This window comes from Chrysemys picta, chromosome 6 (genome assembly GCF_011386835.1).
Source record: "Chrysemys picta bellii isolate R12L10 chromosome 6, ASM1138683v2, whole genome shotgun sequence".
Taxonomy (NCBI): domain Eukaryota; kingdom Metazoa; phylum Chordata; order Testudines; family Emydidae; genus Chrysemys; species Chrysemys picta.
The window spans coordinates 24758957-24903135 of NC_088796.1; the positions used below are offsets into that span (position 1 = coordinate 24758957).

The 144179-nt window shown below is 42.0% G+C and overlaps 3 protein-coding genes across 6 annotated transcripts; 2 read left to right on the plus strand and 1 right to left on the minus strand.

Annotated features, from left to right (window-relative positions):
• The first annotated feature begins 3721 nt into the window (after positions 1-3721).
• Positions 3722-71205, plus strand: LOC101939198 (sperm flagellar protein 2). Of its 2 annotated transcripts, XM_065598852.1 has the most exons (23): positions 3722-3822; positions 7182-7255; positions 8132-8235; positions 8787-9043; positions 11201-11309; positions 12016-12173; positions 12969-13127; positions 13605-13691; positions 16922-17061; positions 18216-18343; positions 18827-18965; positions 21218-21355; positions 26549-26709; positions 27712-27898; positions 31190-31361; positions 34124-34246; positions 43201-43339; positions 44385-44614; positions 63183-64357; positions 64468-64691; positions 64778-64986; positions 65081-65204; positions 65328-71205. In XM_065598852.1, exons 2-23 carry the CDS (start codon positions 7220-7222, stop codon positions 65701-65703), a joined length of 4575 nt encoding a protein of 1524 aa, XP_065454924.1. In that variant the 5' UTR covers positions 3722-3822; positions 7182-7219; the 3' UTR covers positions 65704-71205. The 2 variants fall into 2 exon arrangements, with proteins under 2 accessions (XP_065454924.1, XP_065454925.1); XM_065598853.1 differs by lacking the exon at positions 8132-8235.
• On the plus strand, positions 70142-106699 carry LOC101938336 (sperm flagellar protein 2-like). Its single transcript, XM_065598862.1, has 8 exons — positions 70142-70264; positions 82757-82863; positions 84649-84831; positions 88382-88474; positions 90366-90539; positions 95441-95626; positions 95837-95959; positions 104803-106699. The coding sequence occupies exons 2-8, from the start codon at positions 82843-82845 to the stop codon at positions 104878-104880; spliced, it is 858 nt and encodes a 285-aa protein (XP_065454934.1). The 5' UTR covers positions 70142-70264; positions 82757-82842; the 3' UTR covers positions 104881-106699.
• Positions 106700-114417: 7718 nt separating this feature from the next.
• Positions 114418-134465, minus strand: LOC135984223 (uncharacterized). 3 transcript variants are annotated; one of them, XM_065598865.1, is made up of 3 exons: positions 134360-134465; positions 116650-116778; positions 114418-116557 (listed from the first exon to the last, which is right to left on the minus strand). In XM_065598865.1, the coding sequence occupies exon 3, from the start codon at positions 116039-116041 to the stop codon at positions 115016-115018; it is 1026 nt and encodes a 341-aa protein (XP_065454937.1). In that variant the 5' UTR covers positions 116042-116557; positions 116650-116778; positions 134360-134465; the 3' UTR covers positions 114418-115015. The 3 variants fall into 3 exon arrangements, with proteins under 3 accessions (XP_065454937.1, XP_065454935.1, XP_065454936.1); XM_065598863.1 differs by lacking the exon at positions 134360-134465 and adding an exon at positions 134100-134288; XM_065598864.1 differs by lacking the exon at positions 134360-134465 and adding an exon at positions 132373-132529.
• Positions 134466-144179: the final 9714 nt, after the last annotated feature.

The window sequence follows — 144179 nt, forward strand, 5'->3', positions numbered from 1 at the left end:
ACAGTGGAACAATTTGCCAGAGGATGTTGTGAAGGCCAAGACCTATAACAGGGTTTAAAAAAGAACTAGATAAATTCATGGATGATAGATCTATAAATGGCTATTAGCCAGGATGGGCAGGGATGGTGGCCCTAGCCTCTGTTTGCCAGAAGCTGGAAATGTGCAATGGGATGGATTGCTGATTACCTGTTCTGTTCATTCCCTCTGGGGCACCTAGCATTGGCCACTATTGGAAGACAGGATACTGGGTCTGATCCAGTATGGCCATTCTTATGTCCTTAAAAATTTAGATCTACATGGAATTTCAGTTAACTTCCAGGTGCAATTCAAGGTACTGACTTTGATCTGTATATCCCTATATGACTTGGGTCCTGGCTGTCTGAAAGACGGTGGGCATGTCTGCACTACAGACTTAAGTCGACCTATGTTAGGTTGACTTAAAGCCAGCGCGGTGGCTGATGTCCACATTACCCTCCTTCTGTCAGTGGTGTGTGTCCTCACTAGGAGTACTTCCACTGACTTGAGGGGCAGTGTGGGTGGCTGAGAGCCAGGACTCTGTTTCACACAGCTCCCTGCCGGGAACCCAACTGCCCCCCCAGCTCTCAAATCCCCACTCACAGCTGGACGTGGAGGCAGCCGCCTGGGCTTCTTGGGTCCCTGAGCGGGGAGCCTCTGGGCAGCAACCCAGCAGGGAGCGGGGTGGGTGCAGCCCAGCTGGGAGCGGAGAGCTGGGGGCTGGGCTCTCCCTGCCTTGCTTTCTTGACAAGACAGCCAACAGCCGATGTAAGTAACGCAATATCTAGACAGATACTGTCTCCCCCTAACTATACTGACAGCCCTATGCCTCTCGTGGAGATGGAGTTATTATGTTGGTGTAGTAGGACACTTACATCGGTGGGTGTAGTGTGTACTCTGACATAATTAGGTCGATGTAAGCTGCCTTACATTGACCTAACTGTGTAATGTAGACCAGGCTGCCTTTCCCCTGGGAGCCATCATGACCATTTATGTCAGCAGAGACACACAAGCTAATAGTCCTTAGATTTAAAGGCCAGAAAATTGGTGACTGAGTGATCTTAATGGAGAGTCCGTGCAGTATGGAATTCACTTTTCCCCCTTGTCTGATGGGGTGTGTCTACACTGCAGCTGGGAGCATGCTTCCCAGCCCGGTAGACAGACATGTGCTAGCTCTGCTCAATCTAGTGTGCTAAAAAATAGCTGTATGGATGTTTTGGCGGCATAGGCTAGCCACGTGAACTCGGACCCAGGGGGTCAGGCAGGCTGGTACTTGGGTGGCTAGCCTGTGCTGCCACCCGTGCTACAATGTCCATGCTACTATTTTTAGCACATGAGCTCAAGAGGAGCTAACATGTCTGTCTACCTGGGCTGAGAGGCATTCTCCCAGCTGCACTGTCGATATTCCCTTAGAGCTCAAGTAAGTTGATCCTGTCTCCTCTCATACATTTTTACTTGCCCTGAGATATGTTAGAGGGCACATTTTATAGCTCAAAATAAGTTTTGCTGTTTAAAAAATAGGCAACATTTTAATTTACACTAATAATATAGTTATATGTAATCACATGTAGTTACAGTTTCCATGGGATGCTCCATGTGAAAATAAGTAAGCACAAATCAAGTTTATATTTGAAGAGTGTGAAACATCTATTTGTTAACAGACATAGGAAAAATAGCTTTATATTTTACCTGTAGTGTGATTGAATACATATTGTGTCTTTCAGTAGTGCTCAGAGGGAGAACTGGATTACATAAAAGATTGGTAATGAAGTGTTTAACTTTTAGATTACAAACGTGAATCTAGCCCAGGTTGTTGGAAGCCAAAACTTGTCCGCTTGAAGCTGTTTAATGGCCTGTCTTCTCAATAAGTCTTTTTAGAGAGTTAGAATTATCCAACCCTAATAAAATGTTCCGCTTTTCTTTTGTTAGTATCAACTACATCTGGGTCAACACTAGGAGTGCTTTGCTGGTATAGCTATACTAATATACTGTAACAACAAAGTGCTCCTAGTTTGGACACAGCTCATACCAGCAAAACTACGCTTTTGCCAGTATTGATTATTCCAGCCCTCTCTCCTCTCACAAACCGCAAGAATGCAGTTTTGCCCATGTAACTGCATCTATGCTAGGCACTTCTGCCAGCACAGCTGTTGGTCAGAGATTATACCTCATCGCTCCCTTGATTGATGTAGCTGTGCCAGCAAAAGTTTGAAGTATAGACCTGGCCCACATTTCTCATGGTTATTATCCTCCCTTAAAACATTATGTAATTTAGTTTTTTAACTAAATGCCTATGAAATAAATCAAATAATTTACAATGTGTTACTGAAAGTTTTAGCTAGATGTTGGTTTTTGGTAACCGGGAAGCAGTGTTGTCTAATGTTTAAAGTAGGGGGCTGAAGTCAGGACTCCTGAGTTCTGCTCCTAACTCTGGTGTCAAGTATCAGGGGGTAGCCGTGTTAGTCTGTATCTACAAAAACAACAAGGAGTCTGGTGGCACCTTAAAGACTAACAGATTTATTTGGGCATAAGCTTTCGTGAGTAAAAACCTCACTTCTTCGGATGCACATCCGAAGAAGTGAGGTTTTTACTCACGAAAGCTTATGCCCAAATAAATCTGTTAGTCTTTAAGGTGCCACCAGACTCCTTGTTGCTCCTAACTCTGCCATTGACTTGTTTATTGCATTAGTCAAATTATTTAATTTCTCTGTAAAACAGATAAAAATGGGTTTACTGGTCTGTAAAATGCGTAAAATAATACATGCATATCTCAAATAGGTTTTAATGAGTTTTAATTAATAATGTTTGTAAAGCCCCGTGATATCTTTGGATGAAATACAGCATTCTAGCAGTGCAAAATATTTATTTGTGTATTTATCTTTTAAAAGATGAAATACAAGGCATAGTCACAAATTATTCTCTGATTTGTTTTTGATACAGAGTATGGTAGGGGAGTGGTGCCCACCTGAAGAGCACAGTGGAAGCAAACCTCCACCTAATAATAATATATTGGGTCATGTGGTTCATAGATTGATGGACATTGTCTACCCTCCAATGCCTGAACCCCCACCACCTGTATTTCCTCCGTTTCCTATCCAGGGATGTGTTTTAGGAAAGCTTTTTAGTGGAAAAAGCACCTGTGTAAAGTTCTTGGAAGAAGGTAGAAGGTTTTTTTTCTGTAGACTTTCTTATTTTTTGTTTGTTTGTTTATACTTTTTTAAGCCCCAGTCCTACAATTGTGGTTAGATCCCTGCACCTGTGCAGAGCTCGTTGCAAGATAGGTGCCTCAGATGCATCAGAACTTGCAAGGTCTGGCTCCATGTAATGTATTCTCCACCTTTCAAAGTAAAATGAAACGTTCCTGAATGTAAAAGTGTATTGTTAATTCATTGTACCTCATAAGTTTACTGCTTCAGAATTTAAGTAAAGAACTGTGAGAAATGTTTTCACAGAACTTCTCTGTAGATAGTTATAAAATGGCCAACAGACTAATTGCAGTTACCAATGTACATTGTACAGGCTGCAGTGTAGTGTCTCCAATAAAAACCCAAACCAAAAGAAGTGTGCATTGCATTTAATAAAGCTGCCTTGTCAGAATTAATTTAATTGCATTTAATAATCTCTTTACATTCTTTCCAAAATGGAAACCTATCACAATAACGTTTCTGTCTATTAGCTTGCAACATTCAGGTATTGTCTATTGATACTCTGGTCCAGGATAGCATCAAAGCTTTCCATGAGAGTGAAATGAAAAGTGAAAGCAGCTTGATTCCACGAGAAGCAGAGGGTTCTGGGAAACAAAATGAAGTAAGTGCAAGTTTCATTTCAGATTTAACTGTTATAAGGAACAGCGGAGCAAGTTAGGGGAAAAGTATATTAGTCATGTTCCTTCCTCTTCTTTGAGATGAGTCAGGTATAGAAGACTTGCACAGGCAACCTTAATTCTGACATTTCCTAACTTTTGAGGGGTTGGCTTTGACACCTTAATAGTGTTCTTTTGGCGTTCTATTTATCATCACCAGATGCCTTGTCCCAATCTACTCCCTTTATTTCCCCATGTCCAGCTTTATCCCCCCCCTATATTCAAAGCAGACTCCTTCCTGCTCCCTTTCTGCCTGGGTACCAGCAGGGGGTCATAAATAGCACAGGAGACACAGCCTCCTTGCTGTCAGTTCCAGGCCCCAACCCTATTACGCTGACCCAGAGCAGCAGTTACAGGGAAAGTACCTCGATAGCCTTGTAGCATGCTCCGTTGTTCTGTGGGGATGGCACATGCACAGTCTGGTCAGCACTGGGATTGTGAGAGGCTCAAGCATGCTCAGAGAGGAGGGAGTATTCTGAAGTTTTACTGTTACGCTCTAGCAAGTCTCTACTGAGCACACGTGAACAGGTAATTTTTCAAAGGCTTATAATTTGGCTAATTTTAGGTGGATTGTCACGGGGATGGAAAAAGGTCCGTCCCACTCACAAAGGTCACCTCTCTTCTAGATTTCAAGTCCCTGCTCCAAAGCATGAGGATGCCAGACCATTTCAAAGAACAGATCACCATAATATTTTTAAATGGGCTACACAACGTATATTTCCTTAACCTCAGTCTTGGAAACATCTGAACCCTTTTGTCTGAAATTTTCCCAAATACACCAAGCATAGAAAATTTCAGCCCAAATAGTTAAAGTTTGGAAAAGTTACAAGAAACTGAAAAAAGGCTGATAATGAGGAGTGTTGGGCAACCTTAGTAATAGGTGGTGATACCAGTCCTGCCTATAAGAAAGTCTTGTTAGTCCACATGGTGTGAAGCTGCCTAGTAATAATCCCACATTAGGATGCTCTGTTAAGTAGGAGGAACCTTACACTGAATATAGGCATAGAAAGGAGTACAGACCCGATCATCCTTTATTATATTAATGCACTAAAATCTTGAGTCACTGAAGAAAGAGATTATTTTTGAGAACTGCAGTGACAGAAAAATAACTTAACCTCATACTGGAAGAGTAAATCAGCCCCATCTATAGAACTGTAGATTAATGTGTTATTGCCATGCAGGGCCAGCTCTAGGATTTTTGCTGCCCCAAGCAAAAACAATTTTGGCCGCCCTCCCTCCCCCGTTTTATTCTTACCCCATCCCCAGCCCCGCCTCAACTCCGCCCCTTCCTCAAATCCCCAGCCCTGCCTCCTCCCCCCAGGCTCTCAAACCTGGGAGGGAGAGGGAGCAGCATGCGAATGAGCTGTTTCGCGCGCCACGGCCGCTCGGGATCTCCCCCTCCCTCCCAGGTTTGAGAGCCTGGGAGGGAGGGGGAGCAGCGGCGTGTGAATCCCCTGTTTTGCGCGCCACAGCCGCTTGGGATCTCCCCCTCCCTCCCAGGTTTGAGAGCCTGGGAGGGAGGGTGAGCAGCGGCGCGCGAACCAGCTGTTTCGCGTGCCGTGGCAGGCGAGCGGCAGCAGTGGAAGTGAGCTAGGGTGGCCGGGGCACATTTTTAGGGGCGGCAGGGGCAGCATTCTGGCGCCGGCCATGCCACCCCTAAAAATGTGCCGCCCCAAGCACCAGCTTGTTTTGCTGGTGCCTAGAGCCGGCCCTGTTGCCATGCAAGAGTGCTTCCTTTGGATATGAGAAAATGCCAGAATACTCCCTTTGTGCAGTGTGACAAAATGATGATTTCAACCTCAACTGCAAACCATTCTTAGATTTATATAGGGCCTGATCCTGCTTCCATTGAAGTCAATGGCAAAATGCCCACTGACTTGAGTGGTGCAGGATCAGGACCATAGTGAATAGAGTGATCATTGCCTTCTAGCCTGCTCTGTTTACCTAAATTTGAGTAGCGTCATGAGTAAATAACAACCCTCTTTTTCCTGTCACTCCATCCCCAACTTTTCATTTGCTTTTAAGTTACCATCAATATCAAAATACTAATTACACTCATCATTCCAGGATGACATTAGTAACTTTTTGTTACTGTTACTATAGATTATTCTGCTGTTATGCACCTGACAATCAGTTTATATATGTTTAAATAACTGAATATTCAATAAAATACTTTTAAAACATCCAAAAACTATCCTTGCTTAATGTTATGAAAACTAAGAAATGTGGTTTGTGATTGTTTAATTTATAAAAGGTCCGGAAGAAGCCGCCTTCAGCTTTAGCATCTCAGGTTTCTGAAATAGTGCCAAAGAGCACATCACTTGATGGAACCAAAGGTAAAAATGTGTAGAGTTAGATTTTTTTAAAATAATTTTGATGGCTGGATTTGAATGGCAAAAAAGAGGATACCTCCATCCCCTGCTGATTTTTTGCTTATATGTTCTCGCAGGTGTTTGTTAGTGCCCACTACAGCTCATGCTTTGCAAAAGTTCCCATTATAACCCTTGTTTCCACATACTCATAGTTTTCCAAAATGTTCACCTCTGAAACTTGAACGTTGAAACTTTTTCAGCCTCCTTGTATATGGTGGTTGAAAATAGGCTTTTCCCTTGGGCAGAAAATTTTAACCTCCCTTTTTTGAATATGACTCCGGCAAAAACTGTTTGAAGTTTGAAACCTGAAGTTTGTCATGGACATAGCCCCCAAACCTGTGAACACATACCTAACTTCAGATACATGTGTAATCTCATGGAAATTAATTAGACTATCTGTGTGCGTAAACTCAAGCATATGCAGAAGTGTTTACAGGACTAAGCCATATTCCTCACTGACTATTTGTGGTATTACATAGTGTGAGGAGGAGAGAAAAAAAACAAAATAGTAGTTATTTTATATTTGGAGAGGGACAACAATATGTTGGGTGCTTTATAGAGAGGTATGAAGACAAGAATCCTGCCCTGAAAAGCTTACAGTCCTGAAAACTCTTTCTCCTGTGTGTAGTCCTTACTAATGCAAGTTGCCCTATTGAAGTCAGTTCTCAGGAGTAAAGTCTATTCATGTGAGTAAGAATTTGATGGATTTTCTCTTAAAAATAAATAGACTGAAAAGGCGAAGTTATAGTAAAATAATTATGGATAACAAGCTCCTGGGGATAGTTTGTGCCTCCCCCCGTGTTCTGACCAGTGCAGAGAACCCTGACAGTACTCACTAAATAAAAATATTCTGTAATATTATGTATCCATAAGAATAATAATACATGTTAATGTAATAAAAGTAATATTTGCTGATGTTTTGTTATTGCTAGGTAATGGTCTTGGCAGAAAAGAATCTTCTCATCAAGAAATGAAGTCCAGCGAGAGTAAGGATGAAGTATCCAAAGTATGTAAACTGACTTTGACTTCCACCATGTACAGATATATGAAATGTCTGTATACTAAACAAAACCGGTTAATAGTGCACTTTTCTCTTATTATTTTTAATTTATGGACCATGCCACAGGCTCATATTTCTATATAAAATATGAAAAGTTATAACTTTACTCAAAGTAACTACACAAATTTGGATTTGTTTTCTGCGTTGGCTTTGTCCTCTGTGTCATCAGAATTATCCACAAATACCTCTTCATCGCATATTTCCCATGCTTTTAAATCTGCTTATTACTATATCCAGAACATTTCCAGAATTTGTTACTATATTGGTCCTACCAATATTAAAATGTTTATTTCTTAGGGCTAGATTATGTTAGCCTTATACTAAGTAGTACCTTACTCAACAAGCAGGATGTGGGAATATCCTGAAGACCTATAGAGAGCATGACTCTGGTGACACCAACCAGATTAAATGTTGCTATAAAAACCTCAGTCTTGATTATAATCTTACACTAGTGTAAATCAGGACTGGGCTGCATTGGAGTTAGTAGAGTTACATCAGTGTGAAACCAGAGTGAGATCCAAATCTAGTAGAGTTGCATCAGTGTAAAACCAGAGTGAGATCCAAATCAGGCCTCTTAACTTTGAATTTCCTGATTTTTTTAAATGCTTCATTTTTCAACCCTAACATTGCCTAACATTAATTTTTGCATGTAATGACCAAGATCCTAGGCCAGTTTACATCTGCTGAGGATCTTGCCTTTATTAGTAATTGAATAAGTGTTTTAAGTGTGCAGTGGAATGCATACACTTTAACAATTAGTGCTCTGAACTTCCTGAACATGATATTAGTACTACATATCCTTTTAACTGCTCTTTTTCACAGTTATCTGTTCGTGCCTGTCTTGGTGCAGCATCAGAGAAATTGTTGAAGAAAGGAACAAATATTCCTGATGAATTGCTAGTTGACATCATGGTGGAGGCTATTAAGTATGAAATAGTGTAGTTTGCTTTCAAACATAATTATATGCTAAATAATTATATGTTTCTTAGGGGTAGATACTGCCATTCTTGCTCATGGTGAATAATACCTGATTCCGCGAGTAGTGCCACTGAAATAGATGGAGCTACTCGTGGAATAGTTTTTACCTCCTCTGAACTAATAGGCAAGTTGATCAAGACATGCACCTCCCTCTAGAAATCTGTTATTTACTACTGTAGTTCCACATGTTGGTAGAGAACAGAAAATTGGCATCTTTTCTCATGGTATAAAGATCAGTCCCACAGTGTTTGTTCCAGAAAATTGCAGTCCTTTTGTTTTGTTTGTTTTTAGTCCTGTTTTCTGTGGTTTTCTGTTTGGAAAATCTTTTGATTTCTAGTGTTAATTTTAATGACATACATTGTTATTTTATAGAATTGTCATAATATTTTCTTTTACCTAATTTCAAATTACAGAATTATGGAAAAACTCTTTATTATAAATGTTAATATTAAGTTAAAGTAGTTTCTCTACATGTTTATAGTTCCTTGTTTATGTTTAGACGAACACCACAGAAGAAGGGATGGGTCATGGATGGATTTCCAATGACAATAAACCAGGCAAAACTACTTGAAAAAGCACTTACAGGAAGTGATCCAGACAAAGCAGAAACAAAGGATGAGAAGTCTAAAAAGCCCTCCCTAGTTACAGACCCAGCAGCCCCAAAAGATCCCCCTTTATCCCCACCTGCATTAGATTTTGCTCTGTTATTAGACATTTCAGACACCACAGTGCTGGAACGCGTGGCTGGCATGAAAGGTGAGTTATACTTCACTGCATATATTTAAAAAGCTTAGTGACACCCATATCATGATAAAATGGGAAATACAAAGTAGTTATGACACCAAGAGAGCTAAAGTCATTAATGTACTGCTTGGTTGCCATATCTTTACAACACCAAGGATCAGATTGGTTATGTGCGAGGAGTTTGTGGGCTGAATTGTAAAATCACATATAAACTTACTTAATTTTTATCACAAATACCAGAAACTCTTAAAAATTTACTTGTATCTTCCCTGATGATGATGATGGATAGGAATTGTGTGTTGTTTAGATTCATCATCAGATTTGTTCTCTATGTGCAGTTATAAAAAGAGGGAAGCTATTGGCTGTATTTTAATATTTTTCAGGCTCCTTTTGGGCCTCTGACTTCAGATTGTATACTCCTGCTATAGTGTATAGCTAAATATATATGACATACTAATCACACACTAGTTACAGAAGTTATCTCAAGATTTACTAGAATGTCTCACAATAACTTATACTCATTGGAGCAAAAAATCATTACTGACAGATTTCTCTAAATCTCACTAGATCTCATGGATACTATGCATCATTAGTGCAGGTACTTTCAAACTATTGTAGATTTTTTCCCCCTAATTTTCGAGATCTGCCTGCAGCCAAAAAATGCCATGTTTATTTGTTAATATCTGCATTATGTTGGCACCAGCTGATGTGCAATATCTCACATAATTTAATGAAGTGTCAAGTAGAAAAAATATAGGATACAGCAAGTGCAGAAATATGACTAGTTAACTGTGCATGTGCAGACAATATCGTTCTCTGAGGGCTGCATATTGCAATGATTGAAAACTAGGAGAGATGCAAAAGGGAGAAGAGGGAAGGTGCACACCCGAGCAAGTGGCACCACTACTCCCCACACTGATCACTGCCTTCAGTATGTATGTTCATTTACTCCTGTAAGGATGCAGGAATAATTGTTTTTGACAAAATAGCCAAAGCACATTGTATTATAGAGTAGAGTCAAAGATAAGGTGGGCAACAAATGGCCACCCCCACACTCCACTCAGGGCTATGGAGGGACATATTATCTTGAAGAGAACCTATGTTGTCCAAATTCAAAGGAGAATGCCCCTTAAACGTCCAAAGAATGACATAGGGCTTGTCTTTACTACCATAGTTACCTGAAGTTAGTATACTTGAGTTACTCCGCTCAGGCTACCCTATCTCTGAGGCTAGGTCTACACTACCCGCCTGAATCGGTGGGTAGAAATTGACCTCTCGGGGATCGATTTATCGCATCCTGTCGGGACGCGACAATCGATCCCCGAATCGGCGCTCTTACTCCACCAGCGGAGGTGGGAGTAAGCGCCGCCGACAGAAAGCCGCAGAAGTCGATTTTGCCGCCGTCCTCACAGCGGGGTAAGTCGGCTGCGATACGTCGAATTCAGCTACGCTATTCACGTAGCTGAATTTGCGTATCTTAAATCGACTCCCCCCTGTAGTGTAGATGTACCCTGAGTGAGATGGCCACACTGGGAAAGCACAGTGATCTGATTAGCAGCACTGAGTGATTGGATTAGCAGTAGATGAGTTGCTGTTACATGAGCTGCTGCATCCCTAATGTGTTACTAGCTCAAACACCAACATCACTCGAGCTTCAACCTATACCCTTTAACCAACTAGCTCAAGCCAGCTAGCTTGAGCTTAAAGCACCATTTAACTCTAGCTAGAGATTTTTATGTGTGAACAGAGGGTGGGTTAAAGGTAAAACTTGAGTTACAACTAGAGCTAACAATGCAGTGACGACAATGCCTTAGAATTTTAGATTTGCAATTCTTAATAATTTAAAGGTTTTATGGCCTGCAGCATGCAGGGGGTCAGACCAGATGATCATAATGGTCCCTTCTGACCTTAAAGTCTATGAGTCTATGAGTAAAGCACTTTGAAAATTTGACAGTAAATGCCATAGTTCCAGGAACCTAATGAGAATATATTCCTAATAAAGTACTGTATTACCATCTCCTTTGTGTGGAATGTATGGAGCCAGTTTTAAAAATGAAGGAGTGAAGTAGCCAGTCGATGTTTTCATTTTGATAAACTTTTTAACAGGAACACAGAACAAGTCTATGTAGTAACTTCTTTCAATAGTCTCTGGTATTTTCTACTCAACAGATAAATCAGGGTCATCACAGATTCATCTGGAAGACAGTTATCAAGCTTCAGATCTTGAACTCAAAGAAAGAGAGAAGATCGACTTAGTCAGGGACCAGATACAACATAGGTTTGTTATATTTAATACAGTAAGGCTCTACTTCAGCAGGGTATTGAAGCATGTCATTAATTTTAAGCACAGAGTAGTCAGAGTATACTTGACTTCTAATGACACCGTTCATGTACTTAAAGTTAAGGATGTCCTTAAGAAATTGCTGAAGTAGGTATCCTCATTTATTGGTATAGTATAAATGATTCCCCAAAATAATAATTCATATACTCTACTTTTCAAAGTCTTGAAAAGATTATTTTTCAAATTCATATCAAAACAGCTGTTTACATATTTATATTATATGATACATAAATGCATGTTGTGTCTAAATTTGGCCTAGGGTATTAGATTTCCAAAATTGGGCTTTCTTTTATCTTTCTCTTTTATTTTTATATACAAAAATAGTACTATACTTTTAAATATTTAATTTTGTATAACAAGCAAATTTAAAGGGACAACAATCTGCATTTTTAAATTTGTAATTAGTTTATATTCATATATTAATAATTAGTGATTTTAGTGATGATGTAACAGAAGATTAGTTTAACCTGTGACCTTATCTACACTGGGAGTTCTGCATCCAGAATATCTCCAGGATTGGCATTATATTTAGATTAGACACTATGCTATTAAATGTGTTTGTTGGGTTGGGAATAATATTTTATTTTTCACCATTTGTTTTAACATTTTGATTTTAAAATTATACACTGATATGATTTCACAGAATTGCGGGCTTTCTAGACAACTGGCCAAAACTGGAGAAATGGTTTTCAGTACAGCAAAATATTCTAGTGAAAGTTAATGGTGAGACAGAGAAGAACCTTCTGTGTAAAAGGGTAAAGCAAATCTTATTGGAGGAAATTGCTAAAAAAGAGAATAGAAGTAAGTTTTTGAATTTATGTTTTTCATATGAAAACTTTAATATTAAAATATATGGTTGGGCCTTTATAATTCAGAAGGAAGCTTAAAAAAATCTCACTGCCACTGAAAGGTATAATACTTTTGCAGGTTTGTGGAAAAGTGACACATTTTTCATTCTCACTGCAAATTTTTTTATATAGACAAAAACATTTTCTAACTATATATTTTATTGACAAAGACCCGTATTACACTGCGGAGGCAAACAGATTTCCCCCATTAGGTGAAATTTTATTATTTTGCCCATGAAAAGCTATATTCACTTGCAGAAATAGCAAAACTTTGCTTTGGATCAAACTCACAAAAATACCAACGTTGGAATTTTGGTGGTAGTTCAGCTGTTATGTGTGTATTGATGTATATATGGATTGTGTAAGCCTGGGCCAAATTCTGTTCCCAGACACACTAGTATAAATTTGGAATAACTTAATTGATGTTGCTCTAGTTTTACACTGGTATAACTGAGAGAAAAAATTGTCAAGTTATGTTTAATTTTAAAGGGCATATTTTCAGCAAGTCTCTATAAATATACGGCTTGCGCAAAGGCAAATGGATGCACCCATTTTAAACGTAGCTTTCTTTTAATGCTAATCCATTTAAATACATAAAACAAAAGTAAAAACATATTTGTTGTTCGCACAGATATTTTATAAGATATAATAGTGAATAATCCTCAAGATTTATTGGTTCAAAATTAATAATATGTTTACAGTACCTCTTTTATCAGATTATATGTGTTTTATTGAAATTGTGTTGAAGGAAAAGAACTGGAAAAAAAAGAAGCTGAGAAAAAGCAAGAAGTTCCTACCCCTTTGCCACAAGCTGAGACACTAACAGTTCCAGCAGATAAAAATAAGGAAACTGAATCTCCTTCTCAAGATAAGGAGCCTATGCCTGCAAAATCCAAATCACCCAAAGGTTTGTCAGCCATAGCAAACTTATTTATAGAGCTCGCTCTTAGCTGTTTGGAACAGATCCTGGGAAATAATAAATATTTTCAGTGTATTTCAAAAAAGATTAACTAGAGCGTATTTCCTATTAAATAATGGTCCCAAACTTCTGAACAGCCTGTCTACCTTTTCCAATTATATGAGTCAGTTTCACAGCTTCTCACAGATACTTTGAGAAGAGGTTCTAAAATGTTCAAAAGGAGCTGTCCTGCAGGTATAATTTACTTCCTTGAGGTAACTGAGTATTAATTTCAGCCTTTCCTTCCTGTGTTTAACCTCAGAGCTAGTACCCTCATCATCTGAGACAGCGCAATGTATATACAGGAAAGACCAAGTTTTCATTATCAACATACTAATATACCAATTTCTCTCTAATGCTGGTAACTCTGCATCTTAAAAGTGTCTCTGTTGTGTGTCTTTGTGGTTTTTTTAAAACTTTCCTTAGAGCTACCCAAAAATTCAGAATCCTTTAAGGACAAAAAGGTAATGAAAGATGAAGTACCCAAGGGAAAAGATGCAGCAAATAAACCAGGTGAAGTACACTTTTGCATTTTTTTTTTTTTACTGTTTTGGTAATTAACATCAGGATGTATAGTTCTTACTTACCTTCCACTCCTCTCTTTAAAGATAGTGTTGATAACTGTTAATTAGGATGTAAGGCACACTGAGATATGGACAGTTTGGTGTAGTATACCAACAAAGGGAGATTCAGCCACTTCGTCATGAATTCTTGTAAATGTCACACATGATAGATAATTGGATAAAATGTTTCCAAGGAATCAAGTGGTTGGCTTCGTCTTCTGCATTTATGTGCGTGCACTTTGGCGTGAAAGCCTGGCCCCACTGAAGTCAATAGCAAAACTCCCATTGATTTGAGAGGAGCAAGGATTTCACACTTGGAGTCTGGAGGTGCTGCATAGGCTAGAGGGATGATGTGAGCAAAGCAGAGGTATGAGTGTAGGGCTATTAAGTGAGGGAGCACTGGATGGAGCTTTAGGGCACTGACAGGGACATCACAATGTTTAGTACAGATATCCTTCGAGTACTTTATTTGGTCATCAGCTTATCTGCTTTCTGTCATACTAAGTCAGCACTTTCAGAAGCAGCTGTTCCTTTGGGGAATACTAGTTATGCTATTATTGAATGTACAGATTTGTCACAGCTATGAGGCAGTGAACCAAGATATGTCTTCACTAAACATTTAAATAAAAAGAATGGGACCACTGTATAGCATTTTTAAATGAGCTTATTGTACACAACATGACCCATTCAATTCTCTACTCAGTATAGCCAATATTATTTTACCATACCTTATGTTCTTGTCTGACTGCTCCCAGAGCAAAATTATTTGGCTGGAGTGCAGGTGACAATTGCAAATCTTGCCGCACTTATAGTTCCTATGGATGGTTTTCTTAAGTAGTTTTCCACATTTTCCTGCAGGCCACTAGATTCCCCCCTCCCCCCAGCTCCCTTCTTGAATGATCTTTTCTGATCCCCCTCTTTAGTTTACTAACTTTATCTTCCTTTATCTGCCTTGGTCTTTCCCCCAGTTCTTGTACCACTCATTTTCTGCTCCTTCCATACTTCTCAGTTTCCCCTTAGTGCCGGGGTTTGGATCCAAATTCACCTGTTTCTTTCCCCTTTCCTATATATCTGATTTTTCTGTTTTTATTCTTCTTCTTCCCCCTTTGAATCTTGCCCATACCATCTTCCTGCCCCTCCTTTTGCCCATTTCTCTCTCATTCCTCAACAATTTAAAAACACCTAGTATTTAGAAAGTGATCCAGTAGTGAGAGTGATTGTAAGTACCCATTCTTTCATTTTCCTTTTGCTAGAAGTCTTTCAGACTATGTGTTGTGTATCCCCACTTGCAGGGTTCTGACCTATGCTTTACTTTGTACTTTGCAGTACATGTAAAGTTAAGAGTAGCGTGTATATCAAATGAAGCACTCTGAGTAACCCTAATGCCTAGGGTTAATTGAATTTAAAAACAGCATCTTGCCATGAAGTCATGGGGTAACCTCAAAGGATTATTGGTCCTAGAAATTATTTCAGTGTGACTCCAGCTCTTCCCAGTCCTGCTGTATAGAAACTGTAAATATTTACAGTGTTCAAGCACCATCAAGCAGAAATTACATGGTGATACCTTGAAATCATGGTACCTATACTGTCAGTCATAATGGTAACAATACCATTTACTTTTTGTTAACATGGTAAGTAACTTGTTTCATTATCTTTCTATTAGGGTTACCATATTTCAACAATCAAAAAAGAGGACGGGAGGAGCCCCGCCCTAGCCCCGCCCCTGTCCTAGCCCCGCCCCTGCCCCTTCCACTCCCTCCCACTTCCTGCCCCCTCAGAACCTCCAACCCTCCCCCCCACTCCTTGTCCCCTGACTGCCCCCCAGGACTCCACCCCCTCCCTAAGCCTCCCTGCCTCTTGTCCCCTGACTGCCTCCTCCTGAGACCTTCCCCACATCCTAACTGGCCCCTAGGACCCTACCCCTACCTGTCCCCTGACTGCCCCAACCCTTATCCACACCCCACTCCCTGACAGCCCCCCCCCCCAGAACTCCTGACCCATCTAAACCCCTCTGCTCCCTGTCCCCTGACTGCCCCCTCCTGGGACCCCTGCTCCTAACTGCCCTCCAGAACCCCACCCCCTACCTAAGCCTCCCTGTTCCTTATCCCCTAACTGCCCCTTCCCAAGACCCCCCCCCCAACTGTCCCCCAGGACCCTACCTCCTACCTGTACCCTGACTGCCCAAAACCTTATCCACCCTCCCCCAGAAAGCCCGCCCCGAACTCCCGATCCCCCCCCCGCTCCTTGTCCCCTGACTGCCCCCTCCTGGGACCCCTGCTCCTAACTGCCCTCCAGAACCCCACCCCCTACCTAAGCCTCCCTGTTTCTTGTCCCCTAACTGCCCCCTCCTGAGACCCCCCCCACCTGTACCCTGACTGCCCAAAACCCCCAACCCCCAGACAGCCCCCCCAGAACTCCCAAACACCCCCCCGCTCCTTGTCCCCTAACTGCCCCCTCCTGAGACCCCCCACCTGTACCCTGACTGCCCAAAACCTTACACCCCCAACCCCCAGACAGCCCCCCCCCGAACTCCCTGACCCATCCAACCCTCCCCCCTGCTCCCTGTCTCTTGATTACCCCCCCCCCCCAGAACCTCCCTGGCCCCCGGCCCCCTTACTGTGCTGCACGCTCGACAGCGGGGGAGGGGAGCAGGCTCGGAGCTCCAGACGAACGGCCGGCGATCTGTGAATGCAGGGAGGGGGAGGGAGGGAGAGGAGGGGAGTGGTGTCAAGTTTCAGGAGAGAGGTGGGGGAAGTGCAGGAAGGGCTCTGGCTCTGGCTGTCGGAGCCCCGGCTGGTCTGTAAGCCGCGCAAACGATCTGCATGGGGGGGGGGGGGAGTCCGGACATTGACAAATTCCCCCCGGACGCTATTTTTAACCCGAAAAAGCCGGACATGTCCGGGGGAATCCGGACGAATGGTAACCCTATTTCTATTTCTTCCACAGCAGAGCTTTAGGAAACCTAATTTTTTTGGCAAATCAAATAAAATAAAAGCTAAACTGGAAAATATCACTATATAGCTGCAAAACTACTGACTTCAGCTATATATTGGTTGTGGGGTGACACATTTGAACACCTGCAAACTTTATTTGACGGCAGCTAAGCATCTTAGCTGTCTAGGTCCATGTATTCTTATGTAAAATATATTTGAGGGTACTAATTGTGCATTCATATTTAAGGCTCTGTTCGAGGAAAATCACCAGGGAAAAAATCTTCACCAGCTACACCTGAAGATCTACCTCCTCCCACCCTTGTAGGACCACCACCAATTAAACCAGGATCAGATGAATGGGTTTATATAGATGAGCCACTTCCCAAGGTGCAGCAGTTCAAGATTAGGAATCTTTTATATGACTATACTTTATCGAGTTCTATATAACTTTTTGTCCATTACAAATGAATTCATTTTTAAAGATATTTCTAATACATAATAAATGCAGGAGAGATTGTAGCATGAATTACAAATATAAATACCTAAAGAGATGAGATTTTAAAAATATGCTGCAACTCAGTGTATAGTATTGAAAATATCTGATAATTTGATAATGACATATATTAGAAGTTTATGGTTAATTCCTCAGAGTGACAATGCACATGGTTGACAAGATGGTAACACTTTCATAATATTAAAGATGTATCCAGAGTAAATATTCTATTTTGGCAGGGTATTTGTAATACATTATAACTAAGGCTAAGTTTTTGTCACTGATATTTTTAGTAAAAGTCAGGGACAGGTCATGGGAAATAAACAGAAATTCATGGCAGCCCATGCCCTGTCCCTGACTTTCACTAAAAATATCCCTGACAAAAGGGGTAGGTGGGTTCAGCACCCGCTGCTGCTGGGGCTCCCAGGTCCCCCACCGATAAGGTGTGTGGGAGCTCCAGGGTCCCCCCTGGGGCTGGGCTGTTGCGGGGTCCCCTTGCTCTGGGCAGCTGGTAGCTGCAGGATGCCCTGGCCACGGCTGCAGCTAAAGCTGGATAGCTGTGGGGAGTCCCCGTGGCGGGCAGCTGCACGGGGTCTATCGGCTGCCTGCCGCAGCTGAGCAGCTGCGCGGGGTCCCCACCTGCCTGCTGCAGCTGGGCAGATGCAGGGGGACCACTGGCCATGGCTGGGCAGCTGCCTGGGGTCCCCCCGCTTGCTGTGGCTGGGCAGCTGCGGGGAGTTCCCCCATGCCCCGAGGCGGCTGGACAGCTGCAGTTCCACCAGCCCCTCCTCCCTGCGTGGTTGGGCAGCTGCAGATTGGGGGCTGGGAGCTCCAGCCCCAGGGCAGAAAATGTCACGGAGGTCAATGGAAGTCCCGAATTACATGACCTCCATGACATAATCGTGGCCTTAATTATAAATAAAATAAGGGAAATATATTGTTAACCTGATGTCCAGAGATACCTCTTTCCTATACTTGCTGATGGTGTATTTGGACAGGCTGTAGGAAGTATATAAAGTAAAGATTTGTGTATTTTAATAATTAACAGGAAATACCTGAATTTTTAGTACCTTATTGGGAAACGATAGAAAATACTTATGAAAATACCATCAAAACTATACTTGGGTGTTTAAGAAAAGAACGGTATTCTGTGATTCACTACTTAGCAGATAATAGGTGAGTAACAGTAGTTTATTGCATTAGAATTCTCATTTTATATTAATCCTCTAGTACACTATAAAAACAATGAGGAGTCCTTGTGGCACCTTAGAGACTATCACATTTATTTGGGCATAAGTTTTCGTGGGCTAGAGCCCACCTCATCAGATGCATGGATTGAAAAATACAGGAGCAGGTATAAATACATGAAAGGATGGGGGTTGCTTTACCAAGTGTGAGGTCAGTCTAATGAGATAAATCAATTAACAGCAGGATACCAAGGGAGGAAAAATAACTTTTGAAGTGGTAAGAGAGTGGCCCATTACAGACAGTTGACAAGAAGGTGTGAGTAACAGTAGGTAGGAATTAGTATTGGGGAAATTAATTTAGGTTTTGTAATGACCCAACCACTCCCAGTCTTTATTCAGGCTACCACTCTGAAACCTAGTACACTATGTATGTTTTAGCGCTAAAACTCTTGTTTTGACTCACTGTTCACAGAAACCATTTTAAAGATTACCTGAAGCGTCCAGACCATAAGCAGGAGTTTGTATCTCAGTGGCAATCTGATTATAACTCCATTGCTGATGATCTGTGGGAAGATGAAGAAACAAAAGCAGAATTACACCAAAGGGTTACTGTAAGTAAATGGCAAATGTTTCAATTTATCTGTACATCTTTGTACATCTTTGAGCATTTGAATTCACACAGGATTGATGTAAATATGAATACTAATGTACTAATGCTACCGTGCCTAGGTAACTATTATATCAACCCTTCTCACTCTCCACCACCACCAAATAGCACCAGTCACCAAACAGAGCCCTGTTGGCACAACCTTTGCTGCCCAATGGCAGTGGCGGTGTGTGGTACAGGTCTCAGAGCCTAGGCCTCTGATCGAGTATGTCCCCTCTCCCCCCCACTAAGCATGAGGAAGAAAGAGGAGGAAAGGGAAAAGCAGCCCCCACATGCTGAAAGAAAAGGAGTAGGGGGAAGGAAAAAGAAAAGTAGAAGGGGCACATGGAACACTTCCTCAGCCTTTTCCAGGTGAGCTCTCACCCCCTTCCGCCATCCTCCAGCCCCAGAAAATGTCTCCATTACTCCTGTCCCCATCAAAATTGCGGCCCAGCTAGCAAGGTGAACATTTGAAAAATGAAGAATTGATTACATGACTGGCAAAAAGAGAGAATGATTTCTAATATCAAAATGTCAGAATATACTTTTTCCAGGAGAATAGCATAAACCCAGTTAAAAACAATTTCAAGAGGCTAAAAAGAAATACAGGAGTTGGAATATCCCATATGTGATGCTCTATCTCAGTGGCAAAAGCTAAGGTCACATGGAGAGAAGAATAGACTTTACGTGCAGAATTCCAGGAGATGGAAAAAAATTGTGGCAGTTGCTACTAAAGAATCAGCTTCATTAAATAGAAAAGGAATGCAACTGTACTTCTTAGAACAGGGGTTCTCAAACTGGGGGTTGGGACCCCTCAGGGGGTCACAAGGTTATTACATGGGGGGTCATGAGCTGTCAACCTCCACCCCAAACCCCGCTTTGCCTCCAGCATTTATAATGGTGTTAAATATATTTAAAAAGTGTTTTTAATGTATAAGGGGGGTCGCACTCAGAGGCTTGCTGTGTGAAAGGGGTCACCATTACAAAAGTCTGAGAACCCCTGTCTTAGAAGATCTGCATACAATGAAATAAAACTATTGTATTTTTCATATTGCATGTTACTTTAGTAATATCTCCTATTGGCCATAGTGATTATAATTTTATCAGTAGGCAAATAATTTAAATTAATACCTACTACTAGTGGACTGAACTTAGCCACTCATATTTCCTCTTCCTTTGCTTTCTTTTTACATTGACAGCCTGCAACTGATAAACTGGTAGGAGAAAAGGCTAGAGAAAAACTTACCCTGAGTCAGATTTATTGCTGTTGTGAAAGAGACAAAGTGGTAGTTATTTTAATATACAATGGCAAAATCTTTTCAGCAGATCTTTTCAAAGCAGTTGGTACTCTGGTGAACCTTACTTGTATTAACTTTGTTAAAGAGATCAGTTTATTACATTGCAAATAATTTTCCAACTGTTTTGCTAAAATGATTGATTAGATCTGGCCTGAAGTGCTTGTCATCATATTGGAACAAGACGTTATAATTGCAGTGTCATTTTTTTGCAGTGCATTGCAATGAAATCCTAAAAGCTTAGGGAACTATCCTGGAGTTTAGTTATGGTGGACAGAGGACTTGGAATAAGCACTGTTTCTTTTTCTTTTCATTCTTTTCCTTTGTCAGAAATATGGTCAGTATACCAGAACCTCTGTTCTCAATTTTGTTCTTTTTTTATGTGTCTATATAGAAGAAATCTGGGAAATCGCCATTAGATAAAGGACTGAGTGCTTTTTAAGAGCAAAGCATGAGGGGTACCTTCTTTCAGGTTTAAAGGCCAGTGCAGGTGCATCTCCGCTTCAAAGACCTGTTTGCCATAAGTGGCTTTTGGCCCAGCAAAAATTATATTCTGGTCCCCAAAACTGTGACGGTTACAGCCTCCACCACCACCAATTCTCACTCCAGTTTTGGAGAAAAAACAGCTGGTACATTGTGCATTCATTGGTACCAGTATTACTAGTTGTGTCTTACTTCTCAGTCAATCCATTCCCCTGGTGGGTCTCCAAAGCTAGATTTTGTGAGCTTCAGGGCCTAGTTGATTACTGTTTGGCCAGGTTCGTTTGGATTGACTTTTATTATACTGAGGAAAAAGGTGTTTAATTAATAATAGGATTGAAGTAAGGTGCCTTTGCCATGCACACCAATATAATTTCTTAAATATATGAAAGATTGCCTAAGGTTTTACACATCAGTTATTTGCAATAGTATTTGTATTTAGGACCTGAGGGACCGTCTCTGGGATATTTGTGAAAACAGAAGGGAAGAAGCAGAGCAAGAACGTAGTGATATCATGAATGATGGCTGGTTACCAGATCATATGGGAATCCTGATGAACCATTTCTTTTCACTTATGCAGGTATGGTAAATTGCTAAATCAATATAGTCCTGATCCTGCAATAGTCCGGGCAGACTCTTGGATTAATGTATTTATCTCAATGGGACTTCATGTGTGTGGTTCCTTAAGACTATACAGTCAAGACCAAATATCCCTTTAATTCAATCCTACGAAAAGAGGAAGCTGACTGAAGTGAGGAGTGAGAAAATAAAAAAAGGAAGACATGCACGTGCACTCCTGGCATTGTATCACCTTCTGGGCAGAGCGGATCAAGAAAAAAAACATTATCATAGTCCTGTAAAAATAAATTTTCAGGCTACATTGCATAATGTTGCTATTTGTATTCAGCTTTCCAATCAAATGAGTTTAGTGAAATATCCTGGTACAGGTGATGCTTTTCTATTTATAATGGCCTCTGTTCTTAATTTAGCCTTCTAAATGCTATAATTATATACAGTGCTACCAGACCCACCTATTTTAAGATTGCCCAATACTTCCTTTTATAAGACCCTGTATTCTGTTGCTTTTAACTTTGCCAAACTTTAACCATTTGGGGTGAAATTGTATATGCCAGATGTCTTTTGGAAAATTTCAGCCAAAACAGTTCAGCCATTTCTAAGAGTGAAGCAAAGGAAAAAAACATTGTTTTGCCATTTAAAAAATATCTAGTCATTTTTTAAAATTTGGAACATGGACTTGAAATTTGATAGGGATTGGCCTTTGTGTCAGTAATGTGCCTTTTGCTGTTCCTGAAAAATTCTGCTCACGTTTGGCCAAGTTATAAACCTTTGAAAAACCTCATATCACACATGTTCAGTAAAAACTTCTTAGCGTTTAACAGATAAAATCTCCAAAGGTATTGTCCTTAATGAACATGCTCCATCCCCTCACAGCTCTTAGTGACCAGACTGCTCATGCACCATCACCACAGAGTGACTGAGCATGCTCCAGCCCAGGGCTACAGGGTTGAAGCTGGACTTTCCCTGTAATTGCTGCTTCCAGTTGTTCCAGGCCAGGGCATGGACAGACACTAGAACTGAAAATGGAGACTCTCTATCCCGTGCTCTCAATGACATCCTTCCCTTTTGGTGCCCAGGCAGCATGGATGAAGAAGCTGTCTGACTTGAATGCATAGAGGACAAGATTCATACCGGGAGGGATGGAGGGAGGGGAAGGAGTAGACTGGGACAAGGAATCTAGTGAGACTGGAACTGGAGGTGAGGAGAGACACTGTGAGTGAGTGTTGGGGGGTGGAGGAAATTGGGACTCAGGTTGGGGACTGGGATTTGGTGGGCAAGGAGACTCACAGCTGCAGCTGAAGTCAAGTGAGAGCTGTGCTCTGAATATAAAGTGCTATCTAATGCTAAGTACTCTGAAAAATCAGATCCTAAGCTTCTTAAATTAGGCATCCAAAATTAGTGGATAGTTTTGACCTTAATCTCTCTGTGCCTCAGCTCACCCTCTGTAAAATGGGATAATACCATCCCCTCCCCTCACAGGGGTGTTTTGAAGATAAATAAATGTTTGGGAAACACCCTAATCAGTGCCATAGAAAAGCTCATGAGGAAATTCAGAATTCAGTATTCAGAGCAGGGTTTGAATAGTGTGCCATGAATAAACCATAAGCCATGCATTGAATCATGCAGATAAAACAAAATATTCAATACCTGATCTTAATAGAGCACCATCCATCCTGTGCACTGAATGAAGCAGGACTTCTATGGATAAAATATCATGTTATCATGTAATTTAAAACTATCATCATGCCTACACAGAAGGGGACTGAATTAAAGTTGCACAGGCAAGCTTAATTCTGTCATTTCTTAACTTTTAAGTGCTTGACATTGATTATATATATTTTTGGAGCTCTTTTACAGTATCATATTTAAGAGTATACCCTCTAAATATCACTTTTCTTAGATGCACTGACAAATGATGTTGTACATTTATACTTTCATCCTTTTTTCATGGGCCTCCATTCTCTACAGCATCAAATCAATCTTGTCCATGCTTCAACATCCTGAATAATTTTGCCTTTCCCTATTTAGTTGGGCTAGTCTCTTACTATGTCAAACATCAACCCTTCATCTGCCATCTTCAATTACTTGTTTAACCAGTTCTTCTTTGAGTCATGTCCCTACGGGTGCTCCACTCTAGGTGCACTAGAGCCCCCTGCACCTTTGATCAGTGATTTCTCATAGCAGTGTCCGTTTGGCCTGCTCATGGGTGTTAAGTCAGTCTCATGCCCATGCTGTTGTTATATAGCACTGCATGGGCGAACCACTCTCAGTTCCTTCTGAACTGTCTTTGCCTGAGACAGAGCTCTAGCAATTGTCCTATTGAGATTCCCTCAACTCTGTTTTTCTCTCTTACTCATGTAACCTATCTACCAGGTGCAGTCGGCAGCCACAAGGGCCAGGTTCAATATCTAGGGGTCCTTTTTACAATACAACTGAGCACTGGCTTGAGCTCCCCACCCAGTAACCTGGGAAATTCCACACCACCCCTGGGAATCTCTAAGAGACAATACTTCCCCTCTTGCAATCACTGGGTCTGTGTGTAGTAAAGAAACTTAATAAAAAGAGGGAAGTAACCTGGCATTAATTTGGGGAAATGCAACAAGCATGATTCAGAAGCATATGATCATGAGCAAAACACCCACTCCAGAGTACGTTGGGCAGTGCCCTTTGCCTCAAGTTCTCACCTTGTGGTGAAGACGTCCAATAAACAACAGTTCCTTCAACATGCCACTCCCCTGCATTTTATTGTTGGCCAGGATAACTTTCAATACTGAATGCTCCTCTTTAGCCTATCATCTGCCCCAAGGGTCATGTTGGTGGTAGCAACGCAACTCCACAGGAAAGATGTTTTAGTATTCTCTTACCTGGACCATTGGTTGTTGAACAGCCGCCCCCTGGAACTGATGTCTCAGGCAACTTCCAAGGCCAGAGGACTCTTCCTCAAATTGGGCCAACAACTGTACATACAAAAATCCATCCTGACCTGGGTACAGAACCTAGAGTTCACAGGGGCACATCTTAATGGGGGCAGTGATTAAAAAGAGCCTATCTTCCTCAGCACAGATTTGTGACTCTTTCCAACATAGCAAACAGAATTCTGCTTTGCCCCCAAACCACTATCAGGAACTGCATTCAACTACTGGGGCACATGGCAGCCACCACCTTCATTACGGAACATGCCAGACTTCAAATGTGCTGCCTTCAAGCGTGACTCAGAACCATCTGTTCACCCACCAGGCACAGTCTAAATATGCTTCTTTCCATACCTACCTTCATGAAACAATCCCTCAACAGTGGAAGGACCATCACAACGTATGCACAGGAGTTCCATTTGCACATCTTCCCCCAGTGATCATTATAAAAATGGACACTTCTCTGTTCACATAGGGAGCACAGCTCAGCTCTTACATGATCTAGGGCAAGTAGAAGTTGCTAGAAATGATGCTCCAGGACTTCAGCTCGGAGCTCTGAGCTTCAGCCCTGCACGGGATGGCAGTGCTCGGGGCTTCCGCCCGGCAGGGCCCATGGACCCCCTGAAACCAGCTTGTGGCCCTCTCGGGGCCATGTAGACCTGGTTGAGAACTGCTGCTCTAGAGGGTGCAGGTGTGGATGCAGATGCATATAAAAGGTGGAGTGTGGATCGCGGGTTGGATATAATTTAATTGTTGCAGATGCGGATCCAAATTTTTGTATCCGCATAAGGCTCATCTAGTTTGTTAGTGCACTTTGAGCTATCCTCCTTAGCAGAGTAAGCTAATGCAGGGTGCACCCACTTTGCCATGAACTAAGTTCATGTGTAGTCAAGCACTAAGTGTCATTGAAAGTTAATGGGATTGTGTCCGAAGTCACTGAGCTGCTTCTGACTTTTCCCCTCAAACTGTTACCTTCTAAGTACCCAAAACCTCTCCCCACCCCCGTGGAACTGACATGATATTTGCTACCATCACATTGTTCACTCTGCTTGTGGGTTATATCCCTTCCCCAACACTTACTTACTTCAGGGCATGGATCATCTACCACTCTGTGTACGTACAGTGCCAAGCACAAGGGGTCCGCATTCTTGGTTGGCCCTTTGACATTACCGTAATTAACATGATTAATTATAATTTTACCTACTATAACCTTCATTGACAACGATGGGCAAAATTACTCATGCTAAAACTAGCAAGTCTGAAATTGTGATATCTATACCTTTACATTCAACAGCTTTGTCAGAGAAGGCAATAAGAATAGCAACAAAACAGGCAGAGAGTTCCTGATTGCTGAGATCCTCTGGTGTAGGTTTTACTATGGGATTCTATAATCTGTTCTTCAGGTAGCTATATTATTGTATCAGTATAGATTTTATATACTCATTTTAGCAAGGTCTGATATCCCTAACAGGTCTATATCAGATTTCCATCCACTTTCTTTGTTTTCTGTAACCAGCCAGAAGAATTTTTATCTTTAACTTATGGCCAACTGGCTGTTTTACACTATGAGATTTTTATTCTTTTTGTGAATGTGGTTTTGTTCATTTTCCCATGAATATGCAGTGCCGTTTTGTCAGTTAGAGACTCCGACACTACTGGTTTAATAAATCAAAGCATGACAGGTGCTAATGCTTTTTGGCTTCACTCTGAAATAAATAGATGTCTTGAACCTTACAAAATCCACTTGTTTTTTCTTTATACTGCTTGCACAATTATAATTCTTTCTTGGTCATTTAAACAAATTTCTTTTGCTTTATAGTATTATTATTAAAAGTTTTTCATAATTTGGATTAAAGATGTATTCAAATCTGTTTAATTACAGTTTATAAGCACATGGTAGATTTATTTTCATATAATTTTTATATATATAGATAGATAGATATAGATATATATGTGTGTGTCCGAATTAAATATCAATATATTTTTATATTCAAATTAAATATATTTTCCTATTTCATAGCTGATATTGTTATTAAAGCTTAGAAATATCTGTATTAAAGTTTTGAATACACTTTTTGAAAGTGTACTTTTCCAGTACATGTTGTAGTATGTATTTATTATAAAATACTTAAACACATATGATCAACCAGTCCTATTTTCTAGCCTCCATCAAGCATTCTCATGATGTAGGCATTGCTTTTGATATTATACTTCAGGGTATAAAAACAGAAAATGCTTTGTTCCATCAAGTTTTGAATGTAAATCTGTTTTCCCTTATGAAGGTTGAAGTGGACCGTTTCCAAGATACAAAGAGATTTCTACATGACTATTACAGGGGAATGGAAGGCAAAATGCCAACAGAGGCCTGTCAAGAGTTCACTAGAATCCCATTATTAGATATTGTTAATGTAGAGCAATCTGTGGATCAAAGCAAGTCAAGAAGGTAAAAACTGCATTGGAAAAAAAAAGTAACATAATTAATTTAGCATATAAGTGTGTTTGTGCATGTGTAACTGTTAAATAGATAGATGATGGTGATCACAGCCATATGATAGATGTTGAATATTGTAATGTATTTAATTTATTAGACACTTTTGGCTGCCCCATCTAATAATAATTATAATATATGGAGATATACCTATCTCATGGTACTGGAAGGGACCCCAAAAGGTCATCGAGTCCAGCCTTCACTAGCAGGACCAAGTACTGATTTTGCCCCAGATCCCTAAGTGGCCCCCTCAAGGATTGAACTCATAACCATGGGTTTAGCAGGGCAATGCTCAAACCACTGAGCCTTCCCTCCCCTTCTCTCTGCAGTAACAAAACAACAAAAGCTGCCAGATAAAAGGTTCCTTCTTTTCCCCAAATTATGGCAGTTCCCCAACAAATCCTGCAACTAATTATAGTTCAATATTAAACATTCTGTTCTGGATCAGTGACAAAATTAAAATTTCACGAGCATGGCCTCTGAGGTTGGGGTCAACTGAACATAAGTTAAAGCAGCCTTGCTGGGTGTGAGGAATTAAACACAATATTCAAGGTGAGAGTATACCATCACTTGTGTATAACAATGGCATAATGCTGTGCATAACAATACCTGTATTGATACCTGAATGGTTACAGTCCATCAAGACCCCATCAGTATATATATGAGTAGTTAATATCAGTCCATCCAGTGTGTATTACTTGTTGTCTAGTCCCCTGTTTTTGTTTAGATCAGTCTTGAGTTCCTTATAAACCTTTCTACTCTGGACTAACCAATATGATTTTGTCATCCACAAATTTTACCTCTTGTGATCCGTGGGAGGGTTCCTCCTTTTTCCATTGCTATAACAGACTTTGAAAATGGGATTCTGGTTCTCTTAATATACTGTAACTTAATTGCACTATGTAACCATATAGCACACCATAGGGATAGTGAGTTATTTCTTATTTTGTTTTTAAGGATTCCCATGGTTTCTCGTAGACCCCCTTCTCCTGAAATAAATGTCATCAAGCAGAAAAGCAAAGCAATTCAACTAAAGAGCAATAAGGAGGGGAATTCCTCTGAAAGTATAATATTTAACTTTGGGGCAGATGAGAAACTTATCACTGACACATGGCAAGCAGCAGTAACAGCAATATCAAATATGGTAAGAAATGCTTTGTTTAGTAAAGATTCACAGATTGGCTAAATAGTTAGATCTAAATCTTTCCAGTCCAAATACCAGACCCATGCGCTGGTGCCGCGACTACACAGCCACATTAAAGCGCTGCTGCACAGCGCTTTATCATTGCTAGTGAAGACATACCCTCAGTTCTTCAGCTTCTCAGCCTTCACTGAAGTCTAGCCCTGCTTGGTTACCAGTTGGACTACTTCCCCTGCTTCCTTTTAATACTTAAATCATTTGTTCTAAGAAATATTTAAAGCTGCCATCTTTTTCCTTCTTGCTTTTTTGTTTTAACAGCTGTTTCCTTATTTAATAACACTGCTCTACAGCCAAAATGCTTCTGAAATAGATGTAGTCAAACTTTACTAATTCTGGGTCACTGAGAACGAAAATGATGCTTAAAATTGTTGATTGGCTCTAGTTTTCAAGATATGCTATTGGGTCAGTAGATACGACCCTTGACTTGGGAATGGCAGAGCATAAGTGAGTTATAAAGGGAAGGGATCTCAATTTAAACCAGAAATGACTAAAATACATCTTTGACTGGATCTATGAATAAATCTATGACTGGGTTTGGACAGTACTTGCTTTTTAGGCAAAACAATGAATGATGCAGTCTGAAGCTGGGTATTGCGTCATACATGATATGAATTGCATCATGTTATTCCTAGAAGTCATGGATGATGCAATCATAACGAAGCTGACATCACTCTGCTGAACAAATTTCCCTAGAAATCATACAGTGTCATGCTCTCTTATTTGTCAGTGTTTGATTTTGCAAAGGGACACATTTCTGTTCAGCCAAAGTGAGCAGGGATGCCTCGTACTTTTGTGAACAGAGCAGATAATTTCTGCTATGTTTGTGGTGAAGTGACTTTTGCATCACAAAAGCGCAGTATAACCACTATGGTTAAGAAAGCCTATCACCTTTATTTTGGCTGCAAAATTGGAGATCAGGACAAGAGGTGGGCCCCACACATATGCTGCAACACTTGTGCAACAAATCTTCGCCAGTGGTTGAACAGGAAAAGGAAATCTATGCCTTTTGCAGTGCCAATGATTTTTTTTTTTATTAATGGAGATATCCCATCTCCTAGAACTGGAAGGGACCTTGAAAGGTCATCGAGTCCAGCCCCCTGCCTTCACTAGCAGGACCAAGTACTGATTTTGCCCCAAATCCCTAAGTGGCCCCCTCAAGGATTGAACTCACAACCCTGGGTTTAGCAGGCCAATGCTCAAACCACTGAGCTATCCCTCCCCCCTAAATTCTCAAATCCCTAAATGGCCCCCTCAAGGATTGAACTCACAACCCTGGGTTTAGCAGGCCAATGCTCAAACCACTGAGCTATCCCAGCCCCCCTGTTGGAGAGAGCCAACAGATCATACCAGCAATTGTTACTTCTGCATGGTGCCTCCAGTTGGGAAAGGTGTGTCAAAGAAGAAAAAGTGGACTGTGCATTATCCAAACATTCCATCAGCTATACACCCAGTACCCCACGGAGAAGGACTGCCGGTTCCTGATGCACCAGAATCATTCTCACTTGAGTCAGACGAGGAAGAGGATGAAACTTCTGGTCCTGAACCATCAATGTCACAGGACTCACATTTTCTCCCATCCTCCTCCTCTGAACCACACCTCATAACACAAGGTGAACTGAATGACCTTGTCAGGGATTTGGAACTACCCAAGAGTAAGGCAGAGCTGTTGGGTTCCAAACTACAGCAGTGGAATCTCCTGCCAGGCGATGTTAGGGTTTCCATGTTCCGTGACCGTCAAAAGGATCTTGTCCCATTCTTCTTCATGGAAGGTGAGCTTGTAGCCTGCAACAACATCGATGGTGTGATGGCAGCCCTCAACATCGTTCACGATCCAGCTGAGTGGAGGCTGATTCATCGAAGACGAGTCTTAAAGCTGTTTTACTGCATAATGGCAATGTTTTGCCATCAATTCCAGTTGGTCATGCAGTCCATATGAAGGAAACCTATGACAACATGAAACAACTTTTGAGGTGCATAAACTATGACCAACATCGGTGGCAGCTTCGTGGCAATTTGAAGGTTGTTGCTCTCTTGCTTGGTCTGCAGACTGGATACACAAAGTTCTGCTGTTTTCTCTGCGAATGGGATAGTCGTGCAAGAGATTCCCACTACATCAAGAAAGATTGGCCACTCCGACAGTCATTGGAGCCTGGGAGGAAAAGTATTCAGCATCCACCACTTGCTGAATCAAGGAAGATTTTGTTACCACCCATACACATCAAGCTGGGTCTGGTCATTGACAAAACACAAGCAGCTTTCAAGTACCTCCATGGAAAATTTCCAAGGTTAAGTGAAGCTAAGATAAAGGAAGGTGTCTTTGTTGGTCCTCAGATTCGTGAACTTCTTCGAGATGATGCATTTGACCATGCACTGCCTGGCAAGGAAAAGACGGCATGGAAAGCCTTCCAGTTAGTAGCAATACATTTTCTCGGAAACAACAAGGCAGACAACTACAGGTTGTTGGTGGAAAACTTCCTCAAGGCATACAAAAGCCTTGGTTGCAACATGTCACTAAAGATACATTTTTTGCACTCTCATCTAGATTTTTTTCCCACTGAACTGCGGAGCAGTGAGCGGCGAGCGATTTCACCAGGACATTGCAACAATGGAGAAACGCTATCAGGGCAAATGGAGCCCATCAATGCTTGCAGACTATTGCTGGACAGTGACAAGAGATGCTCCATTTAATGAATACAAGAGACAAGCCAAGAAGCGCTGAGTAGACACTGAATAGGACTAAACTATGTACATAATAGTTTTTTGCCTTTTGTTTCATAATACATTTTATTTATATAACCCTTTTGCTGATTCTTAAAGTGTTACATAAACAGGACAGGTGAAATATTATCATGTAAAGCAACCATAAACACATGAAAAGACCTAGGTTTACAATTTATGATTAAAACTCTATCTACACAATATACATAGACATAAAATGTAAAAACTTAAATATCTTAGAAACAGTAGCCAATCAGTTGTTTTAATTGTCATATTTGAATTCAGCACATCAAAATACATAATAAATAGCACATTTTATCTCTGAAGCAGACGACTTCTCAAAAATTGTAGGCCAGTGTAATCATATACTGATCAAATATGAAATCAAGAATCAACATATCTAATTTATATTATACATCCAGAGCAACCACTAGTAGAAAATAAAGGATAGCTTGTTCAAAATATTAATTGTATGTTATAGATACAGAATAGTTAAGTTAAAATATAAATATTAAGGTAACTGCTGAAATACAATCAAAAGAAGCAGAGGAAGAAAAAGAACGCCAGCAGCTAGAAAAGAAAGAACAAGAACGTCAAAAACCACCTCAGGCAGCAGGAGGCAAAGGTGGTGGAAAGGATGCCAAAGATGCCAAGAAACCACCTCCAAAATCACCCACCAAAAAGAAAGGTAACTGAAGCATGTGATTTTCTTTTAAAAAGAGCATAAAACTATTCAAATTAAATGAACATATGTTAAAAAAGAGACTAACTACAAAAGTTTAATTCTTTTCTCTCTTTTCTTTTGATAGTTCAAAACATGATAAATCAGTGTGCTGATATGGTAGTGATAAAGAAATCCATAGACTGTTGAGTGATAGTTGGGTGAATTAAATCATAAATAATATTTAGGGATAAATGTTCAAAGTAATACCAGAAAATAATACTTGCTAATCTTTTTCTGTGCATTGCTTTGGAAATGTACACATTGCAGTCATTTTATCAAATTATGTCAACTTTTTTAAAAATGCTGGTTCTTTTCTAACATTAATCTCCTGGTGTAGCTAAAAGCATATAAATACTTCTTACTTTATTAATAAGGAACAGGATAAAACTAGTCCAAGACTATTATTCCACACTATAATGTATCAATCTTTATAATATGATGGATCAGTCAGGTCTGTCCCTGCTCTATCATCATTCTGACAAGATATAAACAATGTATTATTTAATTGCATTCTATTAGCACCTAGAGTCCCAACCAAGATCAGGGCCCTATTGTAATAGGTACTGTATGTACACATAATAAGAGACAGTCTCTGCCTCAACGAGTTGACAGTCTAAATAGAGAAGATAGACAAATGGTAGGGGAAAGAAAGTATTTAAAAATGGGCAAATGAAGCACAACGAGATTATGTGTATGTCTACACAGCAAAAAAAAAACCTGTTTTCTGCCACAGACTACTTGTAGCAAGTTTCTTAGCATATGTCTACACAGCAAAAATATACCTGCGGCCCTGGTGTCTCAGAGCCCAAGTCAAGTGACTCTGCTTTGTGGGTCTCATGCTGCAGTGCTGAAAATAGTAGTGTAGACATACAGGATTGGACTGGAGCCAGAGCTCCAAGACCCTTCCCCTCCTCCTTCCGGCACCCGGGTTTTAGAGGCTAAGTTCCAGCCCAAGCCTGAATGTCTATACTGCCATTTTCAGCCCCATAGCATGAGACCAAGTCTTTTGAGACTTGCTGCCCCAGGGTTGTTGGTTTTTTTGCTGTGGAGACATACACTAAATTATTTGCCCAAGGTTACACAAGTAGTCCGTGTCAGAGATCCGATCTCCTGAATCTAAGTCAAGTGCCTTAACCATCTTCCCTCGCAATATAAGATATTAATGGATACATTTTTCATTTTATGCCAAATAAATCTCCTGAAAGTGGAAGAGCTGATCAACTTTTATTTCTGTCTTTCACATCCTAGGAGTACACAATACAATTCTTTTTTATCTTGTAGGCAGCACAGCAGCATACTTACTGAAAGAGTGATATAACTTGCTGCACTCAATTTGTTACCTTTAGATTTGATCATTAGAGTTATGTTCAACCTGATATACTGATCTGGTATCATCCTGTTGCACCACCACAGCAGCTGCAAGTCAGTTGTTGGGGAAGAAAAGTTATCATTATCTGTACTTAACAACACTTAACAGTCAAAGTGCTTTGACTGCAATTAAAGTGCCAACACAGTATTAAAAAACAAAATTATAAAATAGCTTTATAATATTAGTGTTGTTGTTTTCATTTCAGGCGTTAGGTCCATCATGTAAAAATAACTAATAGGATGATTTTAAAAAGTTGCAAGGTTATTGCAGGGGGGTTGCAGTACTCCTACCCTTACTTCTGCACTGCTGCTGATGGTTGCACTGCCTTCAGATCTGAGCAGCTGGAGAGCGGCGGCTACTGGCTGGGATCCCAGCTCTGAAGGCAGAACCGCCGCCAGCAGCAGCGCAGAAGTAAGGATGGCATGGTATGGTATTGCCTTACTTCTGCGCTGCTGCCTGCAGAGCTGGGCCCTCAGTCAGCAGCTGCCACTCTCCAGGCACCCAGCTCTGAAGGCAGCAGCGCAGAAATGAGGGTGGTATGATACAGTATTGCAACTCTTACTTTTGCACTGCTGCTGGCGGGGTGCTGCCTTCAGGGCGGGGCGCTCGGCCAACAGCTGCTGCTCTCCGGCTGCCCTGCTCTGAAGATGGTGCAGAAATAAGGGTGGCAATATCCCAACCCCCCCTAAAATAACCTTGCGAACCCCCAGAAACTTCCTTGTGGGTCAGGACCCCCAATTTGAGAAACGCTGGTCTCCTCTGTGAAATCTGTATAGTATAGGGTAAAAGCACATAAAAGACCAGATTTCACGGATCTCACGTGATGTGTTTTTCATGGTCATGAATTTGGTAGAGCCCTACTTATCAACATAGAACTTTTATCACCATTTACTTCATCTCTGAATTTGACTGACACTTAGAATTCAAAAGGTACAGTGTGTACCTGAAAATTGTCACAGATTAATAGATTTTAAGGCCACAAGGAATCATTGTGACCATCTAGAACCCCAGTAGAAACAACTCCATTAGATAATCATTTCCCTTTAGCAATTATATTTTGAGCTCTATTAGTTACCCAGTTTTAATCCATTTAATAGGTGCTACACTGATTTATTATAGTGTTATTTTTTTTAATTGAGATGTCATGCAGTAATAATGCCTTACAGAAGTCTAAGGATATTATGTCAACAATCACATTTATTCACCAAACTTGTAATCTCATAAAAATGGTATCAGATTCATTTGAAAATACCTGTTTTCCATAAAACAAATTGTACTATGCTGTACTGTCTACATATATGCAGTCCAAAGATTATGAGATTTCCTTTTTGGTTAAAATATTTTCTTTTCTTTGCAGGTGTTCCTTCTCCAGCACCTGTGGTTGAAGCCACTCCCATTCCTCTAACACCAGAGGAACTAAAGAAACAAGAATTAAAGCTTAAAATGAAACAGGAATATTTTAGTGCCCTTGAATATGAAGGTATGTAACTAGTTCAGTGGGCTACATTGTGGAAGTTGGTCATCATTTCCAATTTAGATTTTTTTTTAATACTTGAAACTGTCTGCAAAGTTTTGTTGAAAGTTTGCTGAGTGAATGGGGGGTGCGGAGAAAAGGGAGAAAAGGGGTCTGAAGAATCCTGGAAACTTAAAAAAATAGTGTTAGACAATAATTTTTAAATAAATATATTCAAAATGGAAGAGAGAGGCTTAAAAGTACTTTCTCTTCTCTTTCCTGTCATCCTTCTACTATCAGCTGTTCATTGTAAGCGAACAAGTTAAATAATATTGACCTCAGCAGTTAACCAATATTCATGATCTTCTGGGTTGTTTCTGTTAGAGGGAGTCAGGTATTTGTTTGTGAATAAACAGGATTGCATCAAAGAATGTATAAAGTCCAGTTTTCCTGAATACAGTAGGAATGAAACTGCAGGAGACAGTCCCTTTTCTCACAGTGCCAAGCCTCTTTTCAGCCAGCACTCTACCCAAAAACTCTCTCTCTCAGCTTTTCTCAAGATAATGCTACAAGAGCTTTTCTGGCTGTCTCTGGGGCTTCCTTCCTGCCTCCTTTATGTGCTTCTGGCATGTTTCTGTGCATGCACACACACACACATATATGCAGAACTCCCTCAAACCATAATCAGCCTTCTGCATTTGCGTTCAGTCTCGAAGGAGAACCCCTCCAACCACCTGGCTCAACTCCCACATCAGCCTTGCAGATGGCCTGTGTTTTGAGCAGTGGCCCCTACTGTTTCAGCTATCGGTTCTACAAAGGAGCTTCATTGCTTCTTACATTTATCCTGAACGAAGGGTGGCTGTTACACTCACAAGCGTCAACAATGTTTCACCCAATCTCAGCACAAAAATATTTTTTAAAATCAGATATTTGGAAGTAGGGAGGGGAATGTAATTAACTTTAAAGAGGTAAAGACCTGCCTTGCAAAACAGCCAAGGGTATGTATCAAAGGAGAACTAAAACATACAGGGCCACATCTACATAATAGCTTAGTAACATAACTTGCAAATGCAGATACCACAGATACACCTGCAATCGTAATAACTGGAAGTGAAAATGACCAGTTAAGTGTCTAGATATGTTGAGATACGCAAGTCTGTGGGCGGTTACTGAGTTTTGAATTTTGATTTCTCACTGAATTTAGCAGTTGTGTGTATATGCCTTATTTTTAATTGTGTTCCTGGTCTGAGAGTATTTTCTGTTATTGGATTTTTTGAGACTTGTGTGATTCAATTTGATACTTACAGATTGTTATGTCATTGTCCCACTTGCAGACTGAGAGCAGCAGCTCCTGGAAAATGTGCAAAGTTACAAAGAAGGCAGCACTTGGTTAAGCTGTACTGAAAAGCTTAGTGGATGTGCACTAAAAATCCTCTGAGGTGTTTTCAGTTGCTTATACCTTTTTATTTTTACAGTTTTTCCTCCCAAATCAAGCAGATCTCAGAGAAAAATGAGTTAATGCCAAGTTTAAAATTTCAAACATCAGCTGTTTTTGCTGAAAATAGGAAGCGTGTATTTTTTTTTTTTTCATTTTCATTTAACTCAAAGATGACTTTGAAGGGATTTTATTCAGACCTTCCAAATACATTCATCTTTGTGTAGAGTCTGCCTAAGGAAAGTTTCAGCCCAAAAGATGATTGTTTTGGAAAGTTATTATTGGCATATGGGAATAAGATCTATAACAGAAACTGCTTTACAGTTTTACCTATTGAAGTTACTGTCAGCAGCAACTACATTTTTTGTTTGTTTAGAAAAGCATTTTCTAGCAAGTAACATAATATTTAATGAAAAATTGAGAGGGTAGATGAGGCAATATCTGTTATTGGACCAATTTCTGTTGGTGAAAGAGACAAGCATTTGAGCTACACAGAGCTCTTCTTCAGGTCTCAAAATAGAAAATTGAGTTGAACATTGGATGCCTACATGGATCTTTCAAGATTTGAGATACTCTTAGTTCAGTGTTACTCTTTGGTCTTCTTTCTTTTTCTTCAGGTTTTTCATTTCTCTATTTATCTGTTTTATATCTTTCTCTTTCTCACATTCCATATCCATTTTTAAGACATTTATCTTTTCTGAAGACCCTGTTTCTCTGTCTATTGCCTCCATTTTTAACTCTAAAATCTCTGTGACAACAAATTCTTTTAGTCTTTTTTCAGTCCTCCCATTTTGAAATGCCAGTTTTTTCTAAGTTACATGGAATTTTTTACTCATAGATCTCTGTAGGCAAATAATGTTTCTTCGAGTGCTTGCTCATGTCCATTCCATTGTAGATGTACACACATCCACGTGCACAGTCGTTGGAGATTTTTGCCTTAGCGGAATCCATAGGGTTGGCTGTGGTGCTGTGCTCATGTACTGGTATATTAGGCACTGCCAGCACTAGGCCCTCTCAGTTCCTTCTTGCCAGCAACTCCAGCAGAGGGTTAGGAGGGTAGGTAATGGAATGGACACGAGCAACACATCTCAAAGAACAACAGTTACAACAAGTTAGGTAACTGTTTTTTCTTCTTCGAGTGCTTGCTCATGTCGATTCCATTCTAGGTGTGTGCGTGCCCAGGTGTACAGTCAACGGAGATTTTTGCCTTAGCAGTATCCGTAGGGTTGGCTGTGGCGCCCCCTTGAGTACCACGCTCATGCGCTGGTATATTAGATGCTGCCAACCCTACGCCCTCTCAGTTCCTTCTTACCGCCCGTGACGGTTGGTTGAAGCGCCTTGTCTTGCATCGCAAGAGCATTAGTGGTTCTTACAACCCATTGTTCTGTCTCCTTTTTTTTTTAGTTGATAGGTACTTAGTTAGACCATTAAGTTAAGGGTTAGAGTAGTAGTTTAGGAATTATAGTCCCAGCTGGGACTTTGCCTCGCAGCGGGGCATGCCGCGTTCCCCAGGCTTTAAGCCAGGCTCATAGTGCAGCTAGCTGGTGCCCATTAGTGACCCCCACACTAGCTGTTTGAAGTGTTTGGGGGAGTTCCACAGAAAGGACAAGTGCAGGATCTGCAAAAACTTTCACCCTCGAATTCAAAAGGGAGCGGGATATCCACTTGAGGGCCTCCTCATGGAGGCTGCGCTTCATCCTGCTTTGGAGCCCTCTCGATCGGACTCCATGCCCGGCACTTAGGTATCAGTGCACAACACACCGCTGGCACTGGAATCTGCCCGTCATAGTTTGGGGGCTTTGGGTAAAGGGCCTGTGTTAGGCCACGTGCCCATCCCGGAGCTACTCGGGGGATACCACTGCGGTCAGATCTCCTAGCCCAGCCAAGGATCCACCTCTGGCTCCCGGGAGCGGCAGGGGGTCCCGGCCCCTAGTAGGGTCATGTGTGCCCAAAGCGGGCCCGGCGGCCAAAGAGGAAGTAGGTCGTCCGGCACCGCAGATGCCAAGCCAGGTGATGAACCCAGCTAAGGCCCTGGCATCTACGGACAAGGCAGTCATGGGACTACCCTCTAAAGAAACGAAGTGTCCCCAGACAGCAGACGTCGATCCACATCACCGCAGCCTTGAATCCCAGCACTGCATCTTCGGTCCCCGGTTAAAAGACACCGGTCCCTGACGCCAAGGTCTCCACCTACATGGCATGGGACACCTGAGTCATGACGCCAGTCCCCATACCCACAGTACCATCAGGCCTCCCACCAGAGATCGCCACGGCGCAGATCACCATCACCTAGGCACTCTCCCAGGCGTAGATTCTCGCCTTCCTGCCTGTTGCGTGATCATTCCCAGTCACGGCATGGTCTGCAGCTCCCTGGTACTGCTCTTCGGGCAGGCACTGATCCTCACCGGGGTAAGGATCTTCTCCTTACTGGTCGCCGGCCAGGGTCAGTCAACAGACGCAGGCATCTACAGCTCCGCCCTGGTCACCGGAAGGGCAATGCTCCAAGTCAGAAGGAGAGTTCAGCCCCTCACCTATAAAAGGTGAATTACTACCGGCCCATGAGACCGGTGTGACTCCTGCGGTAGCAGCGTGGAGGCAGGGGCCATGGCCTGTTCAGTGGCAGTACTGGAACACATGGGGTGTACCTTTTATGCCGGTCCCATACTCCCACCGTCCTCTCAGGCCGCTTCGGACGAGCTGCCCCCGGCACAGTCGGTGCATGGTGCTGAATCTGACGTGGGGGCGACACAGTGGCCCCCGACGCCCAAGGAGCTGTCCCCAGATGAGCAAGGGGAAGCCACCTCTCCCCCTGTGGTGCAGTCATCTTTGTTGTCTCCAGACAAAGCAGTGACAGGCCCCTCGCAACCGAGCAACCTCCCCCTGACAACTTCAAGGAGCACCAGGCCCTGCTCAAAAGGGTGGCTGCCAACTTGAACTTGGTGATCAAGGAGCTAGTGGAGGAGTCCGACGATCTCTTTAATGTCATACCTTCCTCCAGTCCGGCCCAGGTCGTGTTGCCTGTCCACCCAGGGGTCCTAAAAATTGCTAAGTCTATGTGGCAGACCCCTGCTAGGCAGGTACAACTTCAACTTGTGGAACTCCATCAACAAGTTCAGGGAGGACCTTCCATAAGACCGAGCCCTGGAGTTCGCCACCTTGGTGGAAGAGGGCAAAGCGGTGGCAAGAGGGGCCCTCCAGATGGCCTGGGATGCTACAGACTCGGCAGCCAGGGTAGTCGCCTCTGCGGAGGTCATGAGGTGCAGCTCCTGGTTACAGTCATCTGAGCTGTCCCAGGAGATGCAGACTACACTCCAAGACCTTCCATTTGAGGGGGCAGGGCTCTTTTCAGAGCTGACCGATGCACGGCTCCACAGCCTTAAAGACTCCCATGCCACCTTCCATTCCTTGGGCCTAAACACCCCTCAGCAGGCTAGAAAGCTGTTCTGTCCCCCACCTCCTGTGTCGAGGTCATGGGGTGTCCCTCAGTCCAGCTCCTAAGAAAGAAGGACAGAGACAAAGGATTTAAACAGCGTCACCCTTCATTTTCCTGTTCCTCTGTCCAGCCTGGTTCTTCCAGAGGCCAAGGAAGCCAGAAGCAAGCATTTTGAGGATGCGCCCGAGGATGTTGTCCCAGTCGCTTCCCAGGATCTATCTCTTCCCCCCCTCCCTCCCCCCGCTCTCTTTCCTTATCCCTTCTGGTTGGCCTAGTCGCAGCTGACCTTGGACTGTTGGGTGCTCAACATAATATCTTCAGGCTACACCCTGAAGTTTGTGGCTGACCCTCCCTCCCACCTCACTTCTCCATCCCTCTTCAAGGACCCTTCTCATAAGCAACTACTCATTCAAGAGGTCAAGAACCTCCTACACCCGGGGGCAGTAGAGGAGGTCCCTCCAGACTTGGAAGGGAAAGGGTTCTACTCCTGCTATTTCCTAATCCCCAAACCAAAAGGGGACCTCAGATCCATTCTGGACCTGCAACACCTCAACAAATCTCACAAGAAGTTGCAGTTTCGCATGGTTTTTCTGGCCTCCGTTATTCCCTCCCTGGATCCGGGACACTGGTACGCTGCCGTTGATTTAAAGGATGTATATTCCCATCTTCCCAGGGCACAGGAGTTTCCTCTGCTTTGTGTTAGGCCACCTCCATTTTAAATTCACAGTGCTGCCCTTCAGTCTCTCGTCAGCCCCAAGAGTGTTTACAAAGTGCATAGTGCCAGTGGCCACTTACCTGAGGCGCTAAGGGGTGCAAATTTAACCGTACCTCAACGATAAAGGGCTAATCCCAGGATCAGGTGCAGCATCATCTCGATCTGGTTTGCTCCACCTGTCATGACCTGGGGCTGTTAATAAATAAGAAAAAGTCGACTTTAATTCCAGTGCAAATTCATAGAGTTCATTGGAATGGTCCTTGATTCTAATCAGGCCAGAGCCTTTCTCCCCGAGGCTCAGTTTCAAGCCATGGCGGAGCTGATCTCGTGGATTCTAGCCCACCCTCTCACCACCGCTCTCACGTGCCTGCGATCGTTAGGCCACATGGCAGCCAGCACTGACGTGGTCTGGCACTCACGGCTCTGCCTTAGGCTCCTGCTGGCATGGCTGGCATCGGTCTACGTACCCAACAGACACAGCATGGGCCGTGTGGTCAGGATCCTGGACCATGTACTGTCATCACTCATATGGTAGCAGAATCCTGCACCAATGTTGGAGGGAGTTCCTTTTGCGGCTCCATCCCCGTCAGTGAACCTCATCTCTGATGCCTTGAACCTGGGGTGGGGAGCCCATCTGAGCAATCTCAGCACGCAATGTCACTGGTCGAGTCACGATTGCTCCCTACATATCAATGTGAGAGATCTCAGAGCAGTTCACCTGTCCTGTCAAGCCTTCCTACCTCACATAGAAAGCACAATACAGCAGCTATATTCTATATCAACAAGCAAGGCAGAGCCACATTGTCTGCCCTTTGCCAAGAAGCCCTCAGGCTCTGGGATTTCTGTGTACAACGCAACATTCATCTCATAGCCACACACCGCCCCGGGGCCAGGAACACTTTGGCAGATCGCCTCAGCAGGACCTTCTCATCTCACCATGAGTGGTCCCTCCATCTGGAAGTGGTCAGCATCATCTTCCAGAGGTGGGGATCTCCCCAAGTGGACCTATCCATGTCCAGGCAGAACAGAAAATGCTACCTTTTCTGCTCGATTTGGGGGATTGATCGAGGTTCCCTGTCTGATACTTTTCTGCTCCTGTGGTCGGGTGCTCTGTTGTATGCCTTCCCTCCGGTGCTATTAATTCACAAGATCCTCATGAAGATCAAGCTGGACAAAGCAAAGGTGATCCTCATAGCGCTGGCTTGGCCGCACCAGCACAAGTTCAGCATGCTGCTGGACCTCTTGGTGGCTGCTCCGTTACAGCTACCGCTCATGCCGGATCTGCTGTCCCTAAACTGTGGCAGTCTTCTGCATCTGAACCTGGTGGCGCTGCATCTGACAGCTTGGCTGCTGCACGGTTAAATGTGGAGGAGCAGGAGTGCCCAGCTGGTGTCCAACAGGTCCTGTTGGGCATCAGAAAGCTCTCCACCAGAGCAACCTACCTGGCCAAATGGAAGCGGTTTGCTTGTTGAACCTTGGATAAAGGCATTTGGCCCTAGCTGGCCTCGCTGCAGTTAATCTTGGACTACCTTCTGTATCTCAAGTTCCAAGGCCTATCCCCGTCATCTGTCAAGGTCCACTTCACCGCTATCTTTGCCTTCGAGAGTAGGGTCGGTTTTCACCCAGGACATGACTGCCAGGTTCCTCAAGGGCCTCAAGCACTTCTACCCATATGTCAGGGACCCCGTTCCTCTGTGGGACCTGAATCTTGTGCTGTCACGGCTCATGGCACCCCACTTTGAACCTCTGGCTTCCTGCTCTCTCCTCCTTTCCTGGAAGGACATCTGCCTGCCAGGTCTCTGAGATTAGGGCGCTTACTTCGGAACCGACCTATACGGTATTTTACAAAGATAAGGTCCAGCTGCGACCATATCCAGCTTTCCTGCCCAGGTGGTCTGAAAGTTTCATACGGGCCAGGACATTTACTTACCTGTCTTTTTTCCAAAGCCACATAAGTCGGAGGAGGAGGAGTTTAAGTTGCATTCCCTAGATGTCAGGAGGGCACTAGCCTTCTACATTGAAAGGACCAAGCCATTCCACAAGTCAACACAATTGTTCGTCTTAGTGGCCAACAGGATGAAAGGTCGTCCAGTGTCCGGTCAAATAATTTCTTCTTGCATCATTTGCTGCTGCTAAGATGAGGCAAAGGTGCCTTCTCTGACTATTGTAACTGCCCATACAACCAGGGCACAAGCCTCTTTGTCAGCTTTTCTAACCCAAGTGCCTATCCAGGACATCTGTAGGGTAGCCACCTGGTCGTCCATCCACACGTTCATGTCCCATTATGTACTTATCCAGCAGGCTTTGATAGAGCAGTGCAGCAAGCTGCTAGACTGTGAGCCCACCTCCAAGGATACCGCTTGTGAGTCACCTAGAATGGAATCGATATGAGCAAGCACTCGAAGAAGAAAAAACGGTTACCTACCTTTTTGTAACTGTTATTCTTTGAGAGGTGTTGCTCATGTCCATTCCATTACCCTTCCTCCTGCCCCTCTGTCGGAGTTGCTGTCAAGAAGGAACTGAGAGGGCATAGGGATACTGCTATCGATACCGCTAAGGCAAAAATCTCTGATGAGTGTGTACGTGAGTGCGCACACACCTAGAATAGAATGGATATAAGCAACACATCTCGAAGAACAACAGTTACGAGAAGGTAGGTAACCGTTTTTTCCTTGCACTAAAACAACCAATTTTCACAAAGAGGGAATTGTAATAATAAGTATGGATTTGTGAGATATAAAACAGCTAGGCTTGGAAGGCCCGATCCAAAGCCTTGTAAAGTCAGTGATTTCAATGAGCTTTGGGTCAGGAACAAAAGAACAAACATTGGTTATGGTTCCCATAAAATTTGTATCATTTGAGATTTGCTTTTTTCCCCCTTTTGAAAAATCTGAGAAAGGAATGGTCTCTCTCTGAAAAGATTTAATTTTTTTAAATTACCTAAATATTATTGATATAATTTTTAAATAAAAGGAACGCTTCCTCTGTAGAACATCTACAGTTTATGTTCAAGTTCTAAAGGAAATGTTTTGAAATCATCCCCAGCAGACTATCTGGCTTTTTCACCATTGAGTTTCTAAATCTAACACTTTTGTCAGAGGGTACTGTCTGAATTAATGTCTTCTTATCACCTCTTCCTTTGACATCAGTTTGGTTAACTTTGCTATATCCTTGTGATATGCACGTTCTGATATCAACAGTAGGTATATTTTGTAAAACAAATTCTGAGTGAATTAAAAAAATATATAAATAATATATGAACACAGGAAACCTAAATAGGTATTTTGCCTGAGTGCAAGTTTCGGTGCTTAACTTTAGATGCCTATTTTCAAGTAAGCTTGAAAATAAACTTCAGATTGTATAAATAAATTATTATTATGAAATGACTGTTTCAACAGAGGAAGCTGCAAAATCTCGACTACAGCTGATAAAGACAAAGGCATTAACATTTGTTGAAGAACTAGTAATGAAAGCGGAAGAAACTTACAAATATATGGAAAAGTGGCTTGGTGCCAGGTTCCTTGCAGAAATGTCCAGGTAATATATGGCTAATTTTTAAATAGACCAGGTATTTTAGTAGAATAGAAAAGTTATTGTTCAGACAGGTGACCCTATCAAATAATTTGTAAAAATGTACAAAAAATAATCATTTTGCTTGCTAATTTTACTCTCAGGATTTGGGACTTGATCTTGCCTTATGATATATGCCCTATAGTGCTGCATACATTGGAAAGTTAAAAAGTGTAGTCAGCATTATTGTACCCAACTGTTCAGTCTTATTTTTTCTTAGGAAATACAGTTACAGTTATGAGCACTAGTAAAGAACCCGAAATTTTGTTCGTAGGAAGCAACAATATCAAGTAGTGGCTCCTGCCACCTTGGAATTTTGGGATCTTGTTTGCTGTGCTTCTGCCATTCCAGAATCCTCCACCTTTTGTTAAACCCACTGTGTATAGCAGTTGACAGAAGTCATTTTAAAGATCATAAGAACATGAGGGCCTGCTTTGTGACACAAATTAGTCTCCAGTGCCCAAGAAGTGTGTAGATTTGGGCCTAATCATGACTCCCTGACTTTCATGTAGAGGGGATCTTCTGTGTGCAGGTCAGACTCTTCCTACTGTAATATCCAAGTACTTATGCCTCCACAGCAGTATTACTCCTTTCCCTGCAGAATATGCTCCATAGATCCATCAGTCCATGCAGGGGCACATGACAGGGCGACAGGCTGAAGTAGGTGGACAGGGTGAGGTCAGGCAAATACACATCACCTCTTTTGCCCTGTGGAGTTCTGAAAATCTCAACCTATACTATCTTTCCATCGGGTTTTCTCAATGGCTGGGATTCCACTTTAAATGGGCTTCCCTCAGCAGTCACAAATAGAGCATGCTGCCAGGATGTAGTGAGAAATAACTAGCTTGGTCATAGATCCGCATGTTGACCCCCCTTCCCATGATCCACACAGAGGATTTGTGGTCCTTAACAGAGAAAATCTCCCATTGATGAAATCTTTCAGAATTTGACTCAAAGTTACTACTATCTTACATTTTAAAGTAATAATTGCTTCCCGCATTTCAATTTTTAGTGTTGACAAATTAACTGAGATTGCACGCCACCACGTTGAATGTTCTACGAGAATCCAATATGAATTGGTTTTAGATGAGACAGACTTCTTCATAAGCAATGATGTAAAAGTAATTCCAGATCCTATCCCTCCACCACGGCCTCCACCTGTAGAGACATCTGTAAATGGTACCCTAACTATTTCACAACTTAGCACACTCCATAAGCAATTTCTACAGGTGGCACCTAAAGGTAGGAAAAAATATTCTTACGCATTCATAAGAGAATTAGTTACCTAATCAAGATTTAAAATAACTGTTAGGAGCTACTAAACCATTTTTGATACTTAGCCAACAGCATTACGTACACTAATTTATGCTAGTAAGTTGAGATGCTACTACTGTTATTAAGAGCAAAGTCAGAATGCTGGTATCCAGCATTTAAGTGATCTGTAAGAGTCTTTGATCTGAGTTCCTCTATACTCAAATCTAAAGTAACTCTTTGGAACTATCAGTATGCTGTGTGTGCCTTTAAAAGTGGTGTCGATCTTGCTTAACTCAGAAATTCTTAAAATTCATAAGGTAAGAATCATTTTCAAATACAAGTTTTTAATTAAATGAATACTTCTGAGTTCAGTGCAGATGGCAGCCATGTTATTAAAAATGACATCATTTATGACATTGGTGCCTTTTTAGCCAAAAGGCATCAAAGCATTGGTTGAAATATCTTGAGCTTGCAACACCTCTAGAATGCCTCTTGTCAATATACAGCAACCATTCCATTAATTTACAAGTAGTAGGTCAGATATGTTTCTTTTTTTCCTGCAACACTTGGAGATGAAGCTTTTAGCTCCGTTGTGGTTCAGTTACTAGATTCAACAATAGTTTATCCCGCAAACAGCTTAACTGTAGAGCCAACCAACAATTTCATGCAATCAGTGACCCTACAGCAGTCTCTTTACTTAATATAAACACATCTTTGAAATGTGGGAACTCTGGGTAAAAGATTTTAAACTAGTTCCAGCATGATCTAATATTGGTTTTAGAATTATGCAAAATAATTTGTGTTTAAAAATTAAACCTTTTATTTAAATATATATTTTTCCCAATTAGTTACATCAATATGAAATGAAATGGAAAATAGTTCACAATCATTTACACAAGGATTCATTACTGACAATGTCACAAATTATCATCTTTTGTAACAAATGACCGCTACCACCAGTCCGGAGTGCTGGAACAATTTGTATACTGGGGGTGCTGAGAGCTATTGAAGCAAACTGTAAACTCTATTTGATAGGAACCACTTCAAACCAGGGGGTACAGCAGAACCCCCAGCATCCCTAGTTCCAGCACCTGTGCTGCCAATACAGTCAGAAATATCTTGTGTAGTTAAACATCATAATCAAATCCACCCAGTGTAATGCATTAAAGCTCACGAAGTCCCACTAAAGATGAATTTAGTCCTTAGGTTGAAATACATTTCACTGTATATTTACGGAGAAAAAGTGAGCTCACCTTTTGAACTTGAAAACTTTTGGCTGAGAAACATGTTTACAGTTTTCCTTTAAAGAGATGTCTATCTTTCTGTCTTGTGAACGTGAGAGAGAGCATTCCAAACTGCTCTGCAGCAAATAAAATAACAGATAGTATAGTGCATATAACTAATTATAAGAAGCAGGGAATATCTTATATTTGCATTCATTTATAGAGTTCCATAGGAGTAAAGCAGACTTCACAGACATCAAACATGGCTGGTCACTCCCTCAAGGAGCTTTTGTTTTAGATTTATTTACTAGATATATAAGACTATAAAATATGTCTAACACAGACTTTAACACCCTTAACATCTCTATATAGTTAAATGCAGCAATAATTTCCATCATATATTGATGACAACCAGTTAAATCTTGTAGCAAAAAAAAAAATGTAGAATATCTCACCTTCCTCCAATGTTTCCCCTTAAATAGCATCCCCCTCCAGTAAAAGAAAGGTCAACAGACTCAAGCTATTCTGGACCAAGTGGGGAACAAGTTCCAAAGTCAAGGGGCCCTCATTGAGAATGCCCTACCAGCAGTCCCCTCTCTTTTAAAGCCAAAGGGACACCAGTTCAAGAGCCTCCACTGATCTCTGCAATGACAGTATAACACAGGAATAGAGCTGATCTCTGAAGTAGGCAGGTTGCGGGCCATATGGGCTTTGTTGTTGTTGTTTTATGTTATTGGTATTATGGTAATGCTAGTGGCCAGGAACCCACAGGATCAAAAATAACTCGTTAAATTCTACCTAGAAACCTACAGGTACCCAGTGAAGATAACAAGCACTGGTGTAATGTCCTGATAGATATATATATCTTCCTTAACAAATGGGCTGCTGCATTCTGCACTTTGTTCAGCATTTGAATGGATTTAAGATGTAGCCCCACAAAGAGCACATTGCAGTAATTTACTTCTGTAGTGACAAAGGCATGACTCATGGTAATAACATACATATCTTCCCCCTCCCCTGCCTCCCAAAATAAATCAATAAATCTCAACCTCCTGGCCAGACACAAATCAAAGAGAACAGTCTGGTTCCTGCTGAAATGTGATCATCCTACAGTAATTAGGAATCTAACTAGATACTCCATTTGCAATTGTGAGTGAGAAGTGAGAGACAGACACCTTAATCAGAGAAGCAGATATAATCCTCACCATATCTTCCGATTGGTTTCCGCAGCCAATCAACATATCTAGATTGAGCTTTAGCGAGCTCACTTTCAATACAGCCAAACACTGGAAAAGATACTTTACTGTACTATCTGGGGCAGAAGGAACAGAAATAATAGATTGGAATCATCTGTCTGTTGAAAGCAATGCAGCTCGTGCTATCTCACTCACCCTCCTAAAAATCCTATATAAATGTTGAACAAGAAGGAACCCTGCAGTTAGCACTTTCACGGAGAAATGGCTATTGCCAAACGTTACTTTCTGGGAACTTTGAGAAAAAGATTGAGGACAACCCTGTCCCTTCCCCCATGGTCCATATATATGGTCCATAGCAACTTTATATCTAAAGATATCAGCATGCACAGCCTTTATTCACTGATAGGATGAAGTCATCAATCAATGCGATCAACATAATCTCTGTCCCGTAACCTAGTTGGTACCCCAGTTGAGAAGAATCAAGGAAATCTGAGCTATTTAGGTAATTTTAACCATGAAGAGAAGATTAGGTACAGGACTATAGTTAACCAGATAAGTCAACATCAATTTTTGGCATCTTGAACAAAAACCTTATCAATTGTTTTTTAAGAAAGCCGGCAGCATATTCTTAAGAGAGGCACTGACAGTCTGCATTATCACTGGATTCAGAACCTCCCCAGTTTTCAGGAAGGACATGAATCCAGAACTGAGGTTGATCCCCCTCCAGTACTTCACAGAGTACCACTGGCTGAAACAGATGGCAGCATTTGTCCCCCAAACAGTTGCCCTGCTTCCACAGAAGCAGACAGTTTGGTCAGAATCAAAGTGCCTCCACAAAGTAAAAGGGAGTTTCCTCACAAACCAAACTAAAGTCATCCTCTGAGTGAAGTCAGTTGGATTGTCCAAGTTCAGTCATCTGAAAAAAGTCTGTAGAACAAGATTTTGGGGATGGGATGGTAGAAGAAAAAATCTTTTTCTTTGTCTCCTGCACAGCCACAGTATAACAGCTTTAAAAACCCCACTGAAAACAATAATAGAGTAGTCTGTTGGAAGAACAGTCCTCTCCTTCAGAGTGCTCTTGTTCCATCAAGAGCAGACCATCAAAACAGTTCCCATGCCCTAATGAAAAAGGTATGCTGCAATCTTTTATTTCTGCAGGAGGTATTGGTCCAAAGACATAGGTAATATATCCAGCCAACCCACCTCCAATCCTTATCCAAATACTAGCTCAAGATTGTGGTCAGCCATGGCCCTCATGGAGGACTGAATTTATTCAGATGAATAATCATCAGAATAGACGTTTAAATGGCTGATCATGAACAGTCCAGGCGAATCTAACACTACAGCAGCAGGGACTCAGATAGGAACACTGGTGTGATCTGTATGCCAAGATTAGTACCATCTTTTATCTGGGCTGTCGCACGTAAGATGGACATATTGTATTCAATCCATTTTTGGTGAAAGACCTATGCAGTAGATTGGATACAAACAGCACAGACTCGCCACCTCCTCAGCAATCCTCTTCAGTTCCTACTGTACAAAACAGCCAAATGAGACCAACTGCACCAATACAGGTCCAGCAGTATTGTCCAGCCAGGTTTTGGTAATGTGCAAAGTTGGGAACCTCATTCTTACTTACATCATGGATGGTGGAAACTTTATTGACCAAATAAGCTAACGCACATCAGCATGAGCCAATGACTTCAGTTCTTGTCTGCTGATATGCCATTCACCAGAGAGATGACAACATTGGGATCAAAACTAATTGGTCTTAGTTTATATCCATATTAGTAGTAGTATTTGTAGTATGGTAATGTCTTCTAAGCACTAAACACATATGAGTATAAAAATAGATTATCCCTATCCCAAAAAGCTTACATTCAATGTATATGGCAAGAAACAACAGGTGGATAAAACCAACAGACAAGGGAGGATAATATGACAATAAGACAGTTATGATTTGTATAATACAGAGTGATCACAGCACAACAGCACACCTCTTTAATTTCTCCCTCTCCTGTCTCTTCTTGTCTTTTAGCACAAGAATCTAGGCTCCCTAGTCATTGAGGCCAATCACACTCATCCAGGCCACCAACAACCCCTAAACTTTTAGAGCTCTCATTGTCCCAACCAAATAATAATAATAAAGAATAATAATTATAGTGCCTAATCCTTCAATCCTAACTCATGTGAGTAGTCCTCAGATTATTTGTGATACTAAAGTCACCAGACTACTTATGAGTATGGGCTATAGGATTAGGCATTAATACAGATACTTACAGATATATAGTAGCTACAAATATTAATCCTAATAACTCTGACATATGTACTATTCCCCACCACTAGAGCGGTTACGTGGCAAGGCCGCACATTTGGATAAAATTAAAAGAACAAGTCTTCTATAGCAGCAGTTCTCAAACTGTGGGTCGGAACCCCAAACTGGGTCACGGCCCCATTTTAATGGGGTTGCCAGGGCTGGCTTAGACTTGCTGTGGCCAGGGGCTGAAGCCTGAGGGGTTCAGCTTTGGGCAGTGGGGCTGAAATTACAGGCCCCCTGCCTGGGGCTGAAGCCCTTGGGCTTTGGCTTTGCCCCTTCCCTCCCCCAGGCAGTGGGGCTTTAGCCCCCCCACCCGGGTGGCAGGACTCAGGTGGGCTCAGGCTTTGGTCCCCACTCCTGGGGTCATGTAGTATTTTTTTTTTTGTCAGAAGGGGATCGTGGTGCAGTGAACCCCTGTTCTATAGCATGTAAATAACAAAAATCCTAAAATTGATCTGAAGCCTCATCAGAATCCAGGCAAAGGATTTAAGAATCAGAGTACCAAGTTGACTGGGTATAACATTACTGTGATTATATATAGCAGAATTTTGAATTAAATGCAGTCTCTCAATTAACTTCTCTGGAAAACCAGAAAAGAGAGGAAAAAACAGAAGAAAGAATTAATTTTGGAAGAAACAGAGATGTAAAGTGCCTTTTCACATGAAATTTGGATGGAAAATATTTTTGAAATGAGAAAAGGCTGTCTTGGTGATATATTTAATAGATTGACAAAATCAGAGGAGAAAAGGCAAATCCAATATATTTTAACAATAGGGTGAGGACATAAAATTCAGTCATATCAAAAATCAAATTTTAAACAGTTTTATGTTTCCTAGGACTGTAAAGTATTAAAGAGCTGCTGGTGCTTCACAGACAACTTTGTTCTGTCCTTCACCCTTGGTTCTCTATGGAGACACCTTACTAACAACTCTGAGCATCGATGGAGAAAAAAACAGATTTGTACTGGACCTAGATATATGCTGGTGCAGTCTCTCACTTAACAAGGAAACCTAAGAAACATTTTTATGTTAGTGTCATTGTATTAATTTGAGGTGAATTTTCAGTGTTTGTTGGGTCCATAAAGTCTTTTGATCAGTTTTCTTATGGTAATTTAATGTATACCCCGATGAATGTGCTGTATTGTTCTCTAGTAAGGGTGTCCCTGTTCTGTAATAGACGACCCAGGACAGATCTGAAATTGAGCCACTAATTCCCAGTCAACATTTTTCTCTTCTTTTTTTCCCCAGTCTCTTTGGATATAGTCTATCTTATCAGCAAAATCCAACTGTCTATTTGTTTGTCTGATCCGATCTCCTTTGATTTTCTTCAGCAGCACCTTCTTATGACTGGATTAATTTCCAAAAATTTGTTTTCTGGAACTTATTAATATTTTACTAAATGTGCCCTAATGAATCCTATTTTGAATTCACCTGCATTTGCATTTCCAAATTAACTAAAATAAATTCTGTCCCAATTCTTTTCTTCTATTTATAATTGGTATGCTTGGCATGTTTGTAGATTCTGCCATTTCTTCCTAATCATGACCTGTATGAACCATATCAGTCCAATTTGTAGAGCTAGCCATTCAACTGAAACAACCATGAATCAAGTCTTTATTTACTTCTCTATTCTAAATCCAAAAATCATTAAGAATACCTGTAAATTTAGACACAGTGAAAAATAGACAACTTAGACCTGAGCGGCTCTCCGGCATTCAGGGCAGGTACGGTTTGAAGGTTATCTTTCTAATCAATCATGACAGATTATTTGTAGTAAGAATTTATCCCAAGCCTTATTATTTCAATATTTACCAAATATAAGACAGCCAGTGGCCACCATCTTCTTATCACTATTTGCGTCAAAAACTGCAGATACTGTAAGCCTGTCATCAGTTTAATTTTGTTGCATCATTGGATTTGAAATAGCTAAATTTAAGACTGCATTTAATTCAATTGAAAGTCTGTCCTTCAGTGGGAGTTTTGCCTGAGTAAGGAATTCAGAACTGGGCCCATGATTTCAAATATCTTCTATACTGTATACTAAAAGGTGTTCATATTTATGTCCATTTCCCAGCACTTTTTTAGTACAAATCAAGATCTATTTAGCTGCAATTTGATGTTAAATATGAGGTGGGAGCTCTAGTTTTGTTTGTAGGGATAGGTAATCAGACCTCCATTACTAGTGGTTCTTTTGATTCTTATTTATCATTTACCTCTCTAGTTAGATCTCTTACTTAATCATGTAGGTTTCATTCTTTTAATATTTCAAAAATCTGTCTGCACAGCTTAAAATCTTCGCTTGTACATAATTACCTTATATCTAGAAGAATCCCAAAGAGCTTTATGTACATGTTTGTGCCTACAAATATATTATATGTATCTATTTAGGGCTTAAGATATTCATCAGCAAGGTATACGAAAAACCTGTCGCCCCCCACCCCCACTGCACACACATGAATATGCACACACACAATTACTTCACTCATTTGCCCACTATTTAAATATCACTGCCTCTGATGATGAACATAGCCAGCCCTTAGCAACATCAAGAGCTGATCAGAAATTATTGAAACTTGGTTTCAAATACAAAAGGGGTAGGGAGACTTTCATTAAACATTTTCCCTATTTTTCAACCAGATCTGATGATTCTTATCTTAATTGTTGCAAGGGTCTTCTTACTGCTTCATATTTTGCTGCTCATATAATTTGTCATCTCTGTCATTCCTGTGATATCCTTTGGTTTGGGCAAGTGCATTGTTTACCTCTGAAATTGAAACAAGTTCAAAATCTATAAGTGATAACTTTTGAGGCTCTTTAAAAATTGATCTTTGTATTTTCAGGGCTTGTCTCGTGTGTCCTCTCTCATAATTCAGGCAGTGTGATTCATCTTTACTTCTTCCATCCTTATTGCTTGCCCTTTTACACACATGTACCAAAAAATTTATTATTTGTTACTGGGTTTTTTCTATCGCCTTTAAAAATATAATTTTATTTTTACTTTGTAGGTTTATTTTATTGTTGTAACATGCCTAATTTAGTTCAAAGGACATATTTGCTATGTTATTATATGTTATCTGGATTCATTGCTTATTGAAACATGTTAACACTTAAAGTTGTTGTATATATCAGTAAATAATTATTGACTTTGGAAAATAGTTTAGTTAAAAATAATTTTACACATTATATATCATTTTTTTTACATTTATTTCCCTTCTGTCTTCAAAACAAACAACCTCTATATGAAACTAAGATACTTGAGGCATATCTTCAACTGGTGTAAATTGTTATAGCTCCAGTGATATGACAATTTGCACCGGCTGAGGATCTGCCCATAGTCCTTACTTCTTCGCCATTCATCTGCTGGTGCTGCTTATTCCCCACATAAGATTAAAATCCTCTACCTGTAAACAGAGAATATAACTTTTGTTGGAAATAAGGAACTATGGCAGAACTCTACAGCCATACCACCTCAAGCTGTCAACTTGTTAGACTGCATAACCAAGGAAGTGTGGGGCAGTCAGACTAGTTACATGTAGCAGCATCACATTAGCAACTCATATTTAGTTTATGGTTCATTATAACCCCCAAATCCTTTTCAGCAGTACTACTACCTAGACAGTTATTCCCCATTTTGTAGTTTTGCATTTGATTTTGCACTTGTCTTTATTGAATTTCATCTTCTCCAGTTTATCAAGGTCATGAATTTTCAATGTGTCCTCCAAAGTGCTTGCAATCCCTCCCTCCCAGCTTGGTGTCATCTTCAAAGTTTATAAGCATACTCTCCACTTCATTATCCTAGTCATTAATGGAAATACTGAATCGTACCGAACCCAGGACTGACCCCTGAGGGACGCTACTAGATATGCCCTCCCAGTTTAATAGTAAACCATTGATAACTACGCTTTGAGTATGGTCTTTCAACCAGTTGTGTATCCATCTTCTAGTAATTTCATCTAGATCACATTTCCCTAATTTGCTTATGAGGATGTCACACGGAACTGTGTCAAAAGCTTGCAAACAGAGTGTTACCTTGATGTAAGTAATATTTTGTTACCAAACTCCCCGTGGCACTCCAAAGAATATGATTACCTCATTTCTTGTCCTAAAAGGGTGTGTGTGTCTGTGGGTGTGAATGAATGATAAACCTGACACAGTTACTGAGGTTGTAAAGTGTTTTGGAATCCATCTAGGTGTATGACGATATAAACGACATTATCATTTTTGGCCAAATCCTTGGCTGAAGCAATGCCAGTAAAGAGTATTGCATTCCTTATTGCTATATAAGCCAACTACGTATTAATAGTGAGGCTAGAAAGGCGACAATAATGCAAATAATAATAAAAGCCCAACACCTGGTCATAGGGAATGAGGTGCAGAAGCACTTGGATCCCAGTCCTTCACTGGGCCCATGGACCTTAGGTCTGCAATATCTTCCATGTAGCTGACTTCCACAAGGGAAGAGGAGTTATAAACTAATCAGAAAGGTTAACCTCTTGTAGTTGGGTGAGATTCACTCGGAAAACCACATCCTTTCATTTCCTGAAGGCTCCGTATTCTATTCTGGTCAATGATGCCATTTCAGAGCTGTCAGATAGGAGTGTTGTATTATGGAGGTGTGTCCTCCTCAAGGCCCCTCTGATTGGCTATCAGACAGAAGGAATCAGCCCCACACTCCCTGGTGAGAGATCAGGAATCCACTAAGCATACTCAGTGCCTTAACTATATAAACTACAATCCCATGTAGAAACAGTCATGGTCTCCGCTCTCTGGGTATATGAAGGAGATGGGTAGAGCATAATCACTAGGCAGCAGCCTCTGAAGGGGGAGTTCATCTCTTCATGATGCTCTTCAGTGTCTCTGGCTGTAGAGCACAGCTGGCTCCATAGCTTTGACTGCATTTTTGCCACAAAGGCTCTAGGAACCAGGATTCAAACAGCTGAAACAAAAAAAAATCACATCTTCATACTAAAATCCTCAGTTGAAGGGGACAAGGGAGGTGAAAAACAGAAAATATGATAGTAAATGTAGCAACAGCTCTTTAAAATAATCATTGATAATGGAAATGGATTTAAATGAGAAAAAGTTAAATGTGTGTATGTAGCAATGAAAATTTTTACAATATTGACAATTAGAACTGAGAGGGAAGAATATAATTTCAAAAGACTGTGAGTCTCAAAGCAGGGCTCTGAGGTACTCTAATATACAATGGGCCAGATTTTCCCTGTTCCTATTGAAGGTGTGGGATATGGTGCAAGAAGCCTCCTTCTCACCCTATATCCCTCTGGCATACCCTGTGAAAGAATCATAAACAATTGCATTGCCTGTAATTACGTGAATGCAAGTACTGGTCTCTCCATTTGCCTTAAGGGTACACATCACCATACGTGGGAGGTGAGACATAGGTTGTCATGAACTCATCACCCCAGGGCTGCATTCTCTATTCAATGGGGAGCCAGTGTAGAGTTCAGGATTTCTGTCCTGAGCGCTACATGGGACTGGTTCTGGCTATCTGCGATATTGCCTTTCCTCCCATGACCTCCCATTTTACACCAGAACCATGAAATTATCTGCTGAGTATGGGAGGCAAGTAATAAAATTGTACTTCAGTTGAACATTTTTTAAGAAGGTCAAATCAGTTGGGAATACAGTAGGACATTTCATTCATCCAACAGCAGATTTTGCATGTATTGACATAAGAGCAGCTGATGGATGCTTATGAGGAGGAAAGAAAGAAGACTGCTAACTCCTAAAAGTTCTGATTATATTGCCTTTTTTCAATTTTGAAAATCAAACAATCTCTATAAGTAAAGAAAGGAATTTAGTGAGGGGTCTACATCTACATATCTCATGACCACCTTGGTTGTAAAGGTATCCTTTTCATGGTTACAATGGGTGGTTTATCCTGGTGGTGCCCATCTCCTCTCCTCTCCATTTGCAGATGGGGAACTGAGGCATAGAGAGTTTAAGTGGCTTGCTCAAGGTTACACAGGAAGTCTGTGGCATGCTCCGCATTGAACCCAGGTGTCCTGTGTCCCTGGCCAGTGCCCCAACCACTGGGCCATACTTCTTCTTTAGTGAGGAGTCCAGTTTGATCCTGATTCTGCAGACACATGCTTAATGATTTGCAGGATTGGGCCTACACCAGGATGTCTTCTAACACAGATACCAAGAGATGAAGATATAGGTTCTGATATGTAGGTTGTAGATGGAGGTTGTCCAGTGGTCTAAGGAACTATTGAATGAGCTCATGCTCATAGCTATTTATTAATTTAATTATCAATGGGCAGAACTGCACATGAGAGATTATCCCTATGCTAAATTTACAGCTACTGTTAAAGCTAAATAATAAACTACATACAACTGGAATAAAGCTGTTAAATTTTAAAATCCCACATCTGAAAATTAAAGTTAATTCAGTAAGTAGAAATTGACAGCTAGTTAAAAATTGCAGCAAAATCTGTACTGAACAGCCATTCAGACTGCCAGAGATCAGTTGTTTCCAGAAGGTGATCTTCTAGTAAAGTGAAGCAGAAGTGTGTTTCACAATATAAGGTATTACTGGAAAACATATAGGTTATTACAGTGGATATCCTGCTTTTTGTACTCTTGGGTCTGTGATTCCAAACGAATTCTCATCATTCAAGTTTTCTGAACTGTTGGAGCACACACAGAGGGTGTCTTGCACACTTCTTTTAAGTTCCTCAGGCTGCACCCCAAATTCCAAGGTGAGTTGCTTTCTGAATAGAGAAGCTTCCCAGGATTTGTCAGCACTTCAGTGGTAAGGGTCTGCTTTGCAGTGGTGCTGTACAGCATTTTTTTCCTGCATCTTTTTCCTTGGTCAGGCTCCTAATATTAAAGGCTTACTCTGCAACCAGTACTCACATTGGATATTACTTGCTTATGTAAGTAGTTTCATGAACTCAATTTAGTGGGACTACTCAATTCAGCGGGACTACTATTGAACAAACATTAGTTGATTTGAGGAAGGAATGCACAATCAGGGCCTAAAAAAGTACGTTTGGTCTAAAAAAAATTTCTATGCCTGGCTCCTATTTTTTGAGGAGCCCAATTACACTACTGACCCTTTTAGAACTTAGTTCCTATGTTACTGCTCCATTTAGAGCATAGGTGATTTCTATGCCATTAGTGCATTGGTCTTTTTTTGTTTCACCAAATTGTCTGGTGTTTCAACAATGGGGGGAGGGATAGCTCAGTGGTTTGAGCATTGGCCTGCTAAACCCAGGGTTGTGAGTTCAATCCTTGAGGGGGCCATTTAGGGATCTAGGGCAAAAATCTGTCTTGGGATTGGTCCTGCTTTGAGCAGGGGGTTGGACTAGATGACCTCCTGAGGTCTCTTCCAACCCTGATATTCTATGGCTTTCATGGTGCTGATTACACAGTGAGATTAGGCCTCAACACATTGAATACTCAATATCTTGAGCATCGAGTCATGAATCTCCTCAGCACAAAGATTGTTTCTTTTTAGATTTCAGTTTTTTCAATATGCCAAGTGTTCATCTGCTCCCATCCCACAGTTCAACTCTTTAGATCTGAACATCAACACACTTGCTGCCTTATTTTCTTTTTGTCTTGCTGACCTCACTTATAGGGTGGAGAAAGGAAGACACTCCAGTGGTTTCAGAAAATGTCCATATTATAATTGTATTAAATTCTTCATGGACAGACACAATTACATCAGCAGTCTCAGCAAAGCCATGACTAACTGGAGAGTGTGATTATGTCACCTGATGTCAGAAGTTCTAGAAAGCATTTAAAAGCCTTCTGGGCCCTGTCGAAATGGAAGGGACTTGAAGTCAGAGTTTCTCATTACAGCAACCAGATGCCCCACTATTCTCTCCATTGTCCACCACTGTGTCAACAAAAATGGATAAGTACATTAGCTAAATGTCTCTGCTAAAAGCTAAGCAGCAAAGTTGTTAAAATTTTGACCATTTAAATTGTCATTACTGTCCGAGTAGCATAGCATTGACTTGTATGTTGCAGTTCACACCTTTCAGAGCAATTTTCAGGCTGTTTGAAGACTCAAGAAAAACACACCATACCTGTTTAAATTTTATTCACATGGAAAGAGTTAAGGCAATCAAAAGGTCTAAAAACTTAACTTTTTAATGAAAGTTTAGATTTTACTGCACAATTCTTTGGCACAGGATGGACTGGTTTATACAACAGATTCTTCTGTCTTGGAATACACAGTGCACTGCCTTGAGTGACTCAATGCACCATCCTGTTGGTGCTTCACCCCACTTCCTCCTTGTGAAGTGAGACATTGCCTTAAACTGTGCTTTTCAGCCCATGTCAAGAGGAGACCAGTTTTGTGTATTCGCTGGCACTCAACCAAGACTTCCGGTGACCCTGCTTGAAATAGTGTTACACGGGTATATGAGATAGTGGATCTTAAAAAGTAACAGCAGGGGATATCACATGATTTGATGTCTTCTACTAGACAAATTACTTTGATGATAACATGGACCTTTGCACTGATATCGGTACCTCAAAGCACTGTCTTGATGACAAGGCAGAGAAAAACCAGAGAGAGCTTTGTCTGTGTTTAGTGTTAAGGCTTGTGCACTGTTCCATCAGAACCTTTGTCACACAGCCAGTGCTAGTCTTAGCACACTTACCACTGGCACTCCTTATGATGGTGTACTCAATGGCTCCTTGTGACTGTGCTACTAATGCCAACTCTTCCACTGGCACTACAGCCTGTGATGCCTGTTTGGGACTGAAGGGACACCTGTGAGGAAGAAGACAGGGAGGAGTGCTATTATGGCACAGAGGAAACTAGTGACTCTTCAGAGGTCAAATATATTTACACAAGGGAAGATAAGTTTAATGACTGCCTTGCAGGATCTCACTTTCCCAAGTTTTTGAATTGGATAGCTAGGTCACCAGTTTTCCTTTAAGACCTGATTCTGCCACTGTTGTACAGTACTACTCAGCAGATATATTCAATAAATAGCCCCTTTTTCTTCAATGGAACTTCTTGTGGAAAAGACCCCTACTCACGGGGTAAGAGTACAGAACTTATTCCTTATTCCCTCACTAGAAGACACTAGGGACTGAGATTGATCAATTCTTAGATCATATTCCTCTTTGAATAGGATTGCACTAATCATTACAATAGGGTGTAATATACTATGGAGCAAACTCACAGAGCATCCCCTTGTGCCAGGACACAGCACTACAGGGGTTCTTCTGCTCTAGCACCCAATGTTGTCCATCATACTGGTGCTGTAGCAGTCTGCAGCTTCCATAGCCTGCCCTTGTCACCTCACTCCCCTTCTGAGGGCAACAGAAAAGTCCAATGAGGAAAAAATCCAGAGTCCAGTCTTCTTTATGCTAGGCCTTTGACCCCCATGTGGCACTCATCTGTCTTTTCCCTCTTTCAGTCCCACGGCCTGCACCTCTCCTCCTGCTGGAGGAGAGAGGAGAACCCAGGCCCGCCCTCTCCTCTGGGTTCCAGCCCAGGGACCCTGTGTTAGGTAGCTAAGAACTGCTCCTTCTAATCCCTTGCTGCTTCTTCAGGCTGCTCCTACCTTTTCCCTGTTTTGTCCTTGTCTTTCACAGGGGCTGCAGATTCCCCTATTCCTGCTCTGGAGTTCTGTCTCCTCATGTCGCTTTTCCCCAGCCAGTTATTGAGGAGCTTCCTTAAGGCTACTCCTGGCCTCTTTGGTAGAAGTTGGGTTGTACTTCATAAAGCCCGTTTTTGTCTTGCTTTGTCCTTAAGACAGGATTCCCCCACAGCCGTTTGTTTGGAGCTGGAGTTGCAGTTCAGGCAGTCCCTCATATCTCTTCTTAAGACAGGAGTCCCCAAGCTCTTTTCCTTGTAGGGGGGAATTGTAATTTAGGTTAACTGTAGAGCCTTAGCCTGCTTTTACTTCAGCTGGTCCCTTTCCCCCTACTAGGCTGCAAGTTTGGAGGGTTCAAGCAAGCCAGCCTTCAGCTGGTATGTCCCCTACTTTGAGGGAGAAGAAGCATATATGCTGGTTTCCTTCCTCAAGCTTGTTCCTGTTGGCTGAGAGAGAGGTGAGTCTTGCCTTACCCACTCTGCAAGGCTCCTTGTCCCAGGCCCTGAAAGAAATAGTAACAGGATTCCCTCCGAAACATTGCTTCTTTTCAGAACCACTTCCTCTCTTTCAATATCTCCTATTTCCTCCATCCTTATGTAAATCAGACCTCCCAAAATCTTAAAGGGACATGCCATGTGACGGGGTGGGCTGACCCCTAGGCCTTACAACTCATAAGGGGACAGACTACCCCATCACACCTATTCTGACCCACTTTGTGGTGGCATCCTTATTCCATTCTAGCTGTTGCTAAGGCAGTAGATAGGAAATATATGCTTACTCAGATGCTTCTAGTTACATCCTCCAAAGGCCTATTGAGAGTTTGGTATAGTCTGCTATAGCCAGGGCTAAAATGGGCTAGGTTTGTGGGGCAGCATCACCTGATCATGACTTGGGACACTAGTATACCCATGCAGAAAGACCACATGGTTGCTTTGCAAATCTGCATGGAAAGAAATCCAAGGCTTCCTGCCATAGTGGATTTACCTCATACATAACAGGTTTTGACAAGACCTTAGAGTTGCAGCCTTGCCACACCATAACAGTAGTTGATTTATTCAGACAATCACGGAGAGAGCATTCTCTTCTACTGTATTAATGTCAAATATATGAAAAGATGAAGTCATACCAAATTAAACAAAAAGACTGACTTGCTAGCTGATATTTTTCATTGTGCCTTTATGATCTGAGTGGATGAAAGACCCAAGGAAACAAAGGGTGGATTTGTTTTCTTTGCTCTTGATCAAGCCTACACATTCTCCCTGAAAAGATTCAGATTTGATATCAGTCATATCTTTTGTGTTACCTACATATGAAGGCCTTATGAGCACTATGTGTATCTAGAAAAATCAAAATTAGAGTCAGTTGCTCTCTCTCTAGATAGTTGCTGTCTTTGAACCCTCAGAGAAGATATTTAAATTTCTTGTGTTTTTCCTAGGTGAGAGAATCAGCAAAGATATGAGCCATTTTCTACTAGATGTGACTGTCTTGTTGTTGTAGGCAGTTTGTATTATGAGCTGTTGCCAATGCACACATTTACCAAGAACTATTAGATTTTGGTTTTAGAGAGGAATCAAATTATATTACTGTTGGTTTAAGCAGGTATAATTCCTCTGACATCAATGGACTTGCACCTTCATATGCCATTAGTGAATTTGGCCCTTGTTATATCTTATCAGCATTATAGAAACTTTCAGTTCTAGGTTGTCCAAAGTTTCAATCCATGCCTCAGTAATTTTATTTTACTTTTTGGGATCTCTATTAGTCTCTTTGTTTGTTTGTTTGTTTTAGAGGTGTTTATCCATGACCAGTCCCATTCATGGAGTCTTTCCCACTCTCCCTGTCTCATATTCTATTATATGTATTTCTATCTAGCTTGTGATGATACAAATATATTCTCAACAGTTTGTTGAGAATTTTTGATGTTATATTTTTATTTTAGAGACATCCCTGGAGAGTGGGGAATGTACCAGAAATGTATTTAGATTAGAGAAAATTGCTTACTTATCATTGCTGTTTTCTAGCAATATGTGTTGTGATAGACCACCAGTAATCTGCCTTCCTGTTATGTATTTTGAGGTTTTCGTTGCTATTTTTTAATAAATAAATTGTAGAAGTATTTCATTTCCCCCTAAGGAGGAACTGGCAGCTGACCTGCAAAAAGGTAGTACTGCAGGGATGGTGCAAGATGACCTCTGTGGAAACCAAGCTTGAGGGGTTCCCACCATGCCTGCATGCAGGAGCCTGCCTCCATGAACGGTGATGCGTTGCAACATATATCTTGAAATATTAGTCATTTCAGGCAAGTCATCACCTCATGCATACCTATCAAGAGGAGAATAAACTTCTAGAACAGGAAACTTTATTGGCTAGATGGTGATTTTAGGCACAGCTATGCGTAATAGGCGATGTGTAAGCTTCACCATCCCAGGAGTAGTTCTCACAGATGTTGTGCCTCAGAGACACCCCCGTGAATCATATTTCCTCTTCTTCCTTGTTCCCGGGGAGTAGTGATTTTCTACTGCTCTATACCAGCAGCAAATTTTCTGTCGGCCAGCAAGGAGCATAGGTGGATCCAAAAATCTGCACTATCTATCTGCTTTGGGTTGAAGTAAGTAAGCATGTAGCACAAGATTATTTTTAGGAGTCCAGACCCAAAGGGTGTAAGAGTTGCGCTTATTCCACCTCTTTCTCTTGCATGGGTGTATTAGTTAAATTGCAGAAGATGGGGATTAGTACAACAATTGAAGGGTGGGTAAGGAACTGGTTAAAGAGGAAACTACAATGGGTCATGCTGAAATGTGAACTGTCAGGCTGGAAGAAGGTTACTAGTAGAGTTCCTCAAGGATCAGTCTTGGAACCAGTCTTTTTGAACATTTTCATTAGTGACCTTGACACAGAAAGTGGACGTGCACTAATAAAAATCTGTGGATAACACAAAGTTGGGAGGTATTGCCAGTATGGAGAAGGACCAGAATATCATACAAGAAGATTTAGACAATCTTGAAAACTGAAGTAATAGAAATTAGATTAAATTTAGTAGTACAAAGTGACAGCTCAAACACGTATAGTTCAACAGCAAGAATTTCTTCTCTAAGGTGGGCACATATAAATTGGAAGCTACAGAGGAGGAGAAAGGTGTATTGGTCAACCACAGGATGACTATGAGCTGCCAATGTGATGTGGCCATGAAAAAGGCTAATGCAATCCTATGGTGCATTAGGTGAGGTATTTCCAATAGAGAGTGTGAATTTTTATTACCATTATACAAGGCATTGGTGAGATGTCATCTGGAATAGTGTATGCAATTCTGGTCTCCCATTTTTAAGAAAGATGAATTCAAACTGGAACACGTGAAAAGAAGAGCTACTGGGATGAACAGAAGAATGGAGTACCTATCTTACAAGAGGAGACTTAAGGAGCGTGGCTTATTTAGCCTAACAAAATAAAGGATGAGGGGAGATATGATTGCTGTCTATAAATACATCAGAGGATAAATACCAGGAAGGGAGAGGAATTATTAAGTTAAGGCACAAGATGTTGGCACAAGAACAAATGGATAAAAACTGGCCATCAATAAGTTTAGGCTTGAAATTAGATAAATGTTTCTAGCCATCAGAGGAGTAAAATTCTGGAACAGCCTTTCAAAGGGAGTAGTGGAGGCAAAAAATCTAACATTTCACGATTTGAGCTTGATAAGTTTATGAAGGGGATGGTATGATTAAATTGCCTACAATGGCAAATAGACCATCTCTGAATGCTGTTAGCAAATATCTCAAATGGCCAGAGATGGGATACTAGATTGAGAAAGCTCTGAGTTACCCAGAGAATTCTTTCCCTGGCTGGTGGATCTCACCCACATGCCCAGGGTCTAACTCTTTGTGATATTAGGCGTCAAGAATGAATTTTGCCTCAGATCAGTTTGGCAGAGACCCTGGGTTTTTGGGTTGTTCCCCCCGCCCCCCTTCTCTGTGGCATGGGTCACTTGCTGGTTTGAATTAGAGAAAATGGTGGATTCTCTGTAATTTTAAGTCTTTAAATCAAAATTTGAGGACTTTGGTAACTTAGTCAGAGGTTATGGGCCTATTACAGGAGTAGTAGGTGAGGTTTTGTGGCCTGTGATGTGCAGGAGTCAGCCAAGATGATCATGATAGTTCTCTCTAGCCTTAAAGTTTGTGAGTGTATGAGTTCTAATCACAACCAAGCCTCAAATAATTATTTTTTTTAATTATAGCCATAAAAGCATTGAAGCATTTTAAAGGCAACAAGAGCAAAATCAGTGACGAAGGAAAAGAAAAACGGTGTTTTGAACATCAAGCAAAGGGGAATCGCCAGTTTCTGAAAACATGGTTATCGAAATACCCCTGGTTAAAGTATGATGATAAAAGAGGAATAATGTTCTGTGCCCTGTGTCGCAAGCATAATGTGAACTTGGGGGAAAACATACATAATTTTTGTTCTGGGACTGACATCTTTAAGCTTGAATTTATAAATATACACCACAGCAGTGAAGCTCATGCCTGGGCTAGTTGCATGGAAGCCGCCAGCAATGCTACAGGAGACCAAGCTTCTACTGAGCAGATGTTAAAGAGCATGAGCAAAGTAACTTTAGGAAGAATAGAAAATATTTTTAGAACATGCCATGCTATAGCCAAGTGTGGACGTCCTTTCACAGACCTTGACTGGATGTGCAAACTGGATGACATGAAAGGTGTGGACATTGGTTATATGTTTAGAAATGACAAGTCAGCAAGAACATTTATACATTATATTGCTGAAGTAGAACGTAGGGCCTTGAAAGAGAAACTCGAAAAATGTAAGTTCTTCTCCCTTATTAGTGATGGAGTGGCAGACAATGCAATCAAAGAAGGTGCAGTTGTATATATACGATTTGCCTTTGAAGGAAAAGTCCACTGCCAGATTGTTGGGGTTCAATCAGTTGACAAGTCTGATGCTTCAACTATAAAAAATGCCATTGTGAAAACTTTGCAAATAAATCTTCAGGTCAATCTGTCAAGTCAAGACTGGTCAAGAAAATTAGTTGGGTTTGGGAGTGATGGTGCAGATGTCATGGTAGGAGAAAACAATGGGGTAGCTAAGCTGCTGAAGGAAATTCAGCCTTGTGTACAATCTGTGCATTGTTTTGCTCATCGACTTGAACTGGCTTATAAGGGAGCACTGAAAAGCATTCAGCTATACACCACTCTAAGTGGTCTCTTGCAAAATATATATTACTTTTATCATAACTCACCTCTAAATAAGAGCAATCTCAAATCCATATATGAAACCCTTAAGCTGCGTCCAGCGATTCCCTCTCGAATTGGAGGCACCCGATGGCTTTCTCGCCTACAGACAGCTCTCCAGATCCTTCTTAAGGGTTACCCTGCAATTCTGCTGCATATGAATAAGGTAAGTGCTTTAAAAATTGTATGTAACTTGACCCAAAAAAAAAAAAAAGCAAAATCATGATTACTTGTTTGTCACCATTTTCATTGACATGTATTATTTTTCTCGTTGAGTTTCAGATGCAAGGAGACCCAAGTGCCTCAAATCACCAAAAAGTCAAAGGCCTTCTAAAGCTTCTTCTGAAAATGGAGGTTGTCAAGTTCTCTCACTTCTTGCTGGATATCATTAATGTCCTCAACATTCTGTCCCGTGTTACTCAGGATCGTAACTCTTCCATTGCAGATATATTTGCAACCATGCAGTCGACACTGGAAACACTCCAAATGTATAAAACAAGGTGAGTGTGTTTAACCATTACACCAGATGTTTTACCTTAAAGTGTAAAAAAAGATTAATATTTGTTTTGTATTCTATATTTTTCAGATCTGGTCCAAAGGAGCGGCTAGTTGATGCAGTTACACACTTTCATGGTCACCAGCTTGTAGGAAATGAAAATATCTTACCAGTACGAACCAAAGTATTAAGTAATCTGGTGAGGAGGCTACATGATTGCTTTTGTGATGCCAGCCAAGATGTTTTGAGAGCTACCACCATTGGAAGTTTTAAACTTTGGCCAGACAAAATCAAACAAGGTATGGAAAACTATACACTGGCTATCTGAATAAATCCAAATTATTTGTGTTTTTCTTTAAGTTATGCAGATGTTTTCTTTCACCTTTGGTACAGAATTTGGTGAAAGGGAGGTGTCCATCCTAACTAAGCATTATGAACCAATACTGGAAGGTGCCAATGTAAAAGTTGATGAGGTTGACACTGAATGGAGCATGCTGAAATTAGAGCTATATGACAGGTAATAAAGATACTGAAATTGTGCAAGTTCATCAAACTAAAAATGTTTGAAGCCAATGTGTTTAAAGATTATGGAAAATCTACATGACCAATTTTTTAATTTATTTTTTGCTATTCTTTTTAGATTTCAGAACATTCGGAGTTTGACATGGGATTCAGTGAACTCTGATTACTCTCACAAGTACCCTAACATCCTGATGCTGGTAGATTTGATCCTAACACTTCCTGCAAGTTCAGCTGAGGCAGAGCGTGGCTTCAGTCAAATGAAGCTTACCATGATGCAACTGCACTCTAAAGGAATGTCTGAAAGTGTGACTGATCTCATGATAATTCAGCTGAATTCCCCAGACATCAAAAAGTTTGACCCAGAGAAGGCTATTCATTTGTGGAATAGTGCTTGGCAGAGACATAGAAGACTACAGACTGGCTATATGATTACTAATGGAAGATCAGATTGCTCCTCAGACTCTGATTTTGATAGTCATTATGGGAGTGATTAGAGTTGTGCAAAATACCCAGTTTTCATTTTTGAATCATGCATGGAGATTTTTGTAACATTCCTTGAAAATTTAGCATTGACAAGATGGCAGCCATTATATGTCCACTACTTAATCTCCAATAGCTTCTCCGATCTGCCCATATACACTTGATATAAAACCAATACCAGGACCAAACCCAAAGATAATTAAAAAAATGCTACTCTAGAGGACTTCATGCCATTAGTGGCTCCTGGCTCCTCTCATTTGGGAGACAGTATGATGTCTTGAGTTTCTTTTAATTTATTATTCATGATTGAATTGTAGAACACTACATCCAATATGGTTGCCTGTAATCTCAGCCACAAACTTGGTTTAAACAAATGTCTTGAAATAGTGTTTAAGAAAGATCATTGATAAAGTCCTTACTTTTTTTTAACAATCAGATGAGAAATACTAATTAACCATTCCTTTCAAATGATGCTTTTCCCCTGTATCCTGTGAATCTGGGCCACACCCCATCCAAAAAATTGTCTTTCAGTTTATTAGAAGTGGTATAGAATCATAAAAAAATGTAGGGCTGGAAGGTACCTTGAGAGGTCATCAATTCCAGACACTGCGCTGAGGCAGGATTAAGTAAACCTAGGCCGTCCTTGACAGATATTTGTTTAACCTGTTTTTAAAAACTTCAAAATGACAGTTGCTCTTCTTTGGATTCTGTCCAATTTGTCCACATCTTTCCTAACTGGATTGATAATTATTTTTTCTGTTCTATCTTGGCTGACAACTACTGTGATCTCATTTAGGTTTAACGTTTATCAAACTTACCCTGCAAAAGACTTTTCTAGAGAGCTGTAACGATGTGGCCTCTGGCGGGACACTACTGAGAGTATCAATTCAGGACAAATTGCTTAGAGCAGGGCAGTTACAGCCCAAGGCCAGGTTTCCTTTACTATTAAGGCACACCAAACATGCCAGAGAGGATTTCAGTTTTACCCCACTGGCTAGCCATATGTCACACAAGCAATTCCCTTAGACACTCCAGTTTCCCAGTATCACCACCAGCACCACTCCTTATGGGGATGACTGGTTATGAAAACCAATACCCCAGTAAAAGAAAAAAGGTTCTCCAATCCCAAAAGACCAAGTCCCAGACCCAGGTCAATATAAAAATCAGATCTTACTCACAAATCATGCTGTTGCCTGTCCTTTAGAATCTAAAAACTAAAGGTTTATTTATAAAAAGAAATATAGATGAGAGCTAAAATTGGTTAAATGGAATCAGTTGCATACAACAGTGGCAAAGTTCTTGGTTCAGGCTTGTAGCAGTGATGGAATAAACTACAGCCACAAATCAAGTCTCTGGAGTACATCCAGAGCTTGGATGGGTCATTCAGTCCTTTGTTCAGAGCTTCAGTGTAGCAAAGTTCCTCCAGAAGTAAGAAGCAGTATTGAAGACAAAATGAAGGGGTTTCCAGGGCCTTTTATATTCTTTCTCTTGTGGGCGGAAACCCCTTTTCTTCTGTGCAAAGTCACAGTAAACAAGATGGAGTTAGTAGTCGCATGGGCAAATCACATGTCCATGCATGACTCAGTTTTTTGCAGGCCGACGCCATTGTTTACATGTTAGTTTGAACGTTCCCAGGAAAACTCAGATGTTGATTGGCATCTCCCAAAGTCCATTGTCATAGAATCATAGAATATCAGGGTTGGAAGGGATCTCAGGAGGTCATCTAGTTCAACCCCCTGCTCAAAGCAGGACCAATCCCCAGCTAAATCATCCCAGCCAGGGCTTCATCAAGCCTGACCTTAAAACCTCTAAGGAAGGAGATTCCACCACCTCCCTAGGTAACCCATTCCGTGCTTCATCACCCTCCTGGTGAAAAAGTTTTTCCTAATATCCAACCTGAACCTCCCCCACTGCAACTTGAGACCATTACTCCTTGTTCTGTCATCTGCCACCACTGAGAACAGTCTAGATCCATCCTCTTTGGAACCCCGTTTCAGGTAGTTGAAAGTAGCTATCAAATCCCCCCTCATTCTTCTCTTCTGCAGACTAAACAATCCCAGTTCCCTCAGCCTCTCCTCATAAGTCATGTGTTCCAGCCCCCTAATCATTTTTGTTGCCCTCCTCTGGACTCTTTCCAATTTTTCCACATCCTTCTTGTAGTGTGGGGCCCAAAACTGGACACAGTATTCCAGATGAGGCCTCACCAATGCCGAATCGAGGGATATGATCATTCCCCTCTATCTGCTGGCAATGCTCCAGCCCAAAATGCCAGTAGCCTTCTTGGCAACAAGGGCACACTGTTGACTTATATCCAGCTTCTCGTCCACTGTAACCCTTATGTCCTTTTCTGCAGAATATGACTTGCCCTTGGTAAATCCATGCTGACTGTTCCTGATCACTTTCCTCTCCTCTTAAGTGCATCAGAATTGATTCCTTAAGGACCTGCTCCATGATTTTTCCAGGGACTGAGGTGAGGCTGACTGGCCTGTAGTTCCCCGGATCCTCCTCCTTCCCTTTTTTAAAGATGGGCACTACATTAGCCTTTTTCCAGTCATCCGGGACCTCCCCCGATTGCCATGAGTTTTCAAAGATACTGGCCAATGGCTCTGCACTCACAACTGCTAACTCCTTTAGCACCCTCAGATGCAGCGCATCCGGCCCTATGGACTTGTGCTCGTCCAGCTTTTCTAAATAGTCCCGAACCACTTCTTTCTCTGCAGAGGGCTGGTCACCTCCTCCCCATGCTGTGCTACCCAGTGCAGTAGTCTGGGAGCTGACCTTGTTCATGAAGACAGAGGCCAAAAAAGCATTGAGTACATTAGCTTTTTCCACATCCTCTGTCACTAGGTTGCCTCCCTCATTCAGTAAGGGGCCCACATTTTCCTTGACTTTCTTCTTGTTGCTAACATACCTGAAGAAACCCTTCTTGTTACTCTTAACCTCTCTTGCTAGCTGCAACTCCAAGTGTGATTTGGCCTTCCTGATTGCACTCCTGCATGCCTGAGCAATATATTTATACTCCTCCCTGGTCATTTGTCCATTCTTCCACTTCTTGTAAGCTTCTTTTTTGTTTTTAAGATCAGCAAGGATTTCACTGTTAAGCCAAGCTGGTTGCCTTCCATATTTACTATTCTTTTGACACATCGGGATGGTTTGTTCCTGCAACCTCAATAAGGATTTTTTTTTAAAAACAGCCACCTCTCCTGGACTCCTTTCCCCCTCATGTTATTCTCCCAGGGGATCCTGCCCATCATTGCCTGAGGGAGTCAAAGTCTGCTTTTCTGAAGTTCAGCGTCCGTATTCTGCTGTTCTCCTTTCTTCCTTGTGTCAGGATCCTGAACTCGACCATCTCATGGTCACTGCCTCCCAGGTTCCCATCCACTTTTGCTTCCCCTACTAATTCTTCCCTGTTTGTGAGCAGCAGGTCAAGAAGAGCTCTGCCCCTAGTTGGTTCCTCCAGCACTTATACCAGGAAATTGTCCCCTACACTTCCCAAAAACTTCCTGGATTGTCTGTGCGCCGCTATATTGCTCCCCCAGCAGATATTGGGGTGATTGAAGTCCCCCATGAAAACCAGGGCCTGTGATCTAGTAACTTCTGTTAGTTGCCAGAAGAAAGCCTCGTCCACCTCATCCCCCTTGTCTGGTGGTCTGTAGCAGACTCCCACCACGACATCACCCTTGTTGCTCACACTTCTAAACTTAATCCAGAGACTCTCAGGTTTTTCTGCAGTTTCGTACTGGAGCTCTGAGCAGTCATACTGCTCTCTTACATACAATGCAACTCCTCCACCTTTTCTGCCCTGCCTGTCCTTCCTGAACAGTTTATATCCATCTATGACAGTACTTCAATCATGTAATTTATCCCACCAGGTCTCTGTTATTCCAGAGACCTGTAATCAGTTAAGTGTTTCTTGATTGGGCACTTACTGAGAATAGTCCTTTCTTAAGAAGCTGACCAAATGCTTCACTGAGGCTACTTAGAATCAAACACATTGAGATACAAGTACATAGCCAATATTTATAAGCCTCAAATACAAAAATGATACACACATACAGACAGCATAATCATAACCAACAAATCATAACCTTGTCATAGACACCTCACTTGACAACCTTTGACCAATATTTGGTGCAACTATAGGACCTTGGTTGCAAAAATGATCTATATGGTCACAGTTCATGTCAATAACGTCACAAGAGCCAAATTGGAGCCATTTGTACCTATCTGATTGTTGATTGCCTCTGTCAGATGGACACTCAGGATTGTTCAGAGAAGTCACAGAATTCATTCCTTGGAACTTTCTGCTAAAAGTTCAGTTCCAGTCAAGGGGAAAGACAACCAGTATCAGAAACAGCTTCCAGAAAATTGAGTTTCTACTCTCAATGCCATCCAATTTGTATCAGAAGAAAAATGGAGTGAGATTACTTATGATATTCATGGTCGTCAAAACTTTCCCGAGGACTAAGACCCAGATAGGTCTTAAGAAAGTGAAACAACTTTGTGGTAAAAGAAAATTTCAAGATGTCACTCACTTTTAAATCAAAAAGATCAGCTGTGTACTCTGGATATAAGGTACTTCAAATGCAAAACTGCAGAAGGTATCTCAGATGTATTTGTGTAGCATACACACAAAATACTTTAGATCTAAGCAGTTATCAGATTCAATAACATAATAGACACAATTGTGTAATATAGTTATACAGCTTTTGAATGCATGCTTACTCTAATGGATGATGTGCTCATCAAGTACAGCTCATTAATAGGGGTCAGAACAAGTTGTCAGCAATCATGCACCAGAAGATGGTAGAGTACCTTTATAAAAGATACATCTTTTATAAGATATGATTTTCAGACAACCAACCACAGCTTCAATTGGCTAAGCATTACTAATCCTATTATTAAAGAACGAAACATGGCATGGTATATGTTGTGCTAGGTGCATTATTTGGTACATAGTTTTTCCAGTTCTCACAATTTTATCATGAGTTTCATGACATTTGGAGTGTTTCTTAAAGCACCAGCTCCTGGAGTTGTTAGATTCTCAGTGTTAATTTTATTTTTATTTTAAAGGAAGTTTCAAGCCTTCCTGGTTGTGGAGGAAAGCCTGAAAATCTGACTGCAAAAGGCTCAAGCACCCGAAAACAAACCAAAAAAACCCCCAAACCTGAAGTGTACAGGTTTTTTTATCTCCTTATTTTTAAGTCAATCTCATGATTTTGAGGGGGCCCGGATCATGATTTTTGAATGCTGGGGATTGGCAATACTGGGTACATTGCTTTAGGTGAATTGCTGCAGAACACTAAGGAAATGGTGCTGTCCCAACATGAGACATACTCAGAAATGTTTCATTATGGTTATAAGGTGATTTTGTGCAAATATTATCTCAAAATTAAATGAAAAAAAATAATTAAATCCTTTGTTTTTTAAAATATAATCTTATACTCAGAAGTAGTTTCATCATTCACCGAGTAAACAAGGAAATACATTAAAATTGGAAAAAGCTATCTAAAAAACGTAAACTGTGTTTTAAAATCTTTTTTTGAATTTTATTTTCCTGCTCTTGACATTAGCCTCTCCCTATCTCCCTGCTGATCTCTCTCCTAAGGACACAGTTTTTGCGGGGTGGGGTGGTGAGGAAATAGGCCATGCTACATGTGGAGCTACTGAAGGACTTAGGCTGGCTTGGAGAGTCAGTTCTGAAATCATCAGACGAGATGGGGCTTTAGCCTATGCGAACAATGTGATTACATAGCTCTGCTTACATAGGGACCACATGCACCCACATCTCACCAGCCAGTCATAGTGCTATTAATCGTGATAAATGTTCTCTACTCTGATTCTCTTTTCATCCCAGTTTGTATCTCCAATACTTCTTGACCCAATTTCTTGAATTTCCTTTTCTCACAATCACATTCTAGTACTATCCATGAAGGGGTGTTACAAAACTCCATGTAGCTTTACAAAAGGTGAAACTAGGGGTTAGCTACATCTTGGGAAGTTGTTGCAGATAGGCAAGAGGCAATTGGGTTTTTAGGAACATGGAGCCAATTAGGGTCCTGTACATCTTACTTCACAGAGACCCTGTGAGGAGGAGATATGGGGGAGATAAGCAAACTAAGCCATGATGTGATGTAAGGGAAAACAGACGGCAGATGTCCAGAGCAGGAGTGACTACAGCCAAAAGAGGAAAATGGCATAAATCAAGGTTAGGACAAAGTTGATAATGGGTTATTTAAAATTACTTAAAACAACCCAAATCATGGCCATGCTGGACGACAAAAGAAAAATCAACAACCTAAAATAAGAATTCTGATATTCCAAATGTTTGTGATAAACCACTGGGAAGTTCTAGATTTTAATTGATTAAAATATATAAAAAATACTATATTATCTTAATCTGGTCTGCCTACTGGTTTTTTAAAGGGACTTTGCTTCCCTCTCCCCTGCACCCACCCACAAACCAGTAAAAGTAAATCTGGGGTAGAGTGCCTGATCATTAGATTTATTAAGAACATGCTGCATCTGAAGCTTCCCGTTAAGGAGCACTTCATGCCACAGATAATGGTGTAGGTCTTACCAAACTTATAAAGCTTCCATTTGATCATCTGACTCTTGTAACCTTGAGTTTTTCCATCAAAGTTTATTTTTTTGGTGGGTAATAACTTCAGATTATGAAATCCACAAACCTGGGATTCTATGTATGTTAGCAAATGGTCCACCAAATGCTAATTTTATAAGGTATTTTTTCTCATAATATATATCCAAATTTATTCCAGAGGTGATATCAGAGCACCTTTATCTGTCTGTTATTCTGCAAATATTTCTTCTCTGTTCCCTGGTCTATTGGAATCACCTTTGGTGTTGAAATTCATGATGGGCCATTTAGGGGTTCAAGTTCTGGATTTCCTCTCTTACCTTGGCCTCTGCCAACAGACTTCATACTTGCCACAACCTATTTCTTCCTTACCAAGACGCATATGCACACGCACACACATACACGTGTGCGACTTCCTACTGGCCCCAGGCTACCTCTGCTGCATTAGAACTTATGTAGTGCATTGCTCACCTGTTTTCAAGATTGAAGCCCAGCACACAGGCTGATTCCCATGATCAGGTAGATACTGAAAACTGTCAGGGCAGCTGGGCAGTATGCTGTGGTTGAAGCAGGAGCCAGCACAGGCTGGAGCAAGAGCAGGCACAGGCTTTGGCTGGATCAGGAGTAGTCTGTCAGAACTACCAGGGAGCTGGGAGTATCCCCAGCAAGGTAGTAATGTTGAGCAAACTTGAGTGGCTGCTTTCACTAGGAGCCAATATACCTACTTGGGGTCATCTGGTTAGCCCCTTGCTTGTGGATTGGCTGAACCCTCAGGACTTGCAGGGACTTACCTCCGATAACCTATCAGGCTCATAAGAACATAAGAAAGGCCGTACTGGATCAGACCAAAGGTCCATCTAGCCCAGTATCCTGTCTTCCGACAGTGGCCAATGCCAGGTGCCCCAGAGGGAGTGAACCTAACAGGTAATGATCACGTGATCTCTCTCCTGCCATCCATCTCCACCCTCTGACAAACAGAGGCTAGGGACACCATTCCTTACCCATCCTGGCTAATAGCCATTAATGGACTTAACCACCATGAATTTATCCAGTTCTCTTTTAAACTCTGTTATAGTCCTAGCCTTCACAACCTTCTCAGGTAAGGAGTTCCACAAGTTGACTGTGTGCTGCGTGAAGAACTTCCTTTTATTTGTTTTAAACCTGCTGCCTATTAATTTCATTTGATGACCCCTAGTTCTTGTATTATGGGAATAAGTAAATAACTTTTCTTTCTCCACTTTCTCCACACCACTCATGATTTTATATACCTCTATCATATCCCCCCTTAGTCTCCTCTTTTCCAAGCTGAAGAGTCCTAGCCTCTTTAAACTCTCTTCATATGGGACCTGTTCCAAACCCTTAATCATTTTAGTTGCCATTTTCTGAACCTTTTCTAGTGCCAGTATATCTTTTTTAAGATGAGGAGACCACATCTGTATGCAGTATTCGAGATGAGGGCGTACCATCGATTTATATAAGGGCAATAATATATTCTCAGTCTTATTCTCTATCCCCTTTTTAATGATTCCTAACATCCTGTTTGCTTTTTTGACCGCCTCTGCACACTGTGTGGACATTTTCAGAGAACTATCCACGATGACTCCAAGATCTTTTTCCTGACTTGTTGTAGCTAAATTAGCCCCCATCATATTGTATGTATAGTTGGGGTTATTTTTTCCAATGTGCATTACTTTACATTTATCCACATTAAATTTCATTTGCCATTTTGTTGCCCAATCACTTAGTTTTGTGAGATCTTTTTGAAGTTCTTCACAGTCTGCTTTGGTCTTCACTATCTTTAGCAGTTTAGTATCATCTGCAAACTTTGCCACCTCACTGTTTACCCCTTTCTCCAGATCATTTATGAATAAGTTGAATAGGATCGGTCCAAGGACTGACCCTTGGGGACCACCACTAGTTACCCCTCTCCATTCTGAGAATTTACCATTAATTCCTACCCTTTGTTCCCTGTCTGAACACTCAAATTCAGGGATGACTCATCAGGCTCAGAGATAACTCATCCTCTGACTCTGAACACTCATTACAATACACCCCCCTAACACCCAAAAAGGTTTATCGGGGTGTGACTGATGGAATTCTCTAAGTAGGGCAGGTGTATGTACATTGTCAGCCAGCTTCCACAAATGATCAGCTGGATCATAACCCTCCCAATCAACAAGGTATATAAGCTTCCTCAGAGAACTTTGGAGTCCAAGATCTGCTTAAACAGGTACTCCTCATGTCCCTGGACTATGATAGATGCTGGTGGAGGCTGAAGTCATCTGGAAAAGGAGTTCTTGAGACATGGAATACTGGATGCATTTTCATCATCTTGGGCAGTTGAAGTTTGAAGGTTACAGAGACTGATCTGTTGGATGGGCCAACATATCAGTAATCCAGCTTTCATGAAGGTCAGGTAGAGACAAAGTCAGCATGGAGAGCCATACTTTATCTCCAACTGTGATGTAATGGGTTCCCTGCCAATGGAGAGTGGCGTACCATTTGAAATCCTGTTTGGTCGGTTCTAGGCCTTGAGTTGTGGTTCCAATAGGAAATAAATCCATCCAAATGGAATTCTGGCCCCTGGCTGGAGGTTGATGGGGCAGTCATAGGGTCTGTGTCAGTTGTCAGCAGCAGTAGCTTGACTCAAATCATTTCTTGCATCTTCCAAGAGATGTTTGGGCCATGGTCTGAGAGCCAGGGAATGCTGAACATGGTCAAGAAGTGTGGCAAATTGATTAAATTAAACTGCAAAGTTTTCTGATGGTCTTGGATTTCAACGTGGAGGGGCACAGTTTCATGTGTTACAGGACTTGAGGATGGCATGCTACCGTCAGTCAACTCCACTAGATCTGGAGTGAGGTTTTTCCGCACTGCAAGTTGGTTAGCTTTGGCGAACTCCACATCCATAAAATTACTAGACATCAGAATCCACAAGCTTGGAGTTGGATGCAGATCACCTAAAGTATAGTTGGGAGGCAGAGCAAGACCAGCAGGTGTGGAAGGTAACAATTTGTGGCTGCCAAGATACATGATAGAGAGACAAGATGGGTGAGGGAATATCTTTTATTGGACCAACTTCTGTTGGCGAGAGAGACGAGCTTCTGAGCTTACACAGAGCTTTTCTTCAGGTAAGCTCGAAAGCTGGTCTATCTCACCAACAGCAGTTGGTCCAATGAAAGATATCACTTCACCCACCTTGTCTCTCTAATATCATGGGACCAACACAGCTGCAACAACACTGCATACAAGATACATGATGGCAGAAGAGGGGGTTCATGTGAAGGACTTGACTCCATAGTTATGTCCAGCTGCAAACCCTCTAATGGGGCTGGATACAGTCATTTCCCAGGTTTTCCCAAGGTTCAGTCTGGATTTAAAGGGACATTCAGTAATGAAATGGCCTTGTACACCACAGTGTAGGCAAAGTCTGTTCTGCCACCAATACTCCTTTTCCTGATCCGCGAGGTGCCTTTGCCTCACTCTCATCTGCATAGGCTCTGGTCCTGGAACAGCCTCTGGGGATGGCCAGAATGGAGCAGAGATAAACTGGGGATGTGAGTGTGTCCTCTTCTTTTCTTGGCATTGCTCAGACAAATGACTGGCAGTCCAGATATACAATTCAATATATGAGTTTAGAATGGGGCAGAAGTGGTAGATCTGGGCTGCCTGGTTCCACTCTGTATCAGCAATCATATGCCAAAAGTAAGCACCATGTGCCAGTATGGGCCAATGGCCTTGTCAGAGAAACTTCAGCAGTTTCAGCGGCTTTAGTAGTACAAGTGCAATTCAGATAGTCAAATGTCAACGAAAAGGTGTGGATGAACTCATTGAAATTAGTAAGGATCAGGCTAACCTATTCCAGAAGTGGCAAGACCCAGTCTAGGGCTTCACCGGTCAATAAATTGATGATAAGCCCACCTTTGTCTGGTCATCAGGATACATTATGGGACACATCAAGAACGAAAGACAGCATTGGTTAACAATATCACAAAATTTCTGGCAGTTCTCTTCAAACCTTTCTAGAAGTGGGCCTTTCCAGAGGGACCGTAGCCAGCACTACTACTAGAGCTGCTGGGATTTGTGAGCAGACAAAGGCATTCTTCAGTTGCAGCTGGGCAAGTTGATCCTGAAGGTTCTGGACTAACTTCATCATCTCAGTGTTGAATATCCCAGGGGGTTTCCATCTCAGGCACTGGAGCCACACATGTAAGAAGTCTGTTCAAACTGTCAGGACAGCAAGACAACCAGCCATGGCTTGAGCAGGAGCAGATTCTCAGAATTACCAGGCTGCTGGGATTATCCCTGAGAAGTTAGTGACGTTGAACAGACTGGAGTGGCTGCTTTCATTAGAAGCCTATATACCTGCATTGGGTCACCTATTAGACTCTTGCTTGTGAATTGGCTAGACCCTTAGGACTCACAGGGAATTACCTTAGATGGTTTATCAAGCTCAGAATAGTCAGGGTCAGGTACGACTCAACAGGCTCAAGGTTGACTCAGAACACTCATCACAAAAAGCCCTGCAGTAGGGGGGAGTCACAGCCCCTAGGGGGTTGGGAGGAAGGGGCATAGAGAGAGAATCAGTTCTTAAAACACAGTAGTTATGCTATGTAGTAGTCCAACAGATTCTTAGTGCCCATTGCCACTGAAATTTTTCTTTATAAACTGCCTTCATAAAGAATAAAGAACTGCCTGCAGTGAATAAAGTCAGAACTAGAAAATCTATATCATTATGTACGTGTTGTTTTTTTTTAAACACAAGAAGTCCAGGTGGTAGCTAAGGGTATGTCTACACTACAAAATTAAGTCGATCTTTAGAAATCAATTTTATACAGTAGATTGTGTACGTCCCCCACTAAGCACATTAAGTCGGCGGAGTGCGTCCTCAATACCGTGGCTAGCATTGACTCATGGAGCGGTGCACTGTGGGTAGCTATCCCACAATTCCCGCAGTCTCTGCTGCCCATTGGAATTCTGGGTTAAGCTCCCAATGCCTGATGGGGCAAAAAAAAATTGTTGCGGGTGGTTCTGAGTACGTGTTGTCAGTCTCCCCTCCCTCCCTCCATGAAAGCAATGGCAGACAATTGTTTTGCGCCTTTTTTCCTGGGTTACCCATGCAGGCGCCATAGTATGGCAAACATGGAGCCTGCTCAGCTCACTGCTGCTGTTGTGAGCATTTCAACACCTCGCGCATTATCCTGCAGTATGTGTAGAACCTGGCTAAGAGATGCCAGCACAAGGATGATTGTGAGGAGGACATGGACACAAATGTTCCTGAAAGCACAGGTTGTGGCAATTGGGACATCATGGCGGCAGTGGGGCTGGTTGATACAGTGGAACACTGATTCTGGGCCCGGCAATCAAGCACAGACTGGTGGGACTGCGTAATGTTACAAGTATGGAATGATTCACAGTGGCTGCGAAACTTTCGCATGCATAAGGCCACTTTCCTTGAACTTTGTGAGTTGCTTTCCCCCGCCCTGAAGCACAGGAATACCAAGATGAGAGCTGCCCTGACAGTTGAGAAGTGAGTGGCGATAACCCTGTGGAAGCTTGCAACGCCTGACTGCTACCAGTCAGTTGGGAATCAACTTGGGGTGGGCAATCTACTGTGGGGACTGCTGTGATCCAAGTAGCCAGTGCAATCACGGACGTTCAGTTATCAAGGATAGTGACTCTGGGAAATGTGCAGGTCATACTGGATGACTTTGCTGCAATGGGGTTTCCTAACTGTAGTGGGGTGATAGACGGAACGCATATCCCTATCTTGGCACCGGACCACCTTGCCAACCAGTACGTAAACCGCAAGGGGTACTTCTTAATGGTGCTGCAAGCACTGGTGGCTCACAATGGATGTTTCACCGACATCAATATGGGACGGCCAGGAAAGGTGCATGACGCTCACATCTTTAGGAACTCCGGGCTGTTCAAGCAGCTGCAAGAAGGGACTTACTTCTCAGACCAGAAAATTACCGTTGGAAATGTTGAAATGCCAATAGTTATCCTTGGGGACCCAGCCTATCCCTTGCTCCCATGGCTCATGAAGCCATACACAGGCAGCCTGGTCAGTAGTAAGGAGCAGTTCAACGATAGGCTGAGCAAGTTCAGAATGGTGGTAGAATGTGCCTTTGGACGTTTAAAAATTGGACGTTCATAAATTGCACTGGAGGAATCAGCCCCATGTGTCCCGCTAACAATACACAAGGTTAAAGGGGAGCTCAGCTGGAGGCCTAACTAGAGCAGGCACTGTCCCTTTAAATGCTCCCCTCCCTTGCCTTCCCCTTGTAGGAGAGGAGGGCTCGGGGCAGCCTTTTTTTTTTTTTTATTTAGTTGGGGATTGGTCCTGCTTTGAGCAGGGGGTTGGACTAGATGACCTCCTGAGGTCCCTTCCAACCCTGATTCTATGAAAAGCTCGCTGGCGCTGTTTGCTGACTAGGTTAGACCTCAGCACAACCAATATTCTCATTGTTATTGCTGCTTGCTATGTGCTTTGTAATATCTGTGAGAGTATGGGGGAGATGTTGATGGTGGGGTGGGGCGTTGAAGCAAATCGCCTGGCGGCTGATTTTGAGTAGCCAGACACCAGGGCGATTAGAAGAGCACGCCAGAGAGGCTTTGAAAACCAGTTTCATGACTGGCCAGGCTATGGTGTGACAGTTGTGTGTGTTTCTCCTTGATGCAAACTCGCCCCCTTTGTTGATTTTAATTCCCTGTAAGCCAACCACCCTCCCCCCTTCGATCACAGCTGGCAAAGGAAATAAAGTAACTATTGTTTTGAAACCATGCATTCTTTCTTTATTAATTAAAAAAAAAGTGAGATAACTGACAAGGTAGCCCAGGTGGGGTGGGGGAGGAGGGAAGGACAAGGCCACATTGCTTATTGTAGCCACACTACAAATCAAAACTGTTTGAATGACAGCCTTCTGTTGCTTGGGCCATCCTCTGGAGTGGAGTGGCTGAGTGCCTGGGCTTCCCTCCCCTCCCCCTCGTTCTTGGGCATCTGGGTGAGGAGGATATGGAAGGGGAGGCGGGCAGGCGGTTATACAGTGGATGCAGGGGCGGTCTGTGCTCTTGTTGGCTTTCCTGAAGCTCCACCAGATGCCTCATCATGTCCGTTTGCTCCCCCATTAGTTTCAGCATCGCCTCCTGCCTCTGCTCATCGTGCTAACTTAATGCTTTCCTGGCCTCTGCCACTGAATGCCTCCATGCATTAAAGTGTGGGAGGACTGCATGAGCTCAAAAAACATGTCATCGTGAGTGCGTTTTTTTTCGCCTTCTAATCTGCGATAACCTCAGGGACGAAGATGATAGGGGGAGTGTAGAAACATTTGCACCTGCAGGGGGATAAAAAGGGAGAGTAAAATTTAAGATGATACATTTCTGAGAACAAAAGGGAGACTCTTTCACAGTGAATCAAGCAATTCACAGCAGATAGCACATGTGCTTTAGGTACAAGGTCGCATTTTGCCTTTTATATTGAGCTTCTGCCACTATGGTGACACATCACACATGGCTGGGCAACAGAATTCGGTTTCCAGGCACCCATAGTAAGCCAAAGAGTACGCGGGGTTGGCTTCTTACGCTTTCATAACACGTGGGAATGGTTTCAAACTGCAGTGCCCTCCTTTCCCATAGCAAGCAATGCTGGTTGTGTTTCACATTTAAAAGGAGGGGTTGCGGTTTTCGGGTAGATGTGCAACACACACCTCCCCCCAATCCACCGCGTGGCTATTCTCTGGGATGATCCCTTCACCCCTCCCCCCACCGTGTGGCTATTCTCCAGGGTGATCCCTTTTAGCCAAGCGCAAACAGCCCAGCATGAACGGGGTCCTTTTACTGTTCCCTTACAAAAATTCCCCTATTTCAACCAGGTGACCATGAATGATATCACTCTCCTGAGGCTAACACAGAAAGATATAGATCGAATGTTGCTTGAATGCGACCAAAATCCAGGACCATTCGCTGCCATGCTTTGTGCTGCAATGGTTCCAGACTACTTGCTACTGGCTTGGCGTGGTAAAGTGTCCTACCATGGAGGATGAAATAAGGCAGCCCTCCCCAGAAACCTTCTGCAAAAGCTTTCAGAGTACCTCCAGGAGAGCTTCATGGAGATGTCCCTGGAGGATTCCCACTCCATCCCCAGACACATTAACAGACTTTTCCAGTAGCTGTACGGGCGGCGAATGCATCCCAATTCTTCAGGACAAATCAAACATTAAACACTATTACTTTTAAACCCTGTACTGTAGTTACAAATGTGCACTCACCAAAGGTGCCTTCTCTGCTTCAGGGTCAGGGATCCCGCCTTGGGAGGGTATTGGCTCCAGGGTGATGAAAAGGTCCTTGCTGCTGGGGAGAATGGATTCACCGCTTGCCTGCTGTGCATTTTCCTCCTCCTCCTCCTCCTCTTCCTCATCCACAAAATCCTCCTCCTTGTTGCGTGAGATTCCCCCCTTGCAGGTGTCCACAGACAGTGGTGGGGTAGTGGTAGGGTCCCCCCCTAGAATGCCATGCAGCTGATCATAGAAGCGGCATGTATGGGGCTCTGACCCGGAGTGACCATTTGCCTCCTTTGTCTTTTGGTAGGCTTGCCTGAGCTCCTTAACTTTCACGTGGCACTGCTATGTGTCCCTGTTGTAGCCTTTGTCCACCATGCTCTGTGCAATTTTGGCATATATATTAGCATTTCTTCTTTTTGATCGGAGTTCGGCCTGCACAGATTCTTCTCCCCATACAGCAATCAGATCCAGTGTCTTCCTTTTGGTCCATGCTGGAGCTCGTTTGCGATTCTGGGGAGACTGCATGGTCACCTGTACTGCTGAGCTCGCCATGCTGACCAAACAAGAAATGAAATTCTAAATTTCCTGGGGCTTTTCCTATGTACCTGGCTAGTGCATCAGAGTTCAAAGTGCTGTCCAGAGCGGTCACATTGGTGCACTCTGGGATAGCTCCCGGAGGCCAATACCATCGAATTGCGTCCGCACTACCCAAATTCGACCCAGCAAGGTCGATTTTAGCGCTACTCCCCTCGCCGGGGAGGAGTACACAAGTCGATTTTAGGAGCCCTTTAGGTTGGTTGTGTAGACGAACAGGGCCGGCTCCAGGCACCAGCTTGGCAAGCAGGTGCTTGGGGTGGCCACTCCGGAGAGGGGCATCAGGTCCAGCTATTCGGCGGCAATTCGGCGGACGGTCCCTCACTCCCGCTCGGAGCAAAGGACCTTCCGCCGAATTGCTGCCACAGATCGCGATTGCGGCTTTTATTTATTTGGCTGCTTGGGGCGGCCAAAACCCTGGAGCTGGCCCTGTAGACGAATTCATTTTAAAATTGACCTAATGCAGCTAAATTCGACCTAACCCCGTAGTGTAGACCAGAGCTAAGAGAAACTTAAGGAAATAGCTATTTTTCTGATGGTGTTTGGTGAAGATGTCACTTAGAGGCCCTATTAAAATCTAGTCTTCTAGAAGCATGGCAGTAATACCAGCCAGACAAAGATCAGTTTTGCCTCTCAAAACTGTAGTCATATGAGGCTCACTCCATATTTTAAACTTTATTGGTTTAACAGTGATTGCACAATAAACCCTAATCTAGCTTGTCTGTGTCTCAAAATCCAACTTTAAACTGAGGGGCTCAATTCATCTGTTTTATTTACCTCAGCAACCACAGTTTTCCTTTTTTACATGTGACATTTTTGCATATAATCTCAATTTTCTATTTATTCAAATAAAAGTACCTACTTGTTTATCAAAGATAAATAGACATATAGTAATTTTTTTCTTTTAATTTCATTAGAAAACTTCTTTGCATTAGATATCTACAATTTTCAAAAGCTGGGCTTTCATAAAGAATTTTTATTTTGAAATAAAGTTAAATTAATTAACTGTCACTGGAATTTTCTGCAAATGTATTGTGGTCTCCTCTAAAGTTCCACACTCTCATATCTACTTGCTTTCAAGAGTAAGCATCTGATGTTTTCTAATTAACCTAAACTGAAGAATGAAGGTCTTATGAATCAAAAAGAAAGCATTGGTAGTGATGGTTATATTCATATACAAAACTAGGTTGGTGTGTGGCAGCTAGCATTTGTGGTCGCCTCTCTACTTATTAACTGTAATCTAGTCAAAGATGGATTTAGTGATCATAGTACAGGCGAAGAGGTCAAACAGGCAAAACAAATGCAATTTATCATATGGTTCTGAAGTTTATCAGATAAACCTATAAAATGGGTTATCAGGACCATACATGTGGTGTAATTCAGAACATGTGTATATTTTATATATAAAAATGTAGGCGTTGGAACAGAGGATACTACTGCCTTTTGTGAACTACACTGACAGTACAAGTAATTTTTCTATAATCATAGAAAGTAAATACTAGAAATATAGTTTATTTTATACCAATATTCCCATTCAGAAATTGCAAAAATGTCTTTTGCTATCCATTTGACACATTTTTATTTTTTCACTAGGTTTAATATCAAATAAAATATTTATTGACATTCTTCTTGATTTGATTACTTTGAACCTTGGAACAAACAGCCTTCCTGATGTATGGATGCGCCTCACAGTTTCAGATGTAAGTTTTAATTCCTGTTTTCATTTCTGTAGATCTCATCACTTGAATATTTTGCCAGCTTGGCACGTGAATATGCAGTTCTGGGCTATACATAGTAAATGTGGCCCTATTCTTACCATAAGGAAGCAAAACAAATAATTTTAAAGGGCCTTCCCAGTTGTTATTCCCATCAATTACTTTCTATAAGAGTACGTTTGTGAATGCAGCAATTACAAGATTTAAATCTGTATTTTACTACTCTATTTATTTATGCTTTTCTCACTTATAGTATATGAGCGTTTCAGACATTAATTAATTTATTCTCACAACACCACTGTGGGGATAGGGATTATCTCCAGAGGGGGAACTGAGAAACACTGACATTAAGTAGTTGCCCAAGACTGAAGTAGACTCAATGGCAGAGCTGCAAATAGAACGTACATCTCCTGAGTCAATCCACTGCTTAACCACAAGACCATCTTTGCTTTTTATTGAACTGCAAATCCAAGATATGGGAATAAGTAGGCAGATGTTGGACCTGCATAGTGTTAAATATGTTTCTCCAAGATTCTTGAATTTTCTGTGTTAACATTAAATTTTTCAAATGATTATGTTTTTATTAACAGCACATGTATCCAAGACTATGGGATAAGGAGAATTACCAGATTTAACAAACTTGGATTCTTCTAGGAAAAGGCTTACTCTCAGAGGATGAATTGCACTTACAGTGAAAGAGGATTAACATTAAGGCTTTAATTGGGACTTAAGTGGTACAGAGAACTTTGTGTGGGCTCTTTGCACATGGGTGAATTTCACTGAGTACCGGATCAGTCCCAAAAGGTTCTGAGCAACAGGACCTCCCATTGACTTAAATTGGAATTGCAGATGCTCAGTACTTCTTGCAATCAGGCCATAAATCTCTATTTTTTGCATAGTAAAGAAATTAAATAGAAAGAATATGAGTCAGATGTCCAGTTTGTTGTTAGTAGTTGTAGTTAGTGTTGTTAGTAGTTGACATGCATGCAGGCTGAATGGAGGATTACTTTCATCACTAATATAAAATGTGTATCTATTTATGTATCCCACCACACATTCTTAAGTATCTTTAGTCCTTACAGGTGTTAGATTTCACAAACCAGGCTTTCATTAAAATGCACCCCTAGACACTGCTGCTTGTTTGGTGAAATACAGTGAAAACCTCATCTCCAAGAAGAAATAGGAAGAACCCTCAGCCCATCATCTATTTTAGAAATCTCACTGCAGGAGACCTCAGTGATGACTTGAACTGGGAGATGATGCTGTAAGGCTACAAATCCAGTTTCTTAGGAAGTTAGGAGAAGGATCTTACTCCTACTGGGGAGCCCTTTACTAGGTGCAATATATTCCCCTCTTTGCCTTACACATAGTGGACACTACTGCAAATAGATAATAATTGACTTGTCTGTGGGTATGAACAGAACCGAGGATCCATGTACTCCTCCCCATCCACCATCTTAGAGGGGAGTACCAAGTACACAGCTTTCATCTTGCTGGGGGACTCAAGGTCTAAGGATGCCTAAAATGACTGTTCAGGCTCTGAGGGGTTATCTTACTCACCTGTGCAACCACATTAAGACATGGCACAGTCTGATGCTAAGTGTCTAAAAGTGGAGAGTCAGAGTTTGATGGCTATCTTTCTGTCAGAGTTAAGAAAATTCCTTCTGTAAAATTGTATAAAATTGTATTGTGCTTTATTTTAATTATGTAAGAAATGTATATTCTTACACACAACTGTAGTCCAAACTATTTATAATTTTATTTTTATAGTTACAAAATCTGGCAACTACATTAATGGTGAACTCAGAATTTATTGATTGGCGCAGATTCTTATTAACAGCAGCTCAACCATGGCCAGTTCCCTCTGTGATACAGCTCCTTAATACCCTGCACAGCTTTAAGGCTGTTGATGAAGCTGGATCAGGCTTTGTTACACAGGAATACTATAATCAGGTTATAATTGTTTCTTCTTTTGAATAATATTATTTTTTAATCAAAAGGTGTATTATTAGTTTTGTTCATTTAGTTTTATAAACTCAGTCTGAATTTTAATGGTTTTGGTATTTTGGGGATCCCTTTTGGTGAATTTCTTATACAGAGAAAAAAAAGAAACTTTGCTAGATTGAGTCCAATATTTGCAAATCCCATCCACAGTTTTTAATAACAAGAATCAGATTAATTAGGTGAACTCTGTACATTAATTTCTCTCTTTCCTTGGGAACTAGTTTCTAACAAAAATCCTCCTGTTCTAGAGAATCAGAAACTGATAAACTGTTATTTGATTCTTGTTATTTGTTCTTTTTAATTTATCCAGATTTTTTGTTTGTTTTTGACAGCTCTACTTTGGCTGTAAAATATCTGTAATTTTATCTTTACTTAGTTAAATAAACAATTTTTGCAAATGAAGATTGATTTTTCATCCTGCCGTGAGTGGGAAATTACAAGATTCTTTGGTTCAAATACATAAGAAAATTTTAATTTGGGTCTTTGTTTTGCATAGTTCAGCAAGGTTTTTGGGAAGGGAGGTTTCATGAAAGTAAAAGAATTTTGGGGAAGGCAGCAGCTGCCTTTCACAGGCATCTATACTGCTCCTCTTGCAAAATTAAATGTTGGCAATATAATTCCAGAAGCCTGTGATTTTCAGAATTTCTGTCTCCAAAGTCTCACCGATCCAACTACCTTCCAACAGCAAGTGTCCCAAGACATTTGAAAAGAAACTAACCCTGCCAGAGCTGGAAAAGCCACAAAAAGGTGTAGCTATAGATGTTGCACCCACCTACACATTATTGTGGTATTTTTCACTGAGGTACTAGAGATTAAAAATATACCAACAGCTCCAAAGTCAACAGAATGTTAATGCAGCATTTTTGACACAGGATGCTAGTTTGAACATCCTTTTAACTCAGCATCTGATATGAATGCTATGAAGTATGAACATTCTAGCAGTTGCCCTGCAACCATATCAATGTGTCTGAACTAGCAAAACAAAACTAAGTTTACTGAGGTAAGACGGTATTCTTTACAAAGGATAAGACTATTATAATTTAGTGCTAAAAATGTAGCATTCTCATCTTTCCTCTCCCTTCCACCAAGTACTTTCTTGCATGGAATGATCTTTGGAGATTTTTTTTTTAATCCCTTAAGAAATGTAGCTCAATTAATTAATATGTCAGTGCTATAAAATGTTCTGCTAAGAGGTAAAGAGGTGTTATTCCAGATCTAGATTCCACCTGTCTCACTTTTCTATTGCAGAGAACATAGCACAGACCAATAGCTATTCATCAGTAAATACTATGGTTGTATATAGGCATGGAAGGATTAGAGCCCAAAATCAGCTGGCACAGGCCAGCTGCGGGTGTCTAATTGCAGTGCACATATACCCTAAGTGACTGTGGCACCTCAGTCTCATCAAAAGTCGGAACCAGACTCCTAAGTACCTAAGTCACTTTTGAAAATGGAACTTAGGCTTCATTACTTAACTACTTTTGAAAACTTGACCCAAAGTCTATTTAATTCTGCAGAACACCTCCAAAAACCTTTAGGATACCACAAATCATACCACAGAGATCCAATAATTTTAACTGACAGCACTGTATATTGCAATTATTGTAATTTTACAACATAAATACGCATGGGAGAAAATGTAACCAGGATCTTTTCAGACTTATGAAAACCAACGCACAACTCTCCTGACAGACAAAGTTTGAAATTAATAGGCATTTCTGCTCTCAGTTACATCTTGAAACTATATTGAAATCAATGGGATTGTATGGGGAAATGGAAGTCAGAATTTGCCTCACTGTATTTAAAGCTACCCTTTACAAACTTCATATCCTTCTCTGTGACATTTACAGCTGTTTAGTCACTTTTACATGTTTAACTCTTTGATGTAGAATTACCGAGTCATCTGTAGAACAGAATGCACTATAGGGTTAATGAGTCAGTAGTTACAGTCCGGAAAGTAAGAAAAGAGCAATAGCACGGAGTTGGTAAAAGAGCAGTTCAGCCATGTAAGGATGTGTTATGTGTAAAGAAAAGCCACTGAACTGTTTGTTAAGGAGGACCTGCACAGCTAACATGAAAATCCACTTAATCTCTAAATTATCTGCTGAATTCTCCCTACTAACCTGTCTGTAGAAAGCATCCAGTACAAAAACCTATTTTAACAATTTTTCCCCTCTGAAATTCTCTTGGCACTTCCTGTGTTTTTGAAAAAACAGCTTAATACTGTATATTAAATCTGACTCTTGCAAAAATATTTGTATTAAAATGCAGAGTATTGTATGTTGTGAATGGTGGAAAAGGTAATGATTCACCTAAAAGGGGAGAAAAGGACATGAAGAAGTTTTAATTAAAAAACAGTCCCAATAGGATTTGAACTCAGTGTATACATTGATAGGCTATACAGTCTTTTGTCAACATTTCTGAAAATTTACAGGTATTATTTAAACGGCTTGAAAATGCCCATATTGTTCTATTAATCCAATGAGAAATATATTAAGAGTATTATTTTTAATTTAAAATAAGGTTTATAAAAGTTTAAACAAGGTTAATTCTCTATTTCATACTCACAATGTCATGACAATCATATTTATTTACTCTATATGTTGCTATTCCAAGAAGCAAACTATGAAAAAATAAACCTCAGTGAGAATAAAAACAAGAATATTCTTACATTATATCTATATGCACACACATTTTCCATAAACAGGCTACTGACCAAAATGAATTTTAAAATGATAACGATGGGAATTTTGCCTAAATAAAAGGTGCAAGTTTTGGTCTATAACAAGTAGGGACTAGATTGTGGCTTGCCCTGCATGTCCATGCAGGAGAGGAATGGCTTATAAGGTGTCCACTTCTTGCTGCTGACCTCCTTAGGCCATTATGGGCACCTTCCCTCAGTGTATGGACAGAGAGCGAGGCAGGAATGAGAAGCCTTGCCTCTGCCTCCCAAAATCCCAGCCAGCACAGTTTTATGAGGGCATCAGGAGGATGTACAGTGTGTCAGTTATAGGGCTAGCAAAGGACACACCTCATTTGGTAAAGGGGGAAACCAGGAGGCAGATTGCAATTCTGCATCACAATCAGCTTCCTAGTCTGCTCCTGGGGTAGTGCAACTATATGAAGAGGCATTTAGTAAATCCACAATTGACCCCTAGGTATAGGAAAAAAGAATAAAGTTTCAGTGCTTGGTATTTTCAGGGGAATCTCTAGATATAAATTCATTCTTATGTAGATAGTAGCAGTATAAGGTTTGAGTTGCTACCATAACATTCAGTATTTACTTGCTCATGAAAAGAGTTTGTTGCAAAGTGTCCAAGTACCTAATTAAATTATTCATATTAAGCAGATTTTTACTTAAAACAACAAATTCTGAACTTGAATAAATGCAGAGACAGATTTTATACTTTGTTAACCTAGCTCTTTCTGTGATTTTAGAACGGAACAGTCCAGTCCCTTTTTTTTTAGGGGGATGAAAATCAGTACCTTTTTTTTTTAGGTTGGTTTATGGTTTAAAGGCAGTGAAGATTTTAAAATGCCAGAAAATCCTACAGAGCCTTTGCCTTTTAATAGACAGGAGCATCTTATAATGGTAACTATTGAAAACTGTAAAGAAATTAAGGTATCATTTGTCATTTTTAACACAATGGTTCTTTTTCTCAGTTTGCATGACCTCTTCTTTTGCAATGTTAATGCCTACTTATTTTACCTAACCATTATTTCTTCCCAGAAAACTATAAAAGAAGATCTTGGGAGCAGTTGAGTCATAAATGACCACAGCTATCACTGATAACGAGTTACCTGTGGAAAAACATTTGAGTCTAAAGATCTGCTAATGATTGGCTAAGAATTGTGCACACAGTTAATCTGTATAGTGACATCCTATTATTTTTGTTACTTCTTCCAAACACTCTGGCGCACTTGTTTGTCTCTCTACTTTTGCTAGGTCTTGTCTTTTAGACTTTAAACACTCTGAGGCAGGGACTGTCATTTACTGTACGTCCGTACAGTGTCTATCACAACAGGGCCCTGACCTGGTTGAGGACTCTAAGCAATTGCACAATACAAGTGTTAAATAACAGTAATGAAAATATAATAAGGAATTGAATTGAGCTGAATAACAATGGCTCATTGAATCAGTATTTTTTTGTGGTGGCTGCCATCTTATGCTCCAGAATCTAAGCTTTCATTTATTAAAAATTAAGTCCAAGATTTAAAAAACTGGGTATCTAACGTTAGACTTCTGAATCCATATTTAGGCACCTAAATCAAAGGGAAATCAGTCAGAACCACTTGATGCTCAAAACGTTTGAAAATCAGTTTGTATTTAGGCAGCTAAAGGGGTATTTAATAGCATAACTTTAGGCACCCATTTTTGACACCTTAGCCCAAGCTCTAGCCCTTAAATTTGCAAAAAAAAAAAAAAAAAACAACCACTTCAAAGTGTAAATTGGGTATAAAGTGACACAGTGATGCCTGGTTCAATCTGCAGAGAGCCTTAAACAGTAGCTGTGAGAGGAAAAAAAACAATCCCATGTACCTCAATGCTTTGTTCATTCCTAAACCTAATTATGACAATTTATTGCAAGGGCCTCAGACATTGCTGGCACCTCGGTATCCCCTGTCTTTTGCCTCTGGCACACAGCAGTTTAGTCCCTGAGGGTTGAAATGCTTTAGTCTAACCCAAGTTATTGATCTTAACATAATGGTAACTGGTTGAAATTTAATGGCTGGTGATATACAGACTAGATTATCTAATGGTCACTACTCATTACAGCACACACACAAAAAGAGACAATCCTTTCTGTAGAAGCTACTATGAATGCTGTCTCATGTTGGTGTCAGGACTGGGCAGCACTTAATTTTACATAAGACATTGGAAGACTATCACTGTTTTTTCCAATTTGACACCTATTTGAGGATACTGTTTGCAGTATAGTTTGTGGTGAATACATTTTATTATTGATGAAGGGAGCTGTGCAACAAATTATTGGTGCATAAATAATTGGTGCATGTATAAACATGATAATTAACACAACTTTTGGAAGCAATAGTTTTGAGTAAATAGTTTTGAGTAAATAACTTTTTTTAAGAAAGGAAAAAAAACCTACTTACAATAAAAAATAAGAAAAACCTGAGAATAGAAAGATGAATCTTGCACCCATTAATTTTAAATATAGTGTATATAGTCACAGAGAGAGACACAGTGTATGTATAAAGAAGAGGTAAAATGTCATAACTTTTTTGTGAGATTTTACAGATTCCTACTGGTTCTTTGAGAATCCTCACTGCTGAAAACAAAATATTATAATGTAGATTTTCTTGATTTTTCCCATAGGATCTCAACACTCTTTCTGAAACTATATTTCTCTTCAGCAGTCGCTACCTTGCATATACATTTAATCCTGTTCTCTATAGACTTTTGATTTAAATTGGCCAAATATCCTTTGCAGGAATTAATTTAAATGTTTTTCCTTTTCTAGTTTTTCTTTATTTTATTTGCTGATGCCAGAAAAGATCCCTCTCAACTTGACTACACTAAGATGCTGCTTTATTTTGCTTCACATCCTGATGCTGTTGAGGGAGTCTACCGAGCGCTTAGTATTGCTACTGGAACATACATCCGTAGAAGAAAAGAGGTTTCTCCTCCACATGTGGTAAAATGTGATTATATGAATCAGTAAATAGAGCCATAATGGTGCTGGCAAGTTATAATTTCTGGTCTGATGACTTAGGGTCAGATTCTGATATACTTTTTCATTTTGGGTAGCAACTTTCTTCAGAAACAGTACTATTGACTACGCAATACCAACTTCAGTAGAAATACTCAAAATAAGATGCTTCTCAATATGAGTAAGGCTATGAGGATCCATTCTTTGAGCAATAACACAATTGCAGGGCATTTCCTGGTAATAAATGTCCAGTACAGGCGAATTGAGGGCATCCTTTGGTCTAACCTCAGACCACTAAAGCCAGCTAGCTATTAATCCCCAGTAGATAAACTGCATTGTGGTTGTTACTATTGCTACTATAAGCAAAAAAAAAATAAAAAAAAATTTAATGTATCTGTGACGCATGGCTAGAAAGGGTTAAAAATCCTTCAAAATAAATAACGCTCAAAAGACATGTGGGGAGATAATGTTTGTGTTTTTGTCTATTTACATATGTATGAGTAGGGTCACAATATAATCAACAGTCCCTATCTATGCTGTATTGTGATAATTCAGAGGTCAAAGAAGATCCTAGCATTTAAATGAATTGTAAACATGGGCTATCTCAGTATTCATCCCTCTTTGAAATGTACTGTGAATGGTGGAGGAACAAGCAAATGGCCTAATGTTAATTCGTATAGCAAAGTATCGGTGATGGACCTCCTTCAGAGTCATCCTAATTACCTTTTGTTCTCTGAGGAACTCCAACTTGTCAAAAGACATGAAATTGTATAAAAGATCCTTGCATCCTGATTCTGTCATCTCAGATCTGCTTAGGCTTCATCAGGGAAAGTTTGAGTCACAAGACTGAGGTCCCAGTTATGCTGGGATGCCCTGAATATTATTCTTGGACACTGGACTATAAATATGAACTATTTCTGAAAGAACTCTTTGCAACTAATCTGCCCCTAAATGAATTGACCTCATGTCTTTATGTATATTGATCTTTTAACCATACTTTCTCTTTTTTTTTTTTTTTACTAAATTTAGTTTAGTTAATAAGAATTGTCTGTAGCATGTATTTGGGTAAGATCTGAAACATTCATTAACCTGGGAGGTAATGTGTCTGATCTTTGGGATTGGTAGAACCTTTTCTTTTATATGATGAAATAAGATTTACAGAAATTTTCATCATATTTGACGTGGTTACCTGGATGGAGGCCTGAGGCTGGATCACTTTAAGGGAACTGTGTTGTTTGGACTTCTGAGTAACCAGTAAGGTAATAAAGAAGCTGTTCACCTGTTAGTCAGATGGATTAGTAACATATTGCTGTAAGTTCAGTCATTTATGGCAAAGTTCAGTCTGAAAGTTCAAGACCATTATGAATATATTGACATATTAAATGAAGTCAACATTTTGAACTATGTTCATATTTCTTTAGTGTGCTGAGCTGTTTTCCCAGTCTTTAATGACCCAAAGCTTTCAATACAATACTGATTACTTTGTACTCGTTTTACAAAAGTATAAAAATCATGACTGATCTTTTAAGGTATGCATGCCACAATGTATTTCTTTTCATACCTTTTAAAGAGCTCAGTACTTGTACACATGATGAAATCTCTCACCACACTTGCACAACCACAGTGACTACTACTTCCTTAACCTACTTAAACTGCAGTTTGACTCTGAAAAGTTATTGTATAAAAATGGCATTGTTTTGTGCTGCAGATCTACCCCATGTGTATTCATAGTCACATCTTCTCACTTTTGTGACAAAAATAGGTTTTTTTACTACTCTTTACCCCTGTTAGTACTGTAGACCCAGCACAGCTTTGGGAAAGGGAGCGCAAGTATAACTGAGGCCAGAAATTGCCAGCAGAATCTTACATTTGGTAAAGAACACAGCTTAACTTTTAAGATCCCAGGGAGAGTCTGAAAGACTGGCAGTTAAGGGAGAAAAAAACTTTTTACTTGTAAGGTGAGAATACTTAATATGAAAATCTTTGAGACACTATAAATGTGGAACCACACTCTCCCATTTTTAGAGTTATTTTTCTGAGTAGTTTACATTTTAAATAAATGTAAAGCTAATACTAATATAAAGTAGACATTTCCAAATGCATAGTTGCATGATAATACATTTTTAATTATAGTTTCTGTAATTTCAGGATAAACATCTTGCAAAAAACATGGTATTTTTACTGAATTTATGGAGAATTTAGATTGTAAAAGAAGATTGACATTGTCCCTATTTGGCTGCTAGTTGAAGATAGAGGAAGGATTGCTTTGTGGTTAAAGCTATCAAAGTTCAAACTTGGTTTTGCCGCAGGCTTCCTGTGTTACCTTGGACAGGTCACTTAATCTCTTTGTAACTCAGTTCTTCATGTATAACTAAAAAACAATAATATTCATAGTTATAAAACAGAGGGGCAGCTTTCTACTGCCTCAGTATGTTATTCTTCTTAGTATCAAGCAGAGGAAAGCCTGAAGTCTGGCTTGTCAAAATTCTAATTAGCCTTTTCCTTTGTTATTGTATATGTTCATAGTTAGGGATGTTGAGGGATGCATTCTGTTTGTGAGGCACTACATTGTTTGTGAGGTGCTTCATTAGTGTAGTTCGGGGGGCACAGAAGTATCACGACAGATATTTTTCTTTTAGATATCAGGTTTTAAACAGTTTCACTTTATAACAGCTTTATTTTTATGAGTTAGTGTTCAAAGAATTGCAGTGCTGGAAAAACATTCTTTCAGAATATCCCTTCATCTTATGTTCTTCTTTGCCTATGTCTACAGTTTATTAGTAGTGTTAAATATATAAAAGAGTGAATGGCTGAAATCCTATTCCACTGAAGTCAGGAAGAGTTTTGCCACTGACCTCTGTGGGTCCGAAATGTCACCCAATATGTTCAACAATATTCCAAGGGGAATGGAATAAAAAATATACTGTGAGCTATAGTTGTGGTGTAGAAGGGTATATTTAAGTTAGTCAAACTCTGTGAAGTAAAGAGGCTTATAAGAGAATTTTGAAGTCCTTAGTTTGTTTTTACATAACTTTTTAAAAAATAACACCAATTATAAATGATGTTGCTTTAGCATCTGTGTCTAATTTGGATATCGTTTATAAAGAGAAGTTAGTAGAAGTTATGATTTAAACACATGAGCTGGAATATGTACTTATCCAAAAAGTACTTCTTTTAGTCTATCAAGTAAATTATTTTTGTATTGAAGCATGGATACATATGTTTATTTGATAAAGGATTATGTCAACTGTTAGACTTTAATTAGCTATTTTTTTCACTTATTTGTTTCCCCCTTTCCACTAAAAAAAGTAAAATTAAAACTAAAAAGTTATGTTGTGACACCAGTTAAAAGGCAAGAAAGTTCGGAGATTTGAAAAATAGTTTACTCAGATAAAGAAATCAGAAAAACACTCTATTCTGCTAGACGTTTCAAACATGCCAATCTCCACAATATCTAGTTGCTATATATAGTAAATTTAAGGGAAGCATCATTTCTCCAAGTGTGTCTCATGTATTCAAACAGAACATACTCTCAGCTCATTTGTTTTATGCTGGCATTTTAAGGACTTACAGTCAGCAGTTGCGTTCTCCAACGAGATACTGCTGTGCCATAGTGCAAATGTTGCTGCTGATGGAAGGCTTGAACAGGCAGTTGCATCTTGCATCACATTCTAATGATTGCCAGACTCAAACATATTTTGATTTTGTGTGGTAAGGAATTCCACAGCTGAGGGTCTTTCACTGAAAACACTCAGCAACCAAGTCCCAAGAGTTTTGCCCTAGGGTTCTATTGGTAACAAAACCCCTGCTGATTGGAGGTAGAGAGAAAGAAAGATGGGCTCTGAGATAGGTGGGCCCTGAGCTGTTCAGGGCAAAGATAAACAAAGACCCTGAGCCTCCTATATTGGAAAGGAAGCCAGTATAGGGTGCATACTACTAATATGATATACTCTCAGGAATCTCTCTTAATCAAAAAATGGGCTGACTGTTGAATTAATTGGAATTTCTTTGTGGCCTTAATGGTTAGCCCTAGATAGAGTGTATTGGGCAGTCTAATCTAGAGGTAGCTAAGGCATCAATCACCTTCGTGCTCACAAATCTCTACTCCCGGCCTTCCCTCCTTATCTGGGCTCTCCCCTGTTCCTGTATCTGATATTGCCTCATGGATGTCCCACCACTCCTTTATACTAAACCTGTCAAAAACCAAAAATTCTGATCTTTCCTCCTAAACTCTTTCTCCTTTCCCATTTCCATGCCGAGCCCTGGCAAGGCTACTGCAACCATTTGGCTAATGTAGCCTCCATGGAGTGGCTCAATGGCTGGAGTAGAAGAATCCCTTCTTACCTTCATCATGTGAACTTCCCCAGTGCCTGGAGAGGACTTCCCCTATAGTCTAATTTACAAAATTCTGTCATTTGTATTGGTCTAGCAGTCCCTAATATAAGTCCCTAAAGTATGAAGAACACAATATTAAAAACAGAATAAAGCAAATAGCAGTTTCTATCTATCTATCTATCTATCTATCTATCTATCTATCTATCTATCTATCTATCTATCTATCTATCTATCTATTGTTAAGACTATTTTGAAAGCAGCTACTTCCTCCAGTGTTCTGAAAGGTATTACTATACCAGGGCTTTGGATCTGATCCTGGCTGAGTACTCACAACTTCCACTGAAGTCAACAGGAGTTGTGGGTACCCATTACTCTCAAAAGCCATGTACTCCAGTTACTGATTTTGTTTGTGTATGGTGATTTCCATCATAAGAATGGATATTTGGAAGTATATCCTCAGTGATTCTTAATAAATGTCAAACTGAAATGTATGACTAAGTGCTAGACCACTTACCACTGAATCATAATATATAAATGCTTTCTTTCCCCAGTCTCTTTCCCACACTGATATGCTGATAAAGGAGGAGCCTTTGGTGGAAAAAGGAGAAATCTTGCACTGCACAGACGAAGGAAGAATTTCTATGGCAACTCTACAAAGAGTGTTCCATCATGAAGGAAGTAAAGCTGGTGACAACCATAGATTCAGTAGTCAGCAGAAGGCAGGCAGTAATAATAAGGTTGGTTGGTTAAGCTAAAGAAAGTTCTATCTGTTGCAATATAAGGACAACATTTAGATTAAGCACATCATTGTAATTTATGTTAACAGCATATTTTTAAAGTAATGTTTTAACCCCTCAGCAAGAATATCTTAGAAATACACATCTGTTTTATGAAGTGATTATTTTTTAGTTTTCCTAATAAATGAAGCAAGATTTTTTTTCTTGAAGCATTTCAGAAAAATATACAAGGAACTGGGCTCTGAGGATCTGAAACCCATTCCAGTTACCATTCTTTTGAAGCATCCTTTCATTCAGGACTTGATTAACAACTACCAGGGGTACAAACTTCCTGTAAGTATTTCGTTTCTGGGAGGGTCTACTTTGTAAGTGTACAGAAATCTGGAATGTGTACTATTTTAGAAATGTAAATTCAATGGTAAGAAATAATTCAAATTCACAAGTGTAGACTCTTTATGGGCATTGCAGATTGCAGATTGCTCAGTCCAGATTGTGTGTGGCCATTGCATGGGTGCCTGGTGTGGGAGAAGGTGCAAGGAGCTGTACCTTTCCCCATGCACAAGGGACATACATGCACTCAGAGGAGAGATGATCACCCCCATGGGTACAAATCACACAAACGTGGGCAGGGAAGAGACTGATCCTAGAGTTGGTCAGGTAGAGCTGGCAAGGCCAGCTAAAGGTATGGTGCAACATGCCCATTCCTCCTGTGTACTTGAGATCTAACGGAGGGACTGTGCCTGCTAAGTTACAGTCTCTCTAAGCTCCTTCTTGGGTAGAGTGACTTCGCTCCGTCTCCTACATAGTTAGTGTCTTAATGGTATGTTCTGGCCCTAAGTCATTAAGGATGAGATAATCTACTCACTTCTATTTTATATAGGATGCCATATGAATGAAACGTTATAAATAACGTAAAAAATTAAGTATTTAAAAAATAAAAACATGCTATGTAAATACAAAAAACATTGCTACTTTAGTGTTAAGGTTTAAATACTGAGAAAGATTGTGGCATTTAGCCACTGTCTTGAGTAAGGCAACACAAAACAAACAGCTGTGTCAGCTATCTCATTGTTGTACATAAAGCTACTAGAATGCTTTACCTGAATCCACATTATCCAAATGAACAAGAAAAAAACTGGTTAAAATGGGCACATTAGGAAGGGGAACAACAGGAACCTTTGGTTCACATCTTAGGAGCTGATCAGTTGCCTTCTCTTCATCTTGTTCAGTAAAACTATTCTTCATGCTGAGGGAAAGGACCTAACGGTGTGATAGTAAAACCCCACATCCCAACAAGTAGTGTTAATGATGATGGTCCATGTGTTGGCAGTGATGCCACTCAATAAGTTTCCAAGTGCTCTCCAGAACAGAAAAATATAAAAGGATTGGCAAACTTATTTCATTAGAAGTTTCCAATTAAAATAGATTTATTTTTGATATTCCTTAAATGCCCATGTCCTCCCATTTTAAAAATAATTTGGCCCGTTATAACTATTTTGTAGCTCACAAGGATCAAAAACCTGAAATAAGCAATTCTGTAGGTCCAGTTAACTGATTAGAGGGAATTCCTTGGCTCCATGGTGCTTATATAAGTAAAACATTTTCTTATAACTATATTTTAGTTCAAAAAGACCTCCCTGTCACTTTACTCCAACTTTGGTCAGTTTAGGCCAGATTCCTATTGGCACTCCAGCCACTTTTCACTGCCAGACTGCTGTAAAGTGGCCTTAGAGTAAGTGAAAATATGGCCTACAAAATTTCAGCCCAGGAGTGGATTTGCTACAGCCTTCGCTCTTGGTGCTAAATAAGTGCATTGGCTCTAGGCTCTGTGTCTGTTTCACTGGAAGATGCTATTCATCCTTTGGACTGTGGCTGACTCATGGGAAGGAACTATTTTTTTTCCATTTTCCTTTGCCCATTACTCCACAAGGGTCTCAAGTTCGCATGTTTCTTCAGAACTGGTGGTTCACATTTGAGAGTTCTCCGGATCAGCCTCTGTGCCTGATGCAATGGAATGTGAGACTCACCTGGGGATTCTCAGATCTGAGACCCTCCCCAGCGACTAGCCTTCCTCATTTAAACTTAGGGTTTGGTGTCTGTCTCACATTTCTGATGGTAAACTAGGTTATTGAAAGCTGAGATTACCCACCTGTGTTCTTCGGCTATATTAGAGTTTATAGGCTCTACCTTCTAGAACAGTTTTTTCTCAAATATGGCCACCATTGCCGCATGTGGCCACCAGGGGCTTTTCTTGTGGTCACAGCCTCCTGGGTACTGATTGGGGTGGGGGGGGGGAGAAGCAGTGGCCCCTCCCCCAGGGCTGCCAACAGGGGTTGAACCCTGCCCCCTTCTGGAGACACAAAGTGGAGGAGCAGGAAGCCGGTGAGTTCCCCACCTTCCCCACCTAAAAATAAAAAGCAACCAAATAAACAACAAAAACAACAGCAAAAAAGGCAAGAATGTGTAAAGCACCTCATTTGTGTTTCTGTTCTGTTAAGTAAATCCAGTAAAGAATAGAGACAACTGTACATTATTTTTACTATTGAGTCTGCAAAATCAAAACCCACATAAATGAATTACGATGATTTGAACATGCATATGTGGATATTTCTTTGTTTTTCTTAAATCTAATTAAGTATTTTAGGAAAAATTGTCAGAGTGGCCACCAGCAGGAGTTGGTGGTCGTACTCTGAAGCCACCAAAAAATTTGTTGTGAAAACCACTGAGAGTCAGTTTTCCAAGGGAAGGTCTCCAGGTGAAGATTTCTGAGAAGTCAGCTCCTTCAACTTCTTTCCCTCCTGAGAAAACTTTGAGTGTATTTACAGTCCATAGTACATCGATAAGCATTCTGGTTCTTCAGATGTAAATGGAGATGATCAGGATCCCAAGAAGATGAGTCAGTCTTTCTCCCTGAATGCAAATGTAGGATCTTCTTTACTACACCATCTGATGATTTCTAGAACTTTAAAGTCCTGTGTGGATATAATGTGGAAGCTCTGAATATGGAATTTTTGGTGGGTCAAGGTTAGATTAGCTGATCACTCAATATGTTACAGTTGAACCAGAAAGGCATAGTAACATGTACAATAAACAAAGGTCTCCTGGGGGCCATCTTAAGACCTGTGGCTCACACTGCATATATGCCAGCTGTATCAAAGAGGAGAGATAAGTAGTATCAAGTATCCCAATATACATGTAAGTTTTTTCAGTGTTTGCAATGTTGTTGTAGCCATGTTGGTCCCAGGATATTAGAGAGACAAGGTGGGTGAGGCATTACCTTTTATTGGACCAACTTCTGCTGGTGTAAGAGAAAAGCTTTCAAGTTACACAGACCTCTTCTTCTGTTTATTGGCATCCTGCTTCTAGATCACTAGTAGTCTTAACTGCCAACAAAAGAACCAAACCAGGGAGAACTTTCAGATCAGTGCCAAAGGAGAAGTAGGCGAAGTCTATTGATGCGCTAAGCAGCAAATCATCAGCAAGTCTACGATTCATAGATTCTGAGGCGAGAAGTGACCATTGTGATCATCTAGTCTGATCTCCTATATAACAGAGCCTATAGAACGCCCCCAAAATAATTGCTTTTTAACTAGAACATATCTTATAAAACCAATCCAATCTTAATTTAAAAATTGCCAATGATGGATAATTGTGCATTGCAAATGATCAGACATTGCTGATGAAATACTATTTCTGTTTGTGGGACAAACTTCTCCCACTGTTGGACCATCTGTGCCAGGAGGAGCATAGGAAGCTAGGACTATAGTAACCAAGGCCATAATAAATTGCTAACCAACATTGTTTCTTCCATCTTAACTAAACTGCTAACCTCCCAGTAGTCTAACCTAAACCTCACTCACTTCCAAGAGAAGCTATTACATAGCTTAGAGCTCAGATTTTTAAATACGTTAAAATTTCTTAGCAGCTATCTTGATAGTACTAAATATATATAAATTGCCTACATTGTAGCTTACAGGTTAAATTCAGAAGCGGCACAATCTACAAAGTTTGCCTAAGAAGATCAAACTGGGTATGCAAACTTGCATAGTACCTGAGGGTCTTAGGACATAGTCTCTCGACCAAAATTACTTCTGCAGCATGTCTCAGGAATACTTTTATTTCTGAAGATACATAAGGCAGTCTGGAGCTCAAGTAATACATTTATCTCTTGATCTGGCAGTTAGATCTGATGCATACATATCTCGACTTGGCAGCTTGACTTGGCTTGATGCAGACCTGAAATCTTTATTTAATGATTACCGTCAGTCTTTTCTCTTTCGAGGGTTTTTATTGCTAATTAATCTCAACAGACATGGGGATCTGTACTCGTAGTACTGAAAAAGAAAGCAAAGTTACATCCAGTAACAGTACTTACAGGTGTGGTTCCACAATCTCCAATTCTTTGGAATCTTTCTTTAAAATTCTGATCAAGTGGGGGAAAACTAAGGCCATAGTTCCTTATACAACTTTGCCTTAATTGTGCATATTCATGAAGGAGCATACTCATTGTCCTTGTGGCCACTATATCCTTTCCATAGAATTCTGACCATAGTGTCCAAAACACATGCACTCTCAGGAATGTAGTTCCATTCAGACAACCTCTTCAAAGAACTACATTTGATAGGTAGATAAACTTCCCTTTTCCAAGGAAGCAAAATTAAGAATACAGTAGTTTTAACATAAAAGATTTTTCCATATATCCTCAAGAGAATATAAAAATCTTTATAAAAAATGAAGTTCAACCGCAGTACTGCTATTTCGAGATTTTTTGCAAGATAAGTATAGCAAAGCTAGGGTGTGGTTTCTAAGGTTAAAATGTTGCTACTTCTGCTGTCATAAACACTAGTTGCAGAAAAATATTTAGGTAGATATAGATGAAATATTTTCTTTTAAATATAAAATTCAGGATTTTAACATATACATGTTGGAGCACTAGCTGGCTTAGGAAACTGATTATGAATTAGAAAGCCTTTCACTTTTGAGTCACCGGTTCAAATCAAACCAATGGCATTTTGATCAAAAATAGTTATCCTCTGCTAGTATGTTTGCTGACCTATTTGAATTGAGTTTGTTGGCTCAGTCCAATTCCTTGTGGACCAGTAATCATATCATAAATCACCACGTCTGTTTGGTACTTTTTGTTAGCCTCAGCACAAAGATTGAATAGACACAAAGATTTTATTACCATTGTACCTCTGTCCTTTTCTGTCCAGATTAGAACTGTGGAGCAAGCTCTCTGTCACAACCTACCCATTTTTTGGCTTATCAGACAACTTCATTCTTTAGTGTTGTCAGTCTACACCTGTCACCAGCACCTACACTGTGTGTGTGTGTGTGTGTGCATGTGTGTGTGTGTGTGTGTGTGTGTGTGTGTAAGCATTTATTTACGTTCGGAACTGTCAACAATTTCTATTGAATAAATTTTTTTAATAATACTCTTTTCATTCTAATAAAATTACAAAAATAGTCTACAATAGATCTTTAACATCTACTAATACCTCCTTACTGTTTAGAATAATCACTTATTTCCAGTGGAATACTTTGATCTTAGTTAATTAGGGCAATGGGCACAGTTTGATGATTGGTATCTTTTTTCCCCAGTTTGCCATTATCTTTTTTTGTCTCTCATCCAAAATAAAATGTACAGTTTTTTTTAATGTATGCTATGTTATTGTAGCCATGTCGGTCCCAGGATACTAGTGGGACAAGGTGGGTGAAGTAAAATCTTTTATTGAAGCTCTTCTTCTGTGCAAGCTTGCAAGCTTCTCTCTCTCACCAACAGAAGTTGGTTCAATAAAAGATATTACTTCACCCACCTCACCTCTCAGTTTTTCTAAAGCATTTGACACCATTGTGTTATTTATGCATAAAGATTATTTAAGTTCCTTTTTGTTCCAAATCTCTTAGTTTAGCATATCAAAGCTCAGATTTCAATTACATTTATATAGTATTTTATATATATGTGTGTGTGTGTGGAGATAGATATAGATACACATGTATATTTTAAATAAATGTAACTATTTAGGCCCTTCCTTCCAGGCTGCTCCTCCTAAAGTAATTATAACTTAATATTATTATTAACCATCTACATATCAGTAGCATCTATAGGCCTTGTTAAATTCAGAGTACCGTTATGCTAGGCATTGTACTAACATACAGGGAATGTTAGTCCCTGCTCCAAAGAGTTTACATAGACCATTTCATGTAACATTTGTAAAATTTACATTAGCAGCAGTTTTTTAAACATACGTTTGTCTTAATATGGATTCAACACTTGATATAACATTTGACAATGAAGAAATACCCTGCTTCAACTCATAAGGGCAATTCCTGTAGTCCCTACTTAGTAAGGACTGCAAGCTGGGACCCCCCGTGCACAGTAGATAAGGTATTTAATACTTGGGGCAGGAGGAACCTTGATGAATCACTCTTAGCCCGTGCTCATGATACTTCTGAAACTTGAGAAACATTTTCTATGTGGTGTGGTGTATTGATGCACAAGGGGTGGAAAATTTAACTCAACTCCTAAAAGGGACGAAAAGTGAGATCAATGTGTGGTCTCACGCCCATCATGTGTTCCGTCAAGGAGGACATAAGAAATGTAAACATACGTGAAAAAATAACATTTTTCTTCAGTTACTAATAATAATGATAAACACTGGTTCAGATAACGAGACATTATTCTTGCACGAAACTGAAGAAAAGCATATTTCTGTCTATTGGAGCTATTGATCAGAAGCAGAAAGAGTTACCTGTGCAGTGCATTTGAGGTCATTGAGAGCTTTGGTTTCTTTTGTATTGTTGGTTACATACACTGAAGCTGTCCAGAAGAAGGTTTCCTTTGTACATGTACCGTTTTCTTAAATGCTATGCTGTCATTTTCCTCACTGCATCAGATCATGGATCATATGAATCCTTGCTCATTTTTAAAGTAATATTGTACTATACAAATATATTTTAATCTTGTATGTAGAATTTCTGCTTCCTGCCCACACAGCATGTCAGAGGTGCCCCTCTGCACTTTTTCCATGATAATAAATAGTAACTTCTTGCAGTTTTACTGATTTTTCACAACTATATATTTTAAAGTAAAAACTTTAGTAATAAAACACACATTCTAGAGTGTCAGAAGCATTACAATTAACTGGTATCAGCATTTACCTCATGTAGTAGTGATAAGTACTGATAATCAACTTGCTGACGCTTCCATTTGCTAACATTTTATTTCTGTATAACCGGAACTGAAATGTCTGTTTCTGACTCATTGTGCTGAAAAGGGACTGTTTTAAACTAAACCACTCTTCCAGCTAATCCTAAAGCGTTATCACTAACTTGTAAAACAAAAGGCCAGTGAAATGCTTTACTGGTGTTTGTCTGGTGGACTATCAACAATTATGGGTAATTTTGTGATTGCAAAAAAGAGAAAAGCTGGACAAAATATATTAGCTGAGAAAGAAGTATTTGAACATAATCTGGTTTATTTTATAAAACCTGTGGATTTAGCCTGGAAAAAATATTTTTCACATATGTTTTCTGCTTAAGGTAAAATTGTAATCATCAATGTTTTAATATCAAACAATAGAAAGCTAATAGATTGCTGTTCATGTTTTTACTGAAAACTCAGTACACTATGTCTTTAATTTAATTGTTCATCTTCTTTACACAATTGGTAGTATTACCAAAATCTGTGGGGGGGAAGTAGTTTGTGTGAAATCACCTGACACAAAAAGCTGGAAACTAATAAATTAATGTATTATAAATACCAAAAACTGCACAAAAATGTAAATGCATGCTGCCTTTATGTAGACACATATTACTCCAAAAGTTGCTGCAGTTTCTCATTTTCCTTATCTTCACCTCCAAGCTGCCAGCCTCTACCCCAAACCCCGCTTTGCCTCCAGCATTTATAATGGTGTTAAATATACAAAAAAGGGGTTTTTAATTTATAAGGGGGGTTGCACTCAGAGGCTTGCTATGTGAAGGGGGTCACCAGTACAAAAGTTTGAGAACCACTGGTTTATAGTCTAGTTAATGGGGGAGGGACAGGAAGAGAGAGAGAGAGAGGAGTGTAAAAACAAAAACAGCAACAAAAGCCACATTTGTTCATATGCCAAGTAGAGCCTCCTCTCTTGGAAAAGAAGAGGAAAAGATTCACGAAGCCACCATGCAGACCTAACTTACTAGGGAAGCACCTAGATACTGCCGTGGAGAGTACGCTAGGAAACCCGAAGTTAGGCAGATAGATAAAAAATCTATGGTGAAAATTCATACCATTGTATCAAATATGTAGTGAGACAGATATATCAGAGGCATCAACATGGGACATGGGACTTTCTTTTATTATTTTAGTTACACATTACATAGAATAGGAAAGAAAGAATCTTTTCACAAAGATTAACTGTCAAAATTGAACCAGCAAAAGGAAAGGTTCTGAGTCAGCCACCATTTCCTAAGCTCTTCTCTAGGTATTGTAGCATTTGTAGTACAAAACACACACTGATTCAAGAACCCTCCAATGCCTAGATAAGAAGATAGATTTAAGCCTTAACACTGAATTTCGTGGATTTGGTTACTTAAAATCCAAACTTGACATAAATTAAGAGCAATACACCTTGACATCCCCATCACATGCTTGAAGCACCACACCATATACTGATTTATTTGGAACATTATTATTTATTTATTATTTATTATTTATTTGTTATTATATAACAATTCCATAGTGGAAAAGAAGTGATTGGTTTATTCTGTAATACAAATATTTAATGTCTATAGTAGACAATTATTTTTTTTAATTCATGACATGTTAACCTGTAATTGTTTGGTCTGATAATATCATGTTACAGTAGTATGGAGCTGTGATATTGGCATTATACAAATGAAATGAAAAGATGTAATTTTCTTTACAAAATATTCTATTGAGCCTTAGCCCAGTGACAATGCCAATTTTTTCTTAAATAGAATATGTTGAGTATCTTATTTGATGGAAAGAGTTATTTACATGAATAAATCCCAATTAAAATGCAAGTTATACACCTACACTTCCTGCTCATTAATAGGATAGTCAGCTTCTGGAAAGGCAGAGATTGTTACTTACTAATTTATGACAGTTTTAATTGTGACCTAAAAGTTACCTGACGTCCTTTTAACTTTGTTTTCAAATTTTTTGTGTGTAGGATATTAAAGTGATTCTACAAAGAGATGAACAGACACAATCAACTGATGGAGAAATATATAAAGATGTTAAAATATGAAAAAAAAATTAAACAGTAAGGGAGGTTTTTGTAGGAATTAGGACTTGTGGTCTACTGATGTGAGTAAGGATTGCAGGTCAAGTCCTATAATAATTAAGCATATTACATGCTATCTATACTCTGCTTTAAATAAAAGTGCATTTGATTAAAGATGTTTGGTTATTTCAGTAAAATATTCTGATAAATAAAATGAAGCTGATTTTTAGTTGTTGACTAGTAATATGTTCTTTAATAATTTTATAGGAATAGAACATCTCCCAGTCCTATGTGCAAAGTCATCTTTTGTTAATATTGATGGAATATAACACAAACAGTTGTTAATTGTATACAGCATCTCATAATTTCTAGTTAATAAACTAATAATGTAAATGAAAACTGAATTTTCTCTCAATTAAATGAGGACAAATTACTGAAAAGCCATAATGTATATGAAATTGTAATACTTATTAATATTAGCAGAGATATCTAACCCTTGTTTCCTAATGTTTCAATTTTTAACATACCGTTTCTAGATAAATTCTAATTACAACCTTTTAGAATATTTCCAAGCTAATTTTCAAGTGCAAGAACACAGTGTGAGCAATAGTAAAATTTCTCTGTGAACTTTCAAATAATTGTCATGCTATATGGAATCATTGAATCAAAGTTCTTGAAGGGAATCATTTATTAAATAATAATATATATTACAGGTATGAAAGGACAATCTTCTAGGCAACTCAGGTTCCGGCTTTGTTTACCTGGGATGGTGCTCTATCTGGCATTCTATACAGCAGAGAGCAGGGGTTGGCAACGTTTGGCACGCGGCTTGCCAGGGTAAGCACCTTGGCGGGCCGGGCCAGTTTTATTTACCTGCTGACGCGGCAGGTTCGGCCGATCGCGGCCCCCACTGGCCACGGTTCGCCGTCCCAGGCCAACACGGGCGGCGGGAAGCCACGGCCAGCACATCGCTCGCCCGCGCCGCTTACCCTGGCAAGCCGCGTGCCAAACGTTGCCGACCTCTGGCACAGAGCAACATGGACTCGCTGCATAACATACTCTTTGTTAGTACCAAATAAGATCTTGGTGAAACTTCCTTCTCTTTCACCTCTGCAGAAGTTGCCCAACCTTCTTCTCCATCCAATTTGACTTTTACTGCATCTCCTGGTTGAAGTTTTGGAAAAGTTCTCATGGAATTGTGCTTGTCAAGATGACTTTTCTATTTTTTTATTGTTCTCTTATCAGCACGTTTTAAACTTTCACCATGTAGGATGCAAATTCTTCAACTATCTATAGTTTTTATTTGTCTATTGAGCGTCAATAGAGCTGAATTGAATTTAGTCATTGCATTCAGCATTGCTCTATAAATTAATTAAGCTAAGAATGCCTTTTTCTACAAAATTTCTTTAGCTATCTAACTCTTTCAGCTTCTCCATTCTCTTAAGGATAATGAGAGCTAATAGTAATAGGAAGTGAACGTTTTTTTCATGAAATTTGTATCTGTAAATTGTAGACCATTGTCTGTAACTAGTTTCTCTGGAATTCCCCAATGAGCAAATATATTCTTTAACTTTCCAATGATGCTCATTTTTGCGGCATATGCACATTTGTAAACATTCTGACTAATGGCTATAGCAGCTATGTACTTGCGACTGTCTAGCTCACACAGATCAATAAACTTACACTTTCAAGATGTGACATGGAAAAGTGCCCTTCTTTTGTATTGGTTTATTAACCTGACAGCATGCATGGTAGTATCCTTTTTCTGGCTGTCTACTTATACCTGGCTAACACACTGTCATTTGGGCATGTTTTCTGCCCTGGTGACCATCGTGTATTTTATTCAAAACTTCCTCACTCAGGCCTGATTCAGCAAAGTATTTAAGCATGAGTTTAACATTAAAGGGCTACTAATAAACTTAAAATTAAGCTCATGCTTAAGTGCTTCACTGAATCAGGGCTATTTTATCAACTGTGACAAAGTTCCTCCTCTATCTTGGTGGGTCCTGCGCTTATTGGTGGATTTTCTTGCCTCAGAGATTCACCATGTGGGTTGGGGAACAGCCCAGAGACCTTCCCCTCTGGGAGAACCCACAGTCCAGGTCAATTGGGAGGTTTGGGGGGAACCCAGGCCCGCCCTCTACTCTGGGTTCCAGCTCAGGGCCCTGTGGACTGCAGCTGTCTATAGTGCCTCCTGTAACAGCTGCATGACAGCTACAACTCCCTGGGCTACTTCCCTATGGCCTCCTCCAAACACCTTCCTTATTCTCACCACAAACTGAAGTGAGCTCCTTTTAAAACCCAGGTGCCCTGATTAGCCTGCCTTAATTGATTCTAGCAGCTTCTTCTTAATTGGCTCCAGGTGTTCTAATTAGCCTGCCTGCCTTAACTGGTTCTAGCAGATTCCTGATTACTCTAGTGCAGCCCCTGCTCTGGTCACTCAGGGAACAGAAAACTACTCATCCAGTGACCAGTATATTTGCCCTCTACCAGACTCCTGTATCCCACTGGTCTGGGTCTGTCACATATCCCTCCCCCCTGCTCAACGCCAAGGGGTTGGGCAGCTTGGGATGCCAGACAGTGCCCACATGACAAGCCATCGGCGTTGCCATGACAGCTCCCTGCTCTGTTGCACACGGAACTGGAAAAGTTGGAGGGATAAGAACCATCTGGTCACCCTTGTGTTCTTCTCCTTGTTTCGCTGCATCCATTGAAGAGGGGCATGGTCGGTCACGAGGACAAATCTGCACCCGAGCAGGTAGTAGCACAATGTTTCCATGGCCCATTTTACAGCGAGGCATTCTCTCTCCACCACTGCATATTTTTGTTCCCTTGGAAGGAGTTTCCGACTGAGGTATAGAATTGGGTGTTCCTCCTCCCCGACCATCTGTGATAGAATGGCCCCCAACCCTACTTCTGATGCATCCATCTGCAGGATAAACTCCTTGGTGAAATCAGGGGCAATCAGTACGGGGTTACTGCAGAGGGCAGTCCGTAGGTCTGTGAATGCTTCCTCTGCTGCGTCAGACCATCTCACCAGATCAGGACCACAGGCTTTCACTAGGTCTGTCAGGGAGCTTGCCCTTGTGGCAAAGTGAGGGTTAAATCGTCGGTAATACCCCACCACACCTAGGAACGCCTGGACTTGTTTCTTGCGACTTGGTCGGGGCCAATTTTGGATGGCCTCTAACTTGTTCACTTGGGGTTTTACCAGACCTTTTCCCACAATGTAGCCAAGATATTTGGCCTCCGTAAACCCTACAACGCACTTGGCAGGGTTTGCTGTAAGGCCAGCTCACCTGAAGGTATCGAGGACTGCTTCCACCTTCTCCAGGTGGGTTTCCCAGTCTGGGGTATGAATGACCACATCGTCCAAGTAGGCAGCAGCATAACTGTTATGCGGGTGTAATAGCTTGTCCATGAGGCGCTGGAAGGTAGCTGGGGCCCCATGTAGTCCAAAAGGGAGGACAGTATATTGAAAAAGATCCCCTGGTGTAGAGAACGCAGTCTTTTCCTTTGCGTCTTCTGCAAGGGGAATCTGCCAGTACCCCTTTGTCAAGTCTAGGGTAGTCAAGTACCGGGCATTACCCAGACGGTCCACTAGCTCATCTATGCGAGGTATGGGGTACACGTTGAACTGGGATACTTCGTTTAATCGCTGGAAGTCGTTGCACAATCTTGTGGTGCCATCAGGTTTGGGCACCAGCACGATTGGGCTGGACCACTGACTGTGGGATTCTTTGATGATCCCCAACTCCAGCATTTTTTTTTACTTCTGCTTTTATTTCCTCCCTTTTTGCCGCTGGCATCCGATAGGGCCTCATTGTTACTCTGTCCCCAGGGTTCGTGACAATGTGGTGATATGTCTCGGTTGTTCGACCTGGTTTTGTCGAGAACATATCTTGGTTCCGGAAGATCATCTCAGACACCTCATTCTTCTGGTCTGGTGTTAAATCAGGAGACACTCTCACCTGTTTGGAAGGCTTGTTTTCCTGGGTTAGGTCTTTTTGGACCATTGTACATGCCAGGGTTTCAGAAGGTTAATGTGATAAATCTGTTCTTGTTTTCTGCGTCCTGGCTGCCGCACCTTGTAGGTTATTTCCCCCACGGGTTCCCACGGGGGAAGTTTAGGCTTGAAATTAGACGAAGGTTTCTGACCATCAGAGGGATGAAATATTGGAACGGCCTTCCGAGGGAAACGGTGGGGGCGACAGACCTGTCTGGTTTTAAGATTAAGTTGGATAAGTTTATGGAGGGAATGGTTTAATGATAAAACATAGTAGCCAAGGAAAACCAAGCAATGGTACATGAACAGCATAATGGCCAACAAGGGTCAGGCTAGAGACTCTTGCCTATATGCTCGGGGTATTACTGATCGCCATATTTGGGGTCGGGAAGGAATTTTCCTCCAGGGTAGATTGGCTGAGCCTCTGGAGGTTTTTCGCCTTCCTCCGCAGCATGGGGCAGGGATCACTAGCAGCAGGGTCTCAGCCGATTGAAGTCACTAAAACACAGGATTGGGGACTTCAACGGTAGAGTCCAGGGAAGGGTCTTGCGGCCTGCAGCATGCAGGGGGTCAGACCAGATGATCATAATGGTCCCTTCTGACCTTAATGTCTATGAGTCTATGAGTCTATGAACCACCTCATAGGCCCCTGCCATTGGGCCAGAAGCTTGCTTTCTGCCGTGGGTACCAACACCATAAGCCGATCCCCTGGTTGGAACTGTCACACTTTTGCCTGGCGATTGTAATGGGTTCGCTGGGCCTCCTGTGCCTTCTTCAAATGTTCCCGTACAATAGGGGTAACCCAGGCTATCCGGTCTTGCATCTGCATTACATGCTCTATTATATTTCTCCCCTCATTGGGTTCCTCTTCCCAGATCTCTTTGGCGATATCTAGTATGTCACGGTGGTGACGCCTGTATAATAACTCAAAGGGGGAAAACCCAGTTGAAGACTGAGGTACCTCCCGGATACCAAACATAAGGTAGGGTAGTAGGGTGTCCCAATCCTTCCCGTCCCGACTTACCACCTTCCTTATCATAGCCTTGAGGGTTCGTTTAAACCTTTCGATCAATCCATCAGTCTGCGGATGGTAGACTGAAGTTCTCAGGGTATGTATATGGAGCAGCGGACAGAGGTCCTTCATTAGCTTCGACATAAATGGGGTTCCTTGATCGGTTAATATCTCCTTCGGTAGCCCTATTCGGGCAAAGATCCCCACCAGCTCTTTGGCTATAGTTTTAGAGGCCGTGTTCCGCAGGGGGACAGCTTCTGGGTAGCGAGTAGCATAGTCCAAAACAACAAGTATATATTGGTGGCCCCAAGCCGTCTTCTCCAGGGGTCCCAGTAGGTCCATGGCTATTCGCTCGAAGGGGACCTCTATGATGGGAAGGGGTACTAAAGGTGCCCTCAAGTGGGGACGGGGACTGTGCAGCTGATACTCTGGGCAGGAGGCACAGTACCTCCGCACTTCTTCATGTACTCCGGGCCAGAAAAACCGTCGTAGGACTCGTGCCAGGGTCTTCTCTACCCCCAAATGCCCCCCAAAAAGATGACTATGAGCAAGACTTAATACAGCGTTCTGGTGTTTTTGAGGTACTAGGATCTGCTGTACCTTCTGCCCCTGTACTGGTGCAACCCGGTATAAGAGATCCTTCTTCATTATGAAGTAGGGTCCTGGTCCCTGGGTTTTCCCTTCCACGGGGACCCCATCTAGTTCAGTCACCTCCTTCCTAATGTTGTCATACCTTGGGTCTTCTGCCTGGTCCCGTCCAAAATTTCCTCTCCCGGGGCTAACCTGCCCAAGATCTAGGGGCCCAGTCTCTGTTGCCTCTACTGGTTCAGAAGCATTAGGGTGGGGGTCAGACTCAGGTGCTTCTCCCTCCTGCGTGGCCTCCTTTTCAGCTCTGCGGGTCCGCCTACCTACAAGAGCAACCCTCTGGCTTTGGGTCAGTATTCGGGTTCCCAAGGCCTTAGCTGCCCTTCTTTCCCTTTTTGTCTTTCTACCCTGTCTGGGAGTGGAGAACAAATCTGGGAATATTTCACAGAAGATTGGGGGTTGACAGTCTGCTGTGGATGCCTCAGCAATTTTAGGGTCCCCATCTTTCTCCAATCCCCCTAATGGGAGTAAGTTTCCAAACCCTGGGAAGTCCCTCCCTAGGAGCACCGGGTTTGGGAGTTTAGGGACTACACCTGCTGCTACCTCAGTAGTGTTCCTTTGGATCTTGATTTTTACTGGGATGGTGGGGTAGTAACTAACTGTCCCATTGACACGTTATCCCCGTACATTTAGCCGGCAGCAGCTGACTGCGCTTCACGAGCTTCCCTGAGATAAGCGTGATAGCACTCCCTGAATCAACCAGTGCCGTGGTCCCTACCCCATTTAGTTTCACTGGTCTGGTATACATATGTGGGGTTAGTGAGACCCCCACAAGGTGGATTAGGGAGCATGGATCTGCCCAGTTCCCCAGGTTACACTGCATAGGCTCCTCAGCATTGGGACACTGTGCAGCTATGTGTCCCCACTCCCCGCAGGCATAACATCTGTATGGAGCCCTAGGCGTTCGCCAGTCTCTTGGTTTGGGCAGTCTAGCACCACGATCCTCTTCTCCCTCAGTGCTCCGACTCTTTATGGCCTCTGATGGGCCTTCAGCCTCTCTCTTTTTCCACCTGGGCCCTCCTGGTGGCCCAGTCACCCGAACTTTAGGGCTTGGTGCTGCTAGTTTAACCCGGGGTGCCTCTTCCTTAACTGGTCGGGTCAGCTCCCTCGCTGTCCTTCGCCTCTCTACCAAGATGACAACCTCGTCATAGGTGGAGGGTTCGTTCTGGCTTACCCAGACACGAAGGTCTGTTGGTAGTCCCCTCATGTATCGGTCGATGACCAGAACCGCTAGTATCTCTTCCGGACTCCAGAACTCTGTTTGCAACCACTTTCGTGCAAGATGGATGAGGTCATACAAGTGGGACTGCGGGGTTTTGTCTTCCTGGTACTTCCAACCATGATACAGCTGGGCCCGCACTGCTGTCGTTACCCCAGATCTGGCCAGGATCTCTGCTTTCAGCTGGGGGTAGTCTGCCGCAGCCTCTTCAGGCAGATCATGGTAGGCCTTCTGGGCCTCCCCACACAGGAATGGGGCAAGGATGCCAGACCACTGATCTCGAGGCCAGGCCTCCCGTAGGGCTGTCCTCTCAAAGGCCAGAAGGTATGCCTCTACATCATCCTCCCGTGTCATTTTCTGCAGCCAATGGCTGGCCCGTATGAGCCGCGTCCCATCATGGCCGCGATTCAGCTCTGTAAGGGACTTTACCTGGTTTACCAGTTCCCGCAGCCTTGAGCAGCCTGGTCCATCAGCAGGCGATTAGTCTCTTACTGCAGCCACACTGCCTCCTGTTGGGCGGCTGCCTGGACATGGGTAGCCTCCTACTGGGCTGCCGTAGCTTGTATCAGTGCCTGCACTACATCATCCATTGTGGTGGGGAAAAAAAATAAACCCTCTCCCTTTGTTGTTGTTGTTGTTGTGGTTGTTTGTTTGTTTTTTAAATCACCCTCCTTCTTCCGCCACGCTGTGCACCCCAAGATCCCACCCCTGACACCAGTGTGACAAAGTTCCTCCTCTATCTTGGTGGGTCCTGCGCTTATTGGCGGATTTTCTTGCCTCAGAGATTCACCATGTGGGTTGGGGAACAGCCCAGAGACCTTTCCCTCTGGGAGAACCCACAGTCCAGGTCAATTGGGAGGTTTGGGGGGAACCCGGGCCCGCCCTCTACTCCGGGTTCCAGCCCAGGGCCCTGAGGACTGCAGCTGTCTATAGTGCCTTCTGTAACAGCTGCATGACAGCTACAACTCCCTGGGCTACTTCCCCATGGCCTCCTCCAAACACCTTCCTTATTCTCACCAGCAGCCCCTGCTCTGGTCACTCATGGAATAGAAAACTACTCATCCAGTGACCAGTATATTTGCCCTCTACCAGACTCCTGTACCCCACTGATCTGGTCTGTCACACAACACAGAGTAAGAAGCCTTTGACCTCTGTTAAGCAATTTCTCTCTGCATAGAATACTCTTTAATTTTTATATATATCTTTATTGCATTTTGGCCATATACCCTAGACATTTTGTAGTAGTAACTGAAGCTCACTAACTGTGATTAGAATATTCTCTTTAAGGTTTGGGAAGTGGTTTGCTTGAAGTGTAAAGCAGTTATGTATCAAAAAGTAAATGCAGAGTATATCCAGCAGAAATTGTCAATGTTTTAGACTAGAGCCTTACAGGACATCTGTAACAGTCTGCATCAGGCTGTCATGATGACTTAATAAACATATTGCCTTATATTTTAGACTTTCTTGATAACAACACTAACCCTTTTTGTTTCTTAGCTGATTTTAGGCCATCCAAATTTGAAAGGAAAGTTGTAGACTAGTGATAGCAGATCAAAGCATCTACCTGTGACATACAAAGCTCATCAGCTTTAAGCAAATAATGTTGTGTCTCTGCAGTCTACATGCTTCATGCTAACCACACTGGTATATTGTAACTAGGTACTATCTTAGAAACAGCCGTAACCTTGTTGTGCCCCCGCAAACCATGCTGAAACCTCCACATCCTCGTTTTACTTATGACAACAGTATGATGCATACAAACTAATCCACTCTATTACCAACATCTTTTCTTCCCCTACCACAGTGCAACTCAGTCAAAATCTCATTTTATTTCATTCAGTAGTCTTAAAACATTCTATTCCTATGTTTATAGCAAGCTTTTGGCTTTTCCCCTTCATTTAAAGAATAGCCTCCACATGCAACACACTTCTATTCCTTTTTCATAATGAGGGGAATCTCCATCTATTGCTTTCATTCCAAATTTAGCTTCATTTGGTACAAGTTAGCTGTTATGCCAAAGGGTAAGGCTGTGATTTTACTGGAAAGCTTATACACCAAGGTTCTTCTAATAAAAATCAGTGGCCTTATTTTCAGAAGTGCTGAGCATCCACAAATCCTATTAAGGTCAATGGGAGCATCAGGTACTCAGCATCTTTGAAAAATCAGACCAAAAATTCTTTGAACTAATGGTATGTACTCTCTGAGGGACACCCTATATTTCTACAGTCTAGTGTTTTTTCCTAAATATTATTCTGCTTTATGTTCTGCAGTCCTCTTTTATAATGTTATCTTCAGGTAGTCTTTTGTATTGAGCAAATGCAGAAGGACTGCACAGTGATTCCTTTAGGCCCTGATTCAGCAAAATACTACAGCATGTACTTAAAGTTAAAACAAGCTTCAGTCATTTGTTGAATAGTAGTCTTAATCTGTAGTGTACCAATCATAAATATACATACGTTGGAATTTTCACAAAATGTGTGATGGCTTCTTTCTACTTCTCAGCAAAGATTTAATAGTTCAGCACTATAATAGGCCTTCATATTCCTCAGACAACTATTGTTACAAAAGCTAATACAGTGTTTTTATTAAGTAATAGTCTCATTATAATTAAAACTAAACTATAGTTGTCAAAATAGCCCTACAGGAATGTCCATTCTAAAGAAACAAGAACGAGGAGACTTTGTGGCACCTTAAAGACTAACACATTTATTTGGGCATAAGCTTTTATGGGCTAAAACCCACTTCATCAGATGCATGCAGTGGAAAATACAGTAGGAAAATATATATATACAGAGAACATGAAAAAATGGGCGTTGCCATACCAACTCTAACGAGACTAATCAATTAAGGTGGGCTATTATCAGCAGGAGAAAAAAAACATTTGTAGTGATAATCAGGATGGCCCATTTCAAACAGTTGACAAGAAGGTGTGAGTAACAGTAGGGGAAAAAATAGCATGGGGAAATAGTTTTTAGTTTGTGTAATGACCCATCCACTCCCAGTCTTTATTCAATTTAATTTAATGGTGTCCAGTTTGCAAATTAATTCCAATTCTGCAGTTTCTCATTGGAGTCTGCTTTTGAAGATTTTTTTGTTGAAGAATTGCGACTTTTAGGTCTGTAATTGAGTGACCAGGGAGGTTGAAGTGTTCTCCGGCTGGTTTTTGAATGTTATAATACTTGACATCTGATTTGTATCCATTTATTCTTTTGCGTAGAGACTGTCCGGTTTGGCCAATGTACATGGCAGAGGGGCATTGCTGGCACATGATGGCATATCACATTGGTAGATGTGCAGGTGAACGAGCCCTGATGGTGTGGCTGATGTGATTAGGTCCTATGATGGTGTCGCTTGAATAGATATGTGGACAAAGTTGGCAAAGGGCTTTGTTGCTAGGATACATTCCTGGGCTAGTGTTTTGGTTGTGTGGTTGCTGGTGAGTATTTGCTTCAGGTTTGGGGGGCTGTCTGTAAGCGAGGACTGGTCTGTCTCCCAAGATCTGTGAGAGTGAGGGATCGTCCTTCAGGATAGATTGTAGATCCTTGATGATGCGCTGGAGAGGTTTTAGTTGGGGAATGAAGGTGATGGCTAGTGGCGTTCTGTTACTTTCTTTGTTGGGCCTGTCCTGTAGTAGGTGACTTCTGGGTACTCTTCTGGCTCTGTCAATCTGTTTCTTCACTTCAGCAGGTGGGTATTGTAGTTTTAAGAACGCTTGATAGAGATCTTGTAGGTGTTTGTCTGAGGGATTGGAGCAAATGTGGTTGTATCTTAGAGCTTGGCTGTAGACAATGGATTGTGTGATGTGGTCTGGATGAAAGCTGGAGGCATGTAGGTAAGTATAGCAGTCAGTAGGTTTCCGGTATAGGGTGGTGTTTATGTGACCATCGCTTATTAGCACTGTAGCGTCCATGAAGCGGATCTCTTGGGTGGACTGGTCCAGGCTGAGGTTGATGGTGGGATGGAAATTGTTGAAATCATGGTGGAATTCCTCAAGGGCTTCTTTTCCATGGGTCCAGATGATGAAGATGTCATCAATGTAGCGCAAGTAAAGTACGGGCGTTAGGGGACGAGAGCTGAGGAAGCATTGTTCTAAGTCAGCCATAAAAATGTTGGCATACTGTGGGGCCATGCGGGTACCCATAGCAGTGCCGCTGACTTGAAAGTATACATCATCCCCAAATGTGAAACAGTAGTGGGTGAGGACAAAGTCACTAAGTTCAGCCACCAGGTTTGCCTTGACATTATCGGGGATACCGTTCCTGACAACTTGTAGTCCATTTTTGTGTGGAATGTTGGTGTACATCCACAGTGGCCAGGATGGTGTTTTCTGGAAGATCACCAATGGATTATAGTTTCCTCAGGAAGTCAGTGGTGTCTTGAAGATAGCTAGGAGTGCTGGTAGTGTAGGGTCTGAGGAGAGAGTCTACATAGCCAGACAATCCTGCTGTCAGGGTGCCAATGCCTGAGATGATGGGGCATCCAGGATTTCCAGGTTTATGGATCTTGGGTAGCAGATAGAATACCTGTGGTCGGGGTTCTAGGGGTGTGTCTGTGCAGATTTGTTCCTGCAGCCTATCAAAGACAGCCAGGATGAACTGAGCCAGTTTTTGAAAATGTAGCCATCTTCAAACCATAAACCTGTGAGCAAGGTGGGCATTTTGCCATATATTGTATGTAGATTTCAATGTGGCCTTGGTATCATCCAATCTTATTCCCACTGAAGTCAAAGGCGAAATTCCCTGTCGGAAATGCATTTCTCCTCCAATGGAACAGAGGACTCTTGTATGCATTTCCACTGATTCATCTAATATCCAAGGTCCTGCTCAAGTTAAAGAGAAAAAAAGCTAGGGTTATACTTGTAATTCCCATGTGGCCAAGACAAACATAGTTCCTCTACCTTACTCAACTCACTGTTTGCCAACCAGTCACTCTCCAGCCCATTACTCATCTTCTCTCCCAGGAGTCTGGTCATATCCATCACCCCAATCTCCAGGTTCTCCAGCTCAATGTGTGGCTGGTTGATGGTTCGAGAGAAACGACCTGCCCCAAGGACGTAAAGATAGTGCTGTTACATAGCAGGCTCCACAGTCTTATCCTCAATTCTAGACTCGCCTCTGAAATCTGACCCCACCCTTAAGGGTACTGCTGGAGACAGGACCGGCTCCAGGCACCAGCTAAGGAAGCAGGTGCTTGGGGCAGCCAATACAAAGGGGCGGCACTCCGTCCGCTATTGGGGCAACACGTCCGGGTCTTTGGCGGGAATTCGGCGGCGGGTCCCTCGGTCCTCTCTTCCTCTTTGAGCTGCCGCCGAAGTGCCACCAAAGAGGAAGAGAGGGAGTGAAGGACCTGCCACCGAACTGCTGCCGAAAAATGGAGCGGCACGATTGAGCTGCCGCCGAAGTGCCGCCGATCTGTTGTTTTTTGTTTTTTGTGGTTTTTTTCCCGCCGCTCGGGGCAGCAGAAAACCTGGAGCCAGCCCTGGCTGCAGAGTCCCTAGAGTGGAGCACACATAGGGACACTACTCGAAGAAGAAGAGAGTGTTACTCACCCTGTGCAGTAACTGTGGTTCTTTGAGATGTGTCCCCCCTATGAGTGCTCCACTATCTTTTCTCCTCCCCTCTGCTTCAGAGTTCTTTCCAATGACCTCTGCGATAGAGAAGGAACTGAAGGTGGTTCACCTGTGCAGCGCTATATAGACCTGGTGTAGGGCATGGGATGGGGAGAGTATATGCACAGGTCAAATGGACACTGCTACCTAAAATCTCCAATCTGAGGCGCAGGGGACACGAGCGCACCTAGAATGGAGCACCCATAGGGGACACGTCTCAAAGAGCCATAGTTACTGCACAAGGTCAGAAACCCTCTCTTCAGACATCATGTAGGAGGAAAGATACCAAAACAATCATAATCTCTCTTGAGCAAAGTCTCAAAGCCTGTTTCCTGGTTCAGAGCATCCATAATAGCCCCAATAAAATGCACTCCCTGTTTACAGAGCATGCTATAGTATGGAGCCAAGGTGATTAAGGCTGAAGGACAGCTTGAAAATTAAGCCAGGTTCTGGTCCTCCCTCTAGCACAAGATTTTTTACCAACGTTTTCTGTATGTTCCTCTTTTAAACTTATTCAGTTTCTACCCTTTCTTGCTTAAATGTAGCCCCAAGCTACTACACAGGAGACAGCTGAGACGCCACCAGTGTTACCTGGCGCTATCTTCCCTCTTGTTCCCCTGCCTCGCCCCTGGGAAAAGTCTCAAGCCCTGCCCTAGAGACCATTATGAGCACCAATAAACACACACTGAGTCTTTGTAAAAGATTTTGTTAAATATTGTCTATTTGCTTAGGCTGCGGGTAACAGGAAAATGCATGCTACTTCCTTAACCCTTCCTAGGCAAGTTCCCCTGCCTCATCAGTCTCAGTAAACCACATGCTAGTAACTCAGACATATTACTAAAATACAAATGGCCATCAGGGCTGTTCCTCCTCTCCCCTGTTCATGTCCATTGCTGCCCAGTTTCTTTCAGCTATAGCTGGCAACATTTTGTGACGGGGGAACCAGATTTTCAAAGGTATTTGGACACCTAAAAATGCAGATAGGCATCTGGTGGGATTTTCAAAATGCCTAAGAAGGTCAGACACCTATCTCCCCTTGAAATCAATTGATTTGAAATTGATTTCAATGTGAGCTGCAGGGCCGGCTCCAACTTTTTTGCCGCCCCAGGCAAAAAAGAAGAGCGCCGGCCCTCCGTACCCCCGCCCCGTGAGTGCCGTGCCGCCATACCCCCCCCCACGAACGCCGCGCAGCCGAACCGCCCCCCCCAGCGCCGTGCAGCCGAAATCCCCGGCCCCCCAGCACCACATGCCCGAAGCCCCGCCCCCGAGCACCGCGCAAGCCCCCGCCCCCCCAGTGCCGCACCGCCCGAAGCCCCGCCCCCTCCAAGCCCCGCGCCGCCTGAAGCCCCTGCCCCCTCTCCGAGCGCCGTGCCGCGCCAGCCCCCGCTTCCCCCTCCAAGCACTGTGCCGCGCTGCGCCAAGCCCCCGCCCCCCCCATCCGAGCGCCACGCCAAGCCCTGCCCCCCTCCGAGCGCCGTACCACGCCAACCCCCGCCCCCCCATCCAAGTGCTGTGCCAGCCCCTGCCCCCCTCCAAGTGCCGCACCGCCCGAAGGCCCCCCCCCCAGCACCGCAGAAACAAAAAAATCCTCCAGCGCTACCCCTACAAACCAAAAAATAAATAAATAAAAACCCAAGTGCCGCCCCGCCCCAAGGTGCCGCCCCAAGCACGTGCTTGGTGGGCTGGTGCCTGGAGCCGGCCCTGGTGAGCTGGGTGCCCAACCTACTTGGGTGCCCAACCTGCCATGAGGCCCCACCCCTCTCTGTGGCCCTGTCCTCCGTTCCTCAGATAAATGCCTGCCTCACCTCCTCCTCCCTCCTCCCCTGCAAGACCCTGCCCCCTGGATAGGTCAGAGGCCGGAAGCCAGACTGGGCAGTGCAGGGCAGCTGCTGTGCTGGTGGGTGCCATGGTGTGGGTGGCTGCAGCGCTCCCCTGTCTCCTCCTTCTGCTGCCGCTGGTGCCCAAGGCCCTGGGACTGCGGCTGCTTCTCAGCTCCCTATCGCCCTTTAACTATTCACAGCTGGTAACAGCCTTCCAGGGGGTGGACCCAGCTCTGGGGCCAGCAGAGCCCTCGGACAGCAGCAACTGTGGGAGCAGGGCTCAGCAACTGGGCTGGAGCCGGTCAGCCTGGGCCACTCTGGGGAGCCCTGGACCCTCCAACCCGGACCCTGCCCTGGACACAGGCTGGAGGCTGCTCTCAGACTCCCTGCCCGGGCTTACTACTGTGCTGCTGCTGGCAGCAGCGCTGCCTTCAGAGCTGGGTGGCCAGAGAGTGGCAGCTGTTGGGGGGTGTGTGGCTAAGGCAACCCCCCTCCCCCAAGCTCTGCCCCTGCCCCTGAGTGACATAGCTGTGTCAACTTCACTTTTTAGTGTAGACCTGGCCTGGTTCTTATAAGTCACACCAACCTGGGAGGTGGGGGGTGAGGTACTCACAACTTCAGCTCTGTCACTGTTTCCCACCCTCCTCCTCCGGCCAATTCTGACCACCCCTTGCCCTATGTGGAATGGACCTTGCAGAGAATCTATTGCAGGCTCAGGGACAGTGATTTGGATGGTCCCTTCCTTTCACATGCAAATCTAAGGGGGCATCATCTGGTCCAGTGAGAGGCAGAACACTCAAAAGGGAATATCTGGACTATTTTTCAAAACATTAGGGTCTTTTTCTCCCCTTAAAATATGACTGGATGCTGTCACACTGTTTCCATACTAGCAAGAAATGTTCCTTAGTTTGCTCTGTGGTTCATACCTCAAAATTTCCATTGAACTCGAGGTTCAACCACTGCCTTCTTCATGCCGTTCACAAGAGAAGCATGTGAGCTTGTTAAAAACCACTTAGTTCTGTTTTATTCCATAATGAGTGAAAAGTGTAAATTAATCTTTATGTGCATTTTTACTACATGCTTTGAAAGGACATAGCATGTTAACTAAAATTGAAAATTAAATGCAAACCACTAACATTAATGCAACATTAAACTAACATCATACCAAACTCAGGAAAGTCCAACCACTGTAGTGTAGTTCAGCAGTGGAAAGTGACTAAAAATGCTCTTGGTTGGGTCTATGTTTGTTGTCTGTCAAATGTGCTTGGATTACAAGTAATGATGTTTTTAATCATAGTATTGGTTTTATAAACTCTGCCTGGCTTTGGAGAACCAAACTGCTTTATTTTTTCCATCTTGTGTGTCATGACCTATAATAAAGGTTCTTCAGAGGAAATTATCCCACCACCATAACTGGGCAATCTCATTGTTCTCAAATTATACCCTCGCAGTACAAACTCATTGACTTCACTGAGGTTCCACAGGTGTGACTGATTGGAACTTAGGGCTTGTCTTCACTACTGGGGTAAGTCGACCTAAGTTACGCTACTCCAGCTACGTGAATAATGTAGCTGAAGTTGACATAGCTTAGGTTGACTTACCCCGGTGTCTTCACTGCACTACGTCAACAGGAGATGCTCTCCAGTCGACTTCCCTTACTCTTCTTGGAGAGCTGGAGTACCGGGGTCGACTGGAGAGCTCTCTGCCATCGATTTAGCGGGTCTTCACTAGACCTGTTAAATCGATCCCTGCTGCATTGTTTGCAGCAGTGTGGATCCCTCTAGTGAAGACAGCCCTTCATAAACAATTCCATTGATGACACACAAGAAGGCATAGAATCCAACTCCCTCTCTAACCTGCCTTGGCTGTGCCATGATAACAAGAATAAAAAGCAAAGCATGCATAATGTTTGTTACTCAAATCAGCAGATAGGGAGGTAGCGGGTCTGTTGAGAAAAAAAGGTGCCATTTTTTCCACAGCCACTTTTCAGAGTAAAAGTGTACTTTGGGTTTCTCCTAAAACTTTCCCCTGGCCATACTACACATCCTGTATATTTTATGGTATGAATTAATAACGTAAACAATAAAGTACATGCAGTGAATTTTTAACAAGGAAAACAGGAATAGAAAATTCTACAGATGTGCAACATGACAGAGTTAATGCTGTATGTAAAGGTAATAATGTGGTGATTTTTTTGATCTTTGAATGCTTTATTCAGTCGTGGAAAGAATTACCCATGCACTTATTTTAGTTTACAGACTTAGAGCCTGAGGCCTTTATTGCAATACGTACTAAACGCATTTGGGGTGCAGTTCGAAAACTGACACACCGAGCACCGCGCACAGACGGCTTTTTATTTCATTACACCGCAAGCAAAGTACAAACAATACGTCATGAGTTAAGAAACTGGGGTTGGGGTCAGTCATGAGTTGAGGAACTGGGGTTGGGGTGAGTCATGAGTTGAGAAAACTGGGGTTGGGGTGAGTCATGAGTTAATCATGAGTTAAGAAACTGGGGTTGGGTCAGCCGCCTCCCCTCCCCCCCCATATCTTCCTCATTATTTTCCGAGAAGTGGGTGTTTATTTGGGTAGAGGGGCGCTTGGCGGTTTTTCTCAGGGGTGGCGCTTGGCACCAGTTTGGGTACATTTCTCGGCAAGGCACATGTTATTTTCTGGGGGGTTTTCAGTGAAGGGTTAAGGAGGTTACCATGGGACGCTTAAAGAAGATCTAAGGTTGGTTAATTTGCAGGTAGCTGGAATTATAAAATGTTGCAAATAGCTAAAACAGCAAGGATGATTAACTCTTTGCAAAAGCAATTTCTTAATGTAAGCAGATATTCTATTTTTTGAGCGGTTTCATAAACTTGCGGTTATTATGTTGCTAAAGCAGTTTTCTTGCTGTAGCTTTTAGCATTATTCTGTGTTTTTTTTTCCTCCTCCTTCCCTCCTCTGGTCATTACCCTTGACCGAGTTTGGCAGAGAATCGTATTGTTCAGTCTTGCTCAGGCTTTAAACCTGCCCTACTCTGTGTAAAGGCTATCAGCATAACAGATCTCTGTTGGAGGGTTTATTTCGGGGCCTACAGATTCAAAGCTCTGGCTATTAAAAAGAAGGCCCCCCTGTTCTATTTCCCCACAATTTATAACCTCAACATTCCATGAATGCTAGATTTTAACATTTCATTTCCCTTGTTTCCTGTAGATTTTCACTTTACACACCCTTTAGGCTTCATGAGTGAAACTTTTAATACCCTCAAACATCATAATAGCGGAGGTTTGATTTGTCAGTGCCAATGGATTTGTGAAGCTGCTGTGTCAATAAAAGATAAGTTCTTTTCTTTTAAACTACTGTAGAAACTTCCCACTACAAATAACTCATTATGCTAACTATCCGGGAGTGGTGATAACATTCATTGACAAAGAATGTGACTTTCACATTAATTTAACTTCCTTGTCTAAGTTGTTTGTGTAAAACAGCTGGGTTCTTCCACCTCTGTCTTTTCTCATAGTAGTCATATGTCAGTTCCTTGTTGTTTGTATGTGTTTACTTGTATATAAGTCATTTCTAACTTAAACTGTGTTGAGGATTTCATTTTTATTTGAATTATTTATGTACACATTCCAGTTAATATTTGATTAATTATTGTTATTGGCATCTGCACCCCTACACTCGCCTTGATGACATTTCTCTGTAACAACAACTTTTGAATGCCTCATCCAATCAAGTCCAACATTTCAGGGCATGTTTAGGCATCAATTGGCAGAACTCTGTTGATTCTGTCGAAAAATCAGAAAACCGCAAGTGGGCAAAAAGGGACACACACCGAGCTCCTGATATCTGGTTAGCACAGCCAGCAGCTTCAACCACCTCTGTAATTGTCTATAGACCAGGGATGGCCAAATTTACTGACCCTCCGAGCCACATACGATAATCTTCAGAAGTTCGAGAGCCAGGGTGCACCTGCTGCGGCTCAAGGCTTTAGCCCTGGGGGAGGAGCCTAATGGGTCTCAGGGCTTTAGTCCTGCTCCTTCTGAAGTCCTGAGTAATGGCATGTGTACCTCACAGTGCTGAAGCCACAAGACCCCACTCCCTCTGGGCAGAAGCCCATACCCCACCACCCCACTGCAAGGCAGAGATCCTGATCTCCCCCACCCCCAGTCTGGTAGGTGGAGAACGGGGGGGAAAAGTGGCTCTGTGAGCCGCACTTTACCGGTAAAAGAACCGCATGTGGCTTGCGAGCCACAGTTTGGCCACCCCTGGTATAGACCAAGGAATTGGTTGATACCATTAATACCTTCTGGTGTAATAATAGCCCCACCTCAGCTTTGCCCATAATCTTGATAGAGTTTAAAATGCTGCGTCCCCGAATACAATGTAGTTGGATACAGTGCCAGGATATTAGAGAGACAAGGTGGGTGAGGAAATATCACCCTGTCTGTCTAACACCCTGAATGACTTCTTTCTGAGACAGAAAGAAAAGAAATAAGAATGGGGAGGAAATGTGGGGTTGTACACAGAGCCCCTGGCATGGGGGGGCACAATGAGTGACCCTGGCAAGGGGGAGAATTGGAAACTCCGATACGTGGGGGAGGGTAGCATGGGGGAAGGAGGGAATGAATGAGGGGCACACAGAGCCCCTGGCATGTGGTGGGAGAAGGAGGGAATGGGGACGTCACATAGAACTGCTGGCATGGGCAAGAGAATGGGGTACAGTGGTATCAGGGAGAGGGACATGGGGACACACAGAACCCCTGGCATGTGGCAGAAGGGGGAATGGCAGGCACACAGAGCCCCTGGCATCAGAGAAGTGGGGAATAAGGGGGCACATCAACCCCCCCAGCATGGGGGGGGGAATGGGAAACAATGGGGAGGGTGGAAGGGCACTGGAGGGCCATGTGGAGCCCCCAGCATGAGGGAAGGGGCGGGGGAATTGCAGGGAGTCCCTGAAATAGAGCAGGGAATGGGAAGGTGGCACACAGGGAGATTATGGGTGGGGGGAATAGAAGGATGAAAGCAGCCCCTGGTGTGTGCAATGGGCTTGGCCTGCAGAAGCTGTGAAATGTGGAACACCCCCTAGTGTATTTGTATGAGAGCCCCAGAAAAGATTAGAGTCCCCGTTGTGCCAGGTGCTGTATAGATGAATACATGAATAGGGTTAATGAATAGATGAATGAGCAACAGGGAATGGATCACTTGATGATTACCTGTTCTGTTCACTCCCTCTGGGGCACCTGGCATTAGCCACTGTCGGAAGACAAGATACTGGGCTAGATGGACCTTTTGTCTGACCCAGTACGGCCATTCTTATGTTCTTATGAATAACAAAGAAGACAGCCTCAGTGAGAGTTCTTTGGGGCAGAGACTATGTCTACACCTAAAGCACTACAATGGCACAGCTGCAGTGTTGTAAGCTGTAGCACTTCAGTGTACACACACACACACAACAGTGACAGGAGTGACTCATCACTCTAGGTAATCCACCTTCCTGAGAGGTGGTGGCTAACTTGACGAAAGATTTCTTCTGTCATCCTAGCACTGTCTACACCGGTTTGACATAGCCATATGTCTCAGGGCATGGAGTTTTCACACCCTAAAGTGACCTAGCTATGCTGATGAAAGTTTTCAGGGTAGAGCAGCACTGACCCAGGAGCTGGAGTGGAGGAGCAGTGGCTGCAGACTCAGAGCTATAACTGGCTTCTAGAGGACCTTCTGCAACACTGAATGGATCTTGCTGTAGGAGAATCTAACCCAATAGACTCACATGAGCATAAAACTTGTGTAACAGAGTGAAAAGCTAGGCCTGGAGTTTGCTGACCTTTAGGGAGCATTGCACAGCCTGTCTGTTTTCCTATGTCTTTCCTAAAGTGGGGATTTAGTGGGTAGGATCTTGGTCATTACTGGGGAATGTTCTTTTGCACTGTTATTGATACTATAGAAATACCTAAAGCATTTGCTGATCCAGATTAGGGTTATTATTGAGTGGTTTTAAATTTGTATTTGCATTGATCATATAAACAAACATTCTTGAAAAAGTAAGATCATGGGTCCAGTCCTGCAAGCTCCCAAGGCACTGAAATCAATTGAAACCCAAAGTCCTGAAGACCCAGGGCTGACAAAGAAACTGATAAAGAAAAACCTTTTGTTGTTACACACGTGGACAGCTCGCAGTAAGTGTTGCATTGGCTGAAATGTCGCACAGTGATTAATAGTGAGACAATGAGCCTAGCGTTTTTTAAACCAGGCCTGTCATTCACATTGCTTCTGGGAGGAAGTCTGAAGGGGAAGAAAGATGGTCTTGTGGTTAGGGCTCTGCACTAAGAGTGAAGAATCAATTATTTTAAAAATCTCGCCCATCTTTCCCACTTCCCCATTAGCAAAGGGCACAGATAAAGGAAGGCTAAAATTAGAGGCATTCCATATCACAGCACTCCGAAGGTTGGCACCATGACAGCTGTTTGCCAAGAGGAAGGTGAATTAGCTGAGCATTTTTATGTTGTAGAGCCCATTCCTCCCTTCCAGACAAAGTAATCCAGTTTGACGTTTCTCTCCTGAGCTGTGATGCACACTGAAAACATCCCTTTCCCTGCGTTCCTTCATTTTCCTTTTTGCCTCCCCCAAAATATCTGCGGTGAATGTTAGAAAGCAAACTGTGTAAAGGAGCCCAAGTTGAGGAGTGGGAGGGCAATGGAGGCTTCTCAGAAACAGCTGAATTAGACCTAAGAAACAAGTTTCCTCTCCTCTGCCGCTACCCACATCTGAACATTCAGACAACAAAACAATGGAACAAAATGAGGACAACCTTCTTTTTGAGACCTGCTACTTAGATAATATCAAAGATTGTTTCCGAGCAACAGTCCATTTTGGGGCCCATAGAGTCACACGGTGAAATCATGGCCCCACTGAACTCAATAGGAGTTTCATCATACATTTCAAGAGAATCACAATTTCAACCCTGCATTTTAAGGGCAGAAGGAGCTAGTCTGATCACCTACCCTTGCCTCCTGCATAGTACAGGCCATAGAATTCACTCACTAATTCCTGTACAAAGCACTGTCTCTGATTGAATCAGAGCATCTCTTTTAGAACTACATTCATGCAAGATGTAAAGACTTGGGGGAACAGAGAAGTCACCACTTCACTTGGCAAATGATTCCAGAGGTTAATTACTCTCCGTTAAAAATTTGCACCTCATTTCCAGTTTGAATTCTAGCTTCAACTTCCAGCTGTTGGATCTTCCTGTACCTTTGTCCGTTAGAGTAAAAAGCCCTATTCTCACTGTTTAAGTACTTATAGGCCTGGTCTACACTGGGGGAACGGGGGGGGGGGGGAATCGACCTAAGATATGCAACTTCAGCTACAAAAATAATGTAGCTGAAGTCGACGTATCTTAGGTTGACTTACCTCGCGTCCTCACAGCGCGGGGCTGACTGCTGCCGCTCCCCCGTCAACTCCGCTTCCGCCTCTTGCCGCGGTGGAGTACAGGAGTCGAAGGCAGAGCGATCAGGGATCAATTTATCCTGTCTACACTAGACACAATAAATCGATCCCTGATAGATCAATGACTACCCGCTAATTCGGCGGGTAGTGTAAACGTACCCATAGACTGTGATCAACAAACCTATTAACCTTCTCTGTGGTAAACAAAATAGACTGAACTCTTGTCTTCACATACAGTGCTACAGTGGCGCAGTGCTGCACCACCATAGGACTTTAGTGAAGACGCTCCTATGTGTTGGTGTAGTTAATCCACTTCCCCAAGCTATGTCAGCAGGAGAAGCTCTTCCACCAACATAGCACTGTCTATACAGGGATTAGGCTGATATAACTACGTCGCTCAGGGGTGTGGTGTTTTCATACCCCGAGCAACGTAGTTATACTGATATAGGTCTGTTGTGTAGACCTGGCTGGAGTTTCTTATTTCTCTCACTGTAAGGCAGGTTTTCCAGACTTCACATAATTCTTGTGGCTCTTTTCTGAACCCTTTCCAATTTTTCAACTTCTGTTTTCAAGTGTTGACATCAGAATGGGACAGAATATTCCAGCAATTCACCAGGAGGTGATACCTCCTCCTCATAGAGCATGGTTTTGCAATTTCATAAATAGATTGGATTGACAGGAGTTGGTCTGGTACACAAGCCTTTCTAACTATTTTATCACTGAGATTTTAAAGCTATTGCTATTATTACTTTGATGAGTTCTTATTGGTAAAGCTCAGATTTTATCACGGATATTTTCAGTAAAAATCACGGACAGGTCATGGCCAATAAACAAAAAATTCACAGAAACCTGTGGACCTGTCCGTGATTTTTACTAAAAATACCCTGACAAAATGGGGAGGGAGGAGGGTCTAGCACCCAGAGTGGCTGGGGTCCCCTCGCTGCCTGCTGCATCTGAGCCACTGTGGGGTCCCCTCACCACCCACCCCAGCTGGGTGGTGATGTGATGTGGGTCAAAAAGGTCTCAATCTGTTGCATTTCACTGAAGGTAGTGCATGGAACCCACTAACTCTTTGGTGGACCCAAACAAACTGTATTTAAGAAGATACGCAGTGAGCATGTGCCAATACAGAGAAACAGCTAAAGGGTTTCCATGCCTACCATTTTATGTGCTTAGTTTAAAGCTTGAGTCATGTAAGTGCTTAAAATCTGAATGGTTACTCAAATTGTAATTTGATGTGCTTCATGCAGGGCCGGCTCTAGGTTTTTTGCTGCCCCAAGCTCCGAGACCGCAACTGCCCAAGCAAAAAAAAAAAAAAGAATGGCTGGAATTCCGCCCCTGGAATTGTGCCACCCCAAGCACGTGCTTGCAAATCTGAACCAGGTTTGGGGGGGCTTGCTCTTTTGGGAGTATCTGAGGTCCCTCTCTGCCCCCCATGTAGGCCAGGATCTGCGGAAGTCCTGCCCCTTTGCGTGGGAGCTGAGAACAGGCATACTTCATGCATATCACAGGCTCTAAAGCACTTGGGGTGAATGGGAACACCATCTGAGATGATGAAACAGTTCACAATTCTCAGAGCTATTGTTTCAGGTTGTATTCATCTTCATGGGGTGTTCTCAATCAGCTTCACCCCTTTCAGTGCCTTCACACCATTTTGTTTTTCAGGTCTTTCAGAGCCTCCTAAACTGGAGATGGATGAGTAGAGGAGCCCTTCTCTCCACTCTGAAGCCTTCTCTCCATTGTTCCTCTATTCTTCCTGTTTAAAGGATGATGTTTCTCAGTGCTCTAAAATACACACGCTTGCACAGATTTTCTTGAAATTTGCTAAGTAGAGTGCAGAGTAGAGTTAGTCATCCAAATTTGAGGTAATTTGAGCAAGAGGTTCCAGAGATACAAGCCCCAAAGAAATGGCTATATTTTAAAAAAGTTTCTAGGTGGGGTTGTTGTTTTTTTAACAGAGCTAGAGGTCAAACTACTGCTGTGATGGGGGGGGGAAGGGAGGGGGTCTCGTTAGTTTTTACCCAACGTAGTCCCTGACACCCATTAAGTCTTTGGCGGACCCAAATGGTGAGCAGTATTTAAGAAAAAGTTCACGTCACTTGGAGAGGGGCAGCCAGGACACAGTGGAGTGGTATTTTGACCCTGTGCACCAGGTCGCAATGCCACTCAAATTTGAGGCAGTGGGCAAGTTGGCCCTTGTGCTTAGTAAAATTCTAGTTGTGTCCCTACTTCAAAATAACCCACACATGTTCTCATATCACGAACACCCATTTACCAAGCACAAGCAGTCCCAACTACGGCCTCCACCATTTAGTGTATGTACACTTAACATGCTGACTGTACCAGGAATGTATGCAACTAATTCCCACTAGCTACCTCCAGCTTCAGGGGAACAGAGGAAAGGTAGCATGGGCAACCTTTTCTCCCTCTTCCCACACACACATACTTTTTGTCCTGTATGTGTTAGCTGAAATCCAGTGGGGGAGAGTGAATGGGCTGTAAAAGAATGTGAAGCGCTTGTATGTTCTAGCATTTGTAGGGTTGGCAGAGTGAAGGTAAGTGTGTTAATGGGGCATTGCTGACAGAGGGCATAGGCAACCTTCCCTGAGTTTCAGAAGTCTCAGTTTTGCTGAACTCAGTGCCAGGGGACACAAGCAATCTTAACTCTTTTTGCCATTGAACGGTATTGGTCTATTGGTTAAGAATAATCCTTCATTGGCAGAGGAGAGTTTAGGTTACCTATTCAATTTTTCACTTCTAATTTATAGGGGCCAAATTCATATACACTTGTATAGCTCCCATTGACTTGAAATGGAAGGCAGAATTTACCCCACAATTTTATTTTACCTTGTCTCATTCTGGATTCATCAGCTTATGCTGTGTTAGGCAGGGCCAGCTCCAGGCACCAGCGAAGGAAGCAGGTGCCTGGAGCGGCCAATAGAAAGGGGCGGCAGTCTGTCCACTGTTGGGGCGGCATGTCCGGGTCGTCGTCGGCAGCGCTTCGGCGGCAGCTCAATCTTCTGCAGCAATTCGGCGGCAGGTCCTTCAGTCCCTGTCTTCCTCTCTTTGGCGGCAGCTCAATGGGGTTTTTCTTTCTTTTTTTTTTTCCCCCGCCACTTGGGGTGGCAAAAAAGCTGGGGCCGGCCCTGGATTTAGGTTCCATGTCCCTGTAAGCGTGCGGACTCACCCCTGCAGCGCCTCCTGCTGGTCTCTCAGGGAATTCGCTCGATTTCCAGCCCTGAGTACCCTCTCCAGGTCGATGTCCTGCTCGCCGCTGGCTCCCATGCCCCTCAGGGACCCTGGTGCCCCTTTCTCTGGGTTGCTGCCCCCCTGGCAGTATCCCCACACTCTCAGGTTCTGGGTCTCCCCACCCAGGGGAACCCCCACCCACTAACCCCACCTCGCCTCAGTCTGGGCTACTGCCAGTCATCATCTAACCCCACTCCCTGGGGCAGACCGCAGAATAAGCCACTCATCACAGGCAAGGGGGTTCCGATCTGCTGCCTTCCTCTACCACCCAGTACCTTTTTAGGCCTTAAACCAGGCTTAGCAGCCTGGGGAGTTGCCAGCCAGGAGCTCCCCACTCCTCTGGCTTTCCCCAGCCCTGCTTCACTCCTAGTACCCTTTCTGCTAGGCAGCCAGGCCCTACTCCCTCTCAGACCAGAAAGAGCCTTCTGAACTCCTGGCTGCCCTGACCTTTATAGGGCCAGCTGGGTCTATTTGGGGCATGTCCTCCACTTGAGGCTGCCTCCCAATCAGCCCAGCTTTTCTCTCAGCCCTCTCCCAGGGGTGGCTTTAACCCTGTCAGGGCTGGAGCAGGTAACCACCCCGCTACAATCCCCTACTGTAAAAATGTATTGCATAAGCAGGATATTGCAGGCTGACCAAATTTGATCTGAGTAGGTCACAACTGTACGACACTCACAAACACTGGCTGACCTAATTCAGATCATGCATTAGTAAACTGAAATTGCCCTTACCTCAGTGCTTTCCTACATGTAACTGTGCTTGGAAATCTGTCATGTAGTTTTCCAAACATATAAAAGAAAGGAAACTGAAAAAAATCTTCTTGCTTCAGCCATTCCCATAAAAACAGAGTATCAGCAATGACTCAAACAGAACATATTAATCAGTGACAGATATAATCTTTTGAATTTGCTTTATGACCATGTTAGGAGCTACTTATTTCTGAATAAGATTTAAATACCAGAAGTCTTTCATCTTTTCCACTTTTATTACTTTGAGCAAATAGCAAAGACCTCGTCTGTCTAACCTTTCTCTGCATTGTTGGACTGCACCTTCAGCAATTTGGCACAATAGTCTATGTTTTCTTTTTGGATGTAAAATCAACAGTATTAATTAGGAACATATTTTTTCGTGCATGGATGCTTGAAGCACAAAAAATATTGGGTGATTTCTCATGTTTGATCAAAAATCTTTTAATTGTTCCTCTGTTTCGTGAATGGCATAACCAAAGCGTGGGTTTGTAACTCTAAATTTGGCTGCAGGACTATGCCTACGGTGAAATGATTCAATCTTTTTTAAAATGATTTTGTTGTTGTTGTTGCTTCTTTGAAAATGATGTTGTCAACCTAAAAGGAATCTGTAGCTTTCTCAGTTCCAGTCTTTGCTGTTCAGCTGTTTTATGGCTTAACCACCAGTTGATCTTCAACATTTTTTGGATGCCGAAGATGAAAGAGCCGACAACTGTAGGAGGCTGATGTTAAAGAGACATTAAGGGTACTTTACACTGGAATAAAAGACCCATGGAATGTCTGCAGCTGACCCGGATCAGCTGACTAAGGCACTCGGGACTCATGGGGTCCCACAGCTTGGGCTCCAGTCTGAGCCAGAACATCTACACAGCAATTTTACAGCTCCCCAGCCTGAGCCTGGGTCAGCTGACCGGGCCCAGCAGTGGTTGTTTAATTGCTGTGTAGATGTACCCTGAACAAGAAATAAGTATCTTGTCTAAAGCCTACTGAAATCAGTGGAAAGATTCTTATTGACTTCATTGTGCTTTGGGTCACACCCAAATTGCCCTCTTAGCTACGTTTCACTGATGACGATAGCACAAGAATGTCTCATTTGGAGGATCATTCATCAAACTCATCAGTCATCTGCTCTTCTAATTCAGTCCATTAAAGCCAAGATTTTCAAAAAGAAGATCCTAAAATTAGGAACCTACATCCATAGTTGGGCACTAAAATAAATGCCCTGATTTTCAAAAGTGCTGAACATCCAAAAGTTCTTATTGAGGCTAACGGGAGCTGCGAGGACTCAGCACTTTTGAAAATCAGGTCTTTGTCGTGCCTAAATAAGGATGTAGAATAGTATCTTTAGGCTCCCTTTTTATGGAAATCCTGGCCAAAGTTTAATTCAATGGGATATTTGATCTTGAAGAATCCATTGAAAATGGTTTTCTGCACTTTTTGAGATGAGCACAAATTCTTTTTATCTTACTACTTGGCACTTTTGACAATAATCACCTTTTACCTTAGAAGAAATGTGTTTTCATTATATCAGTCTATTCAACAGTTTGTTTCCTATTACTTCTTTCATTTTTAGACTTGTTGATTTGGACAAATTAATACACTGATGCTGGATAATCACTAAACACTAATAGCCCATTAGCAGTATTGTCCAGCAGATTTCACATTTTCCACAGTTAGAATGAGATACTACTACATCGTGAATTCAAAAGCATGAATACTAAAAAATAAGATGAGCTATAGCCAGCTTTATGAAAGTTATCAGAACCCCTGCTTACCTTCCAGAAGTTTCTAGAGTTTAGAAAATCAAGGTCCTCTAATTGTTCAGGATCACCACTACTCCCTTTCTTCAGTATCCAATGGCAGTTGATTCCATACTCTAGCCTTGTCGTCCTCACCAATCAACAACAGCTCTCTCTATTCCCATTCCACTCTGGGCTTCTAGCTATTTATATGCTTTTCTGCCTGTGTCCTTAACCTTGATGTTCTCATCACTTTCTATTTAACTTTTTAGAACAGTTAAAGTTTCTATTCACAGACTGACATTAGAGCTTAATCATGTGTCTAGTATAGAAAAAACTTTCAAATGTTTCATATTCATATTATTTTCTTCAGTGACATAGAACATAAAAATTAAAACAAAAAGCCCACATATAATCTAAAAATCCCCAGTCATTTTATTCTGAAGAAAAATAAAAGAGAGGGAGAGGTTTCATAATCTGACAATGTAACATCTCTGTTTTCACCTGTGACATTTGAAACGTCTCCAGGAGACATAGACCATTCCTCTTCTTATGCAATTAAGCAATTTCAGAGTCCTGATCTACGTGAGAAACATTCAGACCACAATAATTCATTCTCAAGCTATATAACCAACAGCACACTGACTGTGTACCAGTGGCTAGCTAGACAAAGCAATTTTAACACACATAAACCACAGGCAAAAGTGTCACATCAAACCACACCAAAATGGAACCACTCTCACATCCCTAGGGTAGTTAAAATCTGCATTGGTCAGTGTTTCTTCAACACTATACTTTTCTATGTTTTATACAACCAAATTGTCTACATTGTGGCGGGTTGAAAGAGGAGTAGAAGAAAACATGCAAACATTTCCTAATGTTAGTATTGCTTTTCTAAGATGGGAAAGCACTATACAAAATTATAGATGTAATGAAACAAGTGCTTCTGACAGACACAGAAAAATCCAAACTAAATAGTATGGGCCATTCTCGGCTGCTGTAGCCGTAGCTTCTTTGAAGTTCATGGGGCTTTGTGGATTTACACCAGTTGAAGGGCAAAATAAATTATGTGCTAAGCATTATTACCATGCTTCTGAAATCCATCAGTATAGTTACAGTTATTCCATATATTACTCACAAATAAATGTAATAACCCTAATTTCCCTTGTTTTCCTGTTTGCAAATCATTCACAGACTATATTTGCAATTCACAACAATTCGCCAAATAATGTAGACTAACAATTTTCAGTTTATGTGTGGTTCACAAATTGTGTGCATTGATCACATAAGTTTGCAATTATTTGCATTGGTCACATAAATCACATGAGACTATTTCTAATTAGATGACAGAAGTTTTTCAAATAGGAGAATAGTGAATAACAAATACTCCAATTCATGCATGAAAACCTTTCTTCACATACAAATACAGGTCTTTGTACAAACAACAAAATAAGCCATTCTTCAAATACTCATGTAAATGAAACCCTATCTCTGCAAATGTTTGTGAACAGCATACACAAAGAGGCAGGAACATAACATGAACAGCTACTCAGGGCTTGAATTGAACTTTATAGATACTGAGTGAAATCTTGGCCACACTGAAGTCAATGGCAAAATTCTCATTGGTTGCAATGGGGCCAGGATTTCACACACTGTATTAGTGGTATTCAGCCAGCTCTACATATAAACGAAGCAACCAAATTTTATTTTCCCCAGTTACTAAAAATCAGTTCATATTATTACATTTCCTCTATTCCAGATACCTTCAGACGGATCTTCAGCTGCTGTGAATCAAAATAGTGCCATATGCTGATGTACCAGCTAGGGTTCTGATGCCCGGCATGGTCAGCTGAGTACTAGTTCCCTGCAGCAAAAAGTCTTGGGTGTGCAACACACAAAAATGGCTAAGTAGATATTAGCAAAAGTAGCTGTGGGTTGTTCAAAGCTAGAATAAACTTTTCAAGACTTAACTGTTGACTCAACTGTGTAAACAGGAAAACACAGTTTTTGTAAAGTTCCCTACCTGAACACCATTTTTTTCATTTGTATATGCATGTGAATAAATCATCAGGAAACTTCAAGATGCTGCATCTGTTGGTTAAATACCACTTCTGTGACGGTGTAAACCACTGCAAGATAACAAAGATGACTGGGATAGTTTCAGCAGACCTATATGCGAAAAAGCTTTATGTTAGTGGCAAAAGCAGAATGAGACTATGTCGTGTTTTGATTCAGAATGGTTTTTCCACTTCACATTGTTTAGTGCTGTTTACTGTTACATATTCAAATTAAATTCAAATGCTGTGTCGTAGTTTGAGATGGATGAACTGGTTTAGAGAAAACAGAAATGCAAACTTTAGTTAAAAACGCAAACCAAACTTTGAGATTCAAAAAAAAAAAAAGGGTCTAGTTAATTTGTGTAGAAGTTATGTGAACTGCTGCACTTTCCGGTTTTAACCATAAGAGCATAAGAATGACCATACTGGCTCAGACCAGAGGTCCATCAAGCCCAGTATCCTGTCTTCCAACAGTGGCCAATACCAGGTGCCCCAGAGGGAATGAACAGAACAGGTAATCATCAAGTGAGCCATCCTCTGTCACCCATTCCCAGCTTCTGGCAAACAGAGACTAGGGACACCATCTCTGCCCATCCTAGCTAATAGCCATTGATGGAACTATCCTCCATGAATTTCTCTAGTTCTTTTTTGAACCCTGTTATTGTCTTGGCTTCACAACGTCCTCTGGCAAGGAGTTCTACAGTTTGACTGTGCATTGTGTGAAAAAATACTTCCTTTTGTTTGTTTTAAACCTGCTGCCTATTAATTTCATTTGGTAACCTCTAGTTCTTGTGTTATGAGAAGGAGTAAATAACACTTCCTTATTTACTTTCTCCACACCAGTGATGATTTTATAGACCTCTATCATATCCCTCCTTAGTTGTCTCTTTTCCAAGCTGAAAAGTCCCAGTTTTATTAATCTCTCTTCATAAGGAAGCCATATGAGGAGATGGAAATGAAAGTTATTATTATTACATATTTTTATTAAGCACAAAACGTGTGCCCAGGACTGTACAAAATATGGAAGAGAACATGAGGTAAAATCCTGGCTCTATTGAAGTTATTGGCAAAAATCCTATTGACTTCAGTAGGGTCAGCATTTCACCCAGGCTCTCTGCAGCAATGGGATTACTGCTAAAAAGGCTGTTTTCATGGAATTTCCAGCCTGGACAGAAGTACAGAGTACCAGATACCAGAAATTTCACATAAAATCTGTCTAACATTTCTATCCTGATTTCTAAACCAAAGATATTCAGGATCATTCAGATCCTCATCCAAATTGTTAGATGACTATCTGAACTGAACCTTCAGGTCTTTTCAGATCTGGTTAACTCTAATTCTGAAGTACAAGCTAGTAGAGTTAGAAGAGAAGACTGATAGACAGGGTGTTTGGTCCTGCTCCATACTCAGAGTTAACGCCTCTGTGACTCAGTTCTCCATCTGTGAAAATGGGGCTAATGATACTTACCTATCTCACAAGGGGTTCTGTATTTATTTACTCAGTGAGCTATATTTAGAGCTGTTGTAAGCTAGTGCAAACTCCACTTATTGTATATGTGTAAGGTATTTATATTATTACATCTATTTCTGCTTTGCTACACTAAGGCAATGTCTACACTGCAAAGTTAAGTCGACTTCATGTAAGTCGACATTGAGCCTCCGATTTAAGTCGATCTTGCATATCCACATTATGCTCATTGTTGTCAGCAGAGTGCATCCTCACTAGCAGGGCTTGCATCAATGCATGGAGCACTGCACTGTGGGTAGCTATCCCACAATGCATGTAGCCAAGTGGAATTTGGGGTTAGACTTGCAATGCCTTATGGGACCAAAACATTGGTGTGGGTGGTTATGGGAACATGGTGTTAGCCTACCGTGATGCACTTAACTTCCTCCTTCCCTCTCTGAAATCAATGGCAAACAAACTAAGCCTTTTTCGCACCTTTCTTCGTAAGCCTAGGTTACCCACGCAGATGCCATAGTACGAAAAGCATGGACCCCACTCAGCTGTACACTATTGTTGTGAGCATTACAAACACGTCGTGCCTTATCCTGCAGTATTTACAAGTCAATACAGGAGCCACCGCACAGAACAATGCGATGCCATGCAAGCAGCCCTGCTGGAAGACATTGAGCGGAGCAATTCACATTTACTGGTGACAGTCATGCATCACCTTGACATGATTGAGTGCCGTTTCTGGGTCTGGGAAACAAGCACTGACGGGTGGGACTACATCGTTATGCAGCTATGGGATGATGCGCAGTGGCTACAGAACTTTTGAATGCATAAGGCCACTTTCCAGGAACTATGTGAAGAGCTTTCCCCAGCCCTGAAGCGAAGCAATACTAAAATGAGAGCTGCTTTGACAGTGGAGAAGCGAGTGGCGATAGCTCTGTGGAAGCTTGCAATGCCAGACTGCTACCAGTCAGTGGGGCATCAATTTGGAGTGGGTAAATTTATAGTGGGATCTGTTGTGATCCAAGTTTTCAGGGCCATCAACAGATTTCTGTTAAGAAGGATAGTGACTCTGGGCAACATGCAGGACATAGTGGATGGTTTTGCCTTGATGGGGTTCCCTAACTGTGGTGGGGCAATAGACAGAATATACATCCCTATCTTGGCACCAGGCCACCTCCTAAAGAGTACATAAACTGAAAGGGGTACTTCTCAATGGTGTTACAAGCACTGGTGGATCACAGGGGCCGTTTCACCAACATCAACGTGGGATGGTTGGGAAAGGTGCATGAAGCACGCATCTTTAGGAACACAGGTCTGTTCAGAAACCTGCAGGCAGGGACTTTCTTTCCAGACTGAAAAATAACCATTGGTGATGTTGAAATGCCAATTGTGATCCTGGGAGACCCAACCTACCTCGTGCTCCCATGGCTCATGAAGCCGTACATAGGGAGCCTGAACAGCAGTAAGGGCCGGTTCAACCATAGACTGAGCAAGTGCAGAATGGTGGTGGAATGTGCCTTTGGACGTTTAAAAGGTTGTTGGTGTTGTTTGCTTACTAGATTAGACCTCAGTGAAATCAATATTCCCATTGTTGTTGCTGCCTGCTGTATGCTCCATAGTATCTGTGAAACAAAGGGAGAAAAGTTTCCACGCAGGTGAGGGGTTGAGGCAGATTGCCTGGCAGACAATTTTGAGCAGCCAGACCAGGACAATAAGAGGAGTACATTGAGGGGCTCTGCATCTCTGTGAGGCTTTGAAAACCGGCTTCAGCAATGAGCCAGAGTAATGTGACACTTATCTGTGTTGTTCCTTACCAAACTGTCTCCTCCATTGCATTTTATCCCCTGTAAGCTCCAGACCCACCAACCACTATGTGTTGAATGAGTAAAGAGCCTTTTCTCCTCAATCCATTAAGTTTTATTATGCACACAAACACACAGAGACAGCAAAGAAAAGTAAGATAACCTGGGTCAAAAGGGCTGATAACACTGTGGGGGGGAGAAGCAAAGAAAGCTTGCTTACAGATGCACTGCAATAACAGTCAAAGGTGTGGGAATGGGTGCTTCTGGTTCTTGTACTCTCCTCTGCTGTTGCGTGCTTTAACAGGGAGCGGCTGTTTCCTGTGTACCTGGCTGACATACAGTGGAGTTGAAAGTGCTCTCCAGAGTGGTCACAGTGGATGGCCCTGTAGAACACCTCCTGGAGGCCAATTCATTTGAATTACACAACACAGTGTCTACTCTATCCGCATGTCGACCCGTGGATGGCAAATCAAGTGCTACTCCTCTTGTGGAGGTGGAGTACAAAAGCCGGCTTTACAGGCCACTTAGGTCAGTGGAAGGGACTTGGTAGTGTAGACACATACATTATTAGATCAACTTAACGCGGCTTATGTCGACCTAAGTTTGTAGTGTAGACCAGGCCTAAGGCATAAAAGAATAAGATTAAGCCCCCTTCTATCTGCTGCCTAATACTTCTGACTTCTCCTTTCTATAGATGTAAGCAGAGTCAGAATGGGCTCTACCTTGACATCTGGTGGTGAGCTGTGGAAAAGGACTTCAGGGGCTGATCTTGTTTGCATGGGCACACCCACCCGCCTAGCATGATGGACTGCTTGCCCAGATGGTCACTTTGGCTGCTGTGGGATCACCAATCTCTTTGTTATTGGGGCAGGAGTAATAAAGGGTTGTTATCCTGCTTATGTGAATCAAGGACAATAGAATTGTACTTGGCATTTTATGATGGAGGGACTCACCCTCAACTAAGTAGCACTCGCTAGGCAAGGGACAGGGGTTCCAAAACCCAGTGAATTGAGAGAAGCAGGGGACAGGTATGAGTGTCTGGTAGGGTGCAGTCCTCCCTCTTCTGAGGGCCCTAAACACCCTTTAATCCCTCCTCTTTCTACTGTGTAATAACAAAGCTAATTTTGACTCCATTAGTTGTCTTGTTACATGCTGATTCCTAGACCTAAGCATTAGACCTACTTTAAGTGAGTGGTTCTGAGTGTGCTAGCATTGGGGTCCCCTTACTAACAGCTGAAATCACTAAAGAGCTGAAGTTACTAAGAGCTGAAATCACTGAGGTGTGTGCTAAGTAAGGGGGGGTAGTAGGACGGCTAGCGGAGAGGAGTGGCTAGCAGGGCAGCTGGTGGTGAAGACTGCAGCAGAACCCCATGGAGAGGCCTGGCACTCGGCCATTGAACTGAGCAGCAGAGCATGTAAGATGCCCCCCATACTCCCCTCCACTTTCACCCAGGCTGGGAGGTAAACTCTGCAGATGAACTTCTGAACTCTGGGGACTGCACTGACCAAGGACAGAAACTGTGGGTGGGGTGACTGTTGGGTTGCTGGACTTAAGACCCTGAGAGGAAAAGGACACTGCCAAACTTACTTGGGGGGTGGGTCTTTAGCTCATGGTTTGTGTTATGAATCCTGTTTGTGGTGTTTCCCCAACATAATGCCGCATTGTTTCCCTCCTTTATTAAAAGGCTTTTGCTACACTCAGACTCTGTGCTTGCGAGAGGGGAAGTATTGCCTCATAGAGGCGCCCAGGGGGGAGGTATGTAATTGTCCCAGGTCACTGGGTGGGGGCTCGAGCCAGTTTGCATTGTGTTATTGAAACGGAACCCCTAGATACTGAACCCGGCCCTTGTTGCTGTCAACGCTGACGGGCAGAAGGGTTACATAAGGAAGACATTATTACTCATGATTTCAGTACACAGTAGTTCCAGATGAAACCACTACCAATCCTGGACATTGCTCATAACAACTGCTGTGTGTACAACTATTTCTTGTAACTGCAAAATGAAAACATATTGTTGAAAGTTACAATGACAAACTGCAGTGACCATTAGTTCTGCTACAAGTCGTTAGGCAAAAGTACGGTAAAAATATGGAAAGTGTTATTGAAATGATAATTTTGCAAGAAACAATGGACAATATTTTCAAAAATGGGTTCCTAAAGTCAGGCTTCTAAATCCATATTTAAGCATCTAAATAAGTGGTTTAATTTTAAAAAGTACTGAGTACCCAGCAGCTCCTCACCCGGAGCTGTAGGATGCTCAGCAGTTTTGAAAAGTGTGGATGTCTAACTATGGAGTTAGGTGGGGTCCTCAAAGCACCCAAATGACCTAAGTGACTTTCACTGCTCCTAAATCACTTGAACACCGTTGAAATGCCCACCCTCAGACTTAAGAGCCTAACTTTAAATGCCCAGTTATGAAAATCCAGGCCTACAATAACCTAAAATATAGGTGAGACATTGAAAGTTTATACATTAGGAAATGCAAAGTTATAGTTCCCCCAGCCCCCTGTGTCATTTAGGGCACAGCGAGGTGCGTGGTGTTGCATGGCAAAGGATGATGCTTGTGGGAGAAAGAAGGCAAGACACTGAGGAACATGGATGACTATTAATCTGTTACATTTGATTTTGTTTGTAGACAGACACATCTCGTGGATACAGTATCACAATTCTACAGAATACAGACCAGCGTGTGCAGCATTACAGCAGTGGTTCTTTTATCAGACACCCGTGTCTTCTAGTGTTTAGCACATTCTGTAGAATCATCCTTTGAGCTAAAATTTCTCATGCTTCTTCTTAGCACAGAGGTGAGAGTTGGGGAAAGTTTGGTAAATTCTATGCAATGTGAGACTCAACTGGAAAAATGTAAAAAGGAGAAGATATGCAAATGCCAAAGATATGTAAATGCCAAGTTGCTGGTGTGGACATATTTGGATCTTGCAACACAACAGAATTTACTGGGGCAGAGGCGGGAACAGGGAAACTATTGTTTAACATGGGGAATGCCTGAGCTCTACTAGAATATGTTAGATGTTGCTTGTGTGAATGGGACCATATAGGTTATAGCAAAATTACAAAGCCATGACACAAACATGTAATGACCCAACTACACACACACCCTGCACTTCTCTATGGGCTAGCTTGTATCACAACAATCTGCCCTGAGGGAGGAGCAGCCTGCACTGGTGGTGCTGAGTCACAATTCATTCCCTACCTGCTCCCATTCTCCAAGAGAGAAGTAATCTGTTGCTGGTCTACAGCAGGTGCAGATTACTTCCCTCTCAGTGCTGGCTCAGCATCACTGGCCAGTGTGCTGTGGGGACAGAGCTAAGGCTCTGCCTAACCCAGCCCTCACCTCTGCTTCTGTAACGGCGACAGACCCAGGGCGCCAGTGGGTGGGATCGAACCAGGGACCTTTGGACTTGGAGTTTAGTGCATGAGCCTCTACCGCATGAGCTAAAAGCCAGCTGGCTGTTAGCTGAGGCTGTAGAGCAGACTCATTTGATCTCTCTCTCTCTCTAAGTGGTCTCGATGCCACTAGATGCAGGGCCGGCTCTAGGATTTTTGCCGCCCAAAGCAAAAACAATTTTGCCCCCGCCCCTTATTTAATTACCCCACCCCCGGTCCCGCCTCAACTCCGCCCCTTCCCCAAATCCCCAGCCCTGCCTCCTCCCCCCAGGCTCTCAAGCCTAGGAGGGAAGGAGGGAAGGAGGAAGGGGGAGAAGCGGCGCCGCGCCGCGGCTGCTCGGGATCTCCGCCTCCCTCCCAGGTTTGAGAGCCTGGGAGGGAGGGGGAGACCCTGAGCCGCGGCGGCACGCAAAACAGCTGATTCGCGCACCCCTGCTCCCCTTCCCTCCCAGGTTTGAGAGCCTGGGAAGGAGGGCGAGTAGTGGCGTGCAAATCAGCTGTTTCGTGCGCCGTGGCAGCAGCAGCGGAGGTGAGCTAGGGCGGCCGGGGCACATTTTTAGGGGCGGCATTCTGTCGCCGGCCATGCCGCCCCTAAAAATGTGCCGCCCCAAGCACCAGCTTGTTTTGCTGGTGCCTAGAGCCGGCCCTGACTAGATGGGAGAGAACACCACACCCAGGAGGTGTGTGGGTTATACTTGCTCACTCCATGCCTCCCTGTTTGGGAAGGGGAGTAGCAGCTCCCTGGAGTCTGCTCTCCACCCCAATGTGTTGGTAGCCATGTAGGAAGTCAGGGAGCACCGTATGCCTCCTCGCTCCCTTGCACAGGCATTAGGGCAAGAAAAAATCATTGCCTTTTGTCTTTCTTTTCGTACATGCATCTTTGAATTCTACTTGCCTGTTTTCCCAGCTGACTCTCACACAGCGATGAACATGCTCATTTCAACAACCCAGCATCTGCTGCAGTTTGTTTGGCTTTTTTCTTGTTGGCTGCTCACTTTTTATATGTTTCTCCTTTCTCAAGCTAAGGTAACACAGTGCAGTTTACTGGAACATTACGGTTACCAATAGAAATGCAGAGCCATAACTATTGCTGAAACTGTAACGTGGCCACCCTGCCAGAGCTGTGTGCATGCAGTCTTTGCAGTGAAAAGTGAAACCAGGTGAAATTTGCCTGTTCTCATGTTTTGTTACAAACTGTCTCCAGCTCAAACCAAGGTCACTAAAAGGGTTGGCCGGGCGCCACAAACAGTCTGAGCCACCTTGTGCTTATTGTTTTGCATAAACATTGCTCCTGTTTCAAATGAACTGTGTCCCAGATTTGAATGACCTGGATCAGTTTATGGGTATGCTTTGAGATTTCCCCCTTCATTTGAATTTGAAATGTAAAGCAAAACTCGGGGCACTCGAACCACCATGGCTCGAAAGTAAAGCTAATAAATATTCTTTTCACAAGAAATTCACTAATGTTTACAGCTCCAAGTAGTAAATCATTGAACAGCATGTGCAGTATTAAAGATTCTGTGCCTGATCCTCCTGCAGGTACCTAGGCTAGAGGGAAGCAAAAGTACCTTTCCTGTGTAAAGACAAGGAACAACTGCAGTCTCCATGCTTAGGGGAGAACAAGAACTGCTCCCGCCACATGTCCCTGTGGATACACTTTGTCCCGGACAGGATAGGGAAGGGCTGGGGCCACTGGAGAACAAGAGAAGCAGTTTACACTATCATAAATCCCCGTCCACATTAAGGAGCTCAGACAGGGTCTAGGCGTCCTTAGGCACACACTCTTTCTGAATAACCTCAGAGCAATAAGTTCTGCTGCACACTCAGGCAGGGGTGCTGGAAAAAATGTGTATAGTGGGGGTGCTGAGAGCCACTGAACCAAGGTGTAAACCCTGTATATGATGGAAACCACTTCAAAGCGGGGGGTGCGGCAGCCTCCCGCCCAGCACCCCTAGTTCCAGCACCTATGCACACAGGCCCAAATACACACACACACCCCACTGAGTTCATTTGTCCTTCCTTTTCCATGGGTAATTTGTTCTTTCGCATTTGATTCTCACTCTGCACAGAATCTACAAAACTGTCCCAAAAGAATCAGCCTTACCCTACAAGAAAGCACAAGGAACTTTAGCCAAATGATGATTCTTCAGAAACATGAAATAATAATGATAGTGCCACTACACCCATAACAGTATTATTGCGGGTTATGCTGACGCACATACTGAGAAGTAGTGTGTAAACCGATTACAGCATGATTATGAGAAACATGCAAGTAAACAAACAAACTGAACAGCAACTCAACCCTTTCAACACCCTCTTTGTTTCTCCATTAAGAAATGCCATATGTTTTTTTTTCATGCCCCCCCCCACACACACACACTTGGATTGCTTTCCTTATTCTGGCCCACCAAGCTACGATCCTCTACTCACTGACACCCCAGTTTAGCAAAGCATTTAAGCCTATACTGAATGTTAACCCTGCTCATGTTGTTGAGAGGAAACTTGAACTTGGATACTGCTGAGTTTCAATGCTCCCCTTCTGACAGTATGGTCTATTGGTAGCTGTTGCAGCCAGCACAATTTTGAGCAGCCTTAAGGTGTCTTCAAATTGTGCCAGGGCCAAACTGGCCCCACTGTATGGGTCCATTACTGGGGGCTAAAGGAATTGGTACAGCTGAGGAACTAGCTCAATAAGTTTAGAAAACTAAGTGTTTATGAAAGTGGCAAGTTTAAGGCAAACTCCCTGCAGCTTGGAACCAAAATGTCCTGCTGACCCAGTTAGCATCCGCCTGTGGAAGGGGTCCAGTCTGTGGTGGGATCTCAGGGGTGATAATACAGGATATACTGGGAGATTCGATCTGGGATTAGTGGCAGATGGTGGCTATGTGGGATTGGAGCACAACAGAGATAGAGGCAAATTCTGGCACTGACTCCCTCTTTTGCCTTTAGCCTTAACCTCTTTTCCTCAGTTTTCCCATCTGTAAAGGGAGGGAAATAGAAAGGAAAACCAACAGAGGTGTTGCAAGGTTTAATGAATTATCTAAAGCATTTTGAGGAATACAAGTGCTAATACTAGGTGGATGGGATAGGTCATTGGGAATCAGATTCTGTAATTTATT

What these genes read in the sequence shown, in the direction of transcription:
- LOC101939198 (XM_065598852.1), top strand. Translation starts at nt 7,220, where the DNA reads ATGAAGTCCAGCGAGAGTAAGGATGAAGTATCCAAA. An exon ending in ACGCGTGGCTGGCATGAAAG is followed by an intron (nt 9,044 to 11,200) that starts GTGAGTTATACT and finishes TCTACTCAACAG; the next exon opens with ATAAATCAGGGTCATCACAG. An exon ending in AATTACACCAAAGGGTTACT is followed by an intron (nt 18,966 to 21,217) that starts GTAAGTAAATGG and finishes ATTTGTATTTAG; the next exon opens with GACCTGAGGGACCGTCTCTG.
- LOC101938336 (XM_065598862.1), top strand. Translation starts at nt 82,843, where the DNA reads ATGCGCCTCACAGTTTCAGAT. An exon ending in GACAGGAGCATCTTATAATG is followed by an intron (nt 88,475 to 90,365) that starts GTAACTATTGAA and finishes TTCCTTTTCTAG; the next exon opens with TTTTTCTTTATTTTATTTGC. An exon ending in ACCAGGGGTACAAACTTCCT is followed by an intron (nt 95,960 to 104,802) that starts GTAAGTATTTCG and finishes TTTTGTGTGTAG; the next exon opens with GATATTAAAGTGATTCTACA.
- LOC135984223 (XM_065598865.1), bottom strand. Translation starts at nt 116,041, where the DNA reads ATGTACACCAACATTCCACACAAAAATGGACTACAAGTTGTCAGGAAC.